General features: G+C 44.7%; 4 protein-coding genes across 9 annotated transcripts in view; 2 read left to right on the forward strand and 2 right to left on the reverse strand.

Moving 5' to 3' along the window:
• The window catches only part of sspo (SCO-spondin), a gene marked incomplete at its 5' end in the record, with an annotated part of 92,300 nt that extends 67,577 nt beyond the window's left edge, over window positions 1-24,723 (reverse strand). The window contains 30 exons of the mRNA XM_080020094.1: window positions 1-50; window positions 235-349; window positions 580-785; window positions 1,448-1,657; window positions 1,886-1,979; window positions 2,117-2,266; window positions 2,535-2,644; window positions 3,174-3,301; window positions 4,528-4,730; window positions 4,970-5,104; window positions 8,487-8,743; window positions 8,861-8,955; window positions 9,307-9,517; window positions 13,663-13,933; window positions 14,578-14,743; window positions 15,302-15,520; window positions 15,681-15,853; window positions 16,295-16,451; window positions 16,618-16,759; window positions 16,851-17,103; window positions 17,665-17,821; window positions 19,319-19,444; window positions 19,829-19,914; window positions 20,030-20,188; window positions 20,464-20,566; window positions 20,807-21,030; window positions 21,894-22,064; window positions 23,011-23,093; window positions 23,557-23,766; window positions 24,671-24,723. The exon at window positions 1-50 is cut by the window's left edge and continues 72 nt beyond it. Coding sequence (XP_079876220.1) covers window positions 1-50; window positions 235-349; window positions 580-785; window positions 1,448-1,657; window positions 1,886-1,979; window positions 2,117-2,266; window positions 2,535-2,644; window positions 3,174-3,301; window positions 4,528-4,730; window positions 4,970-5,104; window positions 8,487-8,743; window positions 8,861-8,955; window positions 9,307-9,517; window positions 13,663-13,933; window positions 14,578-14,743; window positions 15,302-15,520; window positions 15,681-15,853; window positions 16,295-16,451; window positions 16,618-16,759; window positions 16,851-17,103; window positions 17,665-17,821; window positions 19,319-19,444; window positions 19,829-19,914; window positions 20,030-20,188; window positions 20,464-20,566; window positions 20,807-21,030; window positions 21,894-22,064; window positions 23,011-23,093; window positions 23,557-23,766; window positions 24,671-24,723 — 4,717 coding nt within the window. The remainder of the gene's footprint in view (window positions 51-234; window positions 350-579; window positions 786-1,447; window positions 1,658-1,885; window positions 1,980-2,116; window positions 2,267-2,534; window positions 2,645-3,173; window positions 3,302-4,527; window positions 4,731-4,969; window positions 5,105-8,486; window positions 8,744-8,860; window positions 8,956-9,306; window positions 9,518-13,662; window positions 13,934-14,577; window positions 14,744-15,301; window positions 15,521-15,680; window positions 15,854-16,294; window positions 16,452-16,617; window positions 16,760-16,850; window positions 17,104-17,664; window positions 17,822-19,318; window positions 19,445-19,828; window positions 19,915-20,029; window positions 20,189-20,463; window positions 20,567-20,806; window positions 21,031-21,893; window positions 22,065-23,010; window positions 23,094-23,556; window positions 23,767-24,670) is intronic.
• A 4,916-nt stretch (window positions 24,724-29,639) lies between these two features.
• On the forward strand, window positions 29,640-36,202 carry aoc1 (amine oxidase copper containing 1). Of its 2 annotated transcripts, XM_080020677.1 has the most exons (6): window positions 29,651-29,746; window positions 31,126-31,188; window positions 31,763-33,310; window positions 33,954-34,242; window positions 34,578-34,710; window positions 35,131-36,202. In XM_080020677.1, exons 3-6 carry the CDS (start codon window positions 31,774-31,776, stop codon window positions 35,398-35,400), a joined length of 2,229 nt encoding a protein of 742 aa, XP_079876803.1. In that variant the 5' UTR covers window positions 29,651-29,746; window positions 31,126-31,188; window positions 31,763-31,773; the 3' UTR covers window positions 35,401-36,202. The 2 variants fall into 2 exon arrangements, with proteins under 2 accessions (XP_079876802.1, XP_079876803.1); XM_080020676.1 differs by lacking the exon at window positions 31,126-31,188 and having other exon boundaries at window positions 29,640-29,746.
• A 6,039-nt stretch (window positions 36,203-42,241) lies between these two features.
• Window positions 42,242-99,107, reverse strand: slc12a7b (solute carrier family 12 member 7b). Of its 4 annotated transcripts, XM_080020261.1 has the most exons (26): window positions 98,593-99,107; window positions 69,578-69,672; window positions 67,188-67,319; window positions 65,319-65,465; window positions 61,877-61,931; window positions 61,059-61,189; window positions 60,602-60,843; window positions 59,772-59,983; window positions 58,240-58,407; window positions 57,773-57,871; window positions 57,559-57,616; window positions 57,160-57,334; window positions 56,913-57,031; window positions 56,248-56,346; window positions 55,009-55,128; window positions 54,719-54,823; window positions 53,536-53,704; window positions 52,631-52,826; window positions 52,255-52,424; window positions 51,845-51,976; window positions 51,319-51,426; window positions 50,797-50,904; window positions 48,411-48,586; window positions 47,679-47,693; window positions 45,826-45,959; window positions 42,242-45,649 (listed from the first exon to the last, which is right to left on the reverse strand). In XM_080020261.1, exons 1-26 carry the CDS (start codon window positions 98,714-98,716, stop codon window positions 45,558-45,560), a joined length of 3,381 nt encoding a protein of 1,126 aa, XP_079876387.1. In that variant the 5' UTR covers window positions 98,717-99,107; the 3' UTR covers window positions 42,242-45,557. The 4 variants fall into 4 exon arrangements, with proteins under 4 accessions (XP_079876387.1, XP_079876389.1, XP_079876388.1 ...); XM_080020263.1 differs by lacking the exon at window positions 50,797-50,904; XM_080020262.1 differs by lacking the exon at window positions 47,679-47,693.
• A 28,452-nt stretch (window positions 99,108-127,559) lies between these two features.
• The window catches only part of gfod1 (glucose-fructose oxidoreductase domain containing 1), a 28,020-nt gene continuing 11,400 nt past the window's right edge, over window positions 127,560-144,179 (forward strand). Inside the window, exons 1-2 of one of the 2 annotated variants that reach the window (XM_080020511.1) lie at window positions 127,560-127,773; window positions 127,890-128,315. In XM_080020511.1, the coding sequence (XP_079876637.1) occupies window positions 127,964-128,315 (352 nt within the window). In that variant the 5' untranslated portion in view covers window positions 127,560-127,773; window positions 127,890-127,963. Of the gene's footprint in view, window positions 128,316-144,179 lie in introns of both variants that reach the window. The other variant, XM_080020512.1, reaches the window with a different exon arrangement.

The following is a 144,179-nucleotide window of genomic DNA, read 5'->3' on the forward strand; positions in this document are numbered from 1 at the left end:
GAACACACTCGCCCCCGGGGCACTGAAACTCTGCTGGGCCGCATACACACCTACCAGAAAATGAGGAGAGACATTACACTGAAATGACAGGGTGGATTCCTGTCTTTCTTTGGGATAACGAAGTATAAGCTACTCCCAAGATTAGTGGTGAAAATAATGAAGTAAATTTAGGGCCTCACATTAATGTGATGTTGTTACTTGGTCACATATTGCTCAGTTTTTCTGCACACACACCCTCTCTCGTCGCTCAGGTCCCCGCAATCATCGTGTCCATCGCATCTGTGAAGGTAGAGGATGCAGCGTCCTCCTGCGCACAGGAACTCGCCTTCATCACACGCCACACCGCAGTCTGCGACCACAGATATGCAATGTGTGAGTGCACAGCCACACCACCCAGAAACACAAGCAAACCGTTTTGTGTATACGCCGATCCAAACATTGCAAAACACAGACACGTAATATATAGGACAGCAAAAGAAAAACAAAGTAATGGAAAAAAGTAAAACCAAAAGAAACAAATTTACAGAAAAAAGACAAATCACCAACAAACACACATCTGCGTTCCTCTAACACGCTGACCTTGCTCATCGGACCTGTCAGCGAAGCCACAGTCCAGGCGTCCGTCGCACACGCGGTTGGAAGGGAGGCATTTCCCGCTGGCACACTGGAACTCTCCTGGCGGGCACAGCGGCGTCACTGTGGCCGGTCCGCAAAACTCCTCGTCGGACCCGTCACCGCAGTCCAGGTGTCCGTCGCAACGTAAAGCCGGGTCCAAACAGGGTCCACTTGCAGAGCGAATAGTTGTTGTTGTCGTCGTGTTACTCGGTTTACACACGACATCTTATAAACTCAAATTTTTAGGAATGCTTTTCATGACTTTGAATACAGGGTTCATATACTTATAAGGATTGTTATCTTTCAAAGTGGTTTAATGATTTGTTTGTTGATCGTGATGGGCAGAAGAACCTGATGCAACATGCATATATTTGTTGGCTTATTTATTGTCTTGTGATATTTGAGATACGCTATTATTTGAGATATTTGTCATATTATAAGACACATTCTTGTATAATACGAATAGGCGTTACTGACTAAATCAAATATCACAATTTTTTTTTTTTTTTTTGGCAAATACCGCATGGATAATTTCACAATATTTTGGGGATGACAATTGGACATTTTCACACACAAGACATATTTGAGAAACAATCATAAGTAATAAGTAGATATTTTAACCAAGCAGCTTGACGCGTTGATTCGAACAGCTTAAACAGTCTGAAGTTTAGAATGTTCCATTACCTTACAGTAATGCAGCCTTGAAGACAACATATAAATATACCCCAGACCATATCCAGTGTCGTATCACAATATCAATATCATAAGAATGTACTCTATATCTCCTGGCTCTATGGTATACAGTAGCAAAGTGAAGGCTGCAGTGGTGTACCTCGGCCTGTTGGCACAGTGGAACTGCTCCGGGGAGCAGGTGGAGGGGCAGATCTCGTCAGAGCCGTCGCCACAGTCATCCTCATTATCGCACACCCATTGGGAGGGGACACATCGCCCTCCCGCACAGCGAAACTCTGACTCCTGACATGGAGGGGATGGAGGGGGGCAGGACGGACCCTTGCACCGCCACATGCCGTCTGTACAGGAGCTAGACACACACACGCATGCACGCACAAATGACACACACATGTAGAGTGAGAAGAAACCCGATTGACTTAAATTACAATAAATTAAATAAAAAGGACCCCCTAATTCTATTGTAACTTTAGAACTTCTGAAGGTAAGCTATATTCTGTGCTCCGCTGAAAAGTCCATTGCTTGAGACATATTGCACGTTCACAGTGCGTGTCTACGAAGAACATGTGGATTGACAAACCAGTTCTGGCAGTGCTGAGTGACGCTGGCCGCCGGTGGGAACAGAGAGCCCTCCCAGTGACACGGACACTGAGACTGTACCAGGCAGCCATCACCTGCGTGGGGGCAAATAGATTGCTTATGTTAAAAAAAAAAAATCGTTGAAAACAACGTCCGTTACAGTTCTTCACCTTTACCTGGATGTGTTGTTTTCAGCATGTTAACCCTCTGGCCGGTGTCCAAGTTGTCTTACCATGTTGGAGGGTGCCGGCCGGACAGAAGCAGCCCTCCACACAGGAGAGGGTGCCGCACTGGGAGTCTGGGTGCTGCTCTGTAGCGGGACAGGAAGAAGGGCAGGCAGGACCGCAGGCCTCGTACACCAGGCCGTTCTCACACTGTAGGGCTGGGGGGAACCAGGAAGGGAGAGAGAGAAAGTAAAATGGAGAGAGAGACGGGGTTAAGAGCAGATGAGAAAAGAGAGTGACAGAGAGCAAATATAGAGCACAAAGGGTACAGATGAAAATGCAAAGGGAGCAAGGAAATAGGCGAAGAAAGTTATAGAAAGATAAGGTGAGATGAGAAATAGTGCACCTGCATTGAGGTAATAAACAAAATGGTGGGGAGGAAATGGTTTGTGAACGTGCGTGTGGAGGTGTGTGTCTTAGACGTACGACACAGTTCCTGGGACCTCCAGCGAACGTAGACGCCTCGGCGGTTGCACTCTTCCGCGTAGGCAGCGAGGGCCGTGCAGAGACATTCACAGTCGCCACCCGAGTCACAGCTACAACACACACGCCAACAGAGCGCATTTATTTTTTGGAGAACAAAACAATTATACAAATAAAAAAGGATAAACTTTAGAAGGTCTAATTTGTGTTATCCAAACAGACAATTTAGTGTTCAGCCTCCACGAGTTAAGACGATTTAAGAACACGACTGAAGCTTTAAAATACTTAAACAAGTAATGGGGAAAAAGGGTCAGGGTTAATAAATGTAAACAGGTTTCAGCTGTAGATGGCCTTCAAAAGCACAACTCAGCATGTGCAAACAGGGCACCAGCAGTTTTCTTGTCAAGCATGCTCCCCCTATCGCAGATGCTTTACAAAACCACTTTTAACAATATAGAGTCAGCGTCTAATGGTTGAAAAAAATGATTATCCGTCAATGCCAAAATATGGGAAAACATTGTTGGAGGTTAAGAAATAATGACTTTCAATTTTATTCCAGTTTAGGGAATCCCTCTTCACATGCTTTGGTGTACTGTAGCCATTTATTGGGAGACCGTGGCCCTGGTCCGTGCAGCCACTCACCCGCAGGCATCGAAGACACACCAGTCGTAGTACTGTTGGAAGGGGACCTCGGGGTGGCAAAGGGAGAACAGATCCTGGGTGAGGATGGCACATCTCTTCCTGGCCCACGTCATTCTGTGGGGGTTCAGCTGGATGAGATGGGGAGAGAGATGTCAGCTTTCCTTAGTGTGTGTTCAATTCTGTGCGGAGCAGTGGAAAAATAATGGTCGGTTTGAGAACTTCAAAGCTGCGAGTTCTACCTTTTTGTAGTACAGGTACTCCTCACTTAACGATCGAGTTCCGTTCCTAGGACCAGGTCGTTAAGCAAATTGGTCAATAAGCGAGGACCCGTGTTATTTCACGATAAGGGGGCATGGCTGGTATATATAGTGTATATAGTATATATAGTGTATATAGTGTTATTTTACGGTAAGGGGCTGTGGCGATTGCGAACGTGAGTGTAGTGAATTCTGACAGACTGCGGGAACGAGATTGAGACTGTGATGAGATGTGATGTATAGACTCTATATAGTGTATATAGTGTGTACAGTATATATAGTGTATATCTTGTATAGTATATAAAGGGTGATGCACGATGAGATGCTTGATGCTGAGACGCCTTGGTATTGTACACAGCGTACAACACAGACTGGTCAGAGAGCTGGTCGTAAGTCTGAACGGCAGTTAAACAGGTAGGTCCTTATGTGAAGAGTACCTGTATAATATTGATTTTATTTTACATTTACATTGCAATTGACCGTACTAAGCCAAAATGAAACTGTGGCGGGCCAAGGGCCACACCGCTGCCCCGAATCGGCCGAATTAGCGCACAAGCGGCCCTGATTGGGAGCTTCCTAAATGTTCGTTTGTCTTGCCCAGGGGAATCAACATATGGGACTTGTCAGTCAAGCAGGAGCCACTGAAGCCGTCCTTCCTCCTGTGCCGACGACTAATTATTTTACTGTTTATAGCTTTGGCCAGCGAGCCTTTCTGTTCCCATTTATTTAATACATTTAATAAAAACTCGTCATGTCAGCGCCCCTGTGCCAGAAAGGCTCCGTCTCCTTCCCTAAACCCCTACCTGTGGGTCGAGAGTCCCACAGAAACCATCAACCGAACTGATTTGAGACCCTTTTGATTTGCCCATATAAGGGAAGTGGTGCAGTGGGTTGAAACGGTAGCAGACCAGTACTGCAAACACAATTTAAATGTCAGCTGGCAGCCTGGAAGTCAATAGCAAAGTGAACTAGTGGTTTTATAATTACTATTATATTTATTATATTTTATAATTAAATATAATATAATTTGGTTTATAATCGAACAAACAAGGAGAAGGGTATTTGTTGGTAGTCGTCAGAATCAGAGTGAGACTCACGGCGCAGGGGTCCCGGAGGTCCTGGTCCGCCACGTCAGGGCAGGAGGGGCTGACCTTCCAGGAGTTTCCGAACAGCTCGGGCGTAGACTCCACAATGCCCTGCCTGGTGGTGAAGTCGTTCTCCGTGTCTCCGTCAAAGTTTCCGCACAGCCCCACCACCCGGCCCCGAAGGTGGGCTGCCAGTCGCACGTACACACGCATGCCTGGGAACGGCCATGTGATGATGACTTTTGTTAATAAAAAGTAATTTCATTAAACTGATAACAGGGACATTCCCATTCATAGGCGTGGAACGATACAAAACCCTGAAATTTCAAGGTAACGTCACCCGTCTTAGTTAATGCAGCTTAGTTGATGCTTTTAGGTCACCACAGGATGCAACATTTGTGTAGCGAATAAACAGACCAAAAAACTACGCCTCGTGTTTGTTTGGGTGTCGTACCGCCGTCCCATAGCAGAGTGACACCGAGTCGGGAGGAAAGGGAGACAAAGAGGCCGACTCGTTCCAGAGTCAGACCGCTGCCGCTGTACGACCTGGGCAGAGTCACGGGCATCCCGTTCACTGTGACAGCTTTACCTAGAGCATGGGAGACATGGAGATAGAGAGAGAAAGAGATGGGCGACAAAGGCAATTTGTTTATTTTGTTTCAGGGTGCTTTCACTTTTCCTCTCTCCCTAGTCCTGCAGACTATTGAGCCGCTACAAACAGTGGAGATACAAATCAGGAGCAGGCGCTCATGTTTTCAGCGTGTGCAGGTTGTGTTGGTCACTGTATCTGGCTTTCCATTCTGTTTTATAAACCAAAAAGCAGTGAGGGGAAGTGAGTACTACAAGCTGTTTACCAGTATTAGATGGTTGGTGTGCTTGACGACTCCTCGTGTAAATTGCTTTTGACTAATTAGTGTTCAGTACTACAAAGTCCCCCTACTGGTTCCCCTTCCCCTGAAAAGTACCACCTCACTTGCAGGAACTTTCCAAGTCGAACCATTTCATTATCATTTCAGAACTTAATTACCCCTGTTGAAAAAGGCACAAGTGCCTCAGTACCAGGAGGTTCGTGAAATGGTTCCTGCGTTGGAAAAGGGGCTGACAATGTTTTAATTGTTGAAAACCACTGACTCATTAGAAATCAATCAAATAATGCTGCTCAGTGCTTCCCCGAGGATGGAGTTGTTGCAGCGGAGGTGAACTTTTGGTGAAATCTTTTTGCGTGTGTGCATGCGCATGCATACTACGTGCGGTGGACTTTCTGTTTATTATTTATATTTTTATTATTATAAACTGCTATCCGAAATACTTCTTTGTCTTTGGAAGCTTTTGGCAGTTAATACGCATCACAGCCACCAGGTGTCCCAGTCTTGCGTAAGTCTTGCGTAAGTCTTGCAGCACTTCCGGGTCTACCCGGAAGTGCTGCCCGGAAGTGCTGCCCATACTTGTGTTTACACTTGGAGCCAGCAAGTTGCCAATGCTGAGCACCTGCTCGCCCGGACTCCCCCACAGCCTGCGGCCTATGATGGGACTTTTAGGTTATAACAGGCTTTCTGTTGACTGTCCACTTGCCGGTACCATGCCAACAACGCTCCGTACTGCCGCTGCTAGGTGCATATAGGGGAGACACTGCTGCTGCTATTACTTTGTCACATTTGACTCTTGTTTTTACTATATGCCACTTTTTGGACAACCCTTATGCGACTTTAATTAGAACTCCTGCAAGAGCGTCACTTAAACATACTGTAAACCAGGGGTGGGCAAACTACGGCCCGCGGGCCACATCCGGCCCGTTGGTCTTTTTAACCCGGCCCGCCGAAGATTGGTACGGAATTTATAAATATGACTGCATTCATTTCACCTTGACCTGTAATGCCTGGCGTTTCACCAGGTGGCGCATTAGGCACAGTGACTTGATTTTGATTTTGAGCCCATCTGCAACAATGAGTGGGCCAAAGAAAAGAAAAGTCGACAGTGAGTGCCGAGTGTTTAATAAGGAATGGACAACTAAATACTTTTTAACCTAGGTCTGGTCAAAGGCTGTATGTCTTATTTGCCAAGAAACGATTGCGGTTTTAAAGGAGTACATCAGCCATCACTTTTCTACCAAGCATGCTAATTACGCTAACAACCAGTCCACGCATAACGGATGGCTACCACTCAGAGGTTGGCAGCTGGCTTGCAGGCTCAGCAAAACACCTTTATCCGACAAACTGCCATCCAAGAATCAAGCACAAAGGCATGTTATTTGCTGGCATTCAAATTAGCACAAGCCAGCAATTAGCTTATCACGCAGGACATTGACTCACCGTGTGAAATTAATTGACGAAGACCTAGCTAGCAAGCTAAACAAAAAAGCAGAGTCATTTACATTATATTCTTTGGCACTGGACGAAAGTCATAAAGGACACCGCTCAGCTTTTAATTTTTATCAGAGGGATTAATGACAATTTTGAGAAAACGGAGGAGTTTTTGGCCATGGAATCCCTAAAAGGGAAAACACGGGGAGAGGACTTGTATGACAGTGTGTCGGCGGTCATCAAGAGGCACAAGCTACCTTGGATTAGGCTCGCCAACGTTACCACGGATGGAGCGCCAAATCTGACGGGAAAAAACGTCAGACTGCTCAAAAGAATCCAGGAGAGGGTGAAAGAGGAAAACCCTGAGCAGGAGGTAATTTTCCTAGTCTGCATAATTCACCAGGAAGCACTGTGTAAATCCGCATTGCAGCTTGACCACGTGGTGAAGCCAGATGTAAAACTCGTTAACTTTATTCGAGCGAGGGGACTTCCCCATCGTCAGTTTATTACGTTTCTTGAAGAAACCGACGCTGATAACAGGGACTTGCTTTACCATTCTCATGTCCGCTGGTTAAGTTTGGGGAAAGTATGTCAACGAGTGCGGGGGCTCAAACAGGAGATTATCTCATTTTTGGAGCTACTTGAGAATGCTGACAAGTTTCCTGAGCTGAGTGACACAGATTGGATTTGGGATTTAGCTTTTTCTGTGGACATACTGACACACATGAATGAGCTGAATGTGAAGCTACAAGGGAAAGACCAGTTTGTGCATGAAATGCATACAAACGTCAGAGCCTTCAAAACCAAGCTAGCGTTATTCTCAAAGCAAATGCCAAACAAGTTATTCGCTCATTTCCCCACACTGGCTACGATGAAAGAGGCCCCGCAACATGTGAAAAAATACAGGAAATCACTGGATGACCTGCATGAAGAATTCTGCCGTCGGTTCTCTGATTTTGGAAAAATTGACAAGTCACTTCAGCTGGTGTCATGTCCCTTCTCACAAGACCCTGAAACAGCACCACAGGAGTTGCAGTTAGAACTGATTGTTCTCCAATGTGACACCGTCTAAAAGGAGAAGTTAAACTCTCTTTAACTGGATGAGTTTTATGCTTCATTAAGCGCAACCAAATTTCCAAACATCCAGAAGATGGCACAGAGGATGCTGGTGTTGTTTGGCTCTACGTATGTGTGTGAACAGACTTTTAGTGTGATGAACACCAACAAAGCACCTCACAGATCCCAGTTGAGTGATCTGAGATCTCATCTCAGATCTGTTCTGAGAATTGCCACAACAAAACTAACACCAGATTTCGATGCACTGGCAAAAATGGGTGATCAACAACACTGTTCCCACTTAAAGGTAAGTGTATTAACACTGTAATGCTTTTTTTCTGTTTATGTTTGATATGTATGCATCTTGTACTGACCCAGCCCGTCTGTCAAATTTTAAAAGTCAATGTGGCCCCTGAGCCAAAAAGTTTGCCCACCCCTGCTGTAGCCACCCTCCTGCCATTGGATAATATGAGGCTTACTAGTTGGCATAATGCTGTGTGTGTGTGTGTGTGTGTGTGTGTGTGTGTGTGTGTGTGTGTGTGTGTGTGTGTGTAAGTGTTATCTTATCTTAAACCTTCTACTACCCTTAACCCTCCCAACCAACACCCCCCACACCTCTCAGCAGGTGAATGACTGTGGTCCCCAGGCTGAGGGTGACCGACTTGGTGCAGGTGACCCCAGTGCTGCCACAGGGCACGTTCTCCGCCATGACGCTGAACAGACCGCCGGCCTCCTGCGCCAACACGTACTGGCAGTCACCCAGGAAGGAGTAGCAGCGGCCATCAAACGTCACGTAATGAGGGTCGCCCGTGGCCACACACACGCCAGCGCAGGGCGACTGGCCGCAGTGCCAGTGGCGCTCCTTGCACACGCTAGGGTGAAATAAATGGATAATAAAGGACATAAAGTTGGTGGATGACAAAAGGTCTGAAAAAGGAGTCATTTGCAAAAGTGTTTTTGCCCATTGGATTAATAGACAAATGCTTTACCAGGTGTTGCAGTCCTTGGTGATGGTGTCATTGCTGTAGTAGAGTCGACCGTTATGGTGGCATGGGCACTCCTCAGGTAGAACACAGCGATCGCCCTAGTGTGCCAGTTGTACAAAAGTACATTTTAGACTTTCTACTCATTTGTAAAAAATATAATAAAAATGCTCAGACACTACAAACAGGCAGTGGCACAAAGGCTTTAAAAGCAAGTGTCTGATCTGTTGCGAGGAGACTTTCACTGCATATATAGTACGACTGTGGTGTTAGTCTATATAGATAGATGAAGGAAATCTATTGACCTTAAGAATGAAGTGGAATTCATTACAATCAAACCATTTTTGTAGATCAACTGATCTAATGCACAGAAAGAAGCAACAAAAATTGGCAAACGTAGTAGACATTTTTTTGTTGAACGTCATAACCCATGAGCTTGAGCATTGACCCACCTGCAGAACGGTACCCGGAGGGCACACACACCCTGACAGGGGTTCTCGGCAGCCCCCTTGGGCTGCTAAGGCCCCCTGCTGTCGGCTGGGGGGGTCCAGGCTGGAGCAGGTGAGGAGGCAGGAGCGTGGGGAGTATATCAGTGAGCCAGGGCACTGGTTGACCTCCTCACAACGCCTCCCGGTGCAGTTCAGCAGACCCCGCTCACACACGCTACAGAGGTAGGGGTGAAAAAATAATTATATGTAATTAATTTCAAGTTATTGTGGACTGTAGTTATCACTGAAGATTTTCTGCGGTGGTGGCGGTGAACTTCTTTTTACAATCAGCCTTATTGGTGTTGCATTATGTCACAACATTTTGAATGAACATGGAGCATAAGTCTCTGATTACATAAGCAGAGAGTGTGAGGGGATGACAGTGCAGTGGTAGTGGAAAAAAATTAAAGGCCAATGATGAAAGAAATGTGTGAGAGCTTATCAGACAAGGTCTGTAAGAAAAGATTGGGGATGAAGGGCAACTGGGGCCAATACTGGAGGACTGTGGTTAACCTGAGAGGTGAATGGAAGAGAGGGCAAAGAGGACAAAAGGAACAAAGAACTTTTCAACTCTTCATTCCACTCTTTAATCTCTCTGCCCTTTCATGTCGTATGAAACTAGCCTTTGGTTTGAATTTGTAAAATTCTCAATTAAATGATTCCTTTTCTCACTCTGCATTAATCACATGTATCAAGTTAACCAAACTGAAGTGATAGTATTGCTTCCCCGTACAAAACATGCTAGGTCATATTCATTTATGACAGGGTCGGCAATCATCAATGATTTATATTTCCTCATCACCTAATTTAACAGAGATGTCACTGAGAACAGTTTCCCTAAAAAACAGTCAGACAGATTTAAATAAAGTATCACAGAAGTTGTCGGTTGTTTAACACATCTTACAATGCACTTGGGCACATCATCAGCGATGTAACCCATGCTACCCCAGGTGTTTGGGGTTTTTCAACAGTGAATACACCCTCGCCCAGGCAACCCAGTTGTGGATGATCGGGCAACACCTTGTGACCCAGTAGCCTGTGAGGTCCAGATTACCACTTTTGAGCCACAGCCCTCAGAGACCCTCTCTGCCATCTCAGTCTCTCTGTTCTCACTCTGTGACAGTGAAGATGTTTGTCTGACCGCAGCAGCTGGAACAGTCCATTGTTGGGGTGGTGAGGGTCCTTTATGATCCTGCGGGCTCTGCTACGACCACTCCTGGTGTAAAAGTCCTGCAGGGAGGTGAGGGTAGTTCCAGTGGTACGTTTGGCTGAACGCACCACCCTCTTGCCCGCCTGTCCTGAGCAGTAAACTTGATGATTGGAACATGTCCCAGTCTACGTCACTCAGAGCATCCTGTAGCGCGGCTTCTGATTGGTCCGACCACCGCTTTACGTCCCTCATCACTACAGTTCCACGTACGATGCTAGGCTTGTAAATAAGAAGCAACAAGTTTACACCCCCTATTTGGTTGTTTAGGGGGTAGAGCTGGTTTCGCACGGCCCATTGCATGGCTGGCCTAGTAGTTTCCCCAACTCTTGTTCACTTTGGCTGGGATTTCCAAATAATAACAATAATAATTGTCCCCGGAGACGGCAGAGACATATTCAGACGTCTACAGTAACATAAGTGGCTCTCGAGCCCGTGTTTCCCATGGAAGAGCAAAGTTGAACCAACTGCGAACCGGCACTAGCACCAACCCAGAACCAGAACTGGGTTTGGTGGAAAGAGGGTATGTTATGGATGGGTTCTGGGCGCATCCTATGGAGATGTGGAACTTGTCCATCACATTCCCCCTATTCACAAACAGGGACCTGGACTTTGTTGGCTTGAAGCACATCCGAGCCCAGGAAATTAGTTGCTTAAGGCCTTGGAGGATCCATCCGCATCCAGGTACTGATGTTGTTGTCACCGTCACTTGACGAGCATTTTCATGGCCAAGGCCATAGCCACCTCTTCTGGAACTCCTTCAAGATGGGCTTCTTGTTGTTGAACTCGGAGGGAGGTTCTGATGGTGATATTCAGGCCCTGCAGGTTCCCAGCTCCTGCTCCCTTGCTCTGTCAATGCCCAAGAAGCTGCTTGGTGAATCCGAAAGGGTTCGCGATAAAGGCCCTGCCCTACTGAGGGTGCTGAGCTTCTTTCTGACAATGTTCCAGAGCTCTGCCAATGTCCTGCTGTCCTCCTCCCTCGCCTCCTTGTGTCGCCGCCTGAGGGACCTCAGCTCCTCCTTTAGCTGACTGATCCTCCTCTTCCACCAGTTTGACCGACTGGAGTTTCTGGCCATACGTTCCTTCTTGGTGCAAAACATTTCAGCTGCGATGTTGACAATGATTGCCGACATTAAATGGAGCCGTTGGTCATGCCTAGCAGTGGCTTCAAGGCCCAAGTCCACATTCTCATCAAACTGGAGCCACTCCTGCTCCTTGTTGGCTGCAGGCCACTTCACCCGCCGCGTCTCTGCTTTGGGGTGTGGCTAATGGCACATGGAGGTTCCGGGCACTGTGGGGTGACTCCGGGCTTGGCTCCTCATGCAATCCTGTGCATTGTTCGACTTGCTCACCCATTAAGCATCTCATCTTGGCCCGGTGGATCTTTAGGCATTGCAGGTTTTTACAGACTTTGCCACATACACTGCACTCTTAGTCGGTACTTAATTTGTTGGGTCACTGCCTGTTTATCCATCCAGCTGGGGTGCTCATCCCCCCGTGCTCCCCTGGCGGTATTTCTCTGTCTTACTTTCCTTGGCTCGGTTAGGGCTTCTCCCTCTTGAGTTTTCTTGGCAGTTTGGGGTGCTAACCCTCACTGCTCCGATTGCCTCTCCAGCTGTCGCCACATTATTCATGGTATTCATCCTGCCTGTTCCTGGATATCACTGGCCTAGCCAGGGTGAATTAGTGTCTCACACATCTTACAATGTGCTTGGAAGAATCATCAGTGATGGCAAAATAAATAAAACAAAATCGCTTACTGTTCTCTTTTCACAAGGTTTTGGCTCAGACACCACAGGGGCCAAAGCCAAAATGTTATGTAATGCATCGTTAGGTGTGAATGACTTTATTTTTATAAAGTCCTAAACCTAACGCTAAAATTATCCAAATTCACGATTTAACCAGGTCTTTACTCCATATGGCACATTGACTGTGTGCTCAGCAGTCACTGAGGGAAGTGAATGCACACCCACACACGCACGTACGCTAGTAAACAAAGCTGTTTCAACACTGATGCTGTTGTTCAAGTGCAATCGTCCAAGGCCTGGAACAAGCCCAGACAGTAGTCATCAAAGATGTCATGTGGTGAAGAAATGCAATGAAATCAACCTATCCTGTAGCTGGAGGCAGCAGGAACATAGAATGATTTCATCAGAGCTCTTAAACCACCAAGGATCGGTTGGAATGCTACCAGGACTGGTATCACTTCTAATCAGAGCAGTGTTCTTGTGTCAAACGAGTCAAAGGTCAAACCTCACTGACTGTGAGTCTTTTTATTGGCGTGTCCTTGTGATAACGCTAAAACTCAGATGTGGTCATAAAGGAGAACGCACAGTTTTACGATGTCCTATAAAATAATCAAACTGTACTTTTCTAGATGAATTTTACTTTCTGTCCATACTTGCTTTAGATTTAGCAGGTGTGTTTGCATGCAATTAGGAAAAGCTAAATAATATTTGTATGTGTAACTTGTCATGTCATGACATTAGTTCAACATCTTAAATACAGCCAACAAGAACTAATGGTGGAAAATTAGACAACTCTCTCCCGCCTCACCAATCAGGCGGCAGGGATGCACTAAAATAAATTACTTCTTAAAAAGCCAGAAAATATTGAAAACAAAAAAAGAAATGTTTTTTGGTTTTTCTTCTAAGATAAATTCACTCACCATATATATTATCATATGAAACTATACATTCTCCTTCTCACTTTAAGAATATGTCTTGAACAGTACTAGGTAACAATAGCAAGTTCTAAGTCATGAAAGTACATTTTTAAATAGAACAGCAGGCCTTTGATGCTCTTCAACCTGAAAGAAAAATGTTGAGAACTATGTATTGTTCTACAAGGGAATAAGATGTCTGTTCTTTTATTTTTGTAAGAAGTCTTACCAATAAAATAAGCTATTCTTCAGCCTGACCTACTGTAATGCCATGAATATGGATGTGTCTCTTGTGGACAGCCACAACAGACATTAGGGGGAAAACCCCAATTATTTTTGAGCACAAAGAGTCTGCAACACACCTGGTGCTGATTATAATATATCAGAATTTAATAGATTTAAATATTTTATAATTGAAGATTTTGATAAATAAACCCATGCAGAGACGTACCAGGTGTTGCAGTTGGACTTCAGAGTTGCACCAGGCTGGTAGGTCATGTCTCCTTGCACGCAGGGGCACAGAGCGACGGGCACACACTGACCCTGATGGTCCTGCGCCAGCCCTGGGGGGCACTGGCACCCTGGCACACAACTCCTTATGGCCCCTTCACCTTTACCATCATCATCATCATCACATCTCCAGCCCTGTCGCAAGTCTGAACAGGAGCCCCCGCACACATGGCCACACTCTTGGTACACCTGCCCCCCCGAACACTGTACCGCTGGGGAGAGGAGTAGAGGGGGGAGGAGGAGAGGGGGAGGGGAGAAATTGAAATATATTCCAATATGTATTTATTAATTTTGCTCAAAGACACTCTGGCAGTAGGCACCAGAAAAAATGGAGGAGCATTACTTATTCATTCTTATGCACCTTTCTTAACACTTGGAGTTAGATAACACTCTAAAAGAGAGACATGTACACTTGATCATACATGCATATGAATAATTGCTACTGTGGAAGACAAGGGGGGCGTGGTTAAGCCACGGTCTGCGGGTGACAGCGCTGGCTTCTTTCCGCCATGGCACAGCTGTACCGGGGCTGCCGATCAGCCTCATTAGTGCTGATTGGTTGGACCTGGCTGGGAGAGCTTTCTTAGGTGTTGTCTTGTCTTGCAGTGGAGATCGCATGGTGCAGGAAGCTGCAACGCCTGCAGACAAGACCACGACTGAGGAAACCCAGACTCTCATTATTCCTTTTATTTAATTGCCCTCGTTTGGGCCAGAGAGCCTTTTTGTTTATTATCATTTTTTGTTTGCTTTTGTCTTTGAGTATGATCCCATTTGCACATATAAGTACTTACTAGGCAAAAATGAAACATACAAGAAAAGTCAGAGGTCATGGTGGACAACAGCCTTCCCTACTTACGACAAAAGGTGTGGTTGCGCCAGTGAATGGCTACGCCCTCCTGGGCACAGTGGCGGGCGTATGCGGTGAGGACGGTGCAGTGGCAGGCTCTCTGCGGGGCGCAGCCGCAAACCTCGGACTGGCACAGCCGCAGGTAAGGCTCCCGCTCGACCACGTCATGACACGCCTACACCACCCGAGGTAAGATGAGGGAAAGCCAAGGATGAAAGAACAGAGTGCCGGTTGTGATTTTCCAAATTACACCTCGTGGTAGAAAGACATACCACTTGCATGCATACATACAAAAAATCACAAAACCTGAATATTTGAATAGTTGTTCGTCATGTGTTGTGTGTTGTGATAACATGTGTTGTTACGTGATATTATAGTTGTGTTGAGGCCCAAACGAGAACACAAGGGAGAAAATATGATGGATAGGAGAAAGGGAGGGAAAAAAATAACTAATCAGGACATTCTAATGTGGATTTTTTTAAATTAAAGCACTATAAGATGTCACAGACAATCTAAAATAAGAATGAATCTATAATACCAGAATTTTCAATTAGCCAGTCTACTAATTATCTGAAGTGGATTAAAACATTTTACCATATTTCTTCAGTAGCAACAGTCATAGAGACAGAGACAGAGCCACACCCACACATACACACAAGCTCCGATACAGTTGCCTCTGTCATCACCTGGGCTTCTGCATATTCCTACAACTCTCCTCTGCCGCACCACCAACCTGAAATATGGGGCTATGTATCACAGAGCACATAGTCTCTGCAAAGTGTCTTCTCTGGGTGTACGTGGTGCAGGGGTCCTGTGGGCCCCCACTCTGTGAAATGCAACGCTCCAACGTGAACTTATTGACAAAGGACAAGACGCTGGTCTCCACGTCTCCCTCGGGGGTAGTGAAGTCATCGTGCTGGTTCCAGGTCAGCGTGCCACACAGGCCACGCACCTTCAATAGACGTGAAAAATGATGGTCAAATATCTGGCACCGGCACATAACAACAACCCAGCCATTTACTTATCACATGATCTTAGAGTTTCAGCCTTTGTATATGTTTGGTTATGTGCTTTTTGACATCTTCAAAGGGGGACCACTGGACACGACAAACCTTGCTTGCGAAGCCAGGCTGTAGGGTGATGAGGGCCAAAGGTCCATCTAGGTGCCAGAGCAGCTGGGCCCCAAATGTCTGGACCAGGACGAAGGAGGACGAGACCTTACGCACAATGAGATCCCCTGTCACTAGAGGCAGGGCTTCCCTCTCTCCATTCAGCGTCACTGTGCCTGGGGGTTGCGGAAACAAATTTAAAGCTGGGTTGGACAAAATCCTGTCTCAACCAATGGCAAAGATGTATTACTACAACAACAACAGCAACAAGCCTTTTATATCAAATATTGCCATTCCAGCACAGAGTGGGTATAGGATTAGCTCAGGTATTCCAACAATCTGGGAGGAAGGAAACAAACAAACCACCAGAGCCTTGGAGTTAGAAAATTGTTGGGTAGACAGTTTGTTAGTGGTACATTTTATAACCGTAGCATGCTTTTTTTGCTAATTTACATTGAAAATCTTATTGTCAATGCAGCTTTGAGGTTACAACAATTTCTTGAAAGCTAAAAAGGTTATAATAAAAAAGATATAAGGTATGTAAAAATTAAATCAATGAAGAATATATGAAATCATTTTTAATAAAATGAATGATAAATAACCAGCTAATCACTCACCAATGTCAGTGATGGTGACAGTGGTGCGGAGGGCTGTGACTGACATCTCCCTGAGACAACCCAAACCTTCACCTCCGATTCCTCCTGCTCTCCCTCCTACCCCCGTCTCACACTCTCCACATCGCACGCTCACCACTAGCTTCCTGTCCACAAAGTCCTGGACACACCCGTGTGAGGCGTGCACAGCGAACAGGCAAAAACACACAAATAAATAAGGACAATTCTTAAAACAAACGAGAAAATGTAATTGATTTGGATTTGTAGGATCAGATTACACTATTAAAGTAAATACATTTGGAATCACTTCTTAGTGTTACTCTCACCTCCACGGCAGTGAAGGGACAGTCCCCTCCCTGGAGTGAAAACCTCTTCCTGTCGAAAGTGGTGACCTGTAGCGCCCCCATTAACGTGCACTGGGCCGCACACCTCTCCCCTGTGCACTGCCACTGGCCTGCGTGACACTCACTGAGGAAGTTGTGGTGGAGAGGTCGAAGGATGTTGACAATCTGACAGACAGACAGACACACACACACACACACACATACTACAAACTCACCAGGTATTACACTGCTGCTGTATTGTGCCGCCTGGCTGGTAGACGCGTCGTCGATGGAAACAGGGACAATCACCCCTCTTCAGACAAAGGCCCTGGTGGAGGTAGAGGCCCGGGGGGCATTCGCAGCCACCCACACACTCCTCCCGGCACTGGCCCAGGGCCGCTGCGTGCCCAGGGGGCTGGGGAGACATGCAGCTGGGGGGGCAGGAGGACACGCAGTCTGAAAACACCTGGCCTCTGGGACACACACGGCCTGGGGAATTTCAACAAATAAAGGTTATTAAAATGGGAAAACCAAATCTGTGGCTGCCTTTCTCTTGCAGGGAAAGACAGATCCACCATCAACACCGACAATGGAGACAGCGTATTGAGGAGCACATACATAATGCAGATACATTTGAGTGGCTGTTTCTTCTAGGGGGCCAGCTCAATGAAGTATCAAATATAAGATTCTTCAAGAAAATAATAACCAAATATTCTAATTAAATAAATGTAAAATAAACAAAACAGTCTTAAACTTAGTCATACTTCATCTGAAGTATCACAACTATAACTTGCTCAATGTTTTACTTTACTTGATTTTTTTTTTATTTTATTATCTATTTTGTCATATTAATCTTTGTATGTGATGTGAGGAGGTTACGATTATGCTAATGTTCTGTGCTATTGTTGGGTCATTGATAATTTTTTTTTCAAGATAGACTTAACAAAATAATGAATGATGGGGAATCCATTCAAAAAAAAAAAAAAAAAAGGCGAGTTATCTCTTCTCGGTGTAACTGACGGGCAACAGTAGCGAGGAGCTCTATTTTACCACAGAGGGTGGCTGTTCTCCAGATGATGATGATGTGCTGCTGGGCACACTCTCTGGCGTAGCTGGCCAGGGTGTCGCACACGGCCCCCTGCCTCTCTCTGGGGCCCAGGCTACAGTACAGATACAGACAGGTGTCTACGTAGGCCGCTGGATCCACCTGATTGACAAGTACACAATAAAGAGAAATCAACAGACATTAAATGTTATTGCATTATGCATGTGCTCCTCTGTATCCTGTTTCCATTGTTGGTGGTGGGGTCCATGGGCACACGCAAGACATGAAAGGCAGTAGCGGTGAATTTTGTAAACCTGCGCAGCAAGTTGTGGTCAGTAAACTGTCCATATGGATGAACATTCACTAAAAGGAACAGCACCCTTGGATGAAAAAAATATTATCCGCACCACCTTGAGTGACCGAGGGGAAAAAATAAAATAAATCAATGATAATCAATGATCAGGAGAAGCTAACTTTCTTTTCTCGGAAGTTTGCTTCTTCCGATCATTGATGTTTTGTCCCCTTGACTTAGAGCAAAGACGAGGTTAAACAAGGGTAAAACAAAGTTGCAGTTTCTGGGATTTGCAATGTAATCCACCATAGACAGACAATGTTCCTAAAAGTGCTATTTTTGTGATAGTGTCCTTATACTACAGGCTAATGTAGTGTTAACCAATCTGATGCTCCAAGCTTGTCAAATCAAAAGCGAGAAAATTAAATTTATTTGTATTTATTGCATTATTAGTAATAATGTGGTAGGCAGCCAGCTATTTTCAACATTTACTCTGCAATTCATTCCCACGATTGTTCGATCCACAGAGGCAGACTGTTTAGCTAGAAAATGTAAACATTTTTTGGCTTATTGTCCCTTATCGCGGAACTTATTCTATATGGTGGTGGTTAATGAATTAACCTCTACCACATAGAATAAGTTCCAACCCAGAAGCACACATGTGAGCAAGATACAGGAACACTATCAGTTATTTACTCATTAACGAACATTATCACTCAACCGGTTAAGCGGGGGATCAGGGGTCAAAACAAAAGCCCGGGAGAGAGATTGTCAGTACAGATATTTAGATTCAAGACCCACTGGCACCAAATTAGGTTTTATACAGACAGCTCATAAACTCCAACTCATTAACCAAGATTGTATTGTGTCAAGCATCACTGTGTTTGCATAGCCCTAACATTTGAGTTTCTGACAAACCTTACATGGTCATCCATATGCAATGGACATTTTCCCTGAGCATGCAAACGGAAAATTAAGAAAATGACAAATCATCTGTTGTCAGTACTCATTTTACAGACCTACCAAGCCTTTTGAACAAGTTCAGCGAAACCAATAATTGGATTTGATCCCTATTCCTGAATAAATATTAAATAGTTCCAATGTCCACAGTGCATACACTTGCCAGAGTAAAAATGGAACATCTGAGTGAGTGGTTGGATCCGTGAGAACAATTTGACTGGGGAAAATAAGGGGTTCAGCATTGCAACACAGGACAGTGCTTCATCGTGGAAGCTTAAATCCAAAAAACATTGGTTTTAACACTAAATTTCTTTCATTATTCTCAAGTGTATTTTTGTAGTTACAGCAAATTAAATCAAATAAATCTTTTAGTAGTACTAGTGTGAAGTTCATCAAAGCTGTCTGACCCGGTGCTGGCAGCGTGTGAAGGGGCTTGCCAGCAGCGTGTGACACACAGATTCAGCCTCCTGGCGCAAGGCAGCATCTCCTGCGACGTCACAGCTGTGGCCCAGCTCTGCCGCGTCGCTACAGGCCTGCGAGAGACGGAAGACCGGAAATCATTATTTCAGGACGCGCCGCATTTAGGACAGTGTACTCCTGAAGTTGAAACAAACAAGCGGAAACCCTCAATTCTGACTCACACCTCTCCGGGCCTAAATCTGAGAATGCCTTGCAAAAATTCTGATCCCATTCATCTGTTTTGTAGTTTGTTGGCTGCAGCGGAAACTTAAGTTGGTGTTGTACAGCAGTCAAGTTCCAATCGTCAATACCGATTGTCCACAGGCCTAAACTCCCCAGGTGCATTAAGACAGTGATATGGCTCCAAGAAGAATACATCTCGTGATGGACTAATTAGTTCCATATAATGTAGCAAGTGAGAAAATCCTAGTTCAATCGACAGTTTGTTTGTGCATTACCTCGTTCTGCTGGTCGGAAACCCTCCAAGAGTTGGCAAAGCTTGCAGCAAATTGAGAAACAGTTCCCCTCATTGTGGTGAAATCATCTGTTGCCGGGGAAAAAAAAGATAGTCAAAGAAAATGTTTGTGGGTAAATAAAGAAAAGTGTGTGTGTGCGTATGCGTGTGTGTGTATGTGCTTGCGTGCGCACGCGCCTCTCACCATCAGCGTTGCTGTTATAGAGACCGCATAGGCCCCTGGTAGCTGCTGAATGTTCAGCGGTCACCGTTAGGTAGACGGTGTTGGCCATGTCAAACTTCACCCTCACTCCCAGGCCGCTCTCAACAAAAGCAAAGTCCCCCAACCAATGGACACTCACTCCTTAATAAAGTAGGAAAACACAGTAAGAGCTGACTGTCTGATAGAAGTAAATGCAATTCTACATAGTTATGCTATTGTAATTGAGGTCTGTTGAAAATGAAATCAAAATATTACTTTACTCAATATGAACATGTTTACTAAAGAGCCACTGCATGACATGATGCCACACGTAATAATCATACACGCGCAAACAACATTAGACAAACACACAGAGAGATACGCATGCATGACAACAAGCTAAGAGAGAGGTTTGAACGAAAATGATATTAAGCGACCATTTTGAAAGAGTGGTTCTCCATGCGGGACCAGGACGTTGTTGAGGGTTAAGTTCCTGCGGTGGACTGAGACAAGATCCAAACCCATCATCATCCTCAGAGCCTGTGAAAAGGTACAGGGAAGGAATGTGAACATATACCTCCACACCACACACAAATCGAGAAAAACAGCATTCAAATCGACATGGAAGGAAGCTATTGGCAGCCATTTACAGTCGTTATTTTTTTTTAATATAAAGCTGCAGTACATCCACTCCTGGGCATTCCCGACAAAACTCTGCTGATATTTACAGAATATTCAGCGAAATGGTACTTGTGGTAAAACTCAACCTCTTAACTTCACCTTGTTGCAGTCTCCTCGTCCATCACAGACGGTGCTGATGTAGACGGCCCAGGTCCCGTCGGCGGATGAGGCCAGCACGTAGGTACAGCTACCCTGGAAGTTGAAGTGCTTCCTGTCAAAGGAGCGGTAGTGGCTCCCGCCCCAGGTCATGCAGGTGGCTGAGCCCTGGGGGTCTCTGGAGCTGGCCAGGAGACCCCCACGCACCATCGGGGATAACTGGGAGTCTGGAGGGTGGGTCAGGGAAAAGAGGGTATGATTTTTTCCCATGTCAGTCGGAATCTTCTCAGAACCCTCTGTTAATGGATTAAATTGTGTATTGGCATACACATTGTAGAATTTGGCTCTTTATTATTATTTTGTTTTTTCTTTCCTCAGAAAGCCCTTCAATAACAGGAGGTCGTAGTAAAAGTCAAAAGCCAAATAAATATTCAAAGCAGACCACCGACTTTGAATGCTTTGGGCTTTGGCGAACCTCCTGGAAATTGTACGATGGGTTGCGAGGTGTAGGGAGCGAATCCAAGACACGCAACTCATATTAGTTGTTTTGATGGTACTCAGCTGACATCCAGCCTCTCGTCAAAATATGCAAATATCATTGCGCAAGCAAAGGGGAATTTTCAGATCTGGATCAACACCACCCTGAGATCATATGAGGGTAACCAAATGACGAATTTGCTCACAACAAATATAACAGTGACTGAAATACAGCATGATATGCTGTATTTCAGTCACTGATATTGTTCCATTGCATTGCATAATAACCGAGCGCTATACTTAATTATTATTTTTTTAGCTTCCCTTACTTTTCTTTGCTAAATGACTTTTTATTCATGAGATTCATTGAACTTATTATTTTATTTTGCTAATTGCATTTATGCTGTTATTATTTAGAGTTTTTTCCAACTTTTTTTTGGCCATAAACAGGTTTGGAGGTTACAGTATTTTGAGATGCTACAGTATTTGGAGGATGAGTTTTAAGGTAGGGAAAAGGAAAAAAAATCAAATTTTGAAACGCTTGGTGTAATACAAAAACTAACATCAAGTGCACCAAAGAAAAGGTCATCGTGCAGCTTGAGTGTTCACTGACCAGGCAGGAGCGTGTAGGTGCATGAAAGGCAGGACTGATCTGAGGCGTTCCTCCAGCTCAGCCCCCACAGGCTGCTGCAACACTGCTCCATGGCCATCAGGGAAGAATTGTGGAGCCCTGGGAATTCCTCGCAGCTCCACGTGGAGTAACAGTGACCACGTACACCCACACCTCGGGGGGGACGGGACACAGAGTTGAGCTGTTAAATCACATCGCTTTCGTGACTGAATGGATGATTGTTTGTCTTTCTTTTCAACTTAAGGAAACACATGCAAATAGACGAAACACAAGCAAATTTTTAAAAGCTCAATCGAGTCAACAGAAAACACAACCGGTGGCCACAATTACAGAAGTGAGCCACACAATTACGGAAATGAGCCTCACGGGATGCACTGATTTATCTGCAATAAAATATAATAAACAAAATTATTGTGTCTGTAATTCTCCTCCATCTAATTTCTCCATGCAGTTAGAAAAAGAAAATAAAAAAAAAACTTTTATATGAATCCACAGTTTTCACTTAAGACATCTAAGTGCGATGTTCCAGAGAAAACAGCTTCTACCGGCTCTGTGATAGTGTGGTTAAGTTAGGGAACGATTGTGTGTTTTCTGTTAATGCGGTTGTGTTTTTTCGTAATTTTCTTGTGTATTTCCTATTTGCATATGTTTCGCTCTCAGGGCCACCGTACATAACGGTCCCTGAGAAAGACACTTCACCACAAAGACATTCAGGGGCTTTCAGTGGAAGAATAATCTCTTCAGTGTTTTCTCACACTCAGTGAAAACACAAGGAAGTCAAGAGAGTTGTTTGGACAAAGAACTTGAATCCCGGAACGGTAAAAGGTCACACATAACTCTCTGCTACGATCCAGGTAGTGAATGTGCAAGATTGGTGAGTGGTTTTAAAACAATAACTACCCAAACAATGAGAAAAACAAGCCTTGGATTTGGCCCTGGCACTAGACTTGTTGCTTCCTCTTGTTTTCCTCTTAACGAAAGCATTCGTAAATACAGCTCAGGATAAATCTGCTTTTATTTCACTCATACGTGTGGGTATGTGATAAGCCTGACACATGTGTGTGTTGTGAGGAACCACCGGTCAGTTCCCCATCCGTACCCTGCGAGCAGCGTGGCCCCCCCCAGCCCTCGCAGCAGCCCTGCAGTGTCTTATTCACCCTCTGGCTCGCCATCTCTGGGGGTCTGGGGGAAGATGGATTTGCGTCATCGCGGGGGACACATATTGAGCGAAAAGTTTGAAAGAATAGGGGCGAAAGAATTTTCACATTCTGCTGAAGCTGTGTTCTACTAGAACCGTGCTTGTTTTTGTGTCCCTGCATGACACTACATGAAGGAGCAACACAGTTGGCTGGCTCCACTGTGTTGAAATGGAGTCAAAGATACTGCAAAACAATAAGTTTTTTTTTTCCCCACAAGCCTCCCTACAGACTTTCTTATCCCATTACTAAGATAACAAATGATCTCAGATTTAACACAACGGGCTAACTCCTACGTGGTGGGTTTTAATTAACGAGTTCAACTAGGTCCACTGCTGGTTTATGTAAACATGCAGACACCTTATATTGTAATTCCAATTTAAATTCCAAAAAATAGTTATAGAATATTAATCAATGTTAACTAGACGAGTTAACAGTTAGTAACTTACTTGTACAAGAAGCAGGAGGCCTTGGAGCCCTGCCGTTTGTAATAGAGCGCAATGCTATCGTCCCCCCCGTGCTTGGCACGCATCCGGTCCACATCCAGCCTCCAGCCCTGGGTGTTGTACCGGTACACCTCAGAGCAGCCCACTTCTAGCTGCAGACGAGGGGATAAGAGCCGCTCCACTCGCTCTTCCACAGTGTGTTCACACCAGTGTCTGGAGCAGGAAAAAAAAAAAAAGGATTATTAAATTGTTCCGCTGCAAGCTCATATTAATGTTTGCGTTTGTTAGGAAAAGTGTTTTATTCTATTACAGCAGTAGTGTTGCGCTCGTGACCTGTCGGCTTTTCAATGATGTGCAAGATGTTTGTTTATCAGCAAAACAAACACATTTACAATTCAAACTCATCCTCAGTTTATATTTGAAATAATTTCTGCCGGGAACTATGAAGTTTTCTTCGACTGAGATGATGGACTCAAATTCCTGAGACATGAGAATGATATCCGCATGGGAGCAAACTGTCCAACATACCCATTGTGTAAACAACCTCTCTCAACCAGGCAGTCTCACTTGATCAATAGGCCAAGCCCTGATGATGACCGAGTGGGGATGAAATGTTTGCACAAAAAATATCTCAGAGCAGTATACGTCGTGTTGATCTGTTTTATTATAACACGCTAAAAATAATCAAGAACAATACATACCGGCACTTCCAGTTCTGTTGGAATGCAGGCAGAATAATCAAATTAATTATTTAAGTTCTTGAACTTTAAGTGGTAGAAATGTGAAGTCTATAAAGAAAATTGCTGGTGAAAGAATATTGGTGAAAATCATCATTCCAAGATCACCTCATGTATGACAGGCAGTCTTGTGTTTTCTATGTGGATCCTTAATATGGGAACATTGGTTTTAAATATTTGAGTGGGTTAACTGTTGGAATTCAATGCAGAGCACCAGTGGAACTGCCCCTCCTCACCATTCTCTGGTATCCCATTCGGGCTATGGTTAACTCTAGCCTTTAGAGCGCCGTGCAGGTGGTACACGCCCCTCATGCAGGATTCTAGGTGGACAAGGTGAACATCTACAGTGTCTGCGTTTTAATGTTTAGAGACGTACACACCCCATTCCCATCACCAGCGGCAGTCCCAGTAGAAGCAGAAACAGAGCCTCCATGATCGTGTCTTAAGACAGTTTCTGAACAAAGTTTCTGGGGAAAATAGGCGTAATGATAAGCACCATCACATATAGCTGGAACATAGTGGTAGAAGCAATGTTCACAATTAGTTATTTGTCTCGATTTTTACATTTCTTTTACCTTATGTATCAGCTGGAGAGAAAAAATATCAACGTACAGTTGCAGCAAAGGTTATAGCATATACAGGCAACTTTAAAACAAATCAAAATATCAATACAATTTTTTTTTTTTAATTCATTTCCAAAAATCTAGTATACCAAAAGCAATGACTGAGCCATGCTCACATGTCCCACCTTCTCGTTCAATTGGGTAAGCAAACAGGCACTTACCTTAAAAGTGCTGTTGAGACAAGCTCTTAAGAAGACATTTAAAACATTTAACTAAATCCTTGGCTGGTAAGTAATTTTGGACTTTTTGATTACTCAATTCTTCAATTTATTTCTATTACAGGTTTAGTACAGTCCTCAGTTGAGTGATATGTTGCCTTATGGCAACATTATCACTGTATACACAGTTTTAAATGCGGGGGGATGATTCCCAGGATGTACAGTGCCATCTGAGACCACTGTCATTGGCTATAGGGGGCCATGTTACAGCTGTGAGGGAGAGCATTGGTCCATGGACCTATGACGGACACATCCCCTGACCTTGCCCAATCACACAGTACACACTGTAGGTAGAGCTGGAAGGCAGTAGTGTGTGTGTGTGTGTGTGTGTGTGTGTGTGTGTGTGTGTGTGTGTGTGTGTGTGTGTGTGTGTGTGTGTGTGTGTGTGTGTGTGTGTGTGTGTGTGTGTGTGTGTGTGTGTGTGTGTGTGTGTAAGCAGTTGTGGGGGTGGGTGGTTGAGCCTCAACTGCAAGATGAAGAGATGTTTGTCAGAGCCTAATCCTATAAAGAGAGAGGTTTCGGGAAGGATGGTGGGGGCGTTTATTCAATGAAACGTGTCAATAGACATGGGGCCATGAGGCTTTCAGACTTGCCAATATCCCACATCTGACCTTGCGACCCCCAGAAAAGGAGGTTCAAACACAGCTGTCACCAGAGTACACCGTGGCATGAGCTCAGCCTGGAAGGAGGGAAGGAGTTGTCACTGTACTAACAGAGGTTTACCTTATGGCATGACGCATAGAATGGCGAGAAGTTTCTGAAATGAATGTTGTTCAGGCACCGAATCACTGCTATTTAAAATCCTTAATTATCACACCATTGTGATTCTGTAAGGCTGCAAAGTAGTAAGTGGTAGCAGTACTGGTAGCTGGCAGTGGTGGCAATTCTGACTTCCAGTATTGATAATAACTAGTGCGTGCCCATTCAAAACTTAAGACTTCCTAAGACATTTTAATGGCACAGTTTAACAAAATGTCAATGATTCAGTCCTGTGTTCCACAATGGAAGATGGAACTACCGGTTGAAGACATACACGCAAAAGACACGCACGCCCATTCAAAAATACTTTCTAGGACATTTTAATGGCACAGCGTGACAAAAGGTCAATGATTCACTCCTGTGTTTCACAACAGAAGATGAAACTGCCGGTTAAAGTCATACACTGGGTAAAGACCGTCTTTGTTATTAAGTCGCAGAGCCTGGAAGCCCCGTCCCTCACTGGCTCGCTGTTCACTGTTTATTAATATAACATGTGCCGCGTGTCCAAATTGCACCAAATTCCACACTGCACTTCCTTGGGCGCCCTGCCATACACCCGCCAAGAGTGAAGTTGATCGGATGAATGGTTGTAGAGATAATGGAAGGACATGATAATCGAAGGACATACAGAGATTCCTCCCTTTATAGTTAGACTCGGGCATGCCCATTCAAAATTAAAGACTTTCTGAGACATTTTAATGGCACAGTTTGACAAAATGTCAACAACTCAGTCCTGCGTTCAGCAACGGAAGATGAAACTGCTGGTTAAAGTCATACACTGGGAAAGACACTCTTGACTCAGTCGCAGAGGCCTGAAGGCCTGCCCTCCGCTGGCTCGCAGTTTATTGAAAGTTTATTAATATTACAAGTGTCGAGTGCCCAAATTGCACCAAATTCGACTCTGCACGTCCTTGAGTCCCCAGAAAAACACCTGCCAAGTGGGAAATAGGTAGGGCTAGGTAATCTAGGGACATTATAATCGAAGGACATACAGACCTCCCTTTATAGTTAGATACAATGTGATTTCAAACATGTTAAGGACATAATGAATGCTATCAGATGGCACTTTGACCTTAAACCGTATCAGATCATGAGTTAAATTGCTGTCACTGGCCTACGTTGCACATTTGAGTATTTTTCAAGCTTATAGAGCTTGTGCGTAATCACCGTGTGTCGTGACATTTCACTGCATATACGTATGTACAACCGTATGTGTATGTATGTGACAAATAATCACTTGAACTTGAACTACATATAAGCTGAGCTTGTTCACTGCATCTCATACAGTGCCGTGATATAAGATAACGTTCATTATATAAGGTTAAATGAAAGGAGTCCCAGTTCCCAGTGCATTTAGTGCAAGTAGTAAGCATTAATCAAACCTCAGTGCACGTACACCTACACTGCATTTACAGCTTTTCTTAAACTTTTTGGGAAACCTTGTTATGTTCCATATATATATATCACAGTTTTGTGTGTTTGTGATCAAATTATCTCCAAGGGTAAGGGATGGATTTTTCTGACTTTGTAGGTTTTTAATGCCATACCCAAAGAAAGAATAACATTTTGAAAGTGTCCTATCTCTTCCTCCTGGTGTTGTTCTTAGTGTGTAGCTGCCATAATTACCCTCTGACCTTGGTTGGTGTAAGCCGTTTTGTTTTTGATATCATAGCTGAGAGAATTTATATAAATCTGTCCTTTTGTTTTGAAGCGGACTCTCCTTAAGCGGCTTGAGTCGAGAGACGTGGAAGGTGGGATGAATGCGGAGAGACCGGAGAAGATGCAAGCAAACAGCTGCTGGGTCGAGGAATTGCCATACAAACCGTGGGGCTAGCTTTCTGGACTCAACCCGGAGGGGGACATACCATGTAGAGAGCCAGACCATCTGCCCCAGAGATTAGGCGGGAGCCGGGTTGCGGCGACGGTTGGCTGATCTCTGATCGCAGTCAGAGGTGTGTAATAGAGTGGCACAGGCCTGCAAAACACAGTCCAGAAAGGAAAAGTGAATTGAGGCCCCCTATCAGAGACGATGTCTCTCGGTAGGCAGTGCACTTGAAGGATGACCCCCTGCTTGGTAGACGTGAGAAAAGGTGTGAGGTTTGGTGTTCTTTGATCCCGGGCAGTATGAAAGAGAAAAGTCAAATAAATTTAAGAAAAAAAAGCGCCCACCTGGCCGGTCTGGGACTCTGCCTGGCTGACCGGATGTATTCAAGGTTCTTGTGGTCAGTCCAGACACCAAACGGTCGCTCTGCTCCCTCTAACCAGTGCCTCCACTCCTCCAGCGCCATCTTGACTGTCAACAGCTCCCAGTTCTCAATGTCATAATTGCGCTCTGCAGGCGATAACTTGCGAGAGAAAAAAGCACAGGGTTCAATTTGTAATCGACAGCAGCTTTCTGGGAGAGTACGGCCAAATGACGCCCAAATCTGAGGCATCCACCTTCACCACAAACTCATGGGTGGGGTAAGGCAGGGTGCGAATGGGTGAGGAGGTGAACCGTCTCTTTGACTCACCGAAGGCTCCGGGGGCTGCTTTGGCGTCCTTTACAGCTGAGTGTTGAATCACAATAAATCACTAGTAATTCCAGAAGCTGAGGAAGGAAAACTTTAGTGAGGACAGAATCATATTAAGACACTCAACAGTGGTTGCAACTAGCGTGCAACTATCAACTAACTAAAATATCTGCTGCGAAAGAAGTTCTAGAAACTAGATCTACATGTTTACACTCAAAACATCTAGACAGTGGATCAAGCTCGGACAAGATCATCAACAAAGTCAAAAGAGGGTTGAGCCCCGTTTAGAGGCCACATTAAGCCCCATTTCCACTACACAAAAAAAACACCAACACCCATTTACATTGGCTTTTGTCTTTAGTGGGAAAGGTTACAATTAGGGATGCACGGATTGTTAAATTCTGGGCTGATACCGATACCAATGTTTTCCGAATTCCCTTGAATGCACAGTCACTTACATTTTTCTGAGAGTCTTCTAAAATCGATTGCAAATGGCGTCGTTCTCTCGGACGGATAAAAAAATAACTTCATTATTTGTCTATAGGCCGATGGCAGTCAATAAGGCGAATATCGGTGCATCTCTAGTTACAATCATCATTCATTCCCGGGACAAATAACTCTGCAGTAGTCGGGTATTTATCAGCTCCAGCTTCGATCGGCAGTGATGGAAACATGACACCCAGTAAGACATGCTAATTTTCGCATGTTTTCCAGTGACATGCTATGACAGGCGTTGAAGTTCTGGACGTTGGCTAGTGATCAGCAATTAAATGATAATTCGATCATTTAACATCTGCTTAACAATCCAAAATCAAAGTCAGAAGTCATTAACTTTTTTCCCCACATGCAGGAAAATGAAATGTTTTAAGTGTGGGGGCCGCTTCGTGGGAACCCCCAAATAGCAGTGCAATGAATTAGCAACTTATTGAATGAAAAGATATTTCCCAAAATGTCCAGCTTGACTTTAAACGTGCAAAGTTCATTCACCCCTCCAATAAATATTTAACATACAGTATGTTCTAAATTATGAAACTTACCGATTCCAAATTGCTTTTGTTGCCTAGACTGAACTCAGTTCCACTGGATTAATTATCTGTAGACAGCATTTGTGATTTCATCATATTTACAACCCCTTGTTGGCCAATCACCTTCTGCCCTGCAAAGTAGGAGGCTTAATATAAGCAGGAACACATTATTTCCTGTTTTCATACGACTCTTTTCTTCGATTGCCCAGGGAGGAAATATTATTCAACTGGATTGGAGCTGCGTTGAAAACAATCAAGGTTGTTTCCCAGAGGGCTTGAAGCAAGAGGAAATTTCAGTATTTGAAGTGCATACCACAGGTACAGTGACCTGGACTTTTTATTTGTTGCATATAGAGATAAAATATATTTCCAATAAAAGTATATAGAAACTCTTACAGCATTTAATACATATTATATATTATTATAATGATAATTATTAGATAATTGTATTACATAAGGCTACTATAGAAATCAAACTAAGGGAGTTCTAACGTATGTGAAAACCTAATTTTATGCAGGACCTAGTCAATTGGTAATGGTGGAGAGTGGAGAGCATTTAATATGACCTTAGCTGGCCTTAATGAATGTCCAACAATATTAATGCATGAATAATGTTCACACACAGACAGACAGACAGACAGACAGACAGACACACACACACACACACACACAGGCGCACACACGCCCAACAAACAGAAGTATGTTTTAAGTAAATGTTTGGCAGCACCAGGAGCAATATAGGAATGATAGATTAAATTACTTTTGTTCACATAGTGTAAACACTATAAACACTATTCATAAATAACATCTAAAACTAAAGGTTCACAACTAGTATCTTTAAATTTGGAGATTGTTATTTTAATTATTAAGTACAAAATACATGTTTAACTTTAACTTAGTCTACTACAGTTATGCTTTGTAGATATCAGTCTTTACTGGATGTTTTTTGCTATTTAAATATGGTCAGGAAATGGAATAATCTGGCTTGGGGCAAAAATAAATTAATGAAGTGCAAATAAAGTGAAACACTGAAATAAAAACAGTCCTGCACTGATCCACCCCAAAGATACTAGAAACTGTAGTAATAAAGTTAATGTTCATGGGTGCTGTAGAGATGATGGAGGCAGAGTTGATACGAGAGTACCTGTTCCAAGGCTGTCTGTATATATTTTTTTTTTACCAACTAACGGAACATTCCCAAACCTAAAAAATGCTTTAACAGACATTCCGTCATGGTTCAGACAAAAACAACCACAGGGTGGTGGTGGGGTGTCGGTACAATTATGTTTTCACCCAGATGGCCAGGCTGGAAACTTGGCGTAGTCTCATGAATTCTTCGACACACATTCTATCTATCTGATAAGCTGGCGTTATGTTTTGCTTGTACTAGTACAGTAATATTGGTTAAATTCACTAACAATTACTTTATGTGTAAACCCAACTCCATGGATAAACAACAGTAAAAGCAACATAAAAGAGACAAAATGCAGTAGTGGTATATAGTGGTTCTCCTTTATAGCTGAAGAAAACCTTGTCAACACCTTCATTGTCTTGGCAAAACTAAGATTAAACTGGACAAGCTTGAGCTTGTCTTCTATTGTCGCACACACATAGCATTACGTGCAGCGACACATGCAGATGGAGGCTGTGAAATGTCTCTTCTGCATTTTTACCATTGAGGCTTGTCCTTTCTCCAGGGGGCAGGCCAGGAGTGGTAGGCAGCTCACAGTACAGTGCCCGGGGACCAACTTCAACTGCTGGTCAGACGATGTTTCTTGTGCATGTTTTTAGTGGGGGTTCTTATGATGTTATATGGAGGAAACCCCATATGAGCACGGGGAGAACATGCAAACTGCACACAGAAAGGCCCCTAATTCGGGAGATAACCCTCTGGAGCACGGTGCCAACAGCGCCCCAGGTGGAAATTGAACCCAGGACCTTCTTGCTGTGAAGCAGCAGTGCCACCGTGCCACACAACTAGATGCTTTGAATCATTGCTGTGTGTGTGTGTGTGTGTGTGTGTGTGTGTGTGTGTGTGTGCGCGCGCGCGCGTGTGTGTGTGTGCGGGCATGTGTGAGATTTTAGAAGTCCTCTTTTACCAGGCTGCTCATTATCTTGGTCTCACCTCTAAAGAAAAACAATATAAGGTGTTTTATATTGTGCAACTGGGCTCCACAGACCAAAACCCCGACTTACAAATCAATCCGTCACTGAAGACTGAATACAGTGTCTTCTATAATCAATATAAACATCTAAAGCATCTAAAGAGCTGTATTTTACCTTTGCTTGCCCTAATTCCATATTGGATGCTTTCTCTTTCTCTTTGCATATCAGCAAGCTCGGCCATGAGGATTATCTGTTTTGTGTTGCTGATCTTTCTGGGAGGCTGTGTTGCCTCAAGAGGACGAGACTGGGCTCATCATGGCGCCTCAATGTTCGCTGACCTCACCGTCCGTGAGATGAATGCCGTTCGAGACTACCTTCACAGGCTTCCGGAAATGCAACTAACTGATGCACGTAACAAGTCTTTGAAAAAGAACAACATCTTACTCATTGAGCTTCATCTTCCAAGGAAGCACGAAGCCCTGAGGGCCTTGGACCGTGGACAGGCCAAGCCGCCACGCCAGGCACGTGTTGTGGTCCTGTTTGGCAACCAGGCTGAGCCTAACATCACTGAGTACATTGTCAGTCCTCTCCCGTTCCCAACGTCCCACAAGACCAAAAACTTCAAGCAGGATAAGGCTATTCATTTTGAGTCACGTCCAATAACCATTTCAGAGTATGAACACATCTCTAACATCCTGGAGAAGATTGCAAACAAGGCTTATAATCTCCTGTTTGAGACCACTGGAGGGTTTTCCTATACGAACTGCAGTAACCGTTGCCTGACGTACACAGACATAGCCCCCCGTGGACTCAGACCAGGTGAGAGAAGAAGCTGGGTAATGCTGCAAAAAGACGTGGAGGGATACTTCATGCACCCTGTTGGGTTTGAAGTTCTCGTTAACCACAAAGACCTGGACCCACAGAAGTGGACTGTTGAGAAGGTCTGGTATAATAGCCAATACTTTGACAGTTTGGAGGAGCTGGTAACAAAATATGAGAATGGCGAGGTGGAGAAGGCCAGGCTACCTGACCACAATGACAATGACACCTTCTCCACTTACATACCCCGTGGCCACAGCAACTCCCCGACAGATATTCATGGGCCGAAACTTGTCCAGCCACAGGGGCCTCGCTATCACATTGAAGATAACTTTATTGAATATGCCGGTTGGTCATTTGCTTATCGAATGCGTTCGTCTGCGGGCCTTCAAATCTTTGACCTACGTTTCAACGGGGAAAGAATTGCCTATGAGATCAGCCTCCAAGAAGCAATCGCCTTTTATGCTGGTGACACACCCGCTGCTATGCAAACAAAGTACATTGATTCTGGTTGGGCCATGGGCACCTCAACATTTGAGCTGGCGCCTGGGATTGACTGTCCAGAAATTGCCACCTTTGTAGACCTCTACCATTACTATGATACGGACAAACCTGTGCACTTCAAAAACGCATTGTGTATTTTTGAGATGACCACAGCGACGCCTCTTAGACGGCATTTTGATCCAGACTACAAGGGGGGCTACAACTTCTATGCCGGCCTAGATAATACTGTGCTGGTGGTGCGAACAACATCAACAGTATATAACTATGACTATATCTGGGACTTCCTCTTCTACCCAAATGGGGTGATGGAGTCAAAGGTTAGCGCCACTGGATACATCCATGCAACTTTCTTTACACCTAATGGACTAAATTATGGCAACAAGGTTTATGACTACGTGCTCGGCAACCTGCACACACACCTCATCCATTACAAAGTGGACCTCGATATTTCTGGTGGGTACTTCAATACAATCATTTGCCTGCTTAGTTGGATAAGTTCCTGTGCATTTGCCAAATGATTCTATTAAACAATCGCTGTGCATATTCATTTTTTAAATGACTGAAGTCAAATGAAGAACAAAAGGTTGTCTATCTGGACTTTAACCCATCATTCAATGTAGTGTTAACATGAAAAATAATATTTTTTGTCATTTTTGTATTGACGAGCTATGGAACTAATGTATAACAAATAGACATTCTGCTGTTGAATGCTTTGAAGCAATTCCCAAAGCCATCAAGAGTCATTCTAAACCCAGCAGTCCTCCATCAGGAGGACAACTGCTTAGCTCAGAATAAAATCAAATCAAATATATTGCATCTCAATGGTATAACAATTGTGATCCCAATGTGTATTGTTTCATTCAATATCATATATTATACTATGAAGGAATGCAGGCTATAGACAGATATGATGCAGGATTATACTCCTCTGGTAATGACGAGTGTACCTAACTATTAGTTCATCTACAGGAGAGCACAGTCAACACACCTCCGCCTTAGTGATCTAACCACCCATTAAACTGTATATCCAATGTACATTATTTATTGGAACAAATTGTTTTAAAAACAACTTTCTTGTATACTTTTTGTGACTTAGGTCAGGAGAACAGCTTTGAGTCAATAGATCTCAAGTTTGTTAACATCAGCAATCCGTGGAGCCCAAAGGATACAATCATACAGTCCAAACTACACAAGACGCAGCACAAGACAGAGCGCTCTGCCGCTTTCCGCTTCGGCAAGAAGTTCCCCCGCTATGTACACTTTTACAACCCCAATGAGAAAAACAAGTGGGGCCATGAGAAGGGCTACCGGATTCAGTTCAACTCCCATGCTTACAGCGTGCTGCCCAGAGGCGTAAAGGAGGAAAATGGCATCTCTTGGTCCAGGTAATGACACATTTTCCAACTAAGGTTCCTGACATTATGTGCTGCTAAAGGACAACAAAAAAGACCGAAAAGGCACTTGAAAATGGCACTTGATAATTACAATAACATTAATTAAATTATTAAAAGCAAAAACTTTTAATGCTGAAAACATCCATAAATTGGGTGACGACACTGTCCAGATGCTCCAGATGTGTCTTCTGCCCTCTACAGTAGCTGTACACACATGAATAATTGTTTATAACAGGAAACCTGTCGATGTGTGTGTGTGTGTGTGTGTGTACTGAAAAATTATGAAATTCTTCATTAATGGATCAGTTGACTGGACGTATCTGCAGGTACCCGCTGGCTGTGACTCGGCATAAAGACAGTGAGGCCAGCAGCACGAGTCTTTACACCCAGAACAATCCCTGGGAGCCTATGGTGTCCTTTGAGGATTACATTCGGAACAATGAAGATATTGTCAACCAGGTATCCTATATGGGGCTTTGCTGTAGGCGCATCACACATCTCGTCTGTATAGCGATGGAACAGATTGTACGGAATTGTACAGGAAATCTAAATCTCCTGTTGACTTCCAATGGCTTTGCTAAACCATTGGCATAGTCTATTCCTATAACAAAACTGAATTTAGGTATTTATACTGTGTGGAATATATGTAGTACCACAAGCAAAGTTTCTTTATTTAGTCAGTAATTCATGCTTTAATCGTAAGTATCTACAAAGTCACATGAATAATACTTTTTCTGTGTTTTGTGTATCTTTTTCGATAATCATTACAAGATATGACTTAAGTTCAAACACAACAACACTGCTCACACCAGTATTTTAATATCTAATTATAGGGTTAAGGGTAAAGGGTTAAAAGTATAATTTGCTTTCCTCTACTAGGACCTGGTAGCCTGGGTGACGGTAGGCTTCCTACATGTACCACATTCAGAAGACGTCCCCAATACTGCCACACCTGGCAACTCTGTCGGCTTCTTCCTCCGACCATTCAATTTCTTTGACGAGGATCCCTCTTTGGCATCCAAAAACACAGTCATCGTTCGACAGGACAAGAACGGCAACATCAAGGTTCAGAGATGGACACCTGAGGTCGTAGGTCACTGTGTAACAGACAAGCCTTTCTCCTACAATGGCACTTATGCAGAGGTCTAGGGATATTTATACGTGGCACAATCTTTTGAATTTTGAATAAGATTGATATCTCATACACAGTTTAATGCTACAAGGTAACACATATTGTTGATATTAGAATTCTCTCTCTACCAGTTTGCATTTTTATAAGTTCACAATATAACTTGAACGTTTATATATGGAAACCTAAACACAATTTTTTTCCATTCAGTCGGCATGAAATAAATGCTTTTTAAATACAGTTGCAGGAAGCGCTCATTTTTGGACAATAAACTATGTTGACTTCCACAAAGAGAATAATGGTCATGCAAAGTAATGGTTTTGTAAATATGATGAAATATATCCAGTAATAGGCATACATTACAGGTTACATCACCAACATTACTAGAGGCCGACACTGCAGCCCAGATCAGCACATATGCAGCAGTGGTTAAGGTAGCTTTGTGTCGTCTGCTGTCTTTGTCAATAATGTAATGTAATAATTTACAGTTTCTTACTTACTGTACTTTATGTATTACCAGACCACTGTACTATACTGTATGTATAACCAGACCAACTCTAACAAGAACTTAAGAAAGTTCCACTCATCACCAAGATACAAGAGTATGAATGTGAATATAGTGAACTGAGCCAAACTGTGCCTAATGCAAAAATATGTGGCATGGCCACTTGCTTTCTGTCCCGCTCCGTAGACTTCTATTTGGTGAAGTTGTATTGCTTTAACTACTTCAGATTCACTCACAATTTTGTTTATGCAATGTATGTAGATGAATGTCAAGGTGGTTAATGTCCATACAAATAAAATTGATTATTTTTATCTTTATTCCTGTGTGTGCCTATAAAGCTGGGCTGATTCCCCTACCCCCATAATGATTAAATCCATCCTTTATCCTCAGAAAATGGAAAAACAGACCTAAATGATTTGTTCACATAAAATATTGGGACACAGGTATATTGTCGCATCAACAACACAGCTGCTGGATGTGACCGTGTTTGTTTTAAAATGAACAGCTTTCAACAGACTCAACCTCAGTATCAAACACATGAAACCAAGCAAGGCCAAGGTTGGGGGTTAGGGCTGGAGAACGTTAAAACAACGAGCAACAAAACGAGCATGGTGTGGGAAAAAGAGCTCCCCTAATCCCGTGTCAGGTCTCCAAGGACAGGGGTTTAACTTTGACGAGAATCCAGGATGCAGGACGCTGAGGATCCGTTCACAACATGGAAAACACTCTCAGGTCTCACTGCGCTACCCTCGAGTCAGCCCCCCATGGCGGGAGCCCTTTTGGCCGGGAAGACAACAGATCTTACTAAGCAAAGAGCCTGAATCCGGATCCTTCCGGATCCACAAACACTCTGGGGTGCCACCTGGTTGCATGTTGTCCTTGGCAACCCTCCCTCCAAATACCATGCCAAAATGGTTTTATTTAACTAATGAATGTCTTCTATGAGCATCCAACAATATCAAGAGGATTTCCTTGAACCAGTGCTGTGAATAATGATAACATGGCCTAAGCAGGCCGAGGTTTTTTTGCCAGCCAAAGCAGTTTACGTAGGAGACAAATAAACACTGTTGTGCCTAAAAAGGAATTTGGCTAACAACAGTTGTCAGGAATTTCCCAATCAGAAACCTGTTTAAAAGTGTGTGCAGACTTTTACCAGTGTACATGGTTAAACGAAGCCTTGCACAACAACCTTGCAATCAGGAGAGAATAGCTTGCGTCTGAGCAGGGGGACAGAAAAAAAAACCTGATGATTCACTCCCCTGGGGTAACTGGCATTCCAATAGCTATTGCCATGGAAATGATGGCATTGGCGTCATAACACACAAACAGCCGCCGAACACTGAGCCAAAAACAAAAAAATCTGCGGTTGAATGGTTTGCTCTATGACTCTCCTGGTGAAGTGTGGGAATATCTTTCAATGCCTTTATTGTCTCAAAGGCTTATCGGTTTACTTTTGCAATCACAGTTTAATCCCCTAAGAATCGTCAAATAGATAAAATAAATAAACTCTCTCAATCATCACAAAGTTTATAATGACACCGCTGCAGCTAGAGACATATATCATTTGACATTTATTGTTTATTCATTATGTGTCACAGCAATAAGGTGCCTACTGTATCGAACAAGACAGCATAGAGAAAATATCAAGAAAACTTCTATTTGTCAAATAAAGTCAGGCACGGAATTGTTTTTTGTTCAAACTTGGTGGTAATTCGTATAAGTATGAAGAAAACCGTGTTAATTTAAAATGAGTGTTTGTTGCCATCTAGTGTTCACTGTAGAAAAAAAAAACTTTCATTGAAATTGTCAATAATGACATTGTGGCATTAAGCTGTAGTAGGCTGACTTTGTATGAGCATTTGTCCTAAAATTCTCTGTCCAATATCTGGCATATACCCACATCAGGTTAGTAATTTATTGAGTGATTTAGTACACATTACATTCATAGCACATTTTCCCACTTCATAAGAGTAACCCCATAGTGCAGTAACCAGGACCTAAAAAACATGTCTTAAAACAATATTCTTTGTTCTCTCTGTGTTGGTGAGACGATTTGATGAATGACAAATTGTTTAGTATGTGTTCTGTAGCAAAATTTATAATTTAAGGTTTGTTTTACTTTTTTCCACCAAATATACACCTAACAGCCACAACATTGAAACCACTGACAGGTGAAGTGAAAAACATGGACCTTCTTATTTCAATGGCACCTGTCAAGGGGTGGGTATTAAGCAATAAGTGAACAGTCAGAAGTTGAAGTGTTGGAAGCAGGAAAAATGGGCAAGCGTAAGGATCTCCGCAACTTTGACAAGCGCCAAACTGTGATGACTAGACCACTGGGTCAGAGCATCTCCAAAACGGCAGCATTTGCGGGGGTGTTCCCAGTATGCAGTGGTTAGTACCTACTAAAACCGGACAATTGGTGAACCGGCAACCGGGTCATGGGTGCCCATGGGCTCATTGATACGTGGGGGGTGTGAAAGCTAGCCGGTCTGGTCTGATCCCACAGAAGTGCTGGCTATGATATAAAGGTGTCAGAACACAGGGCCTCACAGCCTGCTGCGTATGGGGCTGTGTAGCTGCAGACCTGTCAAGAGTGCCCATCCTGACCCCTGTCCACCGCTGAAAAGCGCCCACAATGGGCACGTGAGTGTCAGAAGTGCACCATGGAGAAATGGGAGGTGGGCTTGTCTGATGAGTCACGTTTTCTTTGACATCATTTTACATCATGTGGATGGTGCATGTGCGTTGTTTACCTGGGGAAGAGATTGCACAAGGATGCTCTATGGGAAGAAAGCAAGCCGGCGGAAGCAGTGGGATGCAAAGTTCTGCTTGGAAACCTTGGGTCCTGGCATCGGATGTTACTTTGACATGTACCAACTACCTAAACATTGCTGCAGTACACCCCTTCATGGCAATGGTTAGATTTTTGTTTGTGCTCTTTTTGTCAGCAAGGGTTAGTTAAACATTAAACCTAACAAGTTGTTTATAGACATTAAATATGCATAACCATTTTTTATTTTTAGCAAAATACACAATGTCAGTATTGGATATGTCAACAATCAAATATGTTATATGGTAATATGCAAAGTGTATTATTTTAAAAAATCCTGACTTGGGCATCATCTAAATAAGACTTTTAATCAAAGGTTTAGTTCAATTTAACATTTACCCACGGATATAATACATATTGTGTAATTTTTACTAAATCTAAAAAATGATCAATTTGATACTGACAAGTCAACAATAAGAGGAACTAGCCTCACTAAGGTTCATCTGTTAAGGATGGAATGTGAATTGATTTTTGAAATTTGTAATTTTACATACTTGGCAAAAGTTAAAGCTAAATGTATGTGTGCGCCCTGGGGGTGCGGAGTCTCCTCATGCTCCCTGGGACTGGGTTATGCTCCTTGGGGCCAGGCGTGGGGGTTGCTCTGCGGGCTTACGGCTTTTGTGCGGGCTTCTGGGGGATCTTCTGTGGCTGCAGGGCGGGGTGCTTGGGGCTTTCCTGCGGCCATGGGGTGTCTATGCAGATGCGGAGCTTGGGGGCCCTTTCCGCTGCTTGGAGGCGCCACGACATAATACCAACCTTATACACCAGAACCAATTGGGATAGGACCTGGAGGACTCCCCGGTGGGCATCACTCACTCGCCCGCTCGCACGCACGCTCGCACGCACGCACTCACGCACACACACACACACGTTGAACGCACCCCACCACCCCCTGGTTGCATCCCTCCTGGTTGCATTCCTCCCTCATTTACTGCCATAACTATGACAGGAAGGAGGCCACGTGCCCGATTGCTGCAGTGTTCTGAGTATTAAGAACTGGGTGTCAGCGGCAACTTTGCCAGGAAAAAAGAAAATCACACGCGGCATGGTAAGTGACATGTTTCCCATCACCCAGCAGTGGTTGGTCAACCAGAGAGGGCAGGCGGAGCTCACGCAACAGACACGTCCTATAATCCTATTTTTATTTTATTTTTTTTCGGGGACAGTGCCCTAATATTTTATTATTGTTGGATACTGTTGATGATCGGTTAAAGAGGGTCGGCTATGGGTCATAAAAAAAGTCTTAATTTGCATGCCAAAGTTAGAGCAAACCAGAGTCAGACCGGAGTCAGATCTCACCTCGGAGGTCCATCACGGTGCGGACGGACTCACTTGCGCTACTCAGCATCTCGCTCTGCGTAAAGCTCTGTGCGGATGGAAGGCGAACAGAAGCGCCAAACTCAACTGGTTTTAAGTCCGCCGTGCAATGCATCTCCACATCTCTCACAGCCTGTCAAGGAACCGGGCCAGGACATTCAAACACTCGGACATAGGGGATGGAGGGATGTAAAGCGCGCCTACCTTTTTCTTCCCAAGCGGCAGAGTTCCTTGCCCGCCCGCCCCCCCTCCGGAGGAGACTCATCTCCGGCTATTTTGGATCTGACACAAGGACGCACAGTCTACTTAATTCAATTTTTCTTTAAATTTGATGTTTACACTGGCCAGACGTTTGAGAACATCTGCACAACGGATCGGCGCCACAACTCTTTACGGGATACAGACACAGAAACCCCCGGTGCAGTACAGATTGCCTGTTTGTTCGTCATTAGGTTGGATAAGTATGGTCGGTCTAATTTAAAATAAATAAATAAATAAAATAATGCGTCAGCCCGGTCGCCATCAGCCTCCCAACATAAACAGACAGCCGCACACACAATAGTGGACCACAAAAGCAGACCGAGGGCCACTCCAGCGCCACCGACTGACTGACGTGAAGTCCAGAAACACGACGGAAAATACCGCGTATCGCCATAGGTGCCGCCAAAAACCAAAAAATTAAATCTTCGGGATTTCCACTGAAATAAGAAATATTTTCACTGTTATACTCGAAAGAATGACTTTTTTTGTTGTTGTTTTACTTTGCAAAAATACTGTTTTCTTATCGTTTTACGCCTGGGGAGTTTATAATATGAGCACTTTTTTCCATCCCTGCTTGTACTTACCTAGTTCTTCCTGAGGATTGAACTGTTCGCAGCAGTCGCAGCTGCGACTCATCTGGAGGACGTTGAACGGGAAAACGGTTTGAATATACGAGCTACACATGCATTTACTTATTTACCTGGACGTTTTATTATTATTATTATTATTATTATGAGTAGTAGTATCTTGAACATTTCCTGTACGTAATCTCAAACGTGGCTTGGCGTTAGCGAACACACTTGGCAGACGGGTTTGCATATTCAGGCGAGTTCAGACGGCGTGCGGGAGTCTATAATGTCACACTGTTTTGAGGAGTTTCGGTTCTTCTCCTCACTCACCTGTCCCTCGCAGGTGTGCGAGTAAACTTGTTTTATTTCGAGTTATGGCCTGAGTTCTGGAGCGGGTGCGGCAGCGTGAGACACACCCCCCCCGCAAATGCGCCACCGCTTCTGAACACGCGGCTCCGCGGGATACCCCCCCCTCCCCCCTCCGCCGGTATCACTCCGCCCACACGCTAACGTTTGACGCTAACGAGAGCTAGCGGCCACACCTTGTGACATAGAAATGACAACGGAAGACGGCGGATGTGTCCGATTTTACGTTCCACCGCCTAATATGTTGTGGGCTTTTTTTTTGTCTTTTTCTTTTAATAGTAGGACGCGTTGCTGTGGACTATTTTTTTTCTAAGCGGAGGCTCTTGAACTAGGTCGGGTCCGGCTGTATTTTCTGGCCCGCCCCTTCGCTTGCACTCGACCAATGAGATCGCGTGTATATTATATTATATTATATATTGATATATAAAATATTGTTTTTTTATCCAAACTTTACAACTGACTTGGATTATAAAAAAATAAAAAACTCTGCTCTGCCTTTGTTCATCTCAATGCAGGATGCAAAACAGCTGCACACAACAGACCCTAAACGTACCTTTAGTTGTGGTGGAATGAAATTACTCATTATACATTGTGAGGCGATGCACCACACCCAGTTTGAGTTGAAGTGCTGGAAAACATTAAAAAAAACATATATATATACGTGGACGAAAAAAAAATGTCATTTTTGCCCCCTACGTTAAAGATAGATGACAGCCATTCTGTATGATCCCACAAAGGGACAACCGGCGGATCTTGTGGGGACGTCCTCCGTCTTCGCCGGCGATGCCGAGGCGACGCCGAGGTGACCGCGGGTGTGTCCGCGGGGTCATCGGGCGGGGAGGTCTGCCGGGGTCCGTTCCATCTCATGACCGGCATCCGTTTCTTTTGGAGGTACTTGACATAATGGACAGCATTAAACGCAGCTTGTCGGGCCGTTAAATTTTTTTTAATAATTATTATTATTTCCAGGGATCAGCAGAAATCAGGACAAATCAAAAGGGTTTTGGGGTTATAATTCAGCACTTTAATTAATTACTTAAGAGAGGCACAAATAAAATTCACAGGGCTACCCTCATCTAACACGTGCATCCACAAGTGACATCCCGTGAGGCCTTCCAGCCACACACACACACACACACACACACACACACACACACACACACACACACACACACACACACACCTCAGCTGGCCAACACAGAGCGCAGGCTTTCCTTATTTCGACATGTAAAACATTAGTTCATAGGGTACAGTGAATTCATTGTTGTACAATTCTTCCCCCCCCCCCCCTCGTCTTGAACCAAGCCTCAATGACATCTGAGGTAGATATTCTCCCGTCACTTCAAACAGCATTGCCATGAAACGCACACAGTTGACGACAGCTATTTACGTCAGAAACAGTCATCTCTTAAAAGGTAAAGTGTTCCGAGCCCGTGGATTTATGCGACGACTACCCGGTGACAGACTGATTCAAATTTTTATTTATTCGTCTTGTCAATCCTTTTAACAGTTCAAAGCGTCAAATCCGTAAAACTAGATGATTTAAGTGTTTTCTTACAAAGACAACATTTATTTTTTCCTTTTTTTTTTTTTTAATCTTTGATGGCTAAAATGCAAAAGAGGAAGAAAATAATGAAAATGGACAGCCATGGTTTAAATGATCTTGCTAAACCAATTCGTCTGTGCCCCGGTGTGCTCGGCCAGAGTGGTTCACCCGTGGAGCTGCTGGTGTACAGGGGGGCTTTCAGTCCTGGGTTGAGTCAATGATCGGGTGGAAACAAAACCAACAAAAAAATTACAAAAAAAAAAAAAAAAAAAAAGCATAGATCACACTGACAACAACAAAAATAAACAGCCACCCCCCAACCCGAAAACAACAACAAAATCAGCCCTACTTCATAAAAACCATAAAACTTCCCATCTTGAAAGGACAACACTAAAAGTAACGACAATCGGTCAAACACGACGACTACGCGGCGGCGACGGCAAAATACGGACAAAAAATAAGTCATCACGTCAGCTGGATTGTCTGACGGAGAGAGAGAGAGAGAGAGATCCTCCCCACAAAAGCAGATTGCGGAAGACTAGGCCCTGCATTTTGTAAAATACTGCACAGCTAGCGAGAGAAACTGAGGAGATTTGCGTGATTAAATAATAATAATAATAATAATATCTTTAACTCCCATCCAAATTTTTTCATAGCAGAATGGAATAAGTAAAATGCCTGTTACATTAAATGATTTTTTTTTGTTCTTTGTTGGGGTTTTTTTTTTTTTTTTGTTTTGTTTTTGTTTTTTTAACCGGAATTGTGAACGTACACGACAGGAGAAAAAAAAAAAAAAGAAAAAAGAACAACTTTAAGTGCTTGGGGCATTTCCATTGTTAACTTACGTCTTTACGAGTTGATTTCCCTTTTTCCGCCCTCCGTGCCATGCAGAGCGAACACATTAAATATACTTCCACAGTTTCCTCCAAAAAAGTCTTTTATTTTGGCACATTTTGTCCTACGCGTTTCCACACCGTTTACCTATCGCTGTGTGTTTTTGAGAACAGAATAATAATAATAAAAAATACTAATAATAATACAATCTAAAAAAGGTGAATATTGTCTACACTCGCTCGTCGGAGACACACGGCCCGCTCACGCGTTACGGCGCCGACCTGCTCATCCGCTGGTGCGACGGCAAAGCAACAGACACTGCGTGCGTCTCCTTGGTGGAGCACGCCAAAGGTTCAGTGAGTTGAAAGCCTGCGTAAAAAGGTGACCAGCGTACTGGGCTGGCAGTACTCTAGCTGTAACAAGGGCGAGGAAGAAGCCGCCATTAAGGGAAATCCTAATGCCTAATTGCGCCGATGGCAGAAATACGTTTATTTACAGTCCCTCCCGACTCACACTTTCTCCAAAGATGACCCGTCGCGGAAGGAAAATTACAACTACGGGTTTGAAGAGCGTCAAAGTTCACCATGTAAAAAAGACACACCTGCACTCGCTCCCGGACAGGTTTCCATCATCGCCACTTCATAAACCATTAAGGTGTCAAAGCCTTTCCTTTTTTTGTAAGATACTGCACAGTCCACTGGAGGCCAAATCCTAGATTCCTACCCCCTCCCACCATGTAACAACTCTCCTCGAGGGGTTGATCACACTGACCAGTGATTGGGTGTCGCTATCGATCAGAAGTTGCCTAAAAAAGAAAAAAGTCCTCGCCAAGGCGAGACGACGAGATCCACCCACTCACGGGGGCTGATATGATCCATCAGGGAACGCGCAGCAGAGAGCAAATTGACTATTGCACTTTCAATTTCGACCTATCCCTCGCCAGTGCTGCCCACAGCCGGCCCACCTGTGCAAATATTCCTCTCCGATGGACAGTAACGCGTGCGTGCAAGCGCACAGACGGGTGCAACAATTTCTTCGCGGGAGGGGGCGACAAAGAAACAACATCTAAAAGCGCCAACGGTATGACGCCCTACTTGAGTCGTTAAAACAGCAAACTTCACAAAGAACGTGAACGCACCTCTTCGGGGTGCAGTCGGGCCTCGAGCTTTCTTTTGAACCGGTGTTCAAACGGCTCCCGAAACGGGCCGCTCCGAGAACAAGCGGCGCCTACAAAGGTGGACATGCAGCAGCTCTGGAAACAAACTAAACAGTAGTCGTTGGACTCCCGGGATATAACACGCCGGGGCCAGTTTTCCCATTTCCGGTCTCGGTTTCAAACCCGTCGTGAAGACGGTGGACGGGTGAATTTTTGCAACTGTAGGGCATTTTCATCTCCGAGGTCGAATCGAAAGCTTTAAGGGTCGGACCAAACGACGTGGCGCGTCTGTGCAAATGCTTGATCAGGTCCAAGTACTTCACACCACCGGCAAAGACCAACAGACACCATGAGGGACGACCACGCTTGTACGGCACACATTCACTTTGTTTCTTAGCGTTGCACGATCGGCGTCAATACATTTGACAACACAAACACGGAGAAAGTGGAGGAGGGCGGGGTATGAAAATATAGCCTATAATAACAATGTTTCATGAAATTAAACGACAAGTAAAAATCTTTCAGTCGCGGGAGCGCGAGGGCCGCGGGGGCCCGGGGTGGGGACGCCGACGCCGACCAGTTCCTCCTCCATTCTGAGGTCGGGAAGACCCTCTGCCCGATCGGGAGCGGCCCGACGGTCCAACAACCAACCCCCTCCCTCCCCCTTAAAAACCCAATTAGGCTTCTTCCACAAAAAAACAAAAATCCAAAACAAAAAAAAATGCCCGTGATCCACGGCGATGGCCAGTGTGTGCAGGGTGGGGGCATCGGTGTGTTGATCACATTTTCCTTAAGAGTAGATGGTTATGACCTCACGGCCGCCGCCACGGACCAGGAGGACCCGGTTGAGACCCTCCAGGAGGACCTCCAGGAACTCCATGTCTGATGGGACGCCGGAGTCAAGGCCACAGCGGTTACGGGGCACGCGGCGGCGACGCAAGACAGGGTGGCAGAGATGGATACCAACGGTAGGAAAGACCACCGGTATCCATCTTTACCGCCGTCGGGCCCTTCCGGCGGTTTCCCAGCTCGGTGATGTTTTAGCGGGTAAAGGATACAGTTTTCGTCCCCTCCTCTGTTCCTGGGCGGTCCGGGCATGTTGAGCAGCACCAGGTGGGCCCCCTGCGACTTGTTCACCACCACCTCGTTCAGCTTGACCGCCGTGTGCATCCGGCGGACATTGGACTGGTTCCTGACGTGACACAGGGCTCATGGTGAGAGGGGGGGGCAACCTTTTCAAGTTATAACGACGACGTCTTCACCGAGTAGGAAGCTGGAACGAATGAGGCCTGGGCGATCACTCGGTTTTACTATATACGGTGTCGTGGAATAATTAAGTTATGAAACCGAGACATGGTCATGTGGTGTACCCATCATTTTGGCTCACGATAACGTGGTAAACATTAAAAATTCCTATAATATCGCGCTTAAATTATAAACATACTGTAGTTCAGTCTGATGACCTTCCGGGCTCTCACATCAGATTTTGAATATACTGTATAATCATATATTAGGATATACATTAATATCTTAATATCATATACCGTATATGATAGCATAATCGCCCAGCCCTAATTGAATTTGCTTTAATGCACTTAATTTTGCGACTATTTTTGAGGATTATCCAAAACGCCACTTCATTTTGAACCTCTTACCTGAACCATTTATCTATTAAAACATAACAATTGCTGGTTGTGCTAACTTTCAAGTGAAAACAACATTCAGAGGTTGAAATATCCCATCTCACTCTCCGACTGAATTGGAGTCATTCTCCTTCATAAATGAATCGGCGTTCCAAATTAAAAACAAAAACAAAAGACACCAATCAGCCGCGGGAAATGAAGCATGGCAGATGTTACGGAGCGGAAGCGTTCTGCGTTTCCAATCTGCCAATCCACGAGGCCACGACATGCGGGCGACATTTTTGAGACGTGGAAGTAATTTGTTTTGGAATTCATTCGGCAAATCGAGTCAATTGATCAATGTTTTGGAAATACTTAAAAATCACATCCATCTCCGGTCTCTTAAAACGTCATCTCTGCCGTCCCCGGGAGGTTGGAGCGCATGGCAACAGTGAAGCAAACACAGTACATGACAACAAGACGGGAGCCAAATAAATAAATAAATAAATAAGGTACAAAACTTCTGCTTTCCATCCAACAAAATAAAGGAAGATTTTCTTTTATCATTTGACTGAATATGTGTGACTTCTCCAGGGCAGGTTTGGGACGGATGTGTGAAAGCGACACCATATAAGTCTGATTAATAAGACCCACTTCCTGGTGGCTGAACACCACGTTTCCACCACTTTCTCTCTTTTTTATTTTTTTTTATTTTTTTTATTTTTTTTAATATCTTTATATAGCCCAAGGGACCAGAGATCAAACCCGTCTAAAGATCCAAAGTCCATAAAAAAAAAAAAATTCCATAAATCTCACTCTGGTTGTCTTTTAATCACAATTACATGTGTATATCTTCCGGTGTGCTTCTAGTATTTTTGTTTTCTGTACATGCAGTTTATTTTACTACACGGACGCAAGTTGCAAATCGTAAAACCTGTCGTCCTCTACAAAAGTTCCTCGGTGGCTTTCAAATGGGGCATTAGCACCCGGTGATGTCACGGTGCGTTGTCCCTTCGACAGGCTCCGGGCAACCATAAGAAACATGAAAACACCACTAGGTTAATGGAAAGCACAAATCTGGTCATAACCGCTAAATGATATGACATGATTTCATGCAAACGGGGCGACAGGAAGCACATGCGAATAAGTAGGGGGCGCACAAGACGGAGGACCCGTGGTAGCCATCTAAAGTCATCCTCACATCCATCGACGGACAGACAGACACGGAGTACATATACATACGCACACACACACACATACAACCTAGGGCAAAGAGAAATGTCACTTACAGACTCTCCCACTCTCTAGAAGGAGGGAGAAAAACAGGACAGAACAATAGAGAGAGGAACTTAGATGCTTCCAGAACCCATCTCCAGAGCGCCCTGCCACACCATGTCCAAAACAATGCTTTTTGAAAGTAACTGTCCTGCGCGCGCACACGCACACACACACACACACACACACACACACACGCAAAACAAACACACACACACACCTGAAATGTACACACCATGCAGACGATGATCTCAGCTCTGCTTGCCAGGCTGTGGGTGGGTGTGCACGGTAACTATCACTACTACAAACACTGCTGCTTCAGCACACATGCTGTCCTCCTGCGGAGAGGCACCTGCACCATTGGGGAATACCGGCGGAGGCTCCTTGTACGGACTTCCGGGATTCTACTGAGATAAAGCCATTGCTATTGTAATAAGGTACAATGGCGGTTGAGCTGAGGCCCGCCGACTCTGCTTCCCATCATAAGTTTCCCAATGACTCATTCACAATGGTGCAAGCGTCTCAACAATGCACATGCATGTCACATCATTACAATCCTGACTGTTATTTTATTTTCATTGATCAGTTTGGAACTGCATGACTCTTTCATTGCCGGCCTTTGCCGTTTGACTTGTATAAAATGAACACCATCATGACTGTTGTGCCTTTCCCGAAAAAGACACCGACGTCATGCAGAGGTTTAACGCCGCGGGGCGGGGTGGGGTGGGTTCCTGCAGTGGCCTTACGGTTTCATGTTGAAGAGGTCGCGCACGGCCACGTTGGCGTTGGCCTCGCGGTTCCGGTTGCGTTCGCTGAAAAGCTTCTCCTTGGTCCAGGTCATGTGGACCCGATCCGGCCCGGTGTCGGCCTTGTCGTTGAGGGCGGCGTGAGACGCCGTGTTCCTGTCGTGGATCAGCTGGGCCTTGGCGGGGGAGAGAGAGAGGGAGCGATAAGCGCGTACGGAAAGGCAAAGCAAAACGAGGGACGGATCCACGGAGAGAACGGGAAGGGACGGACGGGTCAGGGGGGAGGAGAGTTTGGGAAGGACTGAACGTCGACCGGGTGAAGAGGTCGGCGAGGAACGGTGGGATCGGCAAACACAGAGGAGGAGTTGGCGAGTGTGAGAAACACGTGCTGAAATAGTCGAAAACAAATGGGTCGTTGGCAAAAAAAAGGGGGTTAGGGCACGAAGGGAGAACAAAAATGCTTTGTGGTGACACGGGTGAAAATGCAGTTGCAGGACAAAAACAAACACGAGACCGAGCCACTTCGACGACCAGCTGGTGCATGACGCCACAACACGTCACCACATGGCGACCGGGGAGGCGCGAGGTGGAGACGTGGGTGGGGCGGGGCGGAGAAGTGTTTACTGATTACAAAAAAAACCAAATCAAATACGAATGGAAGTTGCATTAGCGGGAGTTAAAAGAGGTTCTACTTCAGATGGAGATGGAAATAAACACACAGTGGGTGACGATGGATGCGGACACATTGCTCACTGGGGGCGTACCCAACACACGATGTAAAATAAAATAACCGGAGTGACAGACCGTTCTTTTAAAATATGGATAGAATGGCGAGAAAGGGGATGTGTTGTACTTTCCATTTCTCTCTCCCACTTTCTTTCCCAGCCTCTCTTTCTTCCTATAAAGTAGCTTGCACATTTGTAGTAATGAGCATACATAGGCGACGGCCCCAGCCATCTAGTCCATGTGGAGTTGAATGAGTGAATATGTGGCTGTTTCGGTAAACAAAAGCAAATTTTATAAAGAGGGAGACATTTATAATATCTCAAGCCATTGTGGTTTTAGTGCATTTTGAAATGAATGCTTCACACTCCGAGCCAAAACGGGTCCCTAAAAAGACAGACCACCATCAGTGCTGGTTTCGTCACTGGTTTCGTGCTGCCGTGCATGTTGACTCCGACCAGTGTACAGTCACGTCGTTAGGTGGAGGAAATGAAGGTGGGAGGTGGGGGTGATAAGTACGCTGGAATGAAGGGTTTTCGGTTAGGGAGGGTGGACAGAATTGTCCGATCATGGCTTGGGGCATACTGCACGAGACCTGGGTCAAATAACGGCTCGAAACAAAGACAACTGTAGCCAATAGCCTCAGTGCTGACGGCGTCTAAAAATCCCCATAAATCCCCATTGCGTTATAAATTAATCACGTTTCCCCAGTGCAAAATTATTTGACCCAAATCGGCAATACACACACCATCGGATGGTGTGCACCTTTTCCACTCTTCCCTCTTGGCGGCTGGCTGGGGTGGATAATGGCGGGGTATATGCGGGGGAAGGGCGGGGCATGGCGGGGCTAGCATTCACAAAGCAGATCTCAGCGACCCTCCAGTGAGAAGTGCTTCTGTCGGACCAGCTCGGAGAGTCAGATCTTACCAGTGATCCCCAAACATTCGTCGGCTTTTTACAGACCAACTACAGTTTAACACTGGCGGCTTCTGACGTGGAATAGCTCTGATTTTACCCCGGCAGCAAGCCAGTCAACTTAATCCAGTTCAGTGTTTGAACAGATTGGAACTGAGGCTTTATGAGGTCCTCCTCTAATAGATTTGCTTGGGCGCGCGACCGAAGCACGAGGAGCTTGACGGCTCTTCTGACAACAAATCTCGATCTCCCCCCGCGATTAACGTTCTAATGTACTAGGCTGGGGAGATCAAACAGTAAGTATTTAGTGAAGACCTGCTGTAAGACACGCCAGGGAGCCGCAGCCTTTCCAGAACGGTGCTCATTCATTCGTTAGCATTTCAAGTCCTAATAGGTTTTTAAATGGCGGGCTTACTTCGTCTCCATTTTCTATTATTATTATTATGTCCATTATTATTATTAGTATTATTATTATTATACTGTATGTCCTTTGGGGCTGTGGGGATCACAATAAGACCATGACCAGTTCCACATCTGGCAATGAGCCTCTGATTGAACGTCAGGTGGAATTTTGATTTTTCTTTTTTGGAATGGACACAGTCACCACACACGTCACATGGCATGGATTGGACGGACGGACACGTGTCAGGTGAAAAGCGTTGAGTGCGAGCGCAGCCATAGATACCACTTTGTGAAGGCATGCCCGCGTTTCTAACAGCAAGAGACTGTTGCTCGACAACTCCGCTACCTCGTCTTCCTCCGTCTGCGAGGGCTGTCGGCTGGGGCTCGAGCCCTGCGCGCCGCCCTGGTTCTTCCTCCGGATCGAGCTACGCGACTCGTCAGTGATACTCTGAATCTGAGGAGGACGGAGGGGTTGGGAGGCGGGGGTCAGGACCCAGAGAGGTGTTGGCGAGGGGTGGCACAGGGGTGGCACAGGGGTGGCACAGGGGTGGCACAGGGGTGGCGGTTTTGCCCCCCCCCCAGGGAAACCACCCCCGCACGACGTGCTGCAGCGGCCGCATCCGGAGCACATTCTACCTGCTCTGTCCACGGAGCGTCTCGGAGGTTCGCGGTCGAAGCTGCAAAATGTCCGCCCTTAAGCTCCAACATCATCATTCAACACGACAGCTTAAACGGTACTTATCTGGTCTCCTCCCGCCGAGATCTTCTGAGACTCCTGGCGTTTGTGTTCCTGCTCAAACTGGAAATATTAACCATTCCAGGTAAAGAGTGCGGTGGTGGGGGTGTTGGTAGGGCGCGTGTGCGTTACCTCTCTCTCCCTCTCGGTCCGAGACAACTGCATCTGCTTCAGCAACTGGGACCTCTGCTCCATCACCAGCGTCTTCTCGTAGGTGAAGGCCGAGATGTCGCTGTCATGCTGTGGGAAACGGGTGGTTAGCGATGTTTAGGTTATAGGGCGTTTTTTTACACCAGTTTACTAACTGGGATAGACCACACTTTGGATAAACAGAATTTTTATTTTATTTATCTATTTATCCCCCCCCACCCCCCCTTTTTTTTTTATAAACACAAATTTATATTTATATATATATATATATATATATATATATATATATATATATATATATATATATATATATATATATTTTTTTTTTTTTAAACAGTCCCAGACTCAGTTCTGAACCAAGTAAAATGTTTTTGATTTTTCCCTCCCCTCGCGGAGATGTTTTGTGTGGCTGTATTCTGGAGTTCCAGCTCTCAAAAGACGGTCGTTCGGGGGCCGAACGACGGTTTTGAGGCAACGTAACGCGGCGGCCGGGATTTCGCCGCCTCACCATCTCCACCACTTCCACCTCCGCGTTCAGCCGCAGGTGGTAGAGGAACATCTGCAGGTCCTTCTTCATCTGGATGGAGTTGTCGTCCATCTGAGCCACGGTGAAAATGCGCATCTTGCACTTCCTCCACACCTGGAGCCGAGAGAGAGCGAGAGAGAGAGCGAGAGAGCGGTAAAGTGGTGTTCGTTAGTTGGGAAAAAAAAGCATAAGGGTTGAAAGATCATGATCAAGGTCTACTTTCGGAGGACAGATGGAAAACAAATGACAAAAAAAGAAAACAGCTTTAAGGAGCGGCATACCGAGTAAAAGCGAGACGAGACTTTTTTGCTTTTTTACGATATCTTTGAATGTTTCTCATTTTGGCATTCGCTCTCTCCTCTTCTATTGGCGGCGGAGGCCTCCCTCCTCACCTTGTGCTGCCGCAGCAGGAAGGGCAGCAGCATCAGCAGGCCTCCGTCGTGCACCACCCACCACACGTCGATGGTGCCCTCCCCGAGGCGGTCCTGGTTGGTGGGGAAGCTGTCGATGTTCTTGGCCACCAGCAGGGCCTGGTGGGCCGCGGTGGTCTCCCGCACGGTCTCTGGAGGGAGGTCAAGAGAGAGCGAGAGAGCGAGAGAGAGAGAGAGAGAGAGGAGACAAAACAAATGCTGACGATGAGGTCACTTTTATTTTTTACAAATGGAGAAACCGACTAAAACAATTAGGAATGACAAATAGACTGGTTCTCCAGTAGCGTGGCAAGCTGCAATTGTTCGGTCAATTGATCGAATTTCACGTGGCACACACCTATGAAGTTCTTCCAGGACTGGGGGTCGTTGGACTGCTTCCAGGTACCGGGCCAGGCCATCAGGACCGAGTTGTGCTTCATGCCACCCAGCCCGGCGGACTGGATGAGGTGGGAGAAGCCGTCCCTCAGGTTGGACGACACCACCACGTGGCAGAAGCCCTTGGTGCGCTCCGCCGACATGGACGCCTTAATGTTCTGGAGGGAGTGATGGGTTTATGTCACACCGGACCCCAGTAAGACTGGTTGGATTAATGGCTGTTGGCTTAAATGAGTGCTGGAGTTGTGAAGTATAAAATAACTGGATGTACGTACCGAATCAAAGTTTTTCACAAGCAGTGTCAAAATTGAATTCAATTCTGAATAAGGAGAATTTTTGAGTTTTTGCCTTTTTTTTAATGGTTACTCAGAAACAAAAAAAAAAATCAATCCATTGCATGTCCAAGTCACCATCTGGAAGGCATGGTCACGTTGTCCATTCGGTGAGCTGCTGATCAGCGCCACTAGATGGCAGCACTGGTTTGAATGTCAAGTGGATGAGGCACGTTGACAGCTTCTAAATTATTTTAAATCTTTCTTTTTTTAGTTGTCTTTCCTTCTTTTTAAAGTCTGCCCACTGCTCAATTCGATTTTTTGATATTTTTTTGTATTGCAAAGCTCCTAAATAAACATCTACATCGTAAAGGTTTACATTTATGTTTGTGGGATAAACCCTATACATTGTATTTAAGATTATTTGGCTGCACTGCTGCTTCTCACATTCTATCAAGAAAATAAATATCAAGAATATCCCATTCTTAAAACGGCAACAAAAACTGCTGTTAGAAATAAGTTTAGATCTCAGTGTTCTGTACCCTCTTGTAACACGTGTGTGAGCCCCACCGCTGTGCGTCCGTTCCTGCTGTACCTGCTCGGCCTTCTTGGCCTCCGCCTCCTTGGTGAGGTAGGTTCCCTCCAGGACGTTGCCCACTATGGTGAGGCCTTTCCCAGCCTTCAGCTGAGTGGTCAAGGACAGGAGGCGAGCGTGTTTTATTCCCAAGTCCGAGTCCAGGTTGAGGAGCACCAGCAACTGTGGCCTGCATACCAGTGGAAAGAGAGAGGGCTGTCAGAGGAGCGGCGCTTATTGTTGGCTATCGTCTTTCAGTGGAATGCCAATGCCATGAAATGAACATACTCTCATATTGTCTCATGAGTCTAAATTAGGGAAGCATCAACACCATTTTTTTTTTTGTTGAGTACGAGTACTCAGTTTGAGCAGGACCATCTACAGGTAAAGTGACCACTCACTGTGAATATCCCATGTATCCCATTTATTATGTTCGACAATTAATTCATTCACCGCCTTGTTTGAAAAAAACCCACAATACAACATGATACCACGGCATGTCAAATCGGTAACGGTTTCAGGCTTACATTCCTCACAATACAAAGTCTGAGATATTTGAAGTTCTATTTGAAAAGGTAAAGTTCAAAGCGCTATTCCTACACATGGAGGGAGGAGAGGGGGGAGGGTGGTCTGGGTGAGCAGGGGGCGCGTGCCAGCCCGGACGTCTACTGGCACCCCACCCAGACGACGAGGGCGGGGGCACGAGGTGCCAATGCGGGTCGTCGGTGTGGATTACGGAACAGCATTGGCGGTTGGCCCTGGCGGGGGTCACGCCAAGGTTATAGGAGACCCCCGTCACGTTTAATGAGAGGGCTCCCTTTCATCCGCGAAACAGAACAGCTTCACCTTCTCGCCTTGGATTTGTCGTGGACAAGGAAACGCATTCTTCCCTCAGTGGGAAAGCATGAGGAAACGAGTGGCTGCTCAACATGGTGAGCACGCCGTGCAGAGGGCTGTGTTTTAGAAAGACAGGATGCTGCAGTGGACCTGCAGACCCCATTAGACACATTAGAGAGATGAATCATAATTTCTCTCTCCCTCCCTCCCTCCCTCCCTCCCTCTTTGCCCCTCTCTCTCTCTCTTTCATTTGTATTTACATCCATATCAGTAATTAAATCTCCAAAGTGAGGCTAAAGCGCCGCCTGATTTCTCTGATGCTTTGAGTGCCCGACGGGCATTAACCGCACACGGGACGGACACGCACCTCCAGTTCTTGGTGTGCGGCGGCGCCTCCTCCAGGCGGATGAGGGCGTAGCGGGCGGCGTTGAGAGACAGGCCGCGGATCCCATCGCCCCACTCCTTCTCTGCCCTGATGAGAGAACGCACAGTCAGTACCGAAAATCCCGAATCTCACAATCCTACAAATTTAATTTTCCAAATTCAACACTTTGTTTCCTTTCGATTCAGCTTCTTCTTCCGTTCACTGACAATTTTACGTCTGTCGTTTTAGCTTTTTGTTAAAAAAAAAAAAAAAACCCTCTGTGGCCAGCTCACCCTCTATACTCAATGTATTTGTAGATGCAGCCAGCGATGACCATGGCCACGATGGCGTAGTACCAGGAGGAGATGAACATGAGCGAGAGACACAAGCTCATCCCCAGAAATGACAGTGACCTGCAGGAGGCGACAACATAGTTATTGTCCATGTTAATGAGAAAGTCCCGTGGAACTAAACTTGACAAATGTTATTATCCCATCGCTACGAAGGAGTGCCCATGTGTCAATGTGGGGGCGGTAGCTCAGGCGGTAGAGCTGGTGGTCTAGTAATCTAAAGGTTGCTGGTTCGATCCCAGGCTCCTCCTGCTAGCATGCTGTAGTGTCCTTGAGCAAGACACTTAACCCCTCATTGCTCCTGATGGCTGCGTCCGTCGGTGTTTGAATAATTGTAAGTCGCTTTGGATAAAAGCGTCTGCTAAATGACTAAATGTAATGTAAATGTAATGTAATGTATATGCGGCATTTAGTGTTTTTCTGTGCATGGTCTCACGCATACAGACACACACACACACACACACACACACTCTTTATGACCTCACGAAGGGGGATGTTGAGAAGCGAAAAAGAGAGGATTAAATCAATTCTGAAGGAACCAGGTTTTCTCATTGTTTCAGTTTTTGAACAGAAAATAAATCAACAAATGTAAAGCAGGAATAGGATGTTTACCTTAGGTTCAGGGTTAGGCAAGGGTAAAACATCTGAACATGTGTCTGAGATATGGTGGTTTTTATAATAGCCCCGTTTGTTGTACAAACGGTATAAGACCACACACACACACACACACACACACACACACACACACACACACACACACACACACTTAATACTGTTAGTGCAGACAAAGCACTGACTCCCGTTGCAAGGCTGTCTTAGTGGAAGCAGGGGCGGTTACATAACAGCAGATAAATCGTTAGCGACGCTGATATCAACAGCCTACGTAGACGGGAAGCGACGACTGAAGTGGTGTAGCTTCAGGATGCCATATATTACCAACGTATTTTGTAGTAAGCGCATTTTGATGTCAGAGGAATTTGACTTGGTGTGGGCTGGTGCATTGTTGTATGTAGTCAAGACAGGCAAGTAACAGAGGATATAAAAAAAATCAAAAAACAAACAACAAAAACAAAACATACAGCATACAAAATGTCTACAATTTATTCCATGTAAAAAAAAAAGATACATGTTTTTTTGCCTATTTGTTGTTGTGTGTTTCCCTCCGTCTCTTGGTCAACCCACCAGTGGTAGTATTTGAAGCGAGGCCTCCAGTTGGGCGTCCGCAGCAGGGTTTGAACGGCGCAGGCCAGGTTGACAAACAGGTAGCACATCAGAAAGAACCTGGTCGGGGGAGACAAGAGAGCAGAGAAGCTTTGAAGGTTTAAAAGTTTTAATAAAGCTCACAATTACCGTGTGCATCCATTTGAACAGAGCTGCGAGACTTAAATAGTTGAGTATTGTTAATTATCATGAATTTCCCCCCGGGGATTAATACAGTCTTATCTTCTAATGTGAGTTATTTGAATTTAACGCAGTGGTGTATATGCTTACTCTTCAATTTTGAGGTTTATCGTCATTCTGCTTAGCGTTTAATTTTAGGTTTATTTATACAAAAACTACCAAAATGAGGCACACAACACATTTCTTCGTCATTCATTGTTATTTCAATACCCCATATTTTATCTCAAGCTCTCCAACAGAGGTGAACTCTTATGTTTTGGTAGTTGTTCCCTAAAAACGGACTAGGCCGTTCTGGGATGTGACTTGTACGCAGCTTATTCAACTTCTGCCGAGGCAAAAGCCTGTCGTCACACTACAGAATCTAAATCAAATAGATTCGGTGACGGGCGACAGGCTTTTCTGCGTGAGGCGCCCGGCCAGGCCACTGCTCGGCGAGAGCTACTGACATGGAGAGGATGGGGGCCACGGCGTCCAGGGAGGCGATGAGGATGCCGATCTCACAGATCCCGCCCGTCAGCAGCAGGGCCCAGGTGGGCTCCCCGTTAGCTTTGCCATGGCCAAACACCTGGCGCACACACGCACACGCACACGCACACACACACACACACACACACACACACACACACACACCATTTTTAATATCACTCGTGTGCATATGTATTTGTCAAATTAATTATTGTGTGTGTCTCTAACCTGCAGGAAAGGTACGATGCCATCCCGGGCGATGGCCTGCAGCAGCCGCGGGGCCCCGGTCAAGCTCTGCAGCCCCGCCCCACAGCAGGAGAAGAAGGAGCCAATCACGATCACCCAGGGAGACGGCCAGGACAAGGTGCCAATCACGAGGTTCCCTTTCACCGAGTCCCCGAACCTGGAACGCAGCGGCAAACACACACGTGTTCATTTCGTAGAAGACGGAGCGAGAGGACAGAAGAAGACGGAAGCGGTCATGAAGATTTCCCCCATCAGCGCCTCGGACTAGATTGCTCATAATGAACAAACAAAATGGAGACAGAAAAAAATATTCTGGTTGTCCGCTTATTCGTGAAGATACTGCATATAATATAATGTTCCCCGCATTCATAGGATTCTTACTTGTCTCGAAGCACCACGCCCTCGATGCAGGCCCCGAACAGCACAACGCAGGTCACGTCTACGCAACGCCGTTTAAGGAATCAACCCTCGGGACGACGGCACATTCAGAGCACACAATGCCTGTCAGTGTTCAGCTGTGGTCGAAAGCGTTTGCCATTTAAAAACCCAATAATACCAAATTATTATTATTATTGTTATAAATATATTAGGATACAAATGAATGAGGTAGTGGCAATGGCCAGGATGGTTCCGATGGGGATGGACCTCTGGGCGTCCCGCAGGTCGCCCGAGCGGTTGGAGCCGGCCATGATACCTGGAGAGGGGTTGGCGAACGGAAGGCACTGTGTCGGTCAATAGAACTTGCAGTCTAGACTTTTGGCCGTATGGCAAATTTGTCGTTTCGACATTGAGGGGAGAGTCAGCGGCTCTAATACACAATTTATTTTTCTTACTCCCGTCATTGAAAGAAAACGGCATCATTGTTCACATCAAAAAGGTGCAATCCCGGGGGCGATTGGCTTATCAAAATGTTTAGAACAAACAAATCAAAAGTAAAAAAATAAAAATAAAAAAAAATAAAAAAGAAATTGCTGACACACCAAATTCCCGCAGTTTATCAACAGGTCAGGTCCACTTCAATCGAGCCGATGCAACTTCCACGGCGGAGTTAAAGAGTCTCACCCGTGACGGAGGGGAAGTAGATGCCCACCAGCAGGGTGAAGAAGGTGGCGATGTCATTGAACACGTAGGGCATGTAAATGTCCCGGGAGGTGTCCTCGGCCGGAACCGATGGCTGGCGCTTGTTTTCCACCAACATCCCCAGCGGCCCGTAGTCCGACCACATGTTGTCTGTGGAAGGGATTGACGCGTTTTTTTTTTAAGGGAAATTAAGATAAATCGAAATGCCGTCCCTCCCTGGGTAGGTATAACAGAGTTGAAGTTTAACGCATCAAAGATAAAAATAGTCAAGTTGTAGTACTCGTGTTTCAAGCCCCGCACAGTATATGTGGTATAGCATGAAATGAATGAGATAACATAAATAAATAACAATCGAGTTTAGGGGAAAAAAAAAAAAAAACACGACATACATATCATATTAAGAAGGCCGAAAATAAAAATAAACGTGGCATATACAATCCTGGCCAGGTGCTTAAAGGTAAGCAAACGACTTTTTACCTGCCATTTCACAACCTGATCAAATGTCCTGAGGCTGGGTACAGTGAAATCTAGTGCGCCCATGACTCTTCATTCAGGACTTCTTAATGATTATACCGTAGGAGTATCCTTTGAGTTTTGATGGAAAAAAAACAAACAAAAAAAAAAAAACCTTTTTAAAAAATCTGCCAAAACACAATTTTAAACGTGAATTAATGAATCCTTGAGACATTATTCTCCACGCTGGGCAGTAAATACTGCATTGTTTCCATTACAGAAAGATGGCAGATGGGGAGGGGAGTTCATTAGTGCGGTGGCGGGGGCGGAACAACTTAGTCTCAGACAGCTGTTCCACAATCTGACGCGGCGGTAATAGATGCCAGATACTCCTACATCGGCTTTGGGAATTCCTAGTTGCATTAATCCCACGCTCTCCGTTTCTCCATCGCTAATCCCACCGAAGCGTTTTTTTATTTTTAATTTTTTTTCCTCCCCTCTTCGAAGGGGTTTTCCGCCCCTTTCTCAATAACCACCCTGCTCCACTGGTGTTCTACATTTATCCTGACCCGTCTCTCACGCTCACCAAAGTGGTAAATATGTTGTCGCAATATTGGCCCCGAGGGTTAGCCTCGTACACATGCGAGGAGGGTAAAATGATGACTTTATTGCAATTTAAGGTTTATTTATTCACTGTTTTAACAGCTAAAAATGCAGTAATAGAGAATGTTACACAGTGCGAAAGAGGACATATTAACCTACGGAGGCAATGACCTTATTTTCCCATCTTTTCTAACAAAAGCAACAGGACAAGATATGATCCATCGGCTCAGCGTGGCTTCTTGGTGATCACATTTGTTAGGATTCTCTGGCCTAAAGAGCAACAGGGTTTGCAGAAACGACTGCTAGAAACGATTACTAAAAACCGCACCCACGTGTAATTCTCAAATCTCAAATTTTGTGTTCCGCAGACACTGTGAGGGTAACACTTTGCGGGGATCTCTTGTGCGTACATTACACTGAGTTCAACCTAATCGTCGCCGCACACCGCCGCGTCCCACCTGAGATAACCCCGCTGGTCAGTCCGGGGATCCCCTGCACCTCGGTCACGTTGTTGCGGACAAAGTATTCGTTGCAGGAGGCGTTGAGCTCGGGCCCCTTGCAGAACAGCATCCACAGCTTGGTGGTGACCGTCACGTTGTCCACCTCCTCCGTCTTCAGACACTTGTCGAAGTCGTGGTTCTGGAGCGTCCGGTTCCCCAGCAGGCACACGCTGAGCATCAGGGGGAAGAGTTTGTACGGACAGAGGTGACTGCTCTACTCTGCAGGGTTTGGATTTGCTTTTTCGGCTACTGATAGATGAATGGACTGAATAGTCGCATAGTTGCATCCAATTACCAAAATAATGCTCACGGCTGCAATTTTCTATCCTGGGAACCGGCCGAATCTCCGTGCTCGAGTTTCATTTGCTCTGCAGAATACTTATGGCCACCCTCCCATTCAGACAAATTTCCACCCGACCTTGCCAGGGTCGGGTGGAATTTTTTTCCACTACGGAGGAGGTTTGATACCATGACGATGCAAACGAACTGGAACTGGAAAGAAACGCACCTTTGAACTGGAATTAATTTACCAACTCACTCACCCAGCTCTGATTGGTTGTTGGACTATCAAATTGCGTCGTGAGGCATTTTGGCCTGCGCCCGTTGGTAACGTCCCTTTACGAATTAGTCACATACAAATTTTCGACACTTAAAACCAAAAAAACAGCACTCGTTTCTTTTCTCTCAAACTAATTTAACATGTGATGGGAAAATGAATACTGGCATGGCTGGTTTACACAATGAAGTGCGCCAGCGAGAGATGCTTCGCCATCGCAGGCCGGACTCACGGGAAGTCAGGGGGCTCGAAGGCCGTCTTGATGACGCCGGCGTAGATGGCCAGGATGGAGAGGATGACGCAGGCGAGGAAGACCAGCGCCAGCTTGTTGACGTACTTGACCCCGACAAAGACCACCAGGGACATGAGCACCAGGCAGCAGGTGCCGTAGACGCGCATGTTGTTCAGCAGGGCGTCCGCCTCGTCCTCCTTCTCCACCGCCACGAAAATGGCCGCCTTGGGCACAATGTAAGTCTGACGGGGCAGGGGAGACGAGACGAGGAATCGATTTAGCGAGGACTGAATTTGAAACGGTACAGGGGGAGCACACACACACACACACACACACACACACACACACACACACACACACACACACACACACACACACACACACACACACACACACACACACACACACACACACACACACACACACACACACACACACACACACACACTCTACTCACCAATAGGATTTCTATAGTACCCAGTATGTACATTGAGCCGGCGAAAGTTGTGCCCAGGTAAAAACAGAGTCCAACAGCTCCTCCGAACTCGGGACCTAGTGATCTGGAAATCATGTAGTAGGAGCCTCCAGCTAGGGGTTAAAAAGCAGAGGGAAACAGCTCAATCAAAACTCTGCACGGAGAGATTCAAGGCTCAATACAAAAACAAAAAAGTAATCATTTGAAAACACTATTTTAATGTGCTTCCAATTACATTATCAGTCTCAGGGAAAATGTACACTCTGAATTTTCTTTACTTCCATTTTTATTTCATAAATTTGTCCATACATTTCAGAGGAGTGATTTGATCAGAACGACGCATTCCGTGAGGGTGGATACACAGTATAACAGCAATTTACATTTTGGGACATTTTACTTTATGCATCACTCCGCTGTACAGGTACAAGAAGCCAGCTAGCCACTGGTTGAAAAACTATGTTCCCACTTGGCAACCTTTTGTCAGTCTCAAGAATTATTTTGGTGCAAAGATTATTGTGTTGCTTCGAGCCTTGAACCAAATCGTAGTCATGCTGAAATACAATATAACAGCACTCGCCTCTTGCATTATATTGGTAAGTATTTGACTCTGTTGTTAGGGACACTGGAATACGGGGGAAAAAAAATGTAGGGAATAGGATTCTCTTGTGCTGCTGTTTCACTTCATCTTCAATGAATCAATACATTGAAAGAGTGAGTGAGAAATTGGGTTTTTAGTCATTCATTAGGCCGTAGCATCTTGAAAATCACATTTGTTGTACATGAACACAAGACCGTCCTACCTGGCACGACGCCGTTGGTGGCGATTGCACTCATGGAGATGGCCGTCAGCATGGTCTGTAGACGGGGGGAGGGAGAGCAATACCACAGGGAGTGACATTTCCAATAATTCATCGGGCTGTATATTGTTTAGTGTATATCTTATACAAGTCCAGCATCTCGATTTCACAGGTTCATAAATAAGTTCTACATAAAAATATGTTGACAAGTTACGCGCCATTTCTGAGATCGATAATTGCAAACATCTAGAGATTACTTTTTTTCTTTGGTTTTGTGTCAACGTCCGTGCGGGGGAGGTGAAATGAGGCCAGGGGCGTAAATCCCACCTCCTGTCCGTGAAACGACTCCTTAGAGGCTCGCGCTGGAAATCTTTGGGGATTGGTAATGGATAGCGGCTTTTCCGTGAAATCGGCCGTTTCTCAGCCCGAAGATAATTGCACAATCCCGCCCGTTACCGGTGCGTTTAAAGCGCACACAGGAACGACGGCGCCAAACGGGGGTGACGTAGCGGGAAAAAAGAGCATGTGGAGGGGAATGATAACGGGTGAAACATGGATGGACTTTTATGGACTCCGGTTTATGGCCATTTCACCGAGTTAGAATGTAATAGAGTACAAATGATGAGTATCTCCACTACAGTATCTTACTAGAGCAAGTCGAGTAAACAATAATACGTGATGCCTGAAAAGCTGCCAAGGCGCTGTCCGGCGGGGGCTCATGCTCCTCGTGCGTCCACAACCAAAATAAACCTAGTCTTCTTTGCCACATATACATGGGCCAAGGGTCTCAGGACCGAGGATAGACAGACTGGACTAAAGCCAATTAGCTAGTCAATTTTGTTCCTTGCTTCCAGTGAAAGCTTAAGCCCCGGAGGCTTATTCAGCTCGAGGCCAAAGCAAGGGCACCGACTGCAATGGAAAGAACCAGGAAGAAAGGCTTGGCCTGGTGAAATGCATGACGTATGGCTTGAGGTTTGTAAGCCCCGATGTATATTTGTTGGGTCTTCTAAGAAATCCTCACGACGGGCTCGATCAGAGAGGCTTCTGCCAAGGCTTGGTTTCGAATTTTTGGTTTTCGCCCGTACATCGGTGCATCCGTAGACAGTTTGTGATCCTACTTCGGTGACCGAGGCCAAACTGGAGTCCGATCAAGACCGAGGTAATCGATGCTCGCTCCCAAAAATAACCCCACAGCAAACTTGTTTTCTCAAAGAGGATGAATACAATTCCATCCAATGCAGGTTATATTTGTCCGTACAGAATTCAAGTTGGTTTTGCTTGACTGCTGCCGTTTGAAATCGGTGCAGGGTCACCTCACCCAGAGCCCCAAATAATGTTATGACAAAAAAAACAAAAACCTTCATTTAATCAGCCCGCCCTATTGTTTTTGTCAACAATCCCAGTAACACAGTAACCAAAAAAGCCAGGAGCTGCCAAGTGCCACGGTGAGTCAGACATTCCGACAGACAACAACACTCTCCAGTGATAGCAAGAGCCTGGTGGCTAATCAGTGCTGCACGCCATGTACTAGGTTAATGTGGAAGCAAAAGAGAGAGAGGGAGAGAGAGAGAGAGACTGAAAGACGGAGTTTGAGTAGACAGTAATCAGAGCACGGGACCTCGGCTGTCTCATGAGAATCATTTTGCACTCAATGAGCGTCTGTTTGCATCTTAGCAACGGGACTTCCGAAGCCAAGTCCCTTCAGCTGCGCATAACAAGGAGCGTAAACAACACAGAGCAGAAAAGGGCTCGAACAGGCGCGTCTACGGCTATGAAACAGACAGAAACCTGACTTGTGTTCAATATATATCGCATGACATGTCCAAAGCAGTGTGGAGATGTGTGAAACATTTGCCAGGGGTGTTTTAATTGACATGAAAAATGCCATGTTTATCTAGGTATCTAGAACTTCTCTTCCACAAGCACTCATGTAATGGGCAAAAAATACCTGTAAGAATTCTGGTCACAATTAATTAGAATTTTGTTATATCGTTATGTTGCATGTGCTTGCACTGCAAGTTGGTTAACTCCTTGATAACTCTGCATCATCTCGTTTGGCTTTATTAGGCCCTTGCTTGCACGTGAACATTTCTAACAGAACACGGAAACCGGTGACACCAATCTGAATTTCAGGGAAATTAATAACTTCCAACTCATGGCGTCACCCCTGAGAAACATTACCTACAGAGTCTGAGTGGCAAAAACATCCATGTTTTATGTTCTCCTACTCTCCGGTACAAAAAAGGGAAAGATATCCGTGGAAAAAGTAAAAATAAAAATACCGTTTTGATGCTTCAATGTTTACCTCAAAACACCTGAGTGTGAATAACATTTTTAACGCGTGTTTAAATAAGCCAAACGCAAACTCACACAAAGAATGAATAGAAGCAAAAACATCCAAATGAAGCATTTCATTTTGTGGTGGGAGAGTTAAACATAATTGTTGTTGACTAATGGCAGATTATTTAGTACCCTTTAGCAATACGGTCGTACGGTTCGTCAGGAGGAGGGATTTCCTGCATTATCCAGAACAATGAGGCAGAAAGGGTTCAACGGAGACTGCACTCCAAGTCTTTGTTTTTCACTTTCCTTGATTAAGCTCAAGTATGCCATTGTCTGCTTGTCTGCATTGTCTGTTTTTTTTTCCCCCCTGTGTGTGTGTGTGTGTGTGTGTGTGTGTGTGTGTGTTTGTGTGTGTATGCGTGCGTGTGCATGCATGCGTGTGCGTGTGTCCCAAATGCTGTGCGCGGGGAGGGATTAGGCATCAAGATGTCAGGTAGCACTTGGATCGGGGGGCTGCATTAGAAACAGAAAGCCACAGAGGCTAAATATAGCAGGGATGAGCGCCTGACACATCAACCCCCGGCCGGTGGCTTCCACCGCTGCAGACGCTCGGACACCGTCAGACGCGTCGTCTCCCCTCTCGCAGGCCTCCAGTCGGGCCCTACATCGGGGCGTCTTCCCCCGAATCTCGGATGAAACGCGCTTCGGGCGGGATTTCAGACGCAACCTTGACGCGCAGACATTGCAAAACCACGCTCAATTTAATCGTTAAGTTGAATGTCAAAAGCCTTTGTTACACGGTCTCATGGTAATTCAGTCAATGTCAAAATCAATCACAGCGTCTAAGGCAAGGTGGGTCACGCCACAAGGGAGGGGCGGGAGTCATCCATTTAAATATGGTGAAAGCTTTTCAGCTCCGTCATTATTGGCGACGCCTTTAATGTTCGGAGGCACAAAATGGAACGATCATGAAAACACGGCGTTCCCCTCTGTGTTATCTCCCCTGAAGTCACCCTGACAATAATGACACCGTCGAGTTACTGGGTGGAAAGTCCACCTCTGGGCTTTGGATTGAGATTTCCTCTACAGTGCGGCGCCACGGTACACAAAACAAGGCCGCGCCGCACACAGCCCCCCCTGCTCCGGGGAAAGTTTTACTCACACAGGAGCAGCACATGCCGACGATGGCCAGCGACTCCATGATGCCCGCTGTGCCGACGATCCAGGTGAGGCGCAGGAACAGGATGACCCCCAGAATGTTCTGGAGGCAGGGGAGGTAGACGCCCATGAAGGTCCCCATCTGAGGGCTCTGTCAGAGGGAAGGAGAGCGAGGAGAGCGAGATTTTTAACTCCATTTTGTAAAATATACACAAATAGCCGGAAAAAAAGCTGTGCATTGCAGCAATGTGATCCTACGCACAGGATGGGTTATAAATTATGATAAAAAATAATTCCATGTATATACATTTTGATGATGAATAATTCTTAGTATGGTGAAAGAGGACAGAATGATGAGAAAGAAGGCAATGTTGAGAATGCCATTTGCTGAACAAGCAAAAAATACCGATAAAAAAGGTAATTTTTCTGCCAAGGCTGAAAAAAATAAATAAAAATAAATAAATAAACAAACAGATAAATAAACAAATAAACAAACAAACAAACAAACAAACAAACAAACAAATAAATAAAAACTCAACACTTAGAATGCATGAAAATTCAAGATTCAAGAGATATACTGGTCATGTGCATAATTGTACAAGTACAGCAGTGAAATGAAATTGCAACGACTCCGACAGCTGTGCAAATAGCAAATGTGAAGCTATATATGAGCAAATCTATTAAATAAACGACATTTCACTGCATATATGTATGAAAGTATGTATATGTATGTGACGAATAATAAATCTCTTGAATAATAAATGAGAACTGGTAACAAATTCGGAATCGTACCATTATACTCCTTCAATGATGAAGGTTTTTTATTAGTTTGTTTTTCTAACGAGGGGGAACACAGAGTGCTGATCGGCCACATTTTGGGCTCAAAAGTTTCTCGTCTTGAACAACGCCGGCCATTATTGTCGAGTGACGCAGAAGCTTATACTGGCTCCAAAATGAATCAATCTTCTGTAAAATTGTTCAACCAAACTCCTGTTCTCCCTCTCTGATGAGAAAAGCCTCGAATGAATCAAATCCGCCCAAATAATACTTTCATTCAAGGTAAAAATATACTTGAAGGTCATAAGTTTGAAAAGCACAAGCAGTCATTGTCGGCGACAGGCAAAAGGCCCACTGCAAAGTTATCAAAATATATATACATATATATTTTTTTCACACAAAAAACAAATGGCTCTATGAATAAGGTGGAAAAGATATCGACTACTTACAATTCCATCGCTCGGTCTCAATCTTTACTACAAGTCTGCCCAGTCGCAACATTATGGAAAAACCTTTAAATATGTTCCTCGCTACCAACGCCCAAATAATTCCGTTCCTGCGAAAAGTTTCACAAACCCGTTGAGCAATCGGGCCAAAAAGACAATATTCACGACATCTTCAAAATAGTTATTTTGACGAGAAAAACAAACTAAAAAATAAAAAATAAAAATAAAAAAAACATTTGCATCACAACAGAACAGAAGATCCCATTGACTTACACGGCCGCTACATTTCAGGTCATCCTGCAGTGGAAAGAAACCGGACGGGTCCGACGGGTCCAACCCGAGTGTGGGTGACAGGGGTCTAAAAGCTTTACTCCGGGGAGGTTTTTGACCAGGGTGCTTTTGTTGTGAGCCAATGAGGAGGTGCCGTGGCGGACGTACCCATTCAAAGAGCAGGACGGGAAAATTTGCATGGGAGCAGGGCTGTGGTTAGGGAGCCATCTGTGTGCCGCACGGCAGCACCATAAGCACTTTGCATTTTTTTAATGTATTTTTTTTTATTTCAAGTTAAGGGGGGGGGGGGGCTCACGCGTCAACGAAAAACTGAAGTATATACAGAATGGAGACCAGCGGCGGGCGGCGGTTGATCGTACCTTGACCGCTTTCTTTTTGGGACCCTCGTCGTCGTCCGCTTCCTCGTGCTCCTGGGCCCCTTGGGTGAGGTTGGTGTAGTTGGCCAACTTGTTGAGGAGGGAGGACACCATGGGGTTGCTGTCCATCTCCTCCTGCGGGGTGGAAGATGCACTTCTGTTTATAATTACGATAATTTAGCCAATAGTCATTTAGATTTGATTTACTAACGAAATACAATCGGTTGTAAATAATAAAAAGGGGAAACACGAACAACCGTCAGAAGCAGAGTTTCCGTTATCTGGCAATCGCCGGTTTTTGACCGGGATCTGTTGAAGTCAAACATATTTAAATCTCTCCGGTCATAACGTCCGGTTAAAATAATTCCCTCGAAATCACAATTTGTATCCGTGCTGGGCCATAAAAAATTCACGACAATTATCACTATATTTGTTTCCCCCCCTCGATGTCGAAATAAAACAGACTCGATCATTTTCGATATAAATAATTACGCAGCTCTGTTAATTTCCGTGTTCGGAAAGTTGCAACCGGAAGCCAATCCGTTTGGACAATGGAAAACTGACCTTTCACCTCTGACCAATCACATGTCCATATAGAAATAAGCCCCGCCCGCAGGCTGCGCTTGTTAACACAGTTGACGCGGAGCGGAGACGGAGCGCAGCCTCCACAACTCAGAGGAGAAGCAGAAAGATGATGCATCGTTGACAACAGGGACACAAACCTCCATAGTTTGGAGTTTTTTTGGATATTTAATTTCGGACCCAAAGCAGACGGTGACAATCCATTGTGTTGAAAAGAAATGTCGACACCACAAGCTTTAAGATTTATTCAGACCTACTGGCCATTTATTTTGTTATTATGAAAATTGTATTTAAGTGAAATGTTAATTAAAGCTGCTACATATGCTGCTTATTGCTCACAAACAGAAATTATTTGATTTCAAGTAGTAGCATTTATTTATTAATTATATAAATTACTATTATTTTTATCTTTAAAATGGCTTTAACTGACGGGACTTGTTTTATTTTGAATATTTAATAGAAAACTTTATCAATCTAACATATCTTCCTGATTGAATTTTTTATATAGCCTGCCTATCAATTGTATTTAAGCTCAATAAACATAATATTTGACCGGAATCTCTCCCATTTGTCCGGGACACTGAAATGTTCCAGGACACGTGGAGTGGCACCCGTTTTTTTTTCCCTAACGGAAACTCTCATCAGGAGGGGACTCTTCCAATGACAGCTTCATTGATAATTATGACATTTTTTGTTAAAAACTTCCAAATATACACACCTGGTCATATCCAACTTAAATTATAGTCTGGATATGAAGAGAAATAAATGAGTTGAAAAATGAAAACGTGATCAATAGACTTTGCGGTTTATCAAGGACGTGATATATTCGGCTGTTGTAACAAAAGTCCAAGTCAAATCCTGCAATATGCTTTGAGAGTGAAGCCAGTTCTTTCTATAGTAATCAATTCCATTACGAGTAGCGTGCTTCATGAGAATCACTCCATTTATTAGGGTTCAAACCCCCGAAGGGGTAGAACCTCATTGTTTTCTTGCCGCTTTATTCTTTGTCTTCTTTTTTTGTGTCTTTTGTGGCTTAGCTGCAACGAGCTTCAAACATGAAACTTGGCCCCAATAACTGGAAGCAACGTGCAAATGCCTCCCAAGGAACGTGAGCCCCAATCGGCCAGACGATGGCACTGTAATTAAGACCCAAAAGCGCAATTACGGAAAGGGCACGCCCCTCGCGCCGTGAATCCGACTGACGAGTCCAGCCCAAGGTGCTCTACAAAAACACCAAAAGTTTTCAAAGCATGTTTGAGGAATAATTTTAAATTTACTCATCGGTAGCTTTGTGAAATAGTATGTCAAGTGATATTACTGAGTTTCTAATCAATAGGATTCTGATTTAAAATATGTTTATTTCATCTCATCGAAATGACGTACTTTTGAATGCTGAAATTTAAATATTCATATGCTTGTATATACTTTTCCATACAGAAAACAATGTACAAGCATGAATACAAGTCAAAGTCCGGTTGTTCTACTATAGTTTTGTAGGATATGAAGCACCTCTAAACAATGACCCTTTAAATAAAGGTCATTGTTTTGATGTTGAATGTTTGAATTTAATTTTCTTTTTTTTTTATAAAAATGCATATTTGTGTGGCTTTTTGAAAGTATGCTTTCAGTTCCTCTTTATTTAGATGGAAGTGGAGTGCAAGAATAAATTCATGTCTAGGTCACGTCTCCAGGGAGCTTAGCAGGTAGTAAATATCCATAGTATTAGGGTTTGGTAAATAAATGAGACAAAAAAAAAAAGTAATGACACTATTTATATTAGGTCTGGATCAAATTGAACGGGAAACAGTTACCTCGAAGAGAGCCATATTCTTGCCATCATAGTTGTTCCCCTTGTCGTTGTCTGTGTTGTTGATGAAAGGACTACTTTCCTTTGGGTTGCCATCACCTGCGTAAACAACACAAAGACATTTCCTTAATGGCCATATATAAATAAATACATAAATAAATAAATACTTATATAAATTTATATTTATATATATATATAAACATTCAAAATATATACATATATTTTTTTTTTAACAGAAATAGCAAACGGCAGTAACCAAAACAGCATGTCACAATCTTTCTGTCACAAATAGGCATTTAACTGTAAGAAATTTCACAGTATGGGACGTATCTACCAAACTACTGCGGCATACTGTATTTCACGGTATAAAATCTTTCCCCTGTATTTTCTGCACATTCAATTAATAAATTGTTAAATTAAAGAAGAAAAACAAATGGCAAAGCCTCTGACGTGGCACAGCACAGGAAGGCGCTTGTCAGGGCTCTCAAATTCCGCTTGCCGCTAATATTTTACGACACCGTGCATAACGTTACTTGCCCGCCGCGCATGGGAGCAAGTGTGAACAAAGATGGCAGAACCCGGCGCTTGGGGAAATCACTCATTGGATGGATTATTACAACATTTGGCCGTCTGCTACAGCGGCAACGTAAGGTGAGGGTGAATTCAAAGTTTACATCTTCAATTTTTGCAACAGAAATGTATCCCCTGGGTTTACGGTTCAGAACCATGATTGCTTTATACAGCGGTATACCTTGAAACGGTATACCGTTGCATACCTAGTATCAAATACAGTTCACTTTCTGTGCTCTGTGGATGTATTTTTACAGTTTTTTTTATCCTCAAGTCTCCCGGCAACAACTTTTTGTCATCCACTTCTTGCATATATATATATATATATATATATATATATATATATATATATATAAAAACATCCACGAAGCCTTTACCTTTTACAAGGTTAACATTAGACAATGTACTCATGAAGACAACCTAGAAGAACACGCTTGAAACAGTTTAACAAACCAACCAAGTTTCACCGACATTGGCACAACAGCGGTGACACTGAATCTTTGATCACCTGGATCAATAAAACGATAAATAAAAAACGATGTCACACCGACTCAGAGGGATAATGAGGCCGAGGGACAAGGACGGGGATATGTAGTATCTTAGAACAAGGTTTCGGCCGAAGCTGTCGTAAACGCAAGTGGGGGCCAATCAGACGAAAGGCCAGACATTCAGAGAACACATCATACAAAGTCTCACGTGGCCTTTTTGTGTGGGGAAAATGTCTCTTCTAAACCTTTCTTCTAAAACGGAGTTGACTGCTGTGATTGAAAAGCGAGACAAAATGCCCCCGAACGCACAAACCATGTTTTGATTGTGGCAATGAAAGGCCATTTTCATTTCCACTGCAATCAGAGGCCCAACCAGATCCTTCCAGAAGACAAAATAAGTACTGTATTTTTCATCTCTCTGATTTTTTGAGTCGGTCAAACCAAGATCATCAACAGTAAAACTACACAGAGCTGAAAGACACACGATGACTGAACCAATAATGAAATTCAGGCAACCTATTAAGAGCGGTTAGCGTCCAAGACAAAATACAGGAATTAGTGTTTATTATTTAATTTATATTTATACTTAATTTTTTGGAGAATTTAGATGAATTATTTATTATTTAAAGACTACCAAACTAAATCTAAAAATGTAACAGCAGCGACGCCCGGGTCGCCCTCGCGTGCCTTTGTGCTAAAGTCCAAGCCGCAATTTGTTTTTGTTTTTAAAACTTCAGTAGCATGCATTAACTGGCGTAGATTTTGTATTACAAGCTAAAACGTGAACATTTCTATAAAAATGTTTACCCTGCGCTTGACCTCGCAAGGTAAAATTCCCGAAAAAAGAATAAGCCCTTCCGGGTGCCTTTATCCTTCGTTTCGGGATGTCGGCACAGGGCTGCCCACCTACAGTACACGCCAGCAGCGACCGCGGAAACTCAGATGTCCCTTTTATGTTTCAACAGGCCACAACAACTCGCACGGCCATTCCAAGTTCCACACAGCGACCTGGGAGTCTGCAGAGGGGACATTCTAGAGCCCGGCTGCGAAGCGCATCAGGGCTTTGGCCCCACACTCCGCACGGCCGACGGGGTTCGGCAAACGTTTTGGAAAGGCGGACAAGTTAGGACGTACTGTAGATGCCCTGGCCTCGTCACGTAGAGTTCACGTACGTTTGTTCTACCTGCTGCATTTCCCCACCTCTGTCGGGGCAATTTGCATGTTATTATGAGACGCTGTTTAACGGTTAAGATTGACAGCATATGTAACCAAATTTGAGCTGCTTTTTTTTTTTTATTAGCGATCAATGCGACATAAATATAGTATAATCTGTTTAATAATGAATTGAATAATTTTGGGATGAATATCTTTTGATTTAACTTTTAAAAGGGATACTCAAGTTTCTGTCAATTGGACAAATATTTAGAGAAGCAAATCAATATCCAACCCCTGTGTCCAGTACCCGCGATAGCAACGGGCGGCAAGGTTGCAAGGTTGCAGAGGGAATCAAATAGCCTGGCTCCTGTGAAAGCATTGGAGCGCATCTTCCGGCATCTCATAAAGTCACAAGAGTAATTTAAGTGATACCCGTTTTGATTTTTATGATGAGTAAGAATAAAAAATAAAAAACAACAAAAAAAACAAGGTCGTAGTTGTTTTTAAAATGCAGGTGGGCGGTACTGGCAACACAGGGGTGAAATTGGTCTGATCTCATTCGGATCAAGATAGAAAACTGATTTCCCCAAAAACTAGACTATCCCTTTCATGCACGCATGATTTCCTATTCGGCATAAAGTAAACGCCTTTATGCTGAGGCCAAAATAACTCGCTGTGAACGACCAAAATGCCCTCATGTGGTTTACAATGTATGATAACCAATGAAGATGACGGACTGGTAAACCTGATATGTGCAATGATTCAGCAAAACACATCAGAGTGTTTGGGGCCAAATTCTGTATACTCATACGGTATACAAAGTATATTCATGACAACACAGCAAGAAAAAAGTTTAACTTTGTAGTTGCAGACAGGTGGAGGTCTCTACACACTGCTGGCAAACTGGTGAATGGTTCAAACTGAGTGGAAACCCTTAGTTTGAAACATTCACCAGTTTGCCAGCAACCTCTCAACATACAAACTCCAATACCTTTTTTTCCCCCCTCATTTACCGTGCAAAACAAGTTCTGTTCCGTCACGAGGATACCGGCTTCTTTGGGCTGTCGTTTCAAATAACCGTAGCGACTGTAGATAAGCTACGTGTATAAGACAAACTAAAACGAGAACAAGTTGTTAAAGACTAAGCTATGAAGCGATGATATAAAAACAATCAAAACAATTTTTTTTTACATATCTGTTCCTCTACATCACTACCTGTCATTTTAGTATTGCGTAACACACACAAACGACAGATGCAGCCGCAACATTCAGCAGGAACGGCCGCCCTGCGTGGTCACGGCCCCGACAAAGTGAAACGGGTGCCGAGGCCGCGCACTGGGCGCCGTCGGACGCGGCTATCAGTCAGGAGCGCCGTTCATTCATTAGTGGGAGTCGCATGGCGTGAACTCTGGCTGCTGTGAGGGATTGGATGGGCAACTTTCAGTGCCTGATCCAGCTGCTGGGCCAGTAAGAGGCTTGCTGCATAGCTAAGCCCCGGGGTAATCACAGGGAAAGTCACTATGCCCTTGTATGCCACAGTTCTTAAAAAAATAATGAATAAATAGCCGGCCGAAATGGGTTCTTTATGGGGGCGGGACGTCGGATCGGGCGCGGTTATCTTTTGATAAGCAGGGATAATGGGGAGAGAAAGAGGCTGAGATGGGGGCCGTTTGGTACTTTGCTGTGAAGTCACACCAGAGCGTTTAAAGATCTCTCTCTCTCTCCCTCTCTCCCCCCCTCCCTCTCTCCCTCCCTCTCTCCCTCTCTCTCTCCCCCCCTCTCTCCCTCCCTCTCTCCCTCCCTCTTCGCCGGCAGTCCCAGCATCTCGAAAGGTGGCAACCGTTTGACTGAGTGTGGTGCCAACGTGCTGAGTGCGGGATCGGCGTCAACGACAAACGGTGAAGCAGAAAGTTTACTGTCCAAGTGTTTCGTATCGCAGGGCGGAAAGCAGCGAGTGGCGCTGCACCACAACGGAGAAGAGACGCCAACCAACCCACAAGATCTGTCATATATATATATATATATATATATATATATATATATATATATATATATATATATATATATATAGTGTTGTGACATTTTGTTGAGACTCTATACTGATTGGACTAAAACACCCAACAACAGCAATGCACATTTGTATTCCCTCTCTGATTTTTAACACTTAACACCATGATTAACCACAGCACAGCAGCGAGGGGTTGGCATATGTCGTTGATTGATGACAGTCGGTCCATCTCGACGTCTGCTGAGATTTCAAGCTCTCAGAACAGGCAGTCCGGCCTCTCTGTTGAGGAGGGAAACAAAAAAAACCCTCACCCCCGGACCCCGGTCCATCTCCGCTCAATCCCCGCCCCTGCACGCGCAAGCGCGGGTGAACCTTCAGAGAGGTTGGCGTTGCAAGACCAAAGCTGTTAATTGTCCAGGGTTACTGATTTCACCCGTCATACATACCCCGCTGAGCCATAGACGCTTGAAAATGTTGAAAGGGTCGCTGGAAAGCTCAGCCAGCCAAAGCAACAAACTTCACTGTTCCGCAAACTTCAACGGGATCTATCAACTGAAGTCGTTCATGGGATAAGGTCGCTGCCGTTACAAACCCTGGACGTTAAATACTGGGGCTGCCCCCGACTAAAGATGCTCCTCGTCAACTAGTAGTCGTCAGTTCGAGCTATTAGTCGAATAGTCGTCACATGTTTATGAAATTAATTTCATAATTGAAATACATATTTTTGGGGCATCGGAAAATGTGTTATAACTAACATTGTTAACACTGTACTACATTACCGATAAGTACAAAACCTAATAACCAGCCTTTAAAATATAAATTCAACTTACAAACGCTGCACGCAACAAGCCAGTCACCTCTTAATTACACTGGCAAAAAGTCGCTCATCAAAAGCCGTAATGATTCAGAATGCGTCGGAACAACATTTTGTGAATTTATCAGTAACACTAACACAATAACTTATAACCAGCCTTTAAATATACATTTAATTTACAAGCACTGCACAGTGCGCACTCATGAAGCGAGCCGCCTGTTTATTACCGGCAAAAGCCGCTCATCAAAAGCTGTAATTATTCTTCTAAATGTGTCGGAACCACCAGAAATGGAGGCTGAACTTTTCCGCAGATCTGTTCATTACCGTGTTCAGGAAGTTGCAACGGAAAGCCAATCAGTTTGGACGATCTAAAGCTGACCATTCACCTCCGGCCAATCATGTTAGCCGACATAGAAATAAGCCCAGCCCTCTCCCTTGTGGACAGGTTGCGCGCACACACACACACACACACACACACACACACACACACACACACACACACACACACACACACACACACACACACACACACACACACACACACACACACACACACACACACACACACACACACACACACACACACACACAGAGAAAAGAGAGGATTAAATCAGTTCTGAAGGAACCAGGTTTTCTCATTGTTTCAGTTTTGGAACAGAAAATAAATCAACAAATGTAAAGCAGGAATAGGATGTTTACCTTAGGTTCAGGGTTAGGCAAGGGTAAAACATCTGAACATGTGTCTGAGATATGGTGGTTTTTATAATAGCCCCTTTTGTTGTACAAACGGTATAAGACCACACACACACACACACACACACACACACACACACACACACACACACACACACACACACACACACACACACACACACACACACACACACACACACACACACACACACACACACACACACACACACACACACACACTTTCAGGAACCATCGTGAACCAAGTCAGACAGAGGTCAGTGTCAACCATGGCAGATTTAACTTAAGTCGTTTAAGATTTGTGCTCATTTTCCGAGTTACGGATTTTTTTAATTCTTTACTCTCCACCCAATCAGCTTTTGGCTTTCATTTTACAACAGGGACACATACATACATAGCCATAGTTTGGCATTTTTTTGGATATTTAAGTTCTGATCCAATGCAGACAGTAAAAATATCCACTGTGTAAAATATGTCGACAAGACCACAAACTTTATTTATTTATACCTGTTTGCCATATTTATTTTGTTTTTCGATTTTATCAAAATTGTATTTGAGTAAAATGTCAGACAGGAATTTTATTTAGAACATTGAATAAAAAAATACTATAAATCGATGTGCATACATGATTTCATCTCATCATGATTTTCATATAGCCTGCATATCAATTGTTTTTGAGCTCAATAGACAGATATTTGACTGGAATCCCTCCCCATTTGTCCGGGACACTGAAATCTTCCAGGACACATGGACCGGCACCAATTCTTTCTAACGCAAACTCTGGTTGTAAATGCACGCGTGACTGAGGTCTCTTCATCAGTCCATTGAAGCATTATGTCTCTCACATGCCCGTTTCCATACATTTGACCATGCATGTGAACATATGCATTTGCCCGTGTGTTCCTGCGTGCTTGTTTTTATTTCTTGTAGTACTGTGATGTAGTGTACGGTCCCGGAGGACGTGGACCACATTTATGTACGGTAGGAGGGCAACAAGACAATGGCCTACTTAACACTGCCCTGCCAGTGGAAACATGCTATACTAGGCGTCTAGAGTAATTTCCGCACTCCCCAAAGCCACCTCGAGGGAACAGACATCTTGATTGTCATGATTCAACCCACAGAGGACCCAAAGGGATGAGAAGGGCTCAGGTTAAAGTAGAAATTCATATGATTTTGTTAGAAAACCCCATATTTGAGACATTCAATATACCTGCATTACGCACCCGCTCATCTAACACGCTGCTCCATAGAAAAAACGCACGTGCGCAAGGGGAAGGTCAGCTGCGGTGAATTTGATGAACCGGGGTGTATGTTCTTGTCGTCAATAAACTGTCATTATGAACATTCACAATACAGAAGAGCATCCCCAGATGAAAACGTATTCCCACCACATCAAGTGGTCAAGAAAATGAGCGAAGACAAAAGCTGCTATGATTTCCAACCCCGAAGTCAAACATGCATTTTTATCCCAACCTGAAGGGACCTTTACTTTCACTCATCTTGCAAAAAAACAGATCTGTTTACGTCTCTCTCTTCCCCTTTATCAGCTAATAAAGGTAAAAGTTTATTTAAGCTTTGAGAACCCCAACGCAATGGCCAGTGTTGCATCCAGAGTTTCCGTTATCCGGTTATTGCCGGTTTTTTGACTGGGAAAATTTGTTGTCCGACATATTTAACTCTCTCCGGTCATAACGTCCAGTGAAAATAATTCCTTCTGAGCACAATTTGAATTTGTGCCATAACCATAATTTTCGCCATATTTTTTTGTCTATGTCAAAATAAAATATACTTGATCATTTAGATTAAAAAATGTACGGATCTGTTCATTTCCGTGCTTGGCAAGTTGCACCTGAAAGCCAATCAGCTTGGACGATCTGAAGCGGACCCTTCAGCTCTGACCACGATTGTCGATAACGAACTATTTATTTAGACATACTTGGCATATTTATTTTGTTTTTATACATTTTTTAATCATTTTGTTTTTATAACATTTTTATTTAAGTGAAAATGTTAAAGTATCTGCAGTTGTAACACAGGTAATATTTGACCGAAATCTCTCCCGTTTGCCCGGGAAATTTAAATCTCCGAGGGCATGTTGACTGGCACCAATTTTTCCCGGTTTTCCTGGTTGCATCAAAGTGGTACCCAAGGCCACAGTGAGGCGGCGGGCCGTCTCCTGGGCAGTAAAGTGGAGTAGTATTTGTGCTGATGTAACACAAGTTCCGTCTGCACCCCAATAGCTTGGACCATGCGTGGTGACCTCATTATAGACCGCTATACAGAGACTTCATGAAGGGATTTAAATGCCATATTCTGCTAGCTTTGAACGCTAGACGCTGGAGCACTGGATGTGATGTGCGGCCTTGTTTTTTTTTTTGTTGTTTTCTTTTTTACACTGAAACGGTGAAAAAAATAAAAATAAAAATGCACGTTTGTGGTGCAAAATGACTTGGGCTTCCTTTGTACTCTCATTAAGACTGGTGTCAGAAAATGTTTAGAATAGGTAGAATTTAGGCATTATTTGATTTAGCAAGCTCATTGTGATGAATTCATTATTCTAAACATTTTCAGGGTCTTTCAGAAAAGCCATGGTCATGCATTGGATTTTGGGAGTCATTTTGTGAACATGATGTTTTCTAAATTTCATTCAAAAAAAAAAACGAGAACAGACCACCGTAAAGGAGCTTAAGGGGACCTATTATGCTCCTTTTCAACAAGTTAATATATAGTCTCTGAGGTCCCCAAAACATGTTATTGAAGTTTTTTTTTCTAAAAATACCACTCAGATTATGCATTTGAACCATTGTAACAGGCATCAAAACCATAGTGTTCCAAAACAAGCTTTTTTTTGTGGGAGGAGCCACCCTCCTGAGGCTTCTAGTTCTGTGAGCCAATGGGGTTTGAGCACAACTTCCAGGTTGTGTGAGCCAATGGGGTAGGAGCTTCATTCCGGATCCCGTTGCATTTCTCAGTAGACTTTCATTGACTTCACCTTATCAGGACACTAAAATATGTTTCTGAACAAATTCGAGGCGAGAAATAAGAAATCAGGTTGCTGAATCTTCACTCATATTAGATCTGAAAGGCCTAATTAAAATGTTTGTTTCGACTTTCACCGCTGTGTCTGGAGCAGCACAGAGCTTGGCAGAGCACCATGGCGGGTTTTTTTTTTTTTAAATAGACAGCTCACAAAAAACGGACTGGGCTGTCTTACTTAAATGTGCGTTCGTCCCATTAGAGACCAAAATGTATGTGCACAGGCACTGAAAAGAGTTTGAGAGAGTGAGTTTTGCATAATAGGTCCCAAGCCGCCCAACCATCACCGACAGAGTTGGAATATCCTCTAGTGCAAAGGTTTGCAATCATGTGCCGGGCTGCGGTGCCTTTGCCACCGGCCCGTCAGAACGCGGGCGTGAATTTTTTTTAGAAGCGATCTGCTCCACAGCGGCGCAGCAGCAGGAAACGGGGTAAATTAAATACATCTAGAATAAAAACACTTTTTATTTGCTTTTTTTAGAGAAAAGATCGCTCTGATCGTAGCTGCGGAGCTGTTCTGCAGCGGAACCATGCATAACACCCCCGCCCCTCACATTTTTAAAATTGTAATAGATATTCAAATATATTCAAACATTGGTTTTTACAGAAGGAATATTCAAACATGTTTTTTGGCCAATGTTGACAGCCCTAGCTTAGAGGCCTATATTATCAGGATGGACACTTGCCATTGGTGCAGCTTTCAGAGCCACAGTTGTAGCTCGGCTAATCTTTTCTATACTGTACATGGCCCTGAGGCCCTTTATTTGGCTTATTATCCGCAGAATTACCAGATCCGTTTCCTGGCTCCACAGGACACATTCTATAGGTCTCCAATAAATTCCACCTCGTCCCCTTGTCACAGATTGTCGGAACATGTTACAATTACACTCCTTTGGGCGGAGATGTGTAATTTAATTTAAATTACAGTGACAATATTGACAATTTAATTGTCACTTATTAACACCACGGCTCAGAGCAAAATAAATGTGTGCGGTTCGGTGGTCAAGTCCAAACACAACAGAAAACGGAAGCCACCTAGAGGAGAAATGCAGCCCGGTGAGCTCCCTTTAAACTTTGATCCTGATTCGTTTAAATATTAACAAGTAAAAAAGAAAATAAAACATTTAAATAAATATTAGAATAGCTGAATATTGGTTTAGAAGCCTAACATTATTAAGGGAACCAAGTACACCCCACACATCTGCATAGCAGTGACATCTAAAAGGTGAAAAGAAGACAGAGGAGCATGGAATATCCTGCAAGGAGATCATGCACTGAACCCATGGCAGCGAGACTCCACAAGAGCTCTGAAGGTGTCCTGTGGTATCTGGCACCAACACGTTGGCGGCAGATCCTTTAAGTCCTGTAAGTTTCAAGGTGAGATCTCGGGCACGTTGTTCCGGCCCAGCCTACAGACGCTTGATCAGATCGGACCCTAACCCTGGACATTCACATGATGTAGAAGAAAATGTGATTCATCAGTCCAGGCCTCCTCCTTCCATTGCTCCATGGCCCAGTTCTGATGCTCACATGCCCAGTTTGTGCCACAGTAGCTCTTCTGTGGGATCGGACCAGATGGTCTAGCTTTCGCTGCCCACGTGCATCAATGAGCCTTGGGCGCCCATGACTCTGTTGCCGGTTCACTGGTTGTCTTTCCTTGGCCAGCTTTGTGAGGTACTAACCACTGCATACCGGGAACACCCCACAAGGGTAAGGGTTTGTTTATTTAGTTTATACATCTTTCTTTCCAGGCTACCACATGTAAGTATGACCTATATCCCTTTCGCACTGCACCAAAAACGTGGTAACACACACTAACATCTGGCATTTGTCACCAGTGGGAAAGGAAAAACACGGGTTTTACTTGGCTCCACCTCCAATCGGCTCTGATGTGAACAGGACACCCGGGTTAATTTTTGCAAATTTTGGCCCCTTTACCTCCGCGATGCAACACACATTGAAATTCCAGGCACTTGACCATAAATAGATAGAAATATTGATGTATCATTCGATCATTTCATATCCCATTTACAATCCAAAATCAAAATCAGAAGTTATAGACTTTTTTCCGCATGGGGACCATGAAATGTTGCAAGTGTGGGGATCGCACCGTGGGGACCATGAAATGTTGCGAGTGAGGGGATCGCACCGTGGGGAACACAGCGGTGAACCCCCGCACTCCCCGCTCTCATTCCAGCACCGCCGCAAGCCAGTCTCCGCTCCACGCTGCTGAAGGACCGGTAAGGGATACTTCATACGGCTTCTACTGTAGTGTTGGGCCATTCATAAACGATCCGATTCTTTTGAGCGGCTAAAAATACTTTTTTTTTCAAGTTTTACAGTTTTAGGTCGTTGTTTATTTAAGTTGCTGTCTCCTCTACTGTTTTGTTCCCAATCATACTGGAACTATGACGCGCCCCTTTCCCAATGTGATCATGACATCAAACATGATGCACCAGAAAAAAAACCAGCATCCCTCCTGGCAATGGGAAAGGTCTCGGTCGCCTATTTTTAGCGGGCTTACACTGGTTTAAAAAAAACCTGGGTCAATCCGCAAATTTTGGTGTGAAAACGTTACTAGTGAGTCAAGGAAATGCAAAAGGGGGGGGAGGGGGAGCAGTATGAATATGATACCACATGAATACATCTATCTTCCTGTTACCATTTTAGGAAGCTTGATTCACTAACTTACAACTCATCTCGTGACCATTGGAACTCAGATGATCTTAGTGCCTTGGGCAGCACAGTGACCAGTAAAACACAGTAAATACCATAGGTCATGATTCCACTCATACCAATGGTGTTGCTTATTTTCCTATTTCTTATGACCAACAATGATCAGAACGTACGCTGGAAGACGCAAGGAGCTCGCTGCCAATCAACCTACCACCAAACACTGTTAAAACACACATATTGCGATGGCCTTTGCACATGACCCATTCTCTTGGATATACTCGACATCAATCAAAGTTGAACTAAAACCTCATGCAAGTCCCGCACTACTACCATTCTGGGTCGTGTCCACTGGCTCCTGATATCTGAAGTGTCACTGAATACAGGTGACCAAGACGGATTTTATAGTCATGAATGTTCACATAACAGGAGTGTTGTGGGGGCTTAATGTCAATCCATAGAAAGAGGATATACTTTTCATCAATCTGACAGTTCAGAAGCATTTATTTGTAATGCAACATTTCTTTAAAAAAAAGAAAAAAAAAAAAAGCATAATAAAAGCGCTTATAATAATATCTGTCTTCATTTAAACGTGGCCCATTGAGGCTTAAATGTTTTAATCACACAGACATCCGCCGTGCACTTAAGTCTCGGGAACAGCTGGCTACCAGGTGTAAAACCAAGTCAGGGGAAATGAGTTGGATCTAATACGGCGAGAGGATGGGAGCCTCAGGTAGGGATGCCCCCCCCCCCCCACCCACCACTGGATACAGTGGATAACAAAACCTCTTTCTAATAATGCCTCACCTGATTACCAGGAGCCGAGTGTTTAAGGCTTTGAATGCACGATTCAGAACTGTGGTGAGAATGCGTTTCTCCCACGCCCTTCCGTGGTTCTCTTTATATGCCTGGTGAATCTGGCCTCACTGTGTTATTTTTGCTACCTGGTGAAGGTAGCCGCGTCTCTGTGATGATAAATGGCCACGCATACTATTTATAAAACACTAAGCTCCTGGATGTGACAAGGCTGTAAGCTGCCTAGCACGCCCAAGGTTCACTGAACAAGATGGAGAGAGATAGAGAGTCAGGGTGAGAGAGACAGAGAGAGAGAGAGGTGGGTGGACCCACACAGCGAGTCAAAAATCATCCGCTTCAATCATGTTGATTTCCAGCATTAACTCAAATGGAAAGATGCAATACGAATGCCGCAGTACCAAGACAAATCGCATGTCATTACGGGCGCAGTTTGGCCGGAGGATTATATTAAAAGTGCCTCAGGGTTCAGAAAGCTACAGACACGGGTGCAGTCACCGTGGTACACATCACCCCGGCGATACGAGAATGCCAAGACATCCAGGACCACCAATTACTGCTGTTTGGCGTCCATCTGTTTAACCCAACTGTACGTGGGCTTTAGACTTTACATTCGCTAACCCTAACTAAAAACACCTGAAAAGTCTTAAAGCCCTTTCCAACTTACAGGCAAGCAAAGGATTTAAAAAATATATATTCACTTTGCCCAACACCTTTATGGTGAACATGTAGAGACAAATCCAGTTGAGCCATGCGGCACCAGCAGGAGACAACACAGCAAATGTAAACAAATCCCACGGTGTAAAAAATGTTGTGGGTGGACAGAAAAAAAAACAGTTTATAATGAAGCATAAAAGAGTTGGGTTAACAAGCGGTTAGCCAAATCCCAGTGCCACCGTAACCAACAAATTGCACCTGAGGACATTTTTAGGTCATAAGATGCGACTTACCCGTCCGTCGCGAACCTTCCCCTTGCTCCATACCGTGGAGCGGGGCAGAGATCGGGAATTTAAGGTGAAGGAGTGGGGTCCTATCAGTAGTCCAAAAATAAGACAGGTACCAGTGTCCAGAGGGGGTGGGGAGTCGGGGAGGGGGGGGGGGGGGAGGGTTAAAAACCAGCAGGGTGAGTGTCCAGAGTGTAGAGGCACTGCTAGTAAGGTACGGATGTCAGGGACGCCGCCAGCAAACTGTGTGTATGTGATGGATCAGCTATTCCTGTGTGCTTGTGTGTGTGTGAGACGATGGCCAGTCAGGGACGGAGTCAGCGGCATCAGCCACGCATCGTCGAGCACACACACACACACACACACACACACACACACACACACACACACACACACACACACACACACACACACACACACACACACACACACACACACACACACACACACACTTAAACCCTTCCCTACTCCTGAGCTTCTGATCCCAGATGAACACTGCATGTGCGTGCACATACATACACACCCACACATACACACTAAAGAGGGAGGGGCAAAGAAAGGGGAGAGGGGGGAAGCAGGGAGAGACAGATTTAGAGAAGGCCAGGAGAGAGAGAGAGTACTGTAAAGGGGGACTAATTCAGGGAGCCAGAATAGCAGATTCAGGGAGAAAGACAATTTTTACAGCATGTACAGTAAAAAACAGTTAAAAAAAAAAAATTCTAGTTAATCCAATCGAGGCTCGGGGGCCATAGATCAATAGTGACCTATAATATTCAGGAACGACCCTGGAGGTCCCGCTTGACTGAGCCCTTTCATTTGGTCGTCCGCTTCCTCATACAGTAGGTGGGCCTCCCCTCTAGCAGGTCCATGTCCATGAAGGAACTAAGACCGGGGGGAAATGCACCACGACACGGACACTCTTGTGGACACGTACCACTCGGAGGGATGGATGGATCTGCAGAGCATTGCAAAACTAAGCTCTCCATTTTCACCCCCTCCGGCCTCGCCACAGCTGGAGCTTAAGGATGATGAGACAACGGGGCAGGGAACCGGCAATCATAATCATAAACATGTAGGGTCACAGCAGTGGCATTGAACATTTTTCCCAAGTTGAGCCTACTCCACCATGAGGAGCAAATGGATTGAAAGACAAGCAGAGCCAAAAAGGTCAGCCTCCACCCTGCGCCCTCAGACCGATGAGCCAATTCCCCAAGCACCTCCAGTAGACCTTTAACCCCAACATTTACCGATGGACCAACACCAAGATTTCCGGTGACGTGGCCCCGGTCCGGCTGCCCATTAATCTGCCTGCCTTAAGCCCCTGGTTACACCTTTGCGCGGGAGGGGCGGGGCACGGCGTGCAGGGAGCGCAGGGCGTTCATAGCTGGCACATCCGTCGTTGCAATATTCTCAGACACCACGGGTGGCGGTAGAGGGGAAAAAGTACGGCGTGAAGCAGGAGGACATGAACACAAAGAACATGGCCGCGCGCACGGGAGTCAGAGCTTGTGGCGGGGAGCGGTTCACGGGGGTTGAAACGGAAAAAGAAAGAAAAGGAGCTGGTCTGTCCGCCCGTTCCGCACGGAGACAGGAGAGAGGGGGGGGTGGTTGAAGCCACGTCGTGCTCGGCGTTTTATTACAGAGGAACTTACTGACCCGCTCCGTCAGAGAACGGAGTCACAATGTGTCATTATTTTGCCTCGTTGCAAGACTCGCTAAAAATAAACTACAGATAACTACCGCTGAAAATGTTACCTTTTATTTGTACGCTGAACTCTACAACGACCCTGTTCATTTACAATAAAAATCACCAAACCCGAGTGAGCTGCTTGCATATTCTGTTTTGTCTCCGTGTCAAAGAGTACTTGGTAGACTTTGAATTGCACATCTGACTAACGTATCAGAAATAAAACAGCAAAACACTGATCTCCCGGCGCTTCCAATGAATTTCCGGGGAACGGCCCTCGCGCCAAGTTAACAAAATCTCGGAGGTGCGGACCGCGTGGGTGCGAGGTCGCGCAGGTCCCCGCGCCCCATGGCCCCGCCCCCTGGTGACATTATTCGCGTCACACACTCCCGCGCGCCCACGTGCTCGGGGCAGGTATAAACTGAGCTGTACAGCCTGTGAAGTGGCCGGTAATCACTTAACCAGATGAAGCTAATCCCGACCTTTTTATAAAACACAGGAGCCACCTCTAGGACTGCAGGCTGGAGCAGGTTACAGCTTTCGGAAACGGCCCTGGGGCAACAGGAAGAATTATGTTTAACATTGTGGCGGACCAAGGGGCGTGGTCAAGCCGCGGCTGCAGACGGCGGCATGGCCCCCTTTGCCGCGGCCGCCCGGCTGCCTCGAACCGGCATTATCACCGCCCATGCGGCGCTGATTGGTCCGACTCGGGCAGGGAGATTTCTTAATGTCTGTCTGTCCTGCGGAGGGGATCGGCACACGGGCTCGTCAGCTGACCAGGAGCAAGACTGGAGCGTCATTCCTCCTGCGCCCGAAATCATTATTATTATTCTTTATTATTCACACTTGTGTCCAGTGAGCCTTTTTGGTTCATCTTTAAAAAAATAACTCTCGCCTTGTTGGCAAACCACGGAAAGAAAGACTGCGTCTCCCTCCCTAAACCTCTACCTGTGGCAGAGACTCCCACAAACATGAACACATTTTTATACATAATTATCTAATAATTATATGAATTAATTAGTGAAACGTATGAATTTATTATTATTTATAATTATTATTTATTCAATGTATTAATTATCAATATTTTTTCCCAGGCAAATCTTAATGTACAAATGTCACAAATGTAATTTGAAGGGGATTAGAGAGAGAGAGCGATATCAAATCAAAAAGCCTTACTTTTCAGTTGGTAGTGTGTGTGTGTGTCTGTGTGCGTGTGTGTGTTGCACTTAGTGGAGTCTTTAGCCTTTAAACCCTTGAGGTATACATTAGGCTTGGGCGGTCCTGCAAAATTCCGATCAGCGATACATCATTTTATCAGGGGTGTGTGCGTGCGCGTGGTGCAGTTCACATGCACATTGAGCGTAATGTGGCATGTACGATCTCCTCTCTGACAGAAGTGCAGGATTTACTATAAGCAAGTAAAGTACAAAAACATTACACAAAAACATCCAGTTTTTACTAAATTACATCCCATAGCAATGGAAAGCAACGGGGAGACGCTAACCCTAACCCAACAGTGGGGGGGACGCACAGGTTTTTCTGGAACAGTACGGAGTAAGGACTTGGACAGTCCCTTAACTCAGTTGGGCTTAAAAATGTTTCCTACATGCAGGAAACAAATGAAAATAAATAGATCTAAAATAAAAAAATAAAAGCACGGGAGACCATGTCCAGGTCCATGTGCCTTTTATTTTATTCTTTGAGCACCTGAAGAGAGAGAGAGAGAGAGAGAGAGAGAGAGAGAGAGAGAGAGAGAGAGAGAGAGAGAGAGAGAGAGAGAGAGAGAGAGAGAGAGAGAGAGAGAGAGAGAGAGAGAGAGAGAGAGAGAGAGAGAGAGAGAGAGAGAGAGAGAGAGAGAGAGAGAGAGAGAGAGAGAGAGAGAGAGAGAGAGAGAGAGAGAGATGGGTGGGCTGGAGGTGTTGTGGGCCTTTAGCAAAAGGAAAGACAGGGTGATTGTGTCTGAGCAAGAAAAGACAAACCCCCACACACACTCACAGCAAAACCAAGGCAGATCACTGTTACTTACACGATGGCTACTTCCACCCAAAGGCCAAACACACCCAGCAGCACTGCATAGATGCCACCTGTGCACATTCCACTGAAAAGGCTGATCCGCCGGAGTGTGAGATAGTCCAGCTCAAAAGTTAAGGAAGGCGGTAGTTAGGCAGATTCAGTAGACATCTTGATTTCGCCAAGGTGAATATTTATTTACAGTACAGCCTCACTTCTCCCTCACGGAGCAAAGACCCAACTGACTAGATCGGGTGTTCAATTCACACCTACTGTAGACTGCTTAAGTCAGTACCATAACAAAGAAGGTTGACCTACACAGTAACCTTAATACAAGGAAATCAAATGACAGTCTTGGACTCATTTACAAGCTAATTTAATTTGCTAAATGGCAAATCCAAACATTACTTCAGAATGTATCAAACAAACAAAAGGATCATTCCTACAGAAACAAAAACCCTCCACTTGGTTTGGCCCACTGATGTCAGTCATGACACCACCAATACCACAAAATCGGGAAACGCTGGGCCCACGCAGTAGTCCTGCATGTTGAGTCCTAACAGAGGAACAAACAACTGTAAATATGAACAAAGGAACAAACAATGTTCACACCTGAAACGTTTTTTTTTCCCCCATTAATGGCGGCGCGTGCACAACGCGCGGCTTGGCGTCTCTCCAGCTTTTGCGAATAACTGTTTATTTACCTGACTATCCGACCAAATAGCACTTTGGTATTTAAATGCTTCTTTTGCACTTCTGGTTAGACGTCAACTGCATTTCATTGGTTCTGTACCTGTACTCTGCAAGTGACAATAAAGTTGAATCTAATCTAATCTAATCTAATAATAAAGTTAACTGAACTCAACTTATGATTGCGTCTTTGCTTTAACCCACTCATGTGCTTTGATGTAAACTGTAACATAATTACGATAATATAAATTCTTTAATCACCAACAACTGCTTGCAATAACTGTCCTGTTGGCGATCTGTGGGATCCACCAATCCCCCTCTTTTTAACCATCTCACCATGTTTTGATCTATAATCAACTAATCATCATTACTACTCCAATAGTGGGAGAATCACCACGGGTGGCACAAAACAACATAGAAAAATAAACAATATGTACCTGGAAAAACATAAACCTAGAAACATCAGGCGACAACATGTATAGACAAAACATAATTGGGTCCAGGAAAATTGGAACATTAATTACGGCTTGTGGTCTCTTCCTACGATAGCTATGGCAGTAAAGGAGGGAAAAAAGGAGAAGGGTGTAATCAGGAGAGTGTTCCAGGGTGTGTTGGAAGCAGGTGCTGGTGGTGTGTGGGTGTGTGTGTGCATGTGATGAGTCCGCCTGTGTGTGTTCACCGGTGAGTGCACGGGACTTGTCCAAATTAGTTATGGTGTATGTGGTCGGAATTAGCTGTATAGACACTCCACGACCGCAGGAAAGCACCAAGCACCATGCCCTGCAGCCAAAGAAGACCCCCCAGCCCGCAGAGAAGCCGGGAACCCGCAGAGCATCCACGCCCGGCCCCGAGGAGCATAAAGCAGTACCAGACAACATGAGGGGACCCTGCAGCGCGGAAGCGCAACATCTACAACCCACCCCCACATGCAGGCATAAGACGCATCCGCAAATTCAGAACCTAGGCCAGGGGCGCCAGGCATGGACCACAGGCCCCAGAGCTAGGTCCAATGCCGCCAGACCGACACCCCGCCAGAACCGCCCAACAAGCAGGCGGGGGCCCCCATGCCTATCGAGCAAAGGCGAGGCCCGCCATACCGCAAACGGTTACATGCCCCGCCCGGCCATAAGCCCCAAGCGCCCACACACGTAGCTGAGTGTGCATGGCGCAAAACAACACAACGTCAGTCCCCCCCACCCCTACACACCAGATATGTGGCCCCTCCGCCACCGCCAGCACCCGGGGGACCAAAAACAAGGCCGACAGCCGCCTCCCGCACCTCAACCCACACCCACGATGGCTAGCAGCCTCCGAGGGGCCCCGGAAAGCACCCGGCGGCACTCCTCACAGCCCTGCCGCGTCGCCAGCCGGGCACCAGGGGCAAGCTGCCATAAACCGAAACCCAGCCGGGAGGGGTTCCACCCGGTCTCCCCCCGGCCAACCACACCCCCACACCAACCCACCAGCGCCCCGCCACCCTGGAAACCCCAGTGCTAGTTTAAATTGCGGGGTGTGTTATAAATTTGTTATGAAATGTTAAAAATGTTCCACTTTGCATGATTTTCCAAGAGTTGTTTTTCGATTCAATTTATTATTTAATTTGTTTAACAGGAAAAGAGATAAAAATAAAAGAAACAAAGGAAAAACAAACAAAGAAACAATGGAAAAAGAATGAAATAGGGCGATATGGTGAAGGGAAAGAGCAATCCAATGAAAAACAATATCGTCTAGTTTTTTTTGTCTAAAGGGACAAAGTGAGACATGGCAGCAGTTATACAAGAGGAAAAGCAATTCCAGATTTTTCCAGGTGGTGTCACCCTTTCACACATTTGAAACAGCCACACACGCACACGATGGTGAATGTTGAGAAGCGAAAAGAGAGGATTAAATCAGTTCTGAAGGAACCAGGTTTTCTCATTGTTTCAGTTTTAAGATAGAAAATAAATCAACAAATGTAAAGCGGGAATAGGATGTTTACCTTGGGTTCAGGGTTAGGCAAGGGTAAAGCATCTGAACATGTGTCTGAGATATGGTGGTTTTTGTAATAGCCACACACGCACACACACAAAGTCAGACAGAGGTCAATGTCAAGCAGTGTTTAACTAAAGTTGTTTAAGATTTGTGCTCATTTGCCGAGTTTTGGATTTTTTTTAAGTCTTTACTTCCCACCCAATCGGCTTTTGGCTTTTCGGATTTTTAAACCGGCTAAGTCATGCAGCCACTTAACGTCCAGTCGTTATGGATAGCAATACTTTGAGCTAATACCGACCACATAATACCATTGAAGAGTCTATAATAGCCAAAGCATTTGCTGTGTGTGTGTGTGTGTGTGTGTGTGTTTTAGTAGGATGATGTCTGAAGGTGAGGAAGAACTGGAATTGACACCATTGACAGCTTGGGGGAGAAATACAGCATAATGAACATTTACTAACCTCCACCCCTCCGTCACTTGGCAAAGCTCAACCAGCCCAAGGAGGGAGTGGGTGGGATCGACTGTGTTTTCCCGAACACATTCAGAAATAGAAGCATTCTTCATTGCAGTTTGGACCATTGTTTGTGTAACAGCAGCTGGTAGTGAACACACCACTGCAACACAGCGGGGGATGCCGCACTGTGGACATCGGGGGAGGGATAGAGGGTGAGGACGAATCAGCTGAAAACAACAAAAAAGGCCCCATGAAAAACAGGTAGCTACATTTTCCAAAAAAAAAAAAAAAAAAAAAAAAAAAAAAAAAAAAAAACCAACACGGTTATTGTTTTAATCTTGTGTGTCCTTGTCAGAAGCACCACGCTGAGATTTGCAGCTGGGAAGACGGGCCACTGGGCGTGGCATCGAGACCGTAAATGGGAAGCTTTATCCAAGGATTCGGACCAATCCTATCACACTTAATAACGGCGGGGACGGAACGAAAGACGTTCCACTGACGTAGGTGCGCGGTCATTGGTCCAGACGTAAGTGCACGGTCCCTCGGACTGAGTACAATCCGCCCAGTGGAGTCGCAACGTTTTGGATCGACAAGGCCAAATTGAAAAGTTTGTTCCGACTTTGGCAAGGCAAGGGCACGCATTGGGACATCGCACGCAGGTTTGTTTTTCGTTTCACTCAATTAACGTCCTGAAATAAATTAAATAAATACACACGTTTTCTTTATTTATTTATTCATTTTATTTCTGCCGTGTGTGTGTGTGTGTGGGCCGGTAATATGAGGCAAGATCCAGCAACTGGATTGCTTATTTCTTGCCTCAAATTTGTTCGGAAACCGGAGGACTGATGAGGAGAAATAAGTTTAAATTCACAGAGTAAATTCAACACAACGCGGTAATTGAAGCTTACGCCACTTCAGAGCTCCTACCATCAGCGTCAACACAACTGGAGGGGGGAAAAAAAAAAAAAAAAAAAAAAAAAAAAAAGGCATCTAGTTCTCCGGGGACCTCGCCAGTTCCTAGTTTCCTTCAGGTAGTGCCCAGAACTGTTCGGTGCGAAAAAGGCCTATAACTGTACCGACCTGATATTCTCACAAAAGCCCCAGACAAGTGTAATCAATATTTATTTATTTATTTATTTCTATATCTATTATATTGTTATAAAGCCACCTGGTTGCTTGTTATTATATTCATAATTAAGTCAATTTATGAATAAAATAAACAAGACTGTTTTTGTTCTATCCTTTGTGTCTAAACAGACTGAGCTCAACTTTTTTTGGTGTTTAAAACTAAAAAGAACTACTTTATTGTCGAGGTGTTCACACCATTTTTACTGTTCCTACAGTTAAAAGCAGTTTAAAGTAAAAGTATCACATAATTATTAAATACGGTTTAAAGCAGAAATAAATAAAAACCTAGTATACTCTTTGTATTTAAATAAATAAAATATTTTTGCTTGTAAATGTCTCCTTGTATCCCTAAATTAGGGAAAAACCCATGATTTGATCATTTTTTTATTGCGCTATTACATTTTTCAACTTAGGAGCACATGTAGCTTTATACTCAATCCCTCAGTGTTGATTAAATACCGGGATTTTGTGGATGGCCCGATATTTATTTTCCTGCCCACCGGTCTGGAGTCGGTGGCTGGAAACACAGCAACTACAGTGTTAGACATTTTATATTCAGTATTGGCTTTCCAGGAAGATTGTTTTATATTGCTGCTGTTTCAAAATGTTGAAAGGCGACCCACCTAAACGACTATATTTCCTTTTCAAGAGCCAAATAACTGCAGCGAAGTTGTCAATTCGGAAGCTGGGGAAAGTTTGTATTTGTACCGAACAAAACGCATTAAGGTGGGGGGGGCATTTCTAGACAAAACATCAGTTTAACCGCCCAGGATCCGTTTCTATCAAAGTTCTAAAGTTTTAATTAAATTCAAAATTGATGTTTTCCCGGGTTTTGCAGGTGCACAGGTTGTGCACGGTCGCAGGTACAGCATGCCAAAACAAGCAGACACAAGAACAGCTTCTTCCCACAGGCTGGCGCATTGAAGAACACTTAAAGCAGGCACGCGGGGTCAGAGGAAACCGCTTAAACTGAACACTCACTGTACATACACATTTTAAGTTATATAATTGGGAGGCTCAACAGTTAACATATTGTCATTGCCAATAAAACCAAAACACGGTGTATATACTGTATATTGTTTGTATGCATATTATGTCAAATCCACCAACCTCATGTATATAAAGTAACCTGTTAATTATTCCATATTTATTCCAGCATCCTTGCAATCTGCATCATTGCCTTCCTGCTACTATTTCATTGCAGTTGTTATATATAAATACACACACACACACACACACACACACACAGACATTAGTTAAATGTTTATATTTTAGCTTGTTGTCTTTGATTCAGCTGCAAGTTGTTTGGTGAAGAGGTTGTTTAAAGCGGAGTGCGCTTAAGGGCTATCCGTTTTGTCGTCTCACATGAGATCCATTGCTGCCCTCTCCCCCTTCTCCTTTACATCTTAATTTCCCTCCCCCTCTCGTCCGCATCCCCCGTCCGCACCCCCCCCCCCCGACCCCCCAACCACAACCGAAAACGAAGCCTCTTTCATTTGGTCCTCTGGGTTGCTTTCTATGAATTTCCCTCTCAGATTTAAATAAATAAACAAAATCAAATCAAAAATTGTAAAAAAAATAAAAAATAAAAAAAAAAAATAAAAAAAAAGGCACCAACCACTCCCAATCTCCCCTCCTCCGGAGTAATCCCAAACCACACTCTTCTACAATCCTTCCACCTACTCTCTCTCACTCCCTTTTCCTTGCCAGACAGATGTACCGTCCTCCCTCTGGGACTGACGAAAGAAAAAAAAAAAATCATCAACACACGTCATTACGGTCATTGAGTCAAAGCGCAGCCCCGGCGGTGAACCCTGAATGACCTGATAAGTGAGATTCATAAAAATGCTCGCGTGTGCGCCTGCGCCTGCGCCTGTGAGCGTGCGCAAGACTCAGGGTATGAATACAAATGTGCTTTAGGTAGGTATATTTAGTTCACTAACCTATCATTTAGATTTCAGTTTCTACCGCATATTTAAGGGGATTCAAGAAGGCTTTGGCAACCTAAAGAACAGCAAGGAAATTTGTACACCCAATTTCTGTGCGATTATTTTCTATTTTCTTAACCTTTGTGCAAGCCTTCTCGACCGACGGACCGAAAAGCCCTGCGGCGCTTTGGTGTGTCGGAGGAAGCAAGCTAAGCCCGGGTAATGTGTTCAAGGCAAACAGGCAGCAGAGAGTTGAGTAACACTGCTGGGTCGGGCTGCACAACTGCTGAAAACTAAATAACCTCAGAGGGAGCCTCCTAACCTCCCCTCTAACGGAGCCCCACGCCCCTGTGTAAATGTGTGCTTCCCTCCCCATCTGTGCACAGCGAGAGGGAAGGCAAAAAAAAAAACAAAAAAAAAAAAAAACTTCTGGTCACTAGCGTTTTGGGGATTTTGGGATTTTTACAGTCAACAAAAGCTGCATTTGAAGCTACCGTTTAACTGCCCAAATTATTTTTCGTTAGATTATTTACTCGGTATCGTGAATTCTACAAGCACATGGCATCTTCTCTATATAATTCATATAAGTCTGTTAAGCTCGTCCCCAAAATCAGTGGAAAAATGATGGCAACTGGTGCCTATTCAATAAAACCGGTGCTGTGCCAATATGAAAAATGCCTGGAGGGGCTCCAGTTGCCAAGCAAAATGAGAGATAGGGGAAGGAAAGACGGAGGGACGGAGCAAACTCCGTAGTTTACAATGAAATCAGACGTTCCTACTGGTGAAGAAAACAGGAAACACATGCCACATGCCTCGGACACTGGGACCAACAGACCGGGAGGGAAAGTCACCCCCAGGCACACAGCACAACCTCCTCATATCGGAGCTTCATGCCCGCAAAATGTTCAAATAAGGCTTTGTCTTACAAAGCAAGACAATAAATACTAAGAGACCTTCCCTAATTGAGCTCCCAAAACAAGCCATATCTTTGTCAATGGGTTTGCCGGGAACAACATCACATGTTTGTAGGACATTTAGGTGCCTGGGCCCCAAATCATGACTCTTTGCCATAGGGCAGTGCAGGCACTTCCAAGATAAGGACTTCACTTTCTCAGGCGAGTGATATAGCAATCCATTGGCGACATATCTGCTTGGGGAAAACAGCTGAACAAATACCATATGTCAAAGAAGTGTTGTGAACACATGTTGGCATTAAGACAAAATAACATCACTAGCACTGGGTATGGAGACGCATCACTTTCATCGTAACTACTGAGCTGCATTGATGCTATCGTCAGGGGTTGACGAATCATAAAAGTATGCGGTTGCCTCATGGTCAACCAGCATGCTAAATCTGTTTGCCCAAGGGCACTTTTAAGTTGCATTGGCCTTGTGCATTTTTCTACATTTCTGCGCTGCTACGTAGGGATGATATAATATGTAGTGTGATAAGACAAAAAAAGGGGTATATATTAAGTAAATAAATACTGCAATTTACTCCAGACACAGCGACGGTTACTCTAAACTTTTACATAGTTTAAAAAAAATCCAGTCTGTGGACAACACAAAAATCTTAACTATCTAGTCTAGAGTAGCAAATTAAAATGAGCAATTTGGTTTCAAACCAATTACATTTTGAACCATGGCATTTTAAACATTTGCGGCACTTGATACCTTATTTATTAATCTCTTCAGTGCCAGAGAGGCAAAAATAAAACAATAAAATAAAATAAATATTTAATAATTATTTTGAGATTGTTTTCTATAAGACAGCCAGAGATGTTGTTCTTTTATTTACTTTATGTAAATGAGTAGTATATCACCCTTAGCTGTGAACTTTGAAAACAAGTAATGGTATCAGAGTCCGGTATTAGAGTCAAGGTATCGCTACCGAAAATTGTTCTGGCAATACGCGGCCCCAGATACTCACTGGAGAGCACTCATGCTGTAAGATGGTCAACCCCTTTCCAGTGCTTATGCAAGGTCTCAAAAAATAAAGAAATAAAAAGAATGGCCCTAATTCGAGGGTTGAAAGGCGAGGACAGGTTAAGGTAAATGGCAAGTGATCATGGATCCTGAACCCAATAGGATTTGTATTATTTTGTTCGGCGGCGTACTAAAAACACACCAGGGGAGGAATGTGAGAGTATAAGTTACAGAGGGCTGCAGCGTAGGAGTGTTTTACTGTATGTTGGAGAGGAGGGAAGGAGTGCCTCCGATTCATCTAATTTAAAGGAATTCACTTTTCACACAGCCCTGAGAGATACTTTAAGAGAGAGCGAGAGAGAGAGAGAGAGAGAGAGAGAGAGGAATTGATTGTAAATAGAGATAAAGAATCAGGGTCGCGACATCCCGCTTGCTCCAATGTTTCCAGTCCGGCCCGGCTCTCGGTTGACATGATGAGGGACACACTAGCCGGAGGGAGGGGCGGAGACTCTCCCTCCACCCACCAGCCAGCCAACGGGAAGCAGGCCAGTGAGGGCAAATCAATAACAATCGACCGCCCCCTGACTCAACTGCGCGCACGCGCACGCACGCACACGCACACACACACACACACACACACACACACACACACACACACACACACACACACACACACACACACACACACACACACACACACACACACACACACAACCTCCCTCCCTGGTCTATACAGTCGGTATACTGTACTAACTCACAGCGTTCAAATCCAATTGTGCAATTTTACATAGAAACCAATCTGGAGTTAAGGTGTGTGGCATCGCAGGCAACTGTCACTGAAACGCAAAGTCAAAGCTGAATCAAAATTGACGACTTCGGCTTACTCACCGCTTCAGCCACTGAGAGGTTAATAGGCCTAAAACACCCCCGGCCCCGCATCAGAGAAACAGTCTGAAACCTCAAGACTGTTTATGACGTCAAGGCGAGAAACAGGAGTAAAATAACTTCACAAAATAAACCGACTAAAAGCCGAAAACATTATCCACCATGACCTAAAAGAAAGAAAAAAAAAAACAGAATACGCTAGCGATCGGTGTTGCTGTTCTGTTCACCTCAAATAACTATTTCCGATTTGATTCATAAGTGATTTTTCTTTCAAACATGGCAACGCATCATATGCCTCCCAATTACCTCAGAGCCATATTAAAACCGCGCTGTTGGGGGAAAGTAATGAAAAGACAGATGCTTGCCGGGGATACACGCACGCCCTGGGGGGGGAACGTGGCCCCGGCAGGGGGTCCGGTGTAAGTCATGTCAAGGAGCTGCTTGGTCTCGCTGCAGTCTGTAAAAGCTCACCCAGCATGCGCCCATAATTGCGGCTCCGCAGAAGAAATTAAAAGCCAGGTTCCCATTTGCTCGGGGAATCGTGAAAAGCGGTTTGTAATGGGGGGGGGGGGGGGGGGGTAAGAAATAACTGGGCTAGGAAAAAAAAGACTGAGGGAGCTTGGAGTTAGTTAAAAGAGGCACTCCATGACCTCGGAGGAGGAAGCCGAGGTTTTCCCTCAGTGTTTTTCCTCAATGCCTTATTAGAGCCCAGAGCGTTCCAGCAAACTCCCTTTGCCGCTCGTTACGTTTACCTGACAACAGGGATAAAATGTTGTTTCGAGCACAATTATGTTATGGTACAACTTTAACTACGTCTACGTCTAGGATAGACTACGTCTTCCCTACCATTGAGTCGGTGGAGAAATGACATACTGGTGGAAAGCGACGCAGAGAGATGCTTTAGAGACAAGGAAAGGAAGCTTTTTCATCGTGAAATGGAGCCTATGTGCGGTAACCGTGCATCTGGGAACAACAATGACCACCGTAGGAAGATGATTATTAAATGAATGAAATAAATTAATAAAACGAATGAATATTAGCATAGACTAGAATAGAAAAGGATGGAGAGTAGAATACTATGACAGAACAGAGTTAATACTATGTTTCAATAGTATGTTTCAGTGTGTGTGTGTGTGTGTGTGTGGGGGGGGGTGTATAATAAAGAGGAGAGAGATTCAGACAAAAGAGGAAAACAAAAAACAAAAAACTTGCTTCTCATAAAGTACACACGTTCAGTGGCGTCTCTACATTAGGGGCCCCGCCAGATCGCGCTATTATGCAGTCCTTGTTTCAACTATATTAACTGAATCAAACATACATTGAGAAACTCAACTTTTGCTTGACAGACATAAATGAGTCTTAAGACGCAAACGGAAATACTGTAAATTCTAATGCTGGCAAAACATTGGAGGTGCTGTGAAAATGTCCATTTGATAACTTTTACCGGCTGAGGGCCATCAGAGGAGCCACCCTGCGCATGTCAGACGGGCTTTCTACGAAGGCTGGGGGGCCCCGATGGTGTCGGGCCCACCTGGCGCCGCCCACCTTACTGTGTGAACCTGTCATTCATTGGTGCCAAGCAACTCAGGTTGTAAGATACGGGGCCTGTCGCTTTTGGATGTTGCATTGTGGGTTATGTCGGAGCGGTGTGTGCGGGGGCTTCATGTTATTTTCTGAGACAGAGGAGGAGGCAGGGTACACGCTTGCTGCATGTTATTATTTAATTCTAGGAGTTACAACATGCCTGTCTACTCCCTGTCCTCAAATGAATGCAAGCCCACGGACTAGTGTCTCTCTTTAAGGAAATCACTCATTGTTGGAAGTTCCCACTTTGGAGCTCTTAGGCTGCTCTGGTAACAAAGTACATGTTGTGTCACATTCAGTGTTTTTTTTCGCATGCAGTGCTGCCCAACGTTAGCGTTCCGGTATCAATGTCCAACAGTAAAGTTTCTGGGATTGACAAAACCGTGTCCTGCACTCGCCGTGGCGTTAAGGCTGTATTTATTTGCTGACAAATGTAGAGTCTGCATTCTGGGGTTGAGTGTGTTAAAACGTTTGATTATTCATTGATTAATATCTCCGTCACCATGCATGTTCATAGTCTACATAATACAAGAAGTTGTGTTCACTGATTAATTGCACTGAGTAAAACTTCTACTCTGGTATGCGTTTGTCTGCTGTATATATGAGCTGAAGGCTGATTAGGAAACATATCGTGTCCAGTGCTTTATTAAATGACTGCGTAAAATAGCTGTTTGTTTAATTTCTTTCAACATCAGTGTTTAATTCAAATGGTCTAGAACCAAAACTGTTATTGTAATCAGACTTTATATTGGAACCCCAAACACCTGCTGTATCAGATGATGATGATGAAAAAAATAAATAAAAATCAAAGGTGATATACATTTATCAGCAAGGTGCCACTGCACACATTAGTCTGCCAGAGTCAAAACTGATATCCCCTAAATTAGTCTAATGACGCCATAAATGCCTCGATATGAAAAGGGATATCGTAGGTGATTCTTGGAACTTTGTAGAGCTACGTCCCCATATTCTCTCTTAACCAAGGCTGTCAAATCAAAACTGAAATCTTGGCCGACAAATAACTATTACACAATGGATTGTGATCAATTAATAAGTTGTCCTTTGTGTTCATGTTGTATCATTATCATAGTATTAGGCTAATAATAGACATCCACATTATGATCTTGAAGAAGAGTCATTTGTTGGCTCTTGAACATTGGAACCTTAAGGCTTGGGCAGACAGTTAATTTTCCTCAACCAAAATGATGGAAACATGCCAAATTGGCCTTTTATTTGTTGCAACATCCTCACATTGTCTCGAATTTCCCCGGCGATTATGTAATAAATGTGACTCTGGCTCTACTCTTGACAGCAGAGTGGTTGGTTGCGTAAAACCTTTTGAAAATAAATCACAAGTAAACAAGCATTTAAGTCTTGCCTGCTGGAATCCCCAAGCTGTTTGCACTCGTACGTGTCTAAGTTCAGCTTTGCTCAGCTCGACAGCTTTCCTCAGAAATGCAGACGTTGACTGTACCGTTCCCGGTCGCGGTGAGGTAGCAGAGCTCTAGAAATTGGTCAAATAAAACCCAAGCTCACTCACCAGGGGCGTCTTCATCTTCCTCCCTCAGGACATTGTTGTGATCCACATCCTCGTCCTCGCTTCCCGCTTTCCCAGTTCTCCTCCTGCCGTCCTTTACCGGGACCACCGTAAATTTGCCGGGCATTCTTTTTTTTTTTTTTACACCATGTGCTCACTCCGTGTCTCTTCAGCGTTGACTCTCTCTCCAATCTGTGTCCTGCTTCACCCTCCCTTCTCTCACCGTTTGTTTGTGTCCCTCCGTTCCGTTCTTTCCAACGCCACCTCTATGCACGGTTTGTCCCTCTTTTATTATTTGGCTTCTTCCACCCAGGCGGCATGTGTTGTTTTCGTTCCACAACTTTGCAGGGCTGCCGTAATTTTCACTGATCCGCCGTCGCTGTGTCCAGGTTCTCGGTTTTAGCCCCCCTATCACTGGGATACCGCCGTACACGCCATACGACCAAATAAGGAAGAGAAAGACTCCCCCCGCCCCAAAAGGAGGCAGGACACACGGCTGCAAAAAAAGCGTGCGTGTAGGTTCGCTCCCCGTCTCAGCTCATCTGTCCTGAAGTCAAACAAACTGCCGAACTTGAAAGCTCAAAACACGTTCTTCAACAAAGAGCTGGTTCAGTCACTGTGTGCGCCGAGGAAAAGAGGAAGTTGAGAGCTGGCCCACGAAGGGGGCATGGTTCACACACACACACACACACACACACACACACACACACACACAGACACACTGTACACACACAACTCATTTCCTATCCAGTGATATTCGACTCCACGAGCACACTCAATGAGAAGTGGGCAGGGGCTGAGTCACACATTCACCTCCCAAATAACATAAGCAGAAAAAAAAGCCCCATCTGTAACACTTTCAAAACGCATCCACGCGCAGACAAAAGAACAAATGTAAACAATAAATGTAAACGATAAATTCAGGCACCATCACGCACAAAATAACCATTAAACTTGAATCCGAAGCCCTTATCTCTCCAGCGCAAGAGGGGGCCACGCTTTGCCGAGCAGATGGGCCGAGAGACAAGGGCCCTGTGTGGAACTCGAGAATGATGTGAGCGTTAACGCAGTGTGATATTGTGAGCGCAAGGGACGCCGGCTCCACAATCGCTGTTTCGTGTGTTTACTAACGGATTATCGTCTTTTCTGCACGTTAAAGAGAAGTCGTTGAGTCAACATTACATAATATTCCCATCCTTCCCCCTGCGTCTTGTACGCCGCTCATGTCTCTTCGCAGTGTTCTTCTCAACTGACCCAGGAGCTCACACAGACACTGCTCATGCATGGGGAGGCTCGGTTCATACCGAAAAGTTCAGATGAGCCTGAGCCCGGGGCGTCATCCACGCAGGCGGATAAACGAGCGCTTTCACAATACGGCCGCAGCCCCGGAGGCCTGCTCCGCCTCAGAAGATGTGGGCCACACCCCTCCCGGCCGCCCCCACACCCCGGAAAAATACTCGAGCGCCCCTCGAGCTCATCCAGCCTCTAATCCCTCAGCATGACATCATTTGTGCACAAGATCAATATAGTCGACGGAAGGGAGAGTGGGAGATTCGGTTTCCTGGGAGGAAAGAACTGGAGTGGAGGGGGGAAAGGAGAGAGAGGGGCTAGAAAAGAAACTGGGAGGGAGAGAGAGAGAGAGAGAGAGAGAGAGAGAGAGAGAGAGAGAGAGACAGACTGGAGGAAAACAGGAAAGAGGTCGTAATAAAATTAAAGCCAAAAGGGCAGAGATAAAGGGTGGAGACGGAGAGGGTTTGACTCTGACTAAAAGTAAAGCTTTTCTCCGTTCTGTGGTTTCCAGCTTCGGCTACGCAGGAGTTTAATTTCCTGCGGGGAAGCAACAATTGCTTCAAAGTAATCCAATTTGGCACACGATGCTTTAAGTGACGCATTTTATTCACTGCAGAATTGTGCAGGTGTCGTAGAATTTGGGATTATAAAGAACTGATGGAGGGTGGCAACCCAATTAGGTTTCCCCAACAACCGAGTCGCGCCTAGGTGTGGAAGTTGATCCTGGATTTAAAAGTACAAGGAAAAGTTCTACCAGATTATATGGGCTGGCAAAGCTAGACTCTGGCTTCAAAGCAGAGGTTCCAAACAACCAGACGACCAAAAAAAATAAATTAAATAAAATCACTAAAACCATGCAAGTGGAAACAGCAAAATTAGATAATTAGACGAATGTACACTTTCGGTGGTTATCATATCATCATGTAATTAAGATATATTGTACCGTGATCTACAATCGCTTACTCTTAATCAATGATGATCCGAAACAAAAGTAAAATGACCACATCTGACAACATTTTCCAAACCGTTTTCAATGGTTGAACTCTCTACAATTTCTTTACACTACAAAAAGATTTTAAATCTCTGAATGAAGAAAGCTGGGAATTCACTTTAGTGGAAACTGGGAGGCCGTTTATACAACACTGTGATCCATCACCTGACCGTCCAAGTCGCGCCAAGATGCAGCTGAGGTAACAAAGAGGGCACTTATCTGCCCCTCTGTTCCGGAAATCACCAAACAATCGGCGATGGCGACTGCTACTGCATTAGGCCGCCGGACTTTGGGCCCGGGCAGACCGTGGGTGGGTCTCACCTCGCACCGCAACATGGCCCTTTTCCTGAAAGATGCTACTCTTCTCTGCACGAGGAGACAAACATATGCAGTCATGGTATCAACAGCCCTCGGTGAACACAGATGTTTGTGTTTTTGATGGATCTGCTGCCCTAAAATAGATCCTGCCCCTAGACTATTCTGCAGAGGACAGATACTTTTTTTTTTCCACCTCCCAATCAGGATGAATAATACATCATGTTATTCACAAGTTCGAGCTATTGATGATACTTTTAAAGGCTTTCAATTCAATGGTGAACAAAGCTCGTCGTCCCCATCACTCATATAGTAATTGCACATTGATCTGAGGTACTAGACAGAAAATTAGCAATGTAGACAGACACACAAACACACCACCCCCCCCCTCCGCAAACACAAAGCTTTCTCAGATTATCCTTGTTTGCCCGGGATGATGCCAACACAGTCCAGACAAATCCTGTTAATATTAGAATACTGTCTCACAGAGATTTCACCGGGCCTCGCCAAAGGACATCTGGCTCTATTTTTTTGCCGAACTCATCTTTTATGAAAGTATGAGTGCTGTCTATCTGTCTTCATCAAGGCCTTCATGACTACCGGGACATTATAGGGAGCAAGATGGTTAGCGGATGTTTTTCCCACGGCGCCGTCTCCGGTCATCTACTGTATACTGCAATGCAAGAGGTCACACAGGCCAAAATATGCAAACTTTACAAGGAAACACACCTTTAGTTTGATGCTTTAAGAGGAGAGACTTGACACACACACACACACACACACACACACACACACACACACACACACACACACACACACACACACACACACACACACACACACACACACACACACACACACACACACACACACACACACACACACACACACACACTTTTCCCCATTAAAAGGCATAATCATTATATAAACTATTATATAAATGGGATTCTCCACAGCGTCTCTTACCGAAAATGGAGGTTCATGTCTCTCATCCCCAGAATAGAGTATTGATTGTTCCCGTCTGAGACATTCGTAACAATACACTACACACGAGGACGCTGGCCCCACAGCCCTCTCCTCTCCTATTATGCCGCTTGGTCATTAGCCCCAGTCTGCTAATGTCTAGCTCAAGTTTTTCGGGCCCCCACTTTAAAATGAGCGCCTACACCGTTTTTTTTCGCGTTTTACATTTACCGGTCTAAAATGAGAACAACTCTCTTTTTATATGAGCGCTCGTTACAATAAAAGGCTGGCCGAGGGACATGCAGTAAGTGCACAGAGGTACTTAGGTTGTTATGGATCCATCTTGCGCAGAGAGCTCTATATGGCTCTCAAATAGACAGAGGTCGTGCTTAAGTATCCTTTAGCGAGATACTAAACGACTGTCAGCTCCAGAGGTTTGTTCTTTCAGCATTAGTCGCCGGCTGCGGTAAATTCTCATTCAAGTCTCCAAAACATTTTCAAAAATCGAATCATATTGTTCGTCTCATTTATTTTTATAATTTTCGCACAGCCGTGATATTACGAAATGAGCACTGTTGCGAAATACAATCAAAACTATGTTGATTTTGGGGAAGCCACATTGCCTGTCACTTGACTTCCCGTTTGAATGGCCCTTCATATACCAACTCATGTGATCAGGCGTCAAGGCCCACAGTTTTTGATCCCATGGTACTGGTCGAACTCAAAGGATAACACATTCATCTGAATACACTATGGTACCGTTAGGATGTTGTTCTAAAAATTCTACTACAGTTTGTCAGTAGCAGGTAGATAGTACAAAATTGATTGATCGGATTGCCCTATCTCTGCTGTCTTACATGAGGACTATCTTTGGTCAGCCTGAGAATAACATTATTCCCAAGACACCCTGGCCTTCTGCGCCATTATTACCCTAAAATGCCCTGTCCTCAAACATCAAGGTTAGGGACGAATCGTGGCTCTCTGCTGCCCCTAATTGGTCACAAAAGGAAATACATCAGCTTGGCCCGAGTCCCTCATGAGTACATAAGTAAGTAATCAACCAATCAGATAATGTGTATAATAATGTAATGTAAATGTATAATATTTATTCATATATACACATGTTATCAGCATGTTATCCTGAAATGTTACCCTAATTTGTGTAGCAGAGTGAGTGCAACTTAAAAAAAAATAAAAATAAAAAGCCCAAAAAAAAGGGTACAAGTAACCCCATGTAATTATTGCATGAGGAAAATGTAGGCATCAACGGGAAGGAGTCTCATTTTTTATAGGCACGGAGTAAGAAATGAAGTTGGGGAAAAACCATTCAAGCCACCGCACTGAATCATAGCTCCCAGTTAAATTCTTCCCTGTGTCCAATATGAAAATGGCAAATGAACAACAGGCTTTCTTTCCCAAAATATTTCCATAACATTTGTTTATAGGTCCATAAATAGAGCTTTCCAAAAAAATAAAAAATAAAGCAGCCTGGTGTTACCAATAAATTCCGTCCTATTCAGCTACTGGGAACTCTGGGAACTACAGGCCTCCAGAACAGCCAGGATTCTTTTGCTGCTTGGATCCTACAGGTGCCGGAAAATTTACTTATGGATTTTGGCACTACGCAGTGTTCCGCAGATTTTTCAGCCATACCTACATGCTGTCCACCTCATCTCAAAAAGGTGCTCCATTATCAATCTATTGTCCTCTATTTTCCTGCTGGGCAACAGGGCAACTGTTTCTGAAACGTCCATCTGCAACAATCAAAAATTCAAGGTTCAAATTCAAGTTCTAAGCCCTCTCAGCGTTTGGCCCAACAACACTAAACCCCTGTATACAAGCATCCATGTCTGGACGCTTGAATATTGAGATGCAGCCAATTTAGGGCTGTGACGATTACATCCCGAGGTATTGAGCTCATTATCGTCATCACCGCAAATAATAATAAGTATTTATTTTAGTTTTCATTTTTTTGAAATTCACACTTTTCATTACAGATTGTTGTCATTTCCACCCGTGGGTAAACCGCTTTACTGTGGTTATACGTTGCTTTTCACCGCCCTCAAAAATAAAAATAAAAAATAGAATCATACCGTCACAGCCCTTGCAGCCATATGAGACTTTTGATGCTGATGGACAGGTGTGCCTAATAAAGGATTGACATGATGGAAATGACAACAATCTGCAGTGAAAAGTGTGCCAAATTTGACATGGTCATGGTAACCTACAATATATAAGTACTCTGGTGGGAAGAAAGGCATTTGCTGCACAATCGGGACTAGATGCAGATTACGTGTCTGCACAACAGGATCACCGCAAATTCACCTTCTCAGGTGTCGGGCCATTTTGCTTGGCAGCTGTCTGTTCAGCAGTTTACGTGACACAACGTTGACACGTTTCTATCCTGTAGAAAAAATGGTGACCGCTACATTATTTGGGTCTGCTGTATTGTTAAATTGGGTGTTTTTCATTTTTCAGAAATCGTTAAAAGTAATCGTTAAAATCAAAACGAAACCACAGATACAGCCAGATACAGCTTTTGAATAGCTTTCTCAATGAGCAACATGATGACATTCTAAAACCCATAAAATCCCTAAATTTTGTAAGTAACTTTCCAACAATAGTTACGAGTGCATCTAGGGGAAACACCCCATCCTTGTATGCAGGGATTTCCATGATCCAAGCCTAGTTTTCACTGCAGCATTTTGGACCTTGGCGAACTGCTGTTCCTTTCAGGTTTCCAACTGTCCTTGTAATGCCAAACACTGGTTTCAAGTCCTTACAGACTTTGCAGTCTTGTTCCATTGTAAACGAAATGTAAATTGGTCAAAGCAATGCTCCATAAGAAAAGGTAAACAAACATAACTGTATACTATATATTTTCTTCATCAACATTATAAGCGACGGAAGTAAGATGGTGTGCAAAAATAATATTATTTAAATACATTTTCTGCCTGAAATGAGACAGCATGGAACATACCAAACTTGACTCAAGAGTATGTTTCCTGTTCCATTTCTATTTGGGCTTACAGTTTGAGACAAGCAGGTGAGGGAAGTTGGACATGGAAGAGTCTTGTTATTTCTTGACTGTAAACCACTTGGTGTCCGCCAGTGACCGGAGCCATTAAGATTCCCAGCGACAGGAGGGTGGGGTTTAGGGAGGTTATCCTTAGGCTCTTCATTCATACAGACAGGCAGAACATGATACTTGCACGACACGTCTCCCTGCACAATTCTGACATCTGACACTCGGCGACGGGGCCGACAGGGAACCCATGCCCAAGTCATGGCGACCCATCCAGAAACCCTTCTTATGAGCAAATTATTACTTTAAATCTTTTAAATATTACTTAATATTAATTCAAACAAGGAGCCGGCGTTAGGAAAATTTTTTTTTTTTTTGTGATGATTTGACAATATTTGATCACAAATGCAAAAGAGAAGCTGTTAATATAACTGTACAGCTTGATTTGCTTTCTTAGCTAAGAGGGTCCTTCGCCTCAATTTGGTCTGAGAAGAGTGTTCACGGTCATAATTGAGGAAATGTGGCCAGATGACTCACAGCGAGCACCTTATTTATCCCTCAACATGTTTCCAAACAAGCACTGGAAAACCCCTTCAAGATGACCAACACCCACATTGCCAAATCGAGAAAAGCACTGGGGGGAAAAGAAATAACGTTTAGGTTTTTTTTTGCCTCCCCTGTTTAGCAGCTATTACAGTATATGAAGTTGTTATGTTTCCTGGTGAAATAAGATTGCGATCAGTGGTTAACTGTGTGCACTCAATGGGTACTGGTTGAGTGCACACTGACTGATTATACACTGGCTTTTTCATCCGGTTGCATCAGTCTGCTCAGTATCTTTATGCTTCTGTCCGCCTTCAGTCCAAGAAGCGCCCCCTCCCTCGCTCTCACCGCTTCGACAGGGAAATAAATAAAAACGTGTTGTTACGCATGTGTACATTGAAGGCTTGGCTGAACTGCGACTGTGTGCATTCAAAAAAAAGAAGGGGAAAAAAACAAAAAAAAACAAAAAAAAACAGGTGGAAAGTTCCATGAGTTCTATCAGCGAGGGAAACTCCCATTTAACAGTGCGCGTTTAGAACGTTTGAGATGCACACAGGGGAGACAGGGGGCCAGAGGTCACACAGCAGCAGAATATGTGGCCGCCAGGATCTCAGTCGTTGACAGAGTAGTGACGTAGGTTTCAAAATAGAGCAGGGTGGTCGGGAGAAGATATCAAATGTAGCAAGATGTTCATGCACGTGCATAAGAAAGCGGGGCCATATTTTCTTGTAAGTCTTTGAGGAAATTCCAGGGCTCCAGACTATCTTTCTACATCCGGCATTTTCGCACTGAACAGTTCTGGGGACTCCAGTAGGAGAACCAGGAAGGTCCCCCAAGAACTAGATACCTTCAAGGGCTTTTTTGTGACGCAAGCCAACGGGGCTTAGTACGTAAATATTCACTGATTTCACCTTATCAGTCCACCAAAGTCTGTTTCAGAACAAATCTGAGGGGAGAAATAAGCAATCCAATTGCTGACTCTTCCCTCATATTAGATCAAATTTAAATGATGGTGTAATTAGGCGTAATGTGGTCTGGGTGTCATTTAAAAGTTTGTTCTGACTTTTGTTAGGCAAGGGCTCGCATCGGGACGCGGCACGCGGATGTTGTGTTTCATTCAATGAATGTCGAAAAATAAGATGAATGAAATAAATACATCTACATTCAAAATACTTTTTTTTGTTTGTTTTTTTTGTTATCACCACCGAGCGTACGAGGGCTGCTCAACGCCCAGAGCGATGCGACTCAACCGGACGGACTGTCCTCATTCCGAGGAATCGGCGAGGCTTGCGTCCGGACCAATCCCCGTGCACATCACGCCCTGGAGCAAAAAAAAAAATACGTCAACAACGGTGTTCTAAGAACCACACTCGTTCCTAGTGCCTGCAGTGCGGACACAAAAAACAAAAAGGGACGGTGCCTCCAAAGGTTCTTAGAACTACGAAAAAGTTCCTGCGGTGCGAAAATGCCTATAGGTGGCACTGGTTCGCCTAACGTTTTCCATTTAGGTGCACCAGAACATAATTTAGGTGCCACCAGATTTTTTTTAGGTAACGATTAGGCATCTTAGGACAGGGTAAAGAGGAGACAGTTGAGAGGTCGGTTGGAGACAGTGGAACGGTTACCTCCGCCGGTAATGTCGGGTCTGGGGTGGGTCTTTCAGGGCTGGGGACAGGTGTAACGGGACTGCAGCGTTTTTGTTGACAAAAAAGAATAATAATCAAAAGTTGAGAGTTCTCTTCATTTTGAATCAGGCTATGTTTTAAGGTTGTGATAGCGCACACAATTTCTCTCGTTCATGTGCAAGGAATGTGGGAGGAGTACAGGGCGTGGAGAAGCACACACACACACACACACACACACACACACACACACACACACACACACACACACACACACACACACACACACACACACACACACACACACACACACACACACACACACACACACACACACACACACACACACAAAAAATAGGCTCTCTTTATAATATTTGTTCAAAGGAAAATCTCTACACGCCCAGTTGGTGTTTGTTAGTAAATATTTTTATACATGCTAAATTTCAGGCGCACCGGTGCCACCAATGAAAATGTTTAGTCGTACTTGACAATTTTTTGGTCTCACCCTGGAGCCCTGAATACTACTGTCCAAAACAAGTTAACGCTATCCTACAAAATGACGTCATGCTTGTGCGACAGCTGTGGCACAAAAAATAAAATAAAATTTAAATCATAAATCAAAACTAATCACAGAAACCTGTCCGTAGCATAAAGGGCATTTACAGCATATCGATGGCCAATGTAAGATACCGCCTAGTCGAGGGCACAATATGACAGTAGTCCAGCTTCGCCTCACCATCTGATAATCAAGATTTTACCCATTTGAAGAGCCTGACATAAATGCTAAAGACAGAAAAAAAATAAAAAATAAAAATCACAGAGTGTGGAGGCCCTAGGGTATCAGATATCAGACGGACAAACTAATTCTCACACATACTGAGGATAACTCAACCCAAATAGAATGGAGGGCAACATTGCTTCCACACGGCCAGGCATTGTAATGATAGATGAGGTCACAGTGGAAAACAGATTCAACCACATTTAACCCCTCCCGACGTCGGCCTCAGAATAGAAAAGAATCATCCCGAGGAGCCTGTCACTCGGACAGAAGAACCCCATGGAGTCTGGGCCGGGCCCAGTGTACGTACTCAAGGGAAAGACAGACGCAACACAATCGATATAATGGTTTGTCTGTTTTTAATCTCATTACTAAAACATTGGATACTGGAAGTGCATTATTGCCAGCCACAATGGCCATATGTTTCCAGCACAGGGAGGGGGTAAATTAATACACACAGGAGAAGAAAAAAAAAAAAGCCTATTACTCTATTGTTACATGCACGAAAACGCGGCTCTAAATCTCTTTACTTCATTAGAAGATCTGACCCTCTGGTAACTGTCACAAAGGAAGCTGTATAGAGGGGGAAAAAACCCACTTAATTCAAAAAAAGAGAGAGATTCTACTCCAATTCAGGCCCAATTAGACCCCAACCAACTCTATCCCCAACGTCTGATCTTCCAAATGTGTGCCTGATCTCTCACGTGGAAGCGGTGTGCCCTTCCTCCATCCTAATGTCGGCAGCTCCTCTGTGCTCGTGGCTTAAAATAAATAAATAAAAATTCTGATTTAAACGAACATCAATATAATCCTACGCTCCACCATCCTCCAGCTGCACCCTTTGTATTTGCTTCAAATAGGCTGCTTGTGCTTCAGAACTACATGTACACCTACCTCCACTCATACTTTTTTTTTTTTTGCATTGCTGGGATTTGAGGAACAGACTTAATAGACTCTATTGTTAGATAACACACCCTCGCTGTGTGTTGATGCCAGATAACACAAACGGTTGGCTGTTTAACTTTTTTGTTTGCTGTGAACTTGAATTCATCCCCTGTAAAAATTTGCCCAAGCACAAGTTAATGTTAATGTACAATAAAGCAAACTTGCAGAAAGAGGCTCAGTGTAGGCCTACATAAGAATGCACTGGATAGGAAGAATATGAAGTATAAAAGCGTAATTGCGTCAGTCAATCTAGCTTCGATTTTTACACAGGGGCCGACCACCATTTCATCCTCACTACATTACCCAGTATCCCAAAACATATGTGACTAGCTTTGCTTTTCACAATGCTTAGAGAAAGCCAGCCAGGCTATACATTTGAAATTACATTTCCGAATTCCTTTTAATCTGATAACCGTGCATCAGTCTTGGGGTTGATGTAGTTCTGCTAAACCACTGGAGACCGGCGGCTAATGAGATAAACAGCCTGCTCACCTCGTCACTGCTGCTCTCCCCTGCACAGCGCAAATGGAATCAACGTTTATGTATTTTTATTATAATCATTCGTTTATACCATTAAAATAATTAATAATAAATGATGAACAAAAGTAGCTCGCGATAGGTAATCTGGGACACAAAAGTACAGTGGAAAGCGGTTTTGCGGGCGTCGGAGACACATCTGTCAGGAATCTCCAGAGCATTTAAGTGGGGTTTTTGCTGACGTCATTTTAAAGTAGTCAAGCTCCATTTAGCTTTTGTTATGAGAAAAAGGGAACAATAATCAATAGTGTGCGATGAATTCATATTATTATTGCCAACAGTGCAGGACAGAAGGCTGACCTGCATAACAAAAAATAAAGTGTGCCTACATCATGGAAAAATCCTGTCCATCCATTAAAGAAAATTATATTCACCAATTACATTAAATGTACCCTGCCCTTCATCTCTGGAGGGTTTAATGTGACATCTGTAGCATGCAGGATCCCATCAGCATAAATAGAGGTAGCGTCCCCTCATTGCTCATCTTTCAATCAGAATGTTGTAACCGCAATTACAAAAGGAACAGGCTACATTGGGATCGGGAAAGAGTATAGCCTAGCTGAACAGAAAAGTACACTGGAAAGCTAAGATAAAATAAGACAGTACTTTGTTGATCCTTCCTAGAGGAAGTTCAGGGTAAGGGTAAATCACAACCACAAACCATGCTCATCCTACAGATCCTACGCCTAACAGTATTTTCCTTCTGTATCCTTAACTATGGCAGTATTATAATAGTACGTAACACTAAATCACCGGGGGGGGGGGGGGGGAATTAAGAAAGAAGAAAATATGTTGTCAAGTGGCTTAGTGCGGCACTTCAGATGTCACTATAGAAACGACAAAGTATTTTCAACGGAATGCCGTAACAATTCAGGGATTAAAATAGACGTTGGTAATGGCCTCAGAGAGTCATGTATCAAGGTGGGAGAAATGTGCGACATTCTAGATCGTGCCGGGCCAAAGGGGAGAAAACACACACACACACACACACACACACACACACACACACACACACACACACACACTATATGTCAGCACATGGACATACATCAAACCACGCAAGTAAATTCATTTGACAATTTCCACCACGCCAACTGACATTGATGCCGATATCACGAATCTCAAAGTGTGATATCTGACATTCAACATGTTCAGAGAATGTGAGAAAGATTATCAACCCGAATTCTAAACCTGATCAGTAAACGTAAGGAGTACAGTAGCCTACCTCCTCAACTTGGCAACAGTTTTTGGAAAACAAACACAATAGGGTGTTCGGTCTTAGGGGCTTAACCAAGGAGCTCAAATTAAAGGTGCAGTGTGTAGAATTCAGCGGCATCTAGCGGTGAGGTTGCAGATCGCAAGCAACTGAATATACCCCTGCCCCTGGCGGCGCAACACAGCCGGCCTCCGCGAAAGAGACGGCGGCCGCGAAACTCGTCGAAAAAAAAAAAAGCAGAAGGCCCTCTCTAGAGCCAGGGTTTGGTTTCCACGCTCTGGGCTTCTGTAGAAGAAACATGGCAGTGCAACACGGCGGCCTCCGTGGAGCAGAACCGCTCGCTGTGTAGATTAAAAAAAATAATAAATCATAAATTACAGCTCATTCTTATTCCCGTGGGCTTATCCACTTCATTAAAACATACTTGTGAATATTAGATTCCATTTCTGCCAAGTCTGTTCCGTAGATGCTCACGCTGCACCTTTAAGACTGTCACTATGGCATCTGATTAGAGTCACTTGGCAATAAACAGTCAACACACTGAGGGGTGCTGGGCTCCACTCTGAGCAGTGGTTATTATGGAGACACCTTCGGGTCGCTCCCTTGTGCACGACTCGTGGTTTTTGCTGTACCCGGCGATGGACAAAAACAATGACTAAAAACGGACCACACGGGGATTTTTATGAGCCCGGCCAATCCGCCACGCTGTTATTCCAGACCAGTTCCCCATCAACCTGGTTCTGTAGAGCCAGCTTGAGTAGGTGTCGGGGGACCGGTCCGACGAGGCGGTTCGAGACTACACCGGCTTAAAAAGATAAAATTACAATTAAAAAAAAAAGCGTATCCACCTATAACTCGACACGAATAAAAGTCTGTTTACGCCACACGACACGTTTGACTTTGTTAGAAAACTTGTACTCCCGCTTTCTCCACTTTAACGCGACCTTGGTTCCACGGGAAAGCCGGGGGGGGGGGACTACGGGAGCGTGAAGAGCCCACAAAGCCCCACGCACGACCCGCGGCACGCAACACTAACTGGGCAGCAGCGCCGGCGCCCAGGTTCAATGAGATGGATAATCCCCGAGGAGGTCATATTAATAACGCGCTAAGCAGGGGGCCGGGGCTTCGTGGGGGACGACGACGACTCGTCCGCTCCTTACCGTATTTGTTCGGCTCCCTGCTGTACACCAGGATGGGCACCGCGGCGTTGGGGTCCTGCGTCGCGCCGCCGCCGTCGCCCCCCTGGCTCTCCGGCGCGGGGTCACTGACCACCGCGTCTGGGTCCCCCACCCGCTCCGCGTCGTTCCCCTGGCCGACCGGGACGACCACAAATCTTTCACTCATTTCTCCTCCCCCCCCCCACCACCACCTCCAGCCAGTACTTGACGTTCCCCCTTATTAATTTAGTTCTTCTGGATGGGGAGGACCGACGCCGCACGTCCGACTCGGCAGACCGCTGCTGCCGGTGTGCCCGGGGTCCACAACGTGCACGGAGACGGATTGATTACAACTAAACGTGCCCGCCCCCTGCCCCCCGTTCGTTGGACGAGGCGGCGTGGGAGCGCTGTCAATCGGCGCGGGCGACCAATCAACGGAGGGACGCGGAACAATTACGAGGAGGGCAAGTTTTAGAAGTTGAGTCAAGCTCACTGAAATGGCCCCTGTGGAAAGAAACCGAGTACAAGTACTTTTTTTTTTTTACTTTTTCTTTTACTCTACTTAAGTACATTTATCCAAGAATTTGTACTTACTGAAGTATATTTAGTTTTGGAGACATTCACATTTAGTCCACCACCATCGCAAAGTCAATATCTACAGTCTTTACTATATCCCTAGCTTTTTGGGCGGGGATTTACATTTATATACTGTATATCAAAAGTAAGCCAAAGCAAAGAAAAAAATCCTCCTTGTAAATTACTAGGATAGCACCTCTACTTTAATATTTATGGTTAGGAATTGGAATCGGTATAATGCTCGGGCACTAGATAGGACTAATAAGTACTTTTACTTTTAACGTTTAACATTTAACAATACCTACTTATATGCTTTTGCCAACTTTACTTTACGAGAGTCATTATGTGTCAGAGTATTTGTACTTTTACATAAGCAAAAAGTCTTTGAAGAGTAGCTTCTTCAACCGATGAGGCATTATCGGCCATTGCGTCATTGCGTTAGATGCATTTAAATGAACCTTAAACTGTGTGTACAGCCGCCCTTATGATAAACAAATGAATGGAGCCATTACATTGTGTGGGTGGGGGCGAGGGTTAACTCCAAAAATAAAAAAATAAAGGGCGGCGTTAAATGGATGTAACAAACACAGAGTGATTAACACGTATATGTCGAAACAAATATCAATGGCCATCACTGGAACCAGAATACATCATTCTAATTAATTCAATATATTAAATAAGTCATTTGCCAGTACCACGTCTAGTCAATAAATGTGGTATCCTTGTGCTAAAGCCAGCGGTTCCTCAGTTCCCCGGAGCGCTACGTAATAATTAGCGCTGGTCGAGGAGAATTATTCATACTTTAAAGTTAAAAGCCGTGCAGAAAGTTTCACCCCTCTCCCAGGACGTTAAGCAAAACAAATGTCAGGAGGCAGCTTGAAAGAATCTTCAGACGCGCCCCCAAAAGTGATTTGGGCAACGTTGTCTGGTGTATTTGCGTGAAAACAAGATATACAACTATCAAAAAGTAATAACTATGAATTATAGATGAAGTAAACCGAGTGTTCGGGGCACCCTTTCAAAGACTTCACAAACTTTTCCAGGACCACCCTTTGGGATTTTCATTTCCTACATCTATTTGCGCTTATGTATATTTAAACTTTATCCGCACTTGTCCAACAAGTGTCAAATAGTCCGAGCTTGTTTTAAGCTTCTATATATAGGGGCGACTATTTTGGATGGACTCCAGGGGACCACTTAGATATTAATTGCTTAAAGAGTTTACATTTGGACATCTACAGTGGACAACTGGCTCGACATTTCCAGGGTGTTTTAATCCACTTGTGGAGTGCTATTTATAAGAGATAGTCAACCACACATCGGTTTAATGTTATTAGTCACGGCAGTTTATAAGTGTAAAGTACTGGAACGTTGCAGTTATCTCTACTTGAGAAATATCTCAAACTGAGGGACACAAATAAATTAGCATATTTGAATTAAAAATAATGTTTTTTATATTTTATTTATTTATGAAAATAAAGAAATTGTGATGTAACACATTTTTTATTCGGTAAGGCATATGGACGTGAAAAAAAGTAGTCTTTGAAAATGTTATAAATAAAAAAAACATCTTAATAATCACTTTAAATAACATTTTCTCATATAGTATGTTAATAATAAACTGCTAATTAACAGTTTTTGTCAGGCAAAGAAACAGAGATTATTGTGTTTTATAGACTTATGGACCCAAATGGCACGCCTTTCATGGAATGACTCGGCTGAGAAAACGCATTGGGCGCTTTGAGACCCATAAAATCACAAGGTTGACGGGAGAGTTGTAATCCACCACTTTTTTGCCGTCTCACGCTCATCCTCAGCTCATCCCCGTGACACCAGTTGATAATTGGACGCTGCACCATACAGATTATCATGCAGTGGGAATAGTGGTGTCCTGTGCAATGAAACCAGAAGTGTGAATTTCCGTCCGGTCGACTGTGGTTTTATCGTGTTTTTCACTTTTTCCCCAATATATTGATACCTTTCTTTTTCAGATTTTTATTTTATCTTAATCATAGCTATCTATCTATCTATCTATCTATCTATCTATCTATCTATCTATCTATCTATCTATTTATCTATCTATCTATCTATCTATCTATCTATCTATACAAAACCTGCTTGTGAGTAATATCATCATTGTGTTTATCAGTTAGTGATTACTACTTATTTAAAACTATTTTCATTTTCCTGATATGAATATGATGTGTTTGTATTCACCTGAAGTCTACGAGTCTACGCCGAGCAAGGGGACTTAACCCACTCGGGCCTCGCATGTTGTTGTCATGGCGATCTTCCTCCGGGATGAAATTGAACAGCCCTGGCCTTATCTGCCTGCCAGTCAGTTACTGCATGGGAGTAACGCTCTGAGTGCTCCGGCGTGATGCACTCAGCCCTTTCATCCCCTTCCACGTTTTGTGATGCAGAGATTGATTGGTGTGTACCGTGCGGCTTGTCTTCAGTGGGTGAATAAACACACAGAGTGCTGGTGATTCACAATTCCGTATGATTCACAATGTGTGGAATTCCCCTGATGATGTTTTCCATTGCTCTGTTAATTTTTAATTGTTTTTTTGTTTGTTTTTTGTTTTTTTAAATGACGCTTTACCGGGAATTCAGACCCCAGAAGAGCTGGAAAAAAAAAAAGAAGAACGGACCAGGACCTTCGCAGCGGGTCAAACTTGATTTCAACTCGCGGTGGGAGCGCAAGGGGATGACATCACTGTTATTTAGGCCCCGAAAAACCCAAACCAATCACTGCGCGTCCAGAGTCAAATTGAATTTAATGGTATTCACAACAATTTACTGTAGATGATGACCCTTGAAAAAGGTTGCGTCATCCATGTGGACGAAATCGCTGGAATCAGCGGCGCATGTGTGGGTTGTATGTAGGTCAGGGGCATGGCATGAAAGGACGCTTTTATTCCAAAATACGCCCCCCCCACCGCTGCTGTGTCGTTGTGCTCGTCCTGTCACAACACCCAGCGGTGGCCCGGCGCTCACACCCGTCCCAGGTTGTGTGTTTTGGATGAACCTCAGCGGTGCGGAAGTGGGGAGCAAAAATACTACTGTAAAAGCTTGTGTGTGTGTTGGGGGGGGGGGGGGTGCTGAGGGAAGGGACACGGTGATCGCAGAGGGCCATAAAAAAAAGGCGGGGGGGGGGGGGGGTGTTTTTGTCTATGGCGTGGCCAGGGGTGCAGATGGGAAGCTGCTTGTAACAAGATCCCCTGGGCATCACAATTCATGAGGGATCGCGTCTGCGTGTGTGTGTGTGTGCGCGCGTGTGTGTGTGTGTCCGTGTGTGTGTGTGTGTGTGTGTGTGTGTGTGTGTGTGTGTGTGTGTGCGTGTGTGCCAGCATGTTTGTTTTTTTGTTTGTGAAAGAGAGAGAGAGAGAGAGAGAAAGATAGAGAAAAACAGACAGACAGACGGCGAGAAAGAGAGAGAGAGAGAGAGACGGAGGCCGAGGAAGAAATAACCTGCCGTCCTTTTGGCACCCCGGGAACGGCGGCGGTCTGCGTATGAGAGGAATGTCGTAGCCGGCGGAGCGCGCCGTGGCATTTATTCCTCCGCGTTGTCGGGGTTGCGAAGCGTTGTGGCCGTCCGTTCGTTCCCGGGTTCGACGGGTACATCTGTCGTGAGCAGTCTGTTTCTCCACGGAAGACACGCCCGTGCGGGGTGAGGATGCGCCTGCACGGATCAAAACCTGAGCTATGCTTTTCCAGCGCCTCCACCTCGTTAGTTAGTTCACGCCTGTTACGCCAACGTTTTAAAGACTCAACATCATTATTTATTTTTGCAGGGAGAGGCAATTGGGCATTTCTATCGTCGCAGTAGGTGAAAACACTACTTTTCCGTTCCACTAATGATATATAAATATCTGATCTTGATGAGATATAAGCCATTCGTGTGTTTTTCGCCCTCAGCGCCGGCTCTCTATGTATATTTACACTGCAGCCCCTTTTAATGACTGCCCTTTGTTAATACATTCAGTACTGCACAGCTGGCCTCGAGCGGTTTCTGTATCACCAAACCGCAACGACGCCCTTTAAATCGTGTGAGGCAAAAAAAAAAAAGGGATAAAGGACAGGTATCCTGTTTTTTAAAGCAAGACATATCTGACGGCATTATCGACTCAAAGTAGAACTTTAACAGCCCTCGTTTAAAACATGGCGGCTGGGGGGCGACGTCCCCGGAGGTCGGGTTTCGGAACAGCGGAGAGAATAAGAGAGAGAGAGAGAGAGAGAGAGAGAGAGAGAGAGAGAGAGAGAGAGGGAGCTAGAGAGATGGAAATGGAATTTAAATGTAATTTAAACAAGCATTCGCTGAGCCATAATGAGCAAGCGGGCAGGAGGGGGCAGTTTAAAATTACGCAACGGCACCCGCTTCACAATCCACCCCCGCCTCCGCTGCCCTCCCGTCGCCCCCCCCCCACCCCCCCACCAGCGCTTTCCCGCACATCAGCCATCGGGACCTACCGGACGGGTGCAAGCCTCAGCTGCCTCAGTCACACACTGGAGCCTGCTTGAGTTCGGCTCGATCATCGTCATCGTCATCGTCGTCGTCGTCAGCGGCCAATGTTTATTTCAGTGCGTGGGTCACTCCGGGATGGCCGGACATTCGCTTCAACTAGGTGGGGTTGGGGTGAGGGGGTTGGGGGGATGGGGGGGGGGCAGAAGGGGGTTATTTTGAGAAGGGGACAAAGAGGGATGGGATGGTTGGCATACCAGCCGAGACACGCAGGCCACCAGCAAAGTCCCGGCAACTGACGGCCCCGCGCGCACTCGCACGCACGCAAATTGACTTGGCTCGGCCTGGCGACCACGCAGGGTATTTAATACACGGGATTTCCATATTTACAGTGGGTGTCACCGTACAAGAAGCCTATTCAGTGAGGTAGAGTAGGCATAAATGATAGTATATACAGTATAATATCACATAATACTATAAACACAACAGTCATCAGAAAAGCCAGACACCAAAAAAAGTTTCTTCGCACAAGCCATCTCCCTTATAACTGTGTCCTCACTCAATGACTCACTGACCCGTACATTCAGTTATTCCTTCACTAACTTTATATATTCAATAATTCAATATTTATCTGAGGAATTAGGGAATTAGGGAATCCGAGGGAATTATCTGAGGGCAGCGTAGAACTGAACCGACAGCTTCTACGGCGGGTTCAACTTCCCCGGCGCGGTAACAGACTCTCCTCGACATACTCATCCGCGCTTTTTTCAAATAACGGAGTCAATGATTGTTTCCCCATCCCCCCTCGGGCCCTGAGAGCTTGTGGTTCCCAGGAATTTGGAAGGCCTCGTGACCGTCTGGGATGAGACGCGTCCTCGGAGGCGCAGTCCTTCGAGTGCGGGGAGAAGAGTAAGGGGGGAGGGTATGCACCCCTGGGGGACACCTGTGCTGATGGCCAGGGGGCGAGATGTGAGCTGTCCAGGAAAAAATTGGGATTATTTCAACTCATATCTGGTTCTCTCTATACATGATTGCAAGATTCGCCAGTAAGTACGGCATAGTCGGAGTAGCTACCGTAGCAGCTTGATAACTGACTTAGGTAGTTGTCCAGGTGAAAGGGAAGAACGCCAGGCTGAGGAAGTGGTTCCTTTCTTGCTAAGCCCATAACCATGCGGAAATTCTTTATAGTTTACGTGATTGAAACCCTGCACGTTGTCATCGCTTGATTATAGACCCAGGTCGAATTGAAACTCCTCTATAGGTCGTCAGCGGACAGCATAACATTGATGGATATAATACATGATATCGCCATGGTTATTCACCAAAGGTCACCAAACACGAATACACGATTGCATAATTGTGCATAATTGAATAATGTTAGTGCAGACAAAAAAAAAATTCAAATAAATTTCAGTTTTTATGTGATTTAAATATGTATTTGAATAAAATGAATATCTTTGTTCAATTTGGTATTTACTTCGATATACTGTATGTAATGGCCATGTATGAGTCATTTGTATCGAGAACCATGATCCATGCTGTCTGGATGCGCTCCCTCACAGAAGCGCACGCGGTCATAGCGGTCTATTTTACAGCGCAATAGGGCTGTACCCTTTTTTTTTTTTTTTTTTTTTTTCCTGATTCGTAATCATATTGTGTTCATAGCTGGATGTCTAACAGGATATCGTATGCCGGTGTCAGATTATTCAAATGCATGTGATACAGTACTTTCGCTTCTCGAGTCCCATCGATTGTTTCACAGGGAGGCATAAATGAATGGGGAGCCGAATCGATCAATCACTAACAAACGAGGATGACGCGGGAGCTACAGAAATAGTTAACAAGGGTTAGCGTGATCCACCCCGAGGCGGGAAGAAGGGAACGGGGATGGAACCGTGGGACGGGGCGCCGCTCGGACGGAAAGAAAGGAGGGAGCTATGAAGGAGCGGTAGGAAGGGAAAATACGATGAGCCTGCTTGGAGGGGAAAAAATGGAGAAAACATACAGGCGACGGCATTCAGACTATGGGCGACTCATATATATATTTTTTAAATATGATTCATTAATAATTTGTGCTCAAATCACATTCTGAAAACAAGACGCACGTTAAATCACTCATCTGTACTGTTGTAAGAATTTTATATGTCTATGTTTTGCTGTACTTTTCACATGAACTTCTGTACGAGGTATGTGTACTTTGCTTTTCTTATAAAGGCTAAATAGAGTTCATGAAAAAAGACATGAATTAGTCACTTTCCGTGCCATAATGTGAAGAGGAGAAAGGCAACATGTCTGGACCGTCAGATGAGGGAACTTCGACGGATGATCTGTCTCAACAAAATTGCCCCATCAGCCAAACTGTCTCATCAGCACGACCCATGCGGAGGCGCCGCGACGTCTGCTGACCGACATCTCAGCTTCGTCACTCCTAGAAAACTGTCTAAAAAAACTCAGATCTCCGGTGAGAATTGAGCCCTTCCTCTGTGTCACTCTGTTGTGTCGTTACACTGAAACTGCTCCTCCTGTACAAGATTAAATACTTTATTAACCTAAAGTATTTGTCTCCGATATCCTCCGTAACGATTAGTCCGTCCACGAACAAAGTTTATAACAATTTAACTTTTACATGTACCATTTAGCACGAAAATGAAACAAATAAATCAAATCAGCTTTTGACGCACAAGAGGTGAAAGAGATACGAAGAGAGTAAGTTAAGATACGCCCGTGTTTTCTTTATATTCAGCCCGACCCATATTTGTCACGCCTTCACTCCGCTCGAGTTTTTGTGACTGTTCAAGTTTTTGTGACGAGAAACCCATAGCTGTTTATAGCTAATATTATTTGAATATTTATAACGCCTGTTTTGTTGATTGGGAATGCCAGTGTTATTCTTTTTTTCCCTATTTTGAGTCGACACAGTGGGGTGTTCTAACCCAGAGCGTTGCATACTGTTGGCGGAACAAAAACGAATTATGTCTTTACTTTTATTCTGATACATTTGTCGATTGAAGTACAGTTTGAAAGAGACTGTAGATGTATTTTTTGTTTTATTGAATTAGTATTAATAAAAACTATTAATTGTATTGTATTCAGCTTGTGTATTTTTGATTATACTACATTGCCCATGTGTTGTATTAAATGTCAAGTTATAAAATATCCTATGTACAAAGTTCTTACAGTTATAGAGTCTTATAGTTTGATATATGTCTAAGTATCACTGTGTGCATCAACATGGGGTTATTGGCGTCAGCGGTAGTGAGGGCCTGAGTTCAGTTCCTTTTATAGTCAGATGTGTTTGATTTTGGCTGCTATAGTCCAACTTATTAATGGAATCACCCTCTTTCATTTTAACATTTTAGTATGATTTGGTACAGTTTATGATAATTATAGGAGGTTATAATGACCATAGACCCTGTGACGCCAGCCATAGCCAAAGCCACGGCTGGCTGTGGCTATGGCTGGCTGCGAAGCAGCCACTGGCTAAAAACATTGTGACTCTTTTCCCTTGAGTCCCATCCCATCTATACTCACATTGTTGAAGTGTTTGTAGATAAGGAAAAACAGTGACCAATAACGGGTATTAACATTACACAACATTAACATTATTATTGTGTATTGTTTTTTTCTGTTGGATAAAAAAGGAAAAGCAAATTAATTCAGTACAAATCGAAACGCGTGATGTACTGTCAGATAGTATTGTAAAACCCGGCATTGCAAAAATTATAATTAAATCAATAAAACAAGTGTTTTGCCATACCTGTGTGCAACAATCCCGACAAAATCAAAAATGAAATAAAAGAATTGTAATAAATTAAAATAATTTTGACCACACACAAAAGCCTTTTCTGACAGTAATAACGATCACATTAAATTATATTTTGTCATCATCACCATCCCGTTTCTCTGTAATAATTTTAATAAAAAACCTAAAAGAATATTTTTGACTTTGCATTTTTATGGCCATCAGATATGTCAGTGTAAAAACAAAACAAAACAAAACAAAAAAGTTCTCGTAAATTACCAAATTAATAAAGGTTTCAAGATTCAACATGTTTATTTGTCACATACATGTACTGTACATACGATCATACATATATGCAGTGAAATGTCATTGCAACGCACCCGGAGATTATGCACAATTAATACTAAACTGAACACAATAGCTAACTTAATTACTACCTAACTAACTAACTAAACTAACTGATTTCCTAAAACGAGATGCAGTTTGTAAATATAATTTAAAAAAAGAAATAAAATAAAATAAGAGTCAAAAGGTAATATACGGAGTGAGGGTACAAAACTGAAATAAAGGAAATAGACTTATGTATGTGGAATAGGGTATTATGTATATACAGATCTGTGCAGTAAAGTGGCATGTGAGTAATGTGAGGTAGTATGTGTGGAGGTATACAGTACAGTATACAACAGTGCGGCACAGCAATACAGTAACACTCAACAGAACAGCAATACAGCACAGTATGCAGTAACCCAGAACAGTGATACAGTATGCAGTATAGTATGCTACATACAGTACAGTAAGGCAGTGGGCCCTATGTGTGTGTGTGTGTGTGTGTGTGTGTCAGTGAGGACCCATGGTGAGTTCAGCGTTGACAGTTCTTATGACTTTTGGGAAGAAACGGCGTCACAGTCTCTCTGTTCTCGCTGTGTGACTGCGGAGGCGCTGGCCGGACCGCAGAAGCTGGAACAGTCCATTGTTGGGGTGGTGAGGATCCTTCATAATCCTGCTGGCTCTGCTATTAAACCTCCTGGTGTATAAGTCCTGCAGGGAGGGGAGGGCAGTTCCAGTGGTACGCTGGGCTGAACGCACCACCCTCTGCAGGGCCCACCTGTCCTGAGCAGTACAGTTCCCAAACCAGGCAGTGATGTTGCCTGTCAGGATGCTCTCCACCGCTCCACAGTAAAAGGAAGGACTTGAGGATGCTCACTGAGACCCTGAATTTCTTCAGCTGCCTGAGGTGGTAAAGACGCTGCCTCGCCTTCCTCACCAGAGTGTCTGTTTGTAAAGTCCATGTTAAGTCCTCCGTGATGTGGACTCCCAGGTACTTGAAGCTGCTCACCCTGTCGACAGAAGTCCCATTAATCACCAAGGGCGCGTGCGTCCTCGGTTGTAATCCCCTCCCAAAGTCCACAATCAGCTCCTTAGTTTTGCTGACGTTCAGGAAGAGGCTGTTGTCCTGGCACCAGAGTGACAGGTCAGCCAGCTCCTCGCGGTAGGCCTTCTCGTCGTCTTTTGGTGATCAGGCCCAGCACGACGGTGTCCTCAGCAAACTTGATGATGGTGTTGGGGCTGGGACCTGGTCACGCGGTCATGTGCGTACAGGAAGTACAGTAGGGGGCCGAGGACGCAGCCCTGGGGGGGGGGGGGGGGGGGGGGGTCCTGTGTTCAGGGTGAGGGTGCTGGACGTGTGCCTCCCCACCCTAACCACCCAGGGCCGGGCTGTGAGGAAGTCCAGGATCCTGCCACACAGCGGAGTATTCAGTCCGAGCTCCCGCAGCTTGACAGCCAGTCTGGTGTTGAAAGCTGAACTGTAGTCGATGAACAGCAATCTCACATAGGCCCCCTTCCGGCCATCAAGGTGCGTTATTGGAGGTAGGCTATCGGAAAGTCAGTAAATATACCATTTGAACAAAACAATGTGTGCTGTTTCTTAATACAAAGACAAAATTCAGCAACAAACACTGTGTTCTTGAAGAGTCGCTAGCGCCCTCTTGTTAATAGAATGGTGCATAACACTGACATGTTAAAAAGTATTTTGGTTTTTTTGTATTATTATTATTATTATTATGGGTCCAGAAAGAACCATATTGTTTTTCTTCAGATTTTTATTATAGTTCTTATTTTCCGCTGAAGGTGCCTGGCGCTCAGAAACCTTCAACTCCACGGACATGAAACTTTGATGCGCGGTTCGACATCGGAATTCATTGGCTAGATGCTTCTGCCATAAAGACCACTTTTACATTTTGTCTGAAACAAAACGTTTCCCAGTTCTTTGCCCAAACAACAATGGGAACGTTTCATGCGTGTTGTCGCCCAAGGTCGCACCGATCTACATTTGTGTCAGGAAACGTTGGTAAAACTTTACAAACTCACGGAAAGTTGAAGAACATTGGCGTTACATTGAGAAGACAGTCACTCTGTAACATCATGAACCAACGCCATATGAATTAAAAATAAAATAAAATACAGATCGGAGCTCGTGCTACATTGCACAGAATCCGGAGAACTGTAATATTTATCTAACACGACTAAACTGGACTCTGTGCATTGCTGCCTGCAGCTGTATTTCTTATTATTATTATTATTATTATGATATTTTTTTTTATGAATATTGGTTTTTTTTTAACTATTATTATATTTCTTAAATATTATTTAAGTCTTCCCATTTTCAGAGAGTATATTCATCATGGTTTTCAATGGCCAGGTTTGACTGCTGAAGCTGGCTGAAAGGGTCCCAGCCCAATTCAACGCTCATTCTGTGAAAACAGACGCATGCAGCCGTTGCAGGTACAATGGCTCTTTGCGGGCGGCGTCGCTTGTAAGACAGCGGTCTCTGGCCCTGTGCAGTTTTTAGTTTTTTTCGCTAGATGTCACCCAGAGATAGCGGTGCAACTACGTCCATAACGGCTATTACTATTATTACAATTATTATTATTATTATTCAATCTCTAACGGTTATAACGTCCTGCAAGTAAAATAATGGAACCCCTTGAAGGACCCCTACTTGTTTGTGATCGTGTACCCCCGGACCCTGCTTCCAAACGTGCACCTCACTGGTACAGAAATGGAACAAATGTAATGCGTGCGAAAAGCCACTGGACGGCAGCGTCCGCCCTGATAATGTGGCTTTACCCTAAAAACGCGTATCCTTCGCGGTATACTTCGGGGGAAATGGCATGTACGGGCAATGTCGCGGCCATGCGTCCAGTTTCTTGCGCTGATATTTGCGCTGATATAGTTGGATGACGTCGGTAAGTGGAACCGAAACAAAATGAATTGTAATTGATCTGTTGTCAGAGCGATGGGTGGTGCCAGGGGAGGATGACGTCATGTGTATCGCGTCTAACCCCATTCTGTCACCTTGAAGGCCTTTTTTTTTTTTAACTTTTTTTTTTTTAAATTTCGCATCAAAATGTTCAATTCATTTAGTTTAGTTTAATACGTTTTGATAGTGGTGGTATGAAGCCGTTTAATACATGTATGTAGTATGTAGTAACTGTGCCCTGTATTCATACAGGAGCGGAAATTTTTTTTACCGTGGTGCCTGTTATAAACGCGCCGCGACAGTTTAACTTGACTTCAGTTCCTTTATTTATTTATTTATTTATTTATTTATTTATTTATTTATTTATTTAATTTAATTATTTTATTTTATTTTATTTTATGTATTTATTTATTTATTTTAGGATGACGTCATTCTCATCCACCGAGCAGGGTGCTCCGCTTCTCCACCCGCAATCTGGACCTCCAGCTCCCTGGCGCTGACGGGCCTGGGAGCGAGACCCGCGCCGGGCACCCGGGGCCCCGGCCCACGCAGACAAACGAGCGTCTGATTCAAATAGAGCGTGACCAATGAGAGAGCGCATTCCACACAACAAGCGCTGGTTGTTGCTTGTTTTTGTTTGTTTGTTTGTGTTTTGTCCTTACCTAAAAACTCACTCACCCCCCCCCCCCCCCCCCCCCCCCCATAACACTTAGATTGATTTGGCGTCTAAAAATGAGGGGATGAATAAAACATACCGTATCTGATATGAATCAGCCACATATTCTACTGCATATGCAGTTCCAGTAAAAAGTACTTAACTGCAAAAAAAAGTAATTAATGATGTCATTAATGATTAATGGCTCAAACTATACAGTGTAGTTGTTTTCAATTAAATGCTAAATTAATAAATAAAAATAATAGTATTTAAATATGGTATGATCAACATTCGACGTGGCGTAAGGAAATATGTTATAACAGTGACAGAATCGGAACGAGTTGAATTTGTCTTGGTGAGGATTGGTGCGTATCTCCAGACAATTAGCATAACACACATAAAAGATAAAAGCTTGAAAGTATTAAAAAAAATTGAAAAGTAAGTGAAGTTAAAATAGTAATGCACAAAAATATATATACACAAAAAAAAACGAAGAAATAGACAAATATATAAAAATATACAGAATGTACAATACAACCCTATGCACAGCACAGGTTATTGGTATCTGTATTTTTTCATAGGGATACACTTGACCTTCGACCTCTACATTTGGCCTTTTTGTGACCTCTGAGCTCAAAATGTTGACAGTGCGCTGGCATCTCTGACCAGTGGTGTGTGTGTGTGTGTGTGTGTGTGTGTGTGTGTGTGTGTGTGTGTGTGTGTGTGTGTGTGTGTGTGTGTACGTGAGCGCCTGAGTGCGTGTTGTGTTGTGTGTATGCGGCAAAGATAATGTTGCACTTACTTGCATAACATGATTCTCTGAGCGCTCAATCCTCTATTTACCACCGGCTCCACGACTATCACCACGGATTAAAGTCAACAGCTGCTGGCGGTTTGCGAGCGCCGTCCCCCCCCCCAAGTAAATCCTGTATCGACTCAAACTATGAGGTTTGCCCTTTTTCCATTGATTGAAATGCTGTTGATTCATTGATACACATGTCACTCCTGGTTCGTTAAATAACAGCATATGTGGACATCTGCGTTGGCGGCGTGGGGGTTGCCAGTTCAGTCAGCAGAGTTTGTTGATGGTGGTGCTCTGGTAGGAGCAGCATCGCCAGATGTACGATGGTTACCGTATATAATTTAGCCATTTGTACGACGGACGATCAGTAATAATTTAAAAAAAAAAAAAAAAAAAAATGTACGATCGTTTTGACATGTCATAGTACGATTATTGAGTTTAGGCATCTGGTGACACGGGGCATCAGAGTTGGTTGGTTAAATGGATTGATAGTGATGTGTTGGAAATAGTTGACAATGAATCTCCAAATCAGCCATAAAACTATGATTTTTTTTTTTTGTTTGTTTTTGTTTTTATGTACAACCTAAAGGGGCAACGGACAACTTTTCAACTTCCCGCCCAAGCGTTTCCGAGCGGCATTATTGTTTGCGCCGCCGTCGCGAAGACAACCGAGCGCTTCGCGGTTTCCTTGGCGCCGAGGTTCCGTGTAACAAATGCGCTGCCGTCAATCCTCCCATTTTGTCGCACTTCTCCTTCCCGGCGTCCTCTGGGTTTTTATTCCTTATTTTTTTATTTTTTTATTTTAACCTTTAAAAATAAAATAGCCACGCGTCTCCACTGGTGATGGAAGAAAATAAAAACACACACACTTTTTTTGTGTGTGTTTTTATTGTAACAAAAACGAAACGAAAGGGTTAATGCTGCATTGGTTCGCCCTCGGAAATCAGCATGTCAGAGTCGGTGGACCGCGCTCCCGAGCCACTGGGTGTTTCGTTGCCTCTGTTCGGGGGCCACCCGCGAGAAACGGGTTTTCTTTTGGCAAAGCTGCACTTTGGACCGAAGACGCGCTTTCCAATATAACGTAACGCAAAAGATCACGTTCTTCGCCGCGGACGGTCCGCGGTCTCGCCAGCTCTGTCCGCTCGGTAACCCCCCCCCCCCACCCCCGCCAGACCGGTTTGCCACGAAATTTTGACTTAAATGGCCTTTCCTCCCCCCCCTGCCCCGTTTTTCCCCAAGGGGAAGTTGATTTTTTCCGAGTTGCGATGTCGATGGAATGCAGCACGAAACTGGGCGGGGTGACGTCCCAGCGGCGGCGGCGGCACCGCGCATAGTGGCGAAAGATAAGACGGGTTTTTTTTTTTTTTACTGAATCGGTTCCCGACGAGTCACTCAGTAATAATAATAATAATAATAATAATAATAATAATAATAATAATAATAATAAAAATAAAAAAAGAGTCCTTCCATTTTTCTGATTATCCTTTTTTGTTTGTTTGGTTTGTTTTCCTGACTGACGCGGGTGAGTGAGGGAGGACATCCGCTGAACGAAGAACGAAAGTCAAAGGGGTCGTTTGCCGTCGAGTTACGAACGGAATGACCGAACAAAAAAAAAGATTTTAATTCTCTCGACAATCTTTTTTTTTTTAATTTTTATTTTTTTTAGGGGGAAGAACGCAAAACTGTGGGCCGCAGGAAATCGAGATTTTTTTTTTTAATTTGTCACATACGTATACATACTTTCATACATATATGCAGTGAAATGTAATGTAAATCTTGATGCAAGTGTGAATCCCCCCCCCCCCCCCAAAAAAAATAATCCCTGTCTTCAAATGATTCATTATGGTGGAATGCGAAAGTGTAAATCAGTCATATTCAACATGAATAACACCAGACGCCTTGATGCTCTCGCTCTTTTTTTTTCCCCGGAATGACTCCCGACACCTGGGCTGTTGAAAAATAAATAAACGAATAAATCGACGAAGGCTTCGTTCGCCGCGAACGAATCGCTCGCCAGTCTCGCGTCACTACAGCGGCGGCGGGCAGCGCCGCGCAGAGCGGCTGCAACATCACTCGAACCCTGAACACGACGCAGCGCGCTGCCGCTGCCGGTGCCGGTGCCGGTGCTGGCCGCGAGAACCGTCCCGGCGGAGCCGACACAGCCCGTGTCCACAAATAAACGCCTCGTCTGCCTTCACCGTAGGGGTGGAGCGCAGGAACCGCACCGGCAGTATGCCCGTCATGTAGCCCGTCGGCGCTGCGGAACCGTAGCCAGACTCGGGCGGTTAAAGGATCGAATGGTGCATTTGAGATTTGGCTTATTTTTTTTTAAATATATATATATATATTTAAAGGACTAGATTGCCTTGACTTTATTTATTTCATAAATTATCATTTTTTTAAATAACACTAAAAGGGGCTGCTAGATGACACACCGCCGCGCGGAGCCATCGAAACCATGCACCGCAGCGGGGCCCCGGGCGCAGGTGGATGGCCGACCTGACGCTCGCCGGCGGGAGCCCTGAATCAACGAACAGCCCTCAAACAAACACCCAGACCGACCGATCGACGGCGGCGACGGGCGGAGCCATGCTTCCCGGGGTCGGCGTGTTCGGCACCAGCCTGACGGCCAGGGTGATCGTGCCGCTGCTGAAGAAGGAGGGCTTCGCCGTCACGGCGCTGTGGGGCCGGACCCCGGAGGAGGCCGAGGAGCTGGCCCGGGACATGGACGTCCCCTTCTACACCAGCCGCATCGACGACGTGCTGCTGCACCAGGACGTGGACCTGGTGTGCGTCAACCTGCCGCCGCCTCTGACCCGACAGATCGCCGTCAAAACACTAGGTGGGTCTTTTCGGGGGGAGGAACGCTGCCTCCAACTTTCTTTTTTTATTCTTAATTTTATTTTAAATTGCAGCCTGCGGGGTTACTAGGCCAGTATGATCGGGACCGTCAACCAGTTTGCGACGAGAGACACTCTTAAAGCAGGCGTATCAAAGAGACGGCCCGCGGGCCAAATTCGGCCGCAGAGGGTTGCGGATCCAGCCCGTGGGACGATTGGGAGGGAAAGGAAAAAAAAAAAAATGTAATTCATCAATGTTATCATCACATTCAGTTATCATCTATATTTGGCCACGTATGTGAGTGCAGGTTGATAAGCCCCACTATAATTTTACGCTGCATTTTGACCCTCAACCGACGACGAGTTTGGCGAGCCCACTCTCCAGGTGTAGTACTGTATAGGATAGCGATGCTCAACCTTTTTCCACATCAGGGACCTTGAATTTGATAACAATTGGACGCTCGCACGGACCAACTCGGCGAAGGTTTTGTCTCCCGCGCCCCAATCTGAGAAGAACTTTTTTTTTCATGGTAAGCAGCCAGTAATTCCCAATACTTTAATAAGGGAAGATGACAGCGAAACTATGATCGAAACAGCGGTCATTGTACAATGTCTGATGACGTTGACGTCATCTGAGTGAAATAATGGAGAAGTTGAGCTGTATCATTTTGCTGTGGACTTGCTCTTGAAGGAGCCTTGGGCATCGCCTGACCCCACGTTGAGAACCAGGCTATGTCCTCTCCATCGGGGCAGGTGTGGCCGACCTTTAAGTGAGGACTGTAGATGACGAGCCCGTAGTCAACAAATCCCAGCTCTCAGACTGCATTTAGCTGCTGGCTGGAAGATGCTTGTGCTTTTGTTTTTGCATCCCAAATCTGGAGCGGTACGGGCTACTTCGGAGACGACGACTAAAAGAGTGGCGGCTTGTTGGCGCCGCTGTGGCGCGTCCTCGTCCGCCAAAGAGGATTCGTCCTCGAGGTTTGACAGTGAATCGCAGTTGACCCGTGAGAAATAATGGGTCCAAAGAAACTTGAAGTAGAGCGAGAAAGGTGGACCAAATGTCCGCCAAGACGGCATCTTTTCTGCCCAACTCTCTCATTGAGCAGGAGGAATTCAACTCACTCTTTGGTTGTCAACGAATCCTCGACATTATTTCAGACATAGTCATGGAAAGAATACCATCGACAACAACCCTGGTGGTGAGGAGAGTCCAGGGGGTTTCTGTAAGTTGGGTGGGCTTCTTGGGTTTCCATTTGGGAGAACTTGGCTCTCCCGTTTCCGCCCTTCTATTTAGGGGAACACCTTTGAGTGTTTGGTGTGTTCTTGGTTAGACTGACCCGATACCGATACAGGTATCCCGACTAAAATCGCATTAGTTTTTTTGGTACGTGGTTATTCCTGACAGGGTTAGAGCATGTGTGAGGCGCGTGTGAGGGTGACGAGCATTAGCTGCTGGGGGGTGGGGAGTGGCGGAGGTGGGCAGGGAAGGAATGGAATGGAACGGTTGAGGAGCGAGACGGGAGTCATATGTCACGCTGGATAAATCATAAGCTGTGCGGCCAGACTGGGCTGACTAGTGTGTAAAAGAGGTGGTTTCCAGGTCCGTAGTGGTGGACGTGCGTGCAATCGCGAGAGCCTCACCAGTCCAGCCTGTTGAGTAAAACATGAGATTGCCGTTGTTGTCGTTTAGTGTCGAACCTGGCTGTAAACATGGTTTGACAGAGGGCTAATTAGCGGGGACAGGAAATTTGGCTTGACATTACTAAGATGAATGAACTGTCTTATTGGTTCATTTTATGCCACTATCATAATATGAGCTTATAGTGGTGTAATAATACATGTCTACTAGAGGATTGGAAGCGTACCCCAACTGATGGAAACGAAGCCAACTCACATTCTAATTACTGTGACATTGCTGACATCGATTAAAAAAAAATCCCCTTTATTTAGGATGAAAACATCATGGCGGTTGAGTCTAACGATGTTACCGTGAGATTGAGATCTGCTCAAATGAGTGTGATCAGATGGCGATGTAATCGTTTTGACGGCTCTAGTCACCACAGTGTTAATGTACTTCTTAGTACACAAACTAACTGGAAATCCGTCCTTTGATATTAAGAAATAAAAGACTCAAAATAAAGGAGAAATAGACCTATAGAAGCAATTTGGGCTGGGGAAAAAAAAAGAAGACATTTTTAGACAAGCGTTTTGGTTATAATCTTATTTCTGATCCTATCTATTATCCTATGATCTTATTTTCAGGCCATGGGCACGAAATTGGTCGTCATCAGTGTGGTTTAAAGCCACGCTAAGTAAATTCGGAGCAAAACAAACACGCCCTCATAACAAAATGTAACCCTTTTACGATTGACTTTACGGCTTCAAGTGGCTGGGTGATCCTCAGTGTAAACATGTAGGTTGTGTTTTTGGGCACAGCTACCCCCGAGGTCTATTCATTTCCACAAGGCTGTTGTCTTGTTTGCTTTTGCAAATACCGGCGCGGAGTGGCATTGTCATTAAATAATATGGACGGGCTTTAGGCCGCCGTGGCCGATGTTTGTTTAGTCCTTGTTGAAGCTATGTTGATATCACCACACACACACACACACACACACACACACACACACACACACACACACACACACTATGTTTGTTCTGCGTCTGCAACTCTCATTTTGAAAGACACAACGCAATATTGACCCACTTCTCTCTCAACATGAATCTCCTCCTCCACAGTGTCGCACCCTTCCGCCAGCGCTGCCAAGCGGCCCACATGGCTCCGTTTGAAGCTTTTCCGCGTCTCGTCGGAAGCGTTTCAGAAAGTGAGCGCGACCCGAGCGAACGCCCACCCACAGCCGTTCCTTTTTCCCCTTTTTTTATCCAGACTCGGCCGTTTCAGGGCCGCCGGCTCCGTCCCATCCGTCCTTTGGCCCGGATCGGCCGTACGGGGCCCCGTATGGGCCGTACGGAGCTGTACGCCGGCGACCCAAGTTCGAGATGCAGATTTGCCGAGTCCCAGTTAGAAAAAGGCGAGCCGGTACGAGGGCAAGGCCGACTTCCTCTTTCGCCCGGGGTGTGCGAGGTGATGGCTAATCTGGCCATCGCGAGCCCTTTGTTTAACCTCGTGCTCGAGGTTGATAAGTCTAATCAGGGCTCTCTCTCGCCATGGGAATGTGGATTTGGGAAGTGAAGGAATTCGCCTGAACGTTTTCCAGCACTAATATTGTTTCATCCCTTTGGGGAGAAAACGACGTAAATCAAATGAATGGTGATCACATTTGTATTTTTTATTGGAAGGACGGTGTGGACGTCAGAGAGGAGGGGGAAAAAAACAATCGGCACGTGTTCATTCAGCTTTTACCCGAGTTGGTGGCTGGTACTGCGTTTCACCCCGCAGCGAAACCAGTCGTTCAAACCAGTCATTCTTGCTCCGCCGTGTCTTTTACCAGGATTTATTTTCTCCTTTTCCTCTTCCTCCTATTTTGGCGCTTCGCAGGCGCCTTCTGACTTCGGACACTATTTCTCTGGGCGTTGCGTTGCGGTGGGAGCCAGACCGGGAGAGACGAGCGTCAGAGCGCACACACATGCACACACCCATTATTGCCGTTGTTGGACTGATAGTAAATACACCTGGTAAGTGAGGACCCATGTTCCTGGTGCACTTCGAAACCAAAGAAATTGTCAATTCGGAGACCGGTCCTCTCAAGTATAGGCACACACGCGCACACACACACGCACACACACACGCACGCACACACACTGGTGAGCTCTCTGCATTTCTTCGCAATTTGTGAAGCAAGAAAATTTGTAACTCCTTTGCTCCCTTTCGTTATTTGTATTAATTTGTTGGAATATACAATGGCATATCCGAGGCCTGTGAAATTAAAACCGACGCTTCATGAGCGCCAGAGCCTCGTCGATGAAAGCCAAGTTTGTGTGATTATTAAAAGAAAAAAAAAGAAAAAATTTAAATACAAAAATTTGCCTATGAATAAGTTATGATTTTGACACTGGCCCAGTGAAATGTGGCCTCGCTGGGATCAGAGCTCCAGATGAAGATGATGATGATGATGTCACACGGGTGCAGATCCTCATTTCACATCAGCTTATTTTGGCCTGTATTGGTTTCAGACGGATGTAAGAGAACGTTAAGAAATGAGAAATTGAGAAATTATAGTGTGTGTATATACTGTATAGTAAAGATAATAAAGATGACCTTTTCCTTTGAATATATAGATAATTCCCAACTAGATGAGACAAAAGAAAAAAATCTGGTCAGTAAAAAGGGATTCCATGTGTAAAAACATGAACTGTTTAATAAAGCACCTTACAGCTGCTCTGGAGAACCTTGGTCTCATTTCACCGCAGAGCTGCAGGGTTCAGGTGTGTGTGTGTGTGTGTGTGTGTGTGTGTGTGTGTGTGTGTGTGTGTGTGTGTGTGTGTGTGTGTGTGTGTGTGTGTGTGTGTGTGTGTGTGTGTGTGTGTGTGTGTGTGTGTGTGTGCAAACCATATGTATGTGTTGGGGTCTGAGACGTTGACTATAATGTAACACAAGCAACGGGGTTAGGTGCCCTTTTTATGCACTTTTGTTTTGTAAGTAAGAGAAGGAAGAGAGAGAGAGATGACAGTCAAAGTGTGTGTGCGTGAAGGCCAACTGACGCACACGTATGTGCTCACACCTACACATTCCTCTTTTTTGCACTGAACTTTTGCAGAACTTTCCACTTATGAGCAAGACCTGCAGTAAGGGCTAAAGTGTGTGTGTGTGTGTGTGTGTGTGTGTGTGTGTGTGTGTGTGTGTGTGTGTGTGTGTGTGTGTGTGTGTGTGTGTGTGTGTGTGTGTGTGTGTGTGTGTGTGTGTGTGTGTGTGTGTGTGGTGCTTTACTAAGAACTCGTCTCCGAATTTTCTGGTTTAGAAGTGCACCAGAAACATGGGTTCTCACTAACCAGATGTACTGTATTTACTTGGACCTCACTTGTGTGTGTGTGTCTGTGTTTGTGTATCTGTGTGTGTGTGTTGTTCGAGAAGCATTTCTCAAGGCCTGGGGGTGGGGCGGGGGGTCTCCCATCTTGGAACGATGCGGTGCTACTTTACACAGAAAAAGAGAGAGAGAGATACAGAGACTCGCCCTATGTCTTGTCTATCAGTGTCTGTATTTGAAATACATAATAATACGTAATTGATATGCTATCCATTTCTACACACTGGGACAAAGCATATCAACAGTATATCTGATATTAATGTGACCTCTGAGTCATCTCTACTGTCTGTCTGTCTGTCTGTGTCTCTCTCTCTCTGTCTCTCTCTCTCACTCTCTCATCCAGATCGGGCCGTCTAAGAATAGCATTGTCACACGCTGATAATGTCCTCCGGGCAAACTCAACCCCAACCCAACCCCCCCATGATATAAAAAGATTGTGGTTCAAAGTAAATGTTTTTTTTTTTCCTTTCCCCCTCTGTGGAGGCACAAGATTCTGGATTTCTGGCTCTCACACATCCCCGTGTGGAAGGAATAAACGGCGTCAGTGGAGACAGTCAGTGGAATATCAAATAAAACCCAGATTTCCTACCACTCTGCTGACTTATCAGGCACACGACCAGGAGGAGGAAGATGCTGTTTAGACCTTCATCGTGAAGGCCACAGGTCCCCACGACCGACGCAGTCACGCAGCCGCCGCTCCTCAAATGATATGACCTCTTGTATTAGATGATATAAGCTCAGTAATCAAGGAATTGGAAGTTCCAATGAGCGATTGCCTGGATTCTAATTTAGCACAACGTTTCTAGTTGTATGTAAGTAGAGTGATAAACATGCCGCTTTCTGAGAGGGAGGGAGGGAGAGAGAGAGAGAGAGAGAGCTCCCTGGGCTGCCACGGGTGTCCATTAACATGCCAATAGCCGCCAGTTGAATGACTGATTGTGTGTTTGATTGAGAGGAGGAGGGAGGTAGAGGAGGACAGAGAGAGAGATGAAGTCAGAATAGGAAGGAAAGGGTAAGGCCTTGGAAGGTCCTGTCAATTGGCCTTTTGTCAACCCCTCCCCACCCCCTTTTTGCTATAGTCACGTTGCGTCGCATCCGAACTTGGGGGAGGCGGAGGAGAGGGACAGGCTGTGGATGAGAACCCGCACCATCCTAAATTCAGGATGGGAGTTATCCAAAAGAGGAACCGCCCTTGAACGTGAATCAGATTCGAGTTCAGTCACTCGCGGCGGCGTACCGCTCCGGGTATCCGGACGCCCGGGACCCGGTGAACCGCGCGGGGATCTCAGGCCGGCGTGCCTCGCCTTCGCCCGTGTGCCGTGATGCAACTGTTTGCCGCGCTGCCCTTGTTAAGACACGCGGCTTTCGCAATCGCTGTGATCACACCTCCGCCCCCGAGAGTCTCTGAAACACACCCTTGCGGTGTGTCGAAACAATTCAAATTATGTCCCCGGAGCTTTACCCCCGTGTAGATTGGAGTATCTCAGCCCTGGAGTGAATACTGGCCCCGGCGTTTAGTGTGATTGAACTCGATCCCGCCCGTGTCCCCTTTTGTGTCCCGCTTTGATCATTTTGCGCCGCGTGCTCCTGAGGTGCGCCTGCTTCACGGCGAACCGGCGGCTCGGATATCCTCCTCGCACCGCTGTGTTTTGAGAGCAGGCCGGCGCATGCTCCCTAATTGGCCGTCGGGGGGAGTGAGGACGAAAGGAGGGCGGCACGGACCAGAGCTGCAGAGGCTTAAACGTTAGAGCTGCGTGTCTGGGAAAATTACCAACTTTTCATATATATATATATATATATATATATATATATATATATATACACTACTCACAAAAAGTTAGGGATACTTGGCTTTCGGGTGACATTTATGGAAAATGTAAAAAGTTCATGCTACAGTGATATATCATGAAAGTAGGGCATTGTAGAAGTAAGGCAAGTAGAAGCATGCAATGGTGATTTCCTCATCTCAAACAATTTATTGAAACAAAAGCCAACAACAGCGTTGGGTTTACCACAACAAAAAACGTCAACGTCTCAATAACTTGTCATGTGCCCTTGAGCATCAAGTACAGCTTGACAACGACGTCTCATGTTGTTCATTAGTCGACTTATTGTCCGCTGAGGCATGGCACCCCACTCTTCTTGAAGGGCGGCCCTCAGGTCACTGAGGTTCTGGGGTACAGAGTGACGAGCCTTTACACAGCGACTCAGCTGATAGCCATAGAAAATCTGGAGAAAGTGCAGGCCACTCCATTTGAGGTGCCCCAGTCTCCAACAGCCATTCCCTAATGATACAACCTCGGTGAGCTGGAGCATTGTCGTCCATGAAGATGAAATGAGGCCTGTGTTGTCATGCAGGGGCACAATGACTGGATTAATGATGTTATTCAGGTACTATGGGCTTGTCACTGTACCATTCACAAAGTGTAGGGCAGTTCTGTATTGACTAGACACACCTGCCCACACTGTAACACCACCACCACCAAAGGCTCGTCTGGTGACAACAGTGGCTGATGCATAGCGCCCTCCTTGACGTCTCCAACATCGTTGGCTGCCATCAGTTCTGCTCAACGTGAATCGACTTTCATCAGAGAACAGCACTGAGGCCCACTGGTCCCTCGTCCAGCGTCAATGCTCCCCGTGCAAGACGCGTGTCTAGCACGCAGACCACGCTGATGGAAACGGTTTTGAATGGTCTGACGTGACACTTGGGTGCCTCTCACCTCCCTTAAATGTGCCTGGAGTTGAGTGGCATTCATCATCTGGTTGCGCAGAGCACTGTTCACAATGAAGCGCTCATCAGTGTGGGATGTGGCCAAAGGACGTCCACTTCTATGCCTTTCTGTGACTCTTCCAGTGTCTCTGTATCTCTTGCATCCTGCTGATGACTCTCTGTGACACTCTAAGCTCAGCGGCCACTTCCCTCTGAGAACATCCTGTTTGAAGCCTCGCAATGGCGAGGTACTGTTGATCAGTTGTTAGGTGTCGTATTGGTCTCATGATGTCAAAATGTGAACAGCATGATGGAGAGGACTGTTTAAATACCAATTCTAATTGAACCAGGAAATGTATTGGTCGATTCATGGATCAAACACATTGTTGTGAATTTTGCCGTTGAGCTCCTTGTTAGAGAACAGCAAGTTGTGCAAGAAGTACTGAAACATTGAACAGCTGGACATGTGCATTCAAAAGTTTAGAGAAGGTCAAATTAAGTTCACCTGTAAAGGTTATAGTGCATTTTATCTTCATCCTGAAATTTTACCCGAAAGCCGAATATCCCTGTGTGTGTGTGTGTGTGTGTGTGTGTGTGTGTGTGTGTGTGTGTGTGTGTGTGTGTGTGTGTGTGTGTGTGTGTGTGTGTGTGTGTGTGTGTGTGTGTGTGTGTGTGTGTGTGTGTGTGTGTGTGTGTGTGTGTGCACCATACGGTGGAAATACTCCGTGCAAAAGGAAATAGAAGGGGAAGCATGTTTCCATTTGAGCTCACTATGAACCCATAGCATCAACTGAGACTTTTTAGAGGCCAATTTAAAAGAAAATGTGTGAGAATGATGGCATGCCTTCTATAGAGAAGTGTTATTTGTTTGAGACGTTGCACAAATAAATATGTTATTTAACCCATTTGTGCTCCCCTGCTCAGAGCCAAATGCAAAATACTATTTAATGCTATTTAATAGGGCCCCTAGTCGTGCAGAGGAGGGCAGTCAAAACTACAATATCCCCAATTGCTATAAATAGGAACAAAAAACCTTTTAAAAATATTGTTTAGATTAAAAAAAAAAAAAAAAAAAAGATGCTAAGATAAAAAGTGTTACAGGAAGTCATATTTTGGTTTTACCGCAGCAAACCGTTTTTCACTTCCGTGTGTGTGTGCCTGCGTGCGTGCGTTGTATGGAAATTGATTTGTGTGAACAAGTCGACAATCCGTGTGTAAATGAGTAATCTGTAAATACAAAACATCTTCCACAAATACAAAAAAAAAGATTTGTAAACCCCAAAAATATTTTGCGAATATATATATATATATATATATATATATATATATATATATATATATATATATATATATATATTACATTAGGTAACATTAGGTCAATTGTCCCCTTTAGGTGTTCCATCTGATGGTCGTTCATGGACTGTGGATACGTGAACTACGTGTCCTGCAGCTAGATGACCCATGGCCTCCCAGATAATGTATGGGATCTGTAATCCCTGTGTAACAATAACCAAAAATCACACTTAAATTTTTTCTATTCTTAATACTGATCTTCTGCTGTAATTTACTGTTATATATGTAAATATAAGTACTACATAGAAGTCGACATACGTATTGTACATATTCCTATATCCACATATTCCTACATACCCTTAAGACTGCATGCTCCTACTTTACTAAATGACAAGCATCAGCAGGCATGATACATGTGGATTTTCGTTCGGACTGGCTGAAAATTTGTCTGAAAACCCGGTGTGTGTAAAATTAAAATCCACATGTGTAAAAATTAATCCTTGTGTGTAAAAATAAATCCACATGTGTAAAAAAAACAAACAAACAACTAATCCACATATGTTTTTTATTTGCTAAATATTTTAATGAGTTTTACTAATCTCTTGTTTCGTATTTGTGGAAGGTGTTTTATATTTACAGGTTAAACATTTACGCACGGATTGTCGATCTGTTCACACAAATAATTTTGAGACAAATCTATCTCCATCGTGTTCCGCTGGGGAGTCGAGGAGTGTCAAACAGGTTTCGGGACAAATTTGTATTAGAAAATATGTAAACATTACACTGACACTCCTGTTGGGAAATCAATGTCATGTTCAGACTTAATACGAGATGCCCTCAGGAATGTCCATTCTATTCCGTTTGAAGCGTTTATTTGTGCCCCCAAAAATACTTAAGAGCCCTCCAGATTTGGCACCTGCTTGTCGAGCTGCTCTGTGTTGCTATGGTAACACCTACGGCCCTTCCCTGCCAGTGGAAAATGACTTACCAAGAGCTGCACCGATCTTCTTAATTCTCCTTTGCTCTGTGTCCCGGGGATGTCAGCATATATTTTAAAATATTTTTTTTCTTCTGATAAGCCGCGAAGGTTCATCGGAAGGACAGCGGCGATGTGTATTTCTTTTTTTATTTTTTATTTATTTTTATTTTTTTGTTTTCCCCCCGAAGCCTTTGTCTGTCCGAATGTAAACTGACTGGATTGAGGATTGATGAATTGGTGTGGCCAACAGTTTTCAACGACGGACATTGTTGCTTCTGTTAATATTTACATAGACACACGGGGCAAACAACACACCACCCACAAATGCATTATTTGCGGCTCCGTCAAAAATTGTTTGTTTTGTTTGGAGGGAAGAAAAAAAACTCGACTGAATGCGTTATGTAATTGGCATCGGGCCCTCGACTCCTCCACCCCCCCCCCCCCCATTCTCTCGCGGGGCCATCACATCGGGGGCATTGCAGCTAACTTAGTCACAGAGCAGAGCCGGGCTGGATCTAAATACTTAGCCATGCAACAGTCACTTGACCAGCCAGTCCGCTAGCATATCCGTCATATCAGGCGGCCAAAGCCAGCTAATCACACAGCTGTGCTCCCTCCCAGGCATCTGGCTCTGAGAGCTTGCCCGAATATCTAAGGAAATCCTTTTAAAAGAGTAGAATTACAAGCTGGTTAGCCAGGCCAGCCGGACAGCCGTACCATCCGTCCGTCATCTGTGTCGGCCCATCAGCCAAGCGGCCAAAGCGGTAGGTGTGCCAGCCTTCGGTCTTAAATCTTCCTATTAAACAGGCGGGAGGCCAGCTGGTTGCCACGGCGACCGTTCAGCATCAGTCGGCCAACCTAGAGAACCAGAGCAGGAACTGGGGAGCAGTTAAAGCAGCACTGACGGCTATGCCATTGTTCGACTATCAAGCCTTGATTTGTAAAGGAAAAACAAGAAGTAACTTTTATTTGGACATTATAAAATATAAATAATAACAAAAAACTAGACTTCAGAATAATAAACAATAAGTACTTAATATTACACTGCTTTTAAGTTACTCACCAAAATAAGTGCAGAAAAACGGATGCTGTTTTTGCCAGAGGGGAACGCTGGTAGTGAAAGGCAAGTTACTACCTGCAGCCCTGCAGCTCCGATCACAGCAATATTTTCTCCAAACAAAGCAAATAAAAACTTGAGATGTATTTGTGGGAGTCTCTACCAACATGTACAGGTTTAGGAAGGGAGACAGAGTCGTTTAGGCAATGGAGCGCCGACATGGCGAGGATTTTATTCATCAAGATAACAAAGGCTCGCTGGCAAAACAGGAAGATAAAACAAAAGGGATTAACAGATCTTGTTTCTCGAACAACATAGATAGAACCAGACAGAACAACAGAGACGAAAACCCTCCCAGCTGGGTCCGACCAATCAGCGCTGACGAGGCTGATTGGGCAGACCTGGTAAAGCTGCACCGCCATGGAGCCAAGTCCCTTGCAGATGTGGCCTAACCACGCCCCCTCATCTGCCACATACCCCCACCGCCCAAGAGCTAGGTATCAATGGGTGATCCGCACATTGGTATCCTCAATGCCATGGAGCCACCGCAGCGGAGCTTGGTCCGAACAGAGGGCGAAAGGGCGCCCCAGGAGGTAGTACCGGAGGGCCCGACCCCCACTTGATGGCCAGACACTCATTCTTCACGGTGCTGTACTTGGACTCCTGCTATGAGAGCTTCCGGCTGATGTACAGCACCAGTCGGTCAAGCCCCCAACCTGCTGGGACAACACTGCCCCCAGCCCTCAGTCCGATGCGTCAGTCTGCAAACAGAAAGGGAGAGAAAAGTTGGCGTATCCAGCACTGGCTTCCCACAGAGAGCTGATTTTACTTTCTCACACGCCTGCTGGCACACGTCCGTCCACTGGACCGGATCTGGCGCACCTTTTAGAGTTAAATCAGACAAAGGGCTGGTCAGTGCCGAAATGTCGGCTACAAACCTTCTGTAGTAACCTGCCAGCTCTAAGAAGCGCTTTACCTCCTCCCTGGTCTTAGGTCTCGGACTGTTCGCGCCCGCCGCCTCTTTTATCTATCTGGGGCCGGACCAGTCCTCCACCCAAGTGGTACCCCAGATATCGTACCTCCCCTCGCCCAACCGCACACTTCTTAGGGTTGGCGGTGAGCCCCGCCCGCCTCAGGGACTTGAGTACTGCCCCCACACGCTGCATTCTCCGCTCCCAGGTGTCACTGTATAATAACGTCATCTAATTAGGCGGTGGCATATGCTGTGTGCGGGCGCAGAACCCGGTCCATGAGTCTCTGAAAGGTGTCTGGGGCCCTGAACAACCCAAACGGAAGCGTCACAAATTGGTACAACCCCTGTGGAGTGGAGAAAGCCGATTTCCCCTTGGCCTCTGGCGACAAGAGAATCTGCCAGTAGCCCTTGGTTAAATCCGGTGTCGTAAAAAACAGAGCCGTGTCTAACCAGTCAAGGAGTTCGTTGTCCTGGGGCATGGGATACGCATTGAATTTCGCCACCGCGTTCACCGTTTGGTAGTCTACACAGAAGCGGGCCGACCCATCTGGCTTACCTACCAGCACGATGGGACTACACCAGAGCACCGTTGTGGCCAGACACACAGACGCCGCCTCCTTCCTCTGCTTTAGGAGGTTCAGGTGATAGATCTGCATCACCCTGCCCGGCAGACGATTGAGAGAGTTTGTTTCTTGCAGTCGCGCTCAGGACTCATGCGCCTCACGCTCCCCACCGAAAGTCAGAACAACACATATGGAAACTCTCCCAGCTGGGTCCGACCAATCGGCTGACTGGGCAGAACCGGGAAAGCTGCGGCGCCACAGAGCCAAGCCAGCCCTGTCCCTTGCAGACGTGGCTCAACCACGCCCCCTCGTCTACAACAGTGTTTAATTTATTTTGTTTCCTGCTGCTGCTCTGCTGTGGTGCAGATCGCAGATCCCTCCTGAAAAAAATCCCGCCCGCGTTCTCACGGTCCGGCTGCAAATGCTGCGCTGCGCAGCACGGTCTGGAAACCGGTGTTTGGGAACCTCACCTGCGCCAGAGGACATTCCGTTGATGATGGTTGGGTTAATTTTACCACTTTTATCACCACACATGTGGAATTACTGGACATTCTGGTCATTTTGATAGATTTTTCGATTTTGGATCGGAATCGTGACACCCCTAATATTGTCGATCGAGAGAAAAAAGGGTCCTAGCAATGTACATCTTGGAGGAAGATCACCAACACTTGTGTACATCGATTGCGTACAAAATCCCAAACAACGTCTGTGAGGACCTGGGTACTGAGGACCTTTCACGGACATGACTTCCGCTCTTAAAATGCAAAATACGTGTTTTGCATAAATTTCTGGACACAGTTTTTTTCCTGGTGCTGTTTGAGTACACACCGGCTACACTGGTGCTCGCAGCTTCCAGTGTGTGTGTTTATTGCAGGGCACACTGGTTGAGCAGGGCCTTTGGATTCTGTCGTTTTCCAGTACAGTCCAAAGAGCGCTAAAGTTATCACTGCCTTCACTTTAGTCGCTTTTATTTATTTTTTTGCCCCCCACGTTTTGTTTACCCACAGTTTTGACGATTTGTAATTATGCACCTTGGGTATCTCACATCCCAGAGGCGCCACAAGTGAATGAATCACTGTTTTGCCCCCATCTGTGATGCAACCAGGCCAGAGTTAATCCACAGAGTTCTTCCTGCGAAAGGAAAACAAACAAACAGCAAAAAAGAGCAAGTAATACTGAAACCAAACAGACACAGATGTCCTCGAACCAGAGCCCCTGTGCATCGACATTGCTCTGAGGTAACCAATTATTCGAGATCGGCGCTGATCTGTGTCCCATGTTACTTATTCAGATGCCCAGTCTGCTGCCTCTTTTAGACTCCCTCATGTGCTGTGACTCAATAGTCACAAGTTTTCCTGAAACGGTTTCTACCTGTAATTGATTCAGCATTTCATTAATAGGCCCGGAAACGCCGTTCCCCCTCTGCTGCCAGCCAGTCACGTCTAATGAAAACTGGCTTATTGGCTCAAAACGCATTGACCCATGATACCAAATGCGGGCTCTAAACGGAGGCAGCATGCCTTCATTTATCGTTTGATTCTGCTTATAAAACTCTGCTGTGAATTGGTGCTTCTGTGTAAAAAAAAAAAAAAAAATGGTCACATGCTTCTTAAAATTCTCCAAATTAAAAACCTCCCCTTTTAAAATGGATACCAAGATTTGGCATGAAATTCCACCGTTTTTCCATAACTTGACACCGTCCACGCATTTCGGGGCAATTTCCGATGGCCAGCTCGACCTCTCTGGCCCTGAGCCGACCCGGCCCCATCCTTTCCTTGCACCGTCTCCATTAGTTTCCTTCTTTACCTTCTCTCCCTCTGGATGGAGAGGGAGGGGGAGAATGGTGGGGTGGGAATGCAGGGTGAGCGGAGGGGGAGCTGTCGCCATGCCAACAGATCTACCTCCTACAAGCATCTTTGTTTAGTTTTGTTATACCTCTCTTGGCCCAATGGCCAAGTGGATCTCTCTGTCTCTCTCTCTCTCTCTCTCACGCTGTCTCTCTCTTGCTCTCTCTCTCACTCTCTCTCTCACGCTGTCTCTTTCTTGCGCTCCCTCTCCTCCCCTCTTCTTCTGTTCTGTTCTTTCGGTTCATTTGTAGCTGCCCTCTCCAGTGGAGCTGCCGACATTGAGGCGTGATATGGTTGCTCATACGCGCCGCAGTGAAGATGTCTTACTTACATTAGTTGGAGCCCGACGTCCTCTGGCAGCAGGATGCTACGCTCCGGGACATCGACGGTCACTAACAACCTTTTAACAACCCAAGCCTTTTTTATTTATTTATTTATTTTTATCGTTTGTAATTCGTTGCGTGACGTGATTTTGTGATTTTAATGGAACAACCATATGCGGGTGTCGACGCTGGCCCCACGAGGGCCCAGCGAGCACCGATATCACATGAACGCAGCGTTTAAAAACCACGTCATTGTATGCACATGCTTGGAAATGTCTCTGAGGAATCAGTGGGTCAGGAGCTACGGTCTGGCGGCCGGCATCTCCGGCTCCTCTCGCGGGCATTAGTATGCCGAGGGCCTCGCTGCCACCCCCATTCGCTTTCCCCTGAAAGATGCCCCTTCATGGCCCCGGCGAAAAGCCGTGAGAAAAGAAGGGGCTCGAAAATCCCTTCATCTCCCTCAAAGGTCGACTTGTACCGAATGAGCGACTCCTCTCCACGCCCTTCAGCTCTGATTTGAAGGTGAACTCAAAGGCTCAAAGGCCAATTGTGATCTACTTTCAAAGAAAATAAAAATAATATCCCCCCGCACTTGTTTCGGAAGATGCCTACATGGACGAGGACCGAGAACAGGAGCACAACTAGGTGGTAGAGTTCGTTTTTTTTTTGTTTTTTTTTTTAGAAATGGATGGCTAGCAGGTGTGCCCACACAATGACAAAGCAGACTTCCTGGGCTCTGTGTTTCTCCTCAATGTCGAGCTCACGATCAAATGAATAATGGTGATCGCTTTAGTTGCCGTGTTTGACGGTTCCCTTGAGCTTCTTTTTCTATGAACCGGTTCCTTGCGCATCGCTTAGAGTGCCGGTCTGTAGAAAAGGGATATTTCCATCTAAATCCTATGCGCTGATGAGATTTATTTTTAATTTTTTGGTAATAATGTTGTTTAACATCCTTTTATTTAAGCAATAATAGTATAAACAACTCCCGGCCCCCTCTTATTAGGGCCTATAATGGATTTGACATTTATTCTGCCCGATTAATTCTGATTAATTAGAGAGCGTTTATATGCATATGCATGGGTAATTTACCAACAACCATGGTTCCTTGTAACATTAACATGAGGATGGGCTGAATT

The sequence above is a fragment of the Zeus faber genome (assembly GCF_960531495.2).
Source record: "Zeus faber genome assembly, chromosome: 19".
Classification (NCBI taxonomy): Eukaryota; Metazoa; Chordata; class Actinopteri; order Zeiformes; family Zeidae; genus Zeus; species Zeus faber.

Coding starts and splice junctions, on each gene's coding strand:
- aoc1 (XM_080020676.1), top strand. CDS start 31,774: ATGAGGATTATCTGTTTTGTGTTGCTGATCTTTCTGGGAGGCTGTGTT. Junction 34,243..34,577: donor AATGGCATCTCTTGGTCCAG/GTAATGACACAT, acceptor ACGTATCTGCAG/GTACCCGCTGGCTGTGACTC. Junction 34,711..35,130: donor ATGAAGATATTGTCAACCAG/GTATCCTATATG, acceptor TTCCTCTACTAG/GACCTGGTAGCCTGGGTGAC.
- slc12a7b (XM_080020261.1), bottom strand. CDS start 98,716: ATGCCCGGCAAATTTACGGTGGTCCCGGTAAAGGACGGCAGGAGGAGA. Junction 69,673..98,592: donor GGAAGATGAAGACGCCCCTG/GTGAGTGAGCTT, acceptor TTGTTTACGCAG/GTGATGGCAACCCAAAGGAA. Junction 65,466..67,187: donor CCAAAAAGAAAGCGGTCAAG/GTACGATCAACC, acceptor TCCCTCTGACAG/AGCCCTCAGATGGGGACCTT.